Source organism: Delphinus delphis, chromosome 8 (assembly GCF_949987515.2).
Source record: "Delphinus delphis chromosome 8, mDelDel1.2, whole genome shotgun sequence".
Lineage (NCBI taxonomy): Eukaryota > Metazoa > Chordata > Mammalia > Artiodactyla > Delphinidae > Delphinus > Delphinus delphis.
This window is the reverse complement of record NC_082690.1, coordinates 40,563,599-40,707,777: the sequence shown is the minus strand read 5'-3', so window position 1 is coordinate 40,707,777 and position 144,179 is coordinate 40,563,599. Positions and strand designations below refer to the sequence as shown.

The 144,179-nt window shown below is 40.4% G+C and overlaps 3 protein-coding genes across 7 annotated transcripts; 1 reads left to right on the top strand and 2 right to left on the bottom strand.

Moving 5' to 3' along the window:
• Window positions 1-31,800: 31,800 nt before the first annotated feature.
• On the bottom strand, window positions 31,801-45,713 carry GPR83 (G protein-coupled receptor 83). Its single transcript, XM_060017228.1, has 4 exons — window positions 45,348-45,713; window positions 40,576-40,701; window positions 38,106-38,239; window positions 31,801-34,623 (listed from the first exon to the last, which is right to left on the bottom strand). The coding sequence occupies exons 1-4, from the start codon at window positions 45,711-45,713 to the stop codon at window positions 33,999-34,001; spliced, it is 1,251 nt and encodes a 416-aa protein (XP_059873211.1). The 3' UTR covers window positions 31,801-33,998.
• A 12,219-nt stretch (window positions 45,714-57,932) lies between these two features.
• On the bottom strand, window positions 57,933-133,066 carry MRE11 (MRE11 homolog, double strand break repair nuclease). 5 transcript variants are annotated; one of them, XR_009520361.1, is made up of 22 exons: window positions 132,968-133,066; window positions 132,119-132,236; window positions 129,457-129,589; window positions 124,360-124,520; window positions 117,520-117,607; window positions 116,058-116,199; window positions 113,305-113,419; window positions 109,156-109,341; window positions 108,497-108,668; window positions 106,806-106,886; window positions 103,491-103,617; window positions 100,820-100,920; window positions 99,437-99,610; window positions 93,649-93,705; window positions 85,948-86,167; window positions 84,950-85,033; window positions 77,443-77,501; window positions 75,538-75,605; window positions 71,152-71,230; window positions 68,227-69,047; window positions 59,898-60,005; window positions 57,933-58,097 (listed from the first exon to the last, which is right to left on the bottom strand). XR_009520361.1 is itself a non-coding variant. In XM_060018094.1 (20 exons), the coding sequence occupies exons 2-20, from the start codon at window positions 132,136-132,138 to the stop codon at window positions 68,991-68,993; spliced, it is 2,124 nt and encodes a 707-aa protein (XP_059874077.1). In that variant the 5' UTR covers window positions 132,139-132,236; window positions 132,968-133,066; the 3' UTR covers window positions 64,084-68,990. The 5 variants fall into 5 exon arrangements, 1 of the variants encoding a protein (XP_059874077.1); XR_009520360.1 differs by lacking the exon at window positions 57,933-58,097 and adding an exon at window positions 58,553-58,738; XR_009520362.1 differs by lacking the exons at window positions 57,933-58,097; window positions 116,058-116,199; window positions 117,520-117,607 and adding an exon at window positions 58,553-58,738 and having other exon boundaries at window positions 124,364-124,520.
• Window positions 133,067-133,186: 120 nt separating this feature from the next.
• Window positions 133,187-138,964, top strand: ANKRD49 (ankyrin repeat domain 49). Its single transcript, XM_060017226.1, has 3 exons — window positions 133,187-133,251; window positions 135,732-136,086; window positions 137,469-138,964. Exons 2-3 carry the CDS (start codon window positions 135,829-135,831, stop codon window positions 137,928-137,930), a joined length of 720 nt encoding a protein of 239 aa, XP_059873209.1. The 5' UTR covers window positions 133,187-133,251; window positions 135,732-135,828; the 3' UTR covers window positions 137,931-138,964.
• The last annotated feature ends 5,215 nt before the right edge of the window (window positions 138,965-144,179 follow it).

The window sequence follows — 144,179 nt, the reverse complement described above, 5'->3', positions numbered from 1 at the left end:
ATCAATAAACATGAACAAAGGTTTGATTCCATGGGTAATCAAAGAAATGCAAATTAAAACAATGAGAACTTTTTTAACCAATTAGACTGACAATAGTTAAAAAGAATGTGATACTGTATGTTGGTGGGGATGTAAATTGGTTGACACTTTATGGATGGTAAACTGGTAAAAAGCATCAGAATTTAAAATTTTCAAATATTTGAGCCACAATTCTATTTCTATGAAGAGTCCTAAGAGAAGATCACTTCTGCTTCAGACCAAAAATGATAAACACTTAGATCCAAGAAGCTCTGTGAATCCCCAGCACAAGAAACATGAAGACAGCACCAAAACAAATCATAATAAAATTGTTCAAAATCTTAGATAAAGAGAAAATCTTAACAGCCAGAGGAAAAGAGATTCAATATATTCAGAGGAACAAAATTAAGGATGACAGCATATTTCTCATAGGAAACAATGCAAGTGAGGTGATAGTGGAGGAACGTCTTTAAAGCACTGAAAGAAAACTGTCAACCTACAATTCTATACCTAGAAAAAATATCTGTCTTGGGTTGACTTGTGCCCCCTACCCTTACAAATTCATATGTTGAAGTTCTAACCCCTCAGTAGCTCAGAATGTCATTGTATTTAGAGACAGGGCTTTTAAGATGTAATTAAAACAAAATGAGGTCATATGGATGGGCCCTAATCCAATATAACTGATGTCCTTATTAGAAGAAGAGATTAGGACACAGACTCAGTCTGAGGGACAACTAAGTGAGAACACAATGAGAAGGCAGAGAGAGAGAAACCTAGGCCTCAGGAGAAACCTAACACCTTGATCTTGGACCTCTGCCTTCTAGAAATGAGGGAAAATAAATCTCTGTTGTTTAAGACACCAGTCTGGTTATTTTGTTATGACAGCCCTAGAAAACTAATGTAATATCTTTTTTAAAATGAAGACAAAATACAGAGTTTTTAGATATACAAAGTATGAAAGAATTCATCACTAGCAGATGCACACAATACAAAATATTAAACAGGCAGAAGGAAAATAATAAATCGAAATGTAGGTCTATACAAAGGAATGTGGAACAGTGGAAAGATTAACTACATGAGTAGATATACGAGAGCTTTAAAAATTATTTAAATCTCTTTAAAAGAGTCTCAGCTGTTTAAACAAAATAATAAATGTAATTTGGGGTTTGTAATATATGCAAAAGTCAAATGTATGACAATAATATTGGGTTGCCCAAAAAGTTCTGTAAGATGGCTTTTTTTTCCATAAGATGGCTCTAGTAGCACTGAGTTGTCTTTAATGTCCTTCAGAACAATTTTGTTAGATTGTATCATGACAGCTGTCATATAAGCATGCACTAAAAAAAAAAAGCATCAAAATTGGTGAATTTTTGTGTAGCCATTTTAATTTTGAAGATGGAAGAAAAAAAGCAACATTTTCGGCATATTATGCTTTATTATGTCAAGAACAGGTAAAAATGCAACTGAAACGCAAAATAAGATTTGTACAGTGTATGGAGAAGGTGCTGTGACTGACTGAACATTTCAAAAGTGGTTTGCAAAGTTTCATACTGGAGGTTTCTCACTGGACGATGCTCCACGGTTGGGTAGACCAGTTAAAGTTGATAGTGATAAAATCGAGGCATTAATTGAGAACAACCAACGCCATACCATGCGGGAGATAGCCAACATATTCAAAATATCCAAATCAAGCACTGAAAATCATGTGCACCAGCCTGGTTATGTTCATTGCTTTGATGTTTGGGTTCCTCATAAGTTAAGTGAAAAAAACCTTCTTGACTGTATTTCCACAGGAGATTCTCTACTTAAACATAATGAAAACGTTCCATTTTTAAAACAAATTGTGATGGGCGATGACAAGTAGATACTGTACAATAATGTGGAACGGAAGAGATCGTGGGGCAAGTGAAATGAACCACCACCAACCACATCAAAGGCCGGTCTTCATCCAAAGAAGGTGATGTGTGTGTGGTGGGATTGGAAGGGAGTCCTCTATTATGAGCTCCTACTGGAAAACCAAATGATTAATTCCAACAAGTACTGCTCCCAATTAGAACAACTGAAAGTGGCACTCGACAAAAAAAGTCCAGAATTAGCCAACATAAAACACATAATCTTCCATCAGGATAACGCAAGACTGCGTGTTTCTTTGATGACTAGGCAAAAACTGTTACAGCTTGGCTGGGAAGTTCTGATTCATCTGCCGTATTCACCAGACATTGCACCTTCAGATTTCCATTTATTTCAGTCTTTATAAAATTCTCTTAATGGGGGGCTTCCCTGGTGGCGCAGTGGTTAAGAGTCCGCCTGCCGATGCAGGGGACATGGGTTCGTGCCCTGGTCCGGGAAGATCCCACGTGCCGCGGAGTGGCTGGGCCCGTGAGCCATGGCCGCTGAGCCTGCTCGTCTGGAGCCTGTGCTCCGCAACGGAAGAGGCCACAAAAGTGAGAGGCCCGCGTACCGCAAAAAAAAAAAAGGAAGACTGTAAAAGGTAGCTGGAGCAGTTCTTTGCTCAAAAAGATAAAAAGTTTTGGGAAGATGGAATTATGAAGTTGCCTGAAAAATGGCAAAAGGTAGTGGAACAAAACGGTGTATACATTGTTCAATAAAGTTCTTGGTAAAAATGAAAAATGTGTCTTATATTTTTACTGAAAAACCAAAGGAACGTTTTGGCCAACCCAATAGTATAAAGGCTGAAAGGGGAGAAATTGAAGTATATTATTTTAAGGTTCTTATACCATAGTGAAGCAGTATAATATGACCTTACTGGTTCTGGACCTAATTTCAATGTGTGTGTGGAGTTTTTTCCATACTCTACCAAGCAATTCTCCAACACCAGTTGGATGTCCTACAATTCTACTCAATTCTAACACTATCTACCTAGAGAAAGACAAATATTATATCACTTATATGTGGAATCTAAAATATGACACAAATGAACTTATTTACAGAACAGAAACAGACTCACAGACATAGAAAACAAACTTATGGTTACCAAAGGGGAAAGGGCAGGGAGGGATAAATTGGGAATTTGGGGATTAACAGATACAGACTACTATACATAAAATAGAAAAACAGCAAGGATCTAGCATAACACAGGGAAGGATATTGCAAATCTTTTAATAACCCCTAATGCAAAAGAATCTGAAAAAGAATATATATATATATATATATATATATATATATATATATGTATAACTGAATCACTTTGCTGTACATCTGAAACGTTGTAAATCAATTATACTTCAATTTTTTAAAAAAACCAAAACCAAAAAAGAGAAAAAGAGAGAGAGACATTCTAAAAAACTACCTTATTGTCTGGAGCTTCAAAATCTATACAATTTTCTAACTTTTTCTTCTCTTTTCTTCTCATAATCCTCTCTCTTTCACACCTCAAATACCTGCCTGACCCTCCCTTCAGAATAATCAATCCCTAGTACCCTTGTTGGACATTAGAATTCCATAGTTACAGGCATTTGATGACTGTCAGTGGCTTTATCTGGCTTAACAGAACTGTGGGATAAACTCTGGTCTTCTTATCTTCTGGCTCTGCTAGGAAAGAAGGGAGTGGGGCAAGGGAGCTTTGGGGCAGTCAAATGCTGGTAAGATTGAAGAACAGTGGGGGTAGGGTGAGTTTTACACTCTGAGCTGCAGATGTTTTTCCCCCCAAAACTATCTGAAATGAAACGTATTTTACCACCACCCAGAGTCATTTCTTTCTTTAGACTTTTCTATTCCCAGTATGGGAAATTAGAGAAGTTCAAATTTCTTCTTTTGGCTTGTTTCTTAGAAAACAATAACCCAGGCTATGGATAGAGACCATCCCTCCCCATCCTGGTTACAATCCAGAGCTTTCTCTCACTGTCTGGCCATGAGGGCTCCGTAACTTCACTCTGAACCTGTGTTTCTCTTTTGAGCTCTGGAGTGAGGAAGAAAGGGAAGTTTTAATTCATTCTATCAACACCCTCCCCATCTAACCTGGATAAATTGAAGTCTCCAGTCAATAAGCAATTAATCACATTATAACCCATAGTGAATGCTAACATATAGAGTGGAGGAGGAAGAAGATGGTTGGTCATGAGCCAGCTTGGTTACTGCTCCTACAGTAGTCTGCAGGGATGTCTAGAACAGGTGTCCAGCAGGAGGCAGCAGAACACATGTGAGTACAAGAAGAGAGTGCTGTGGATATAAACAAAGACCACCCAAATGAGAGCAAACAGAGCTAGTACTCCAAGCTTGCTATAACAAGGGAGTCAGCCACAATCACTTGCCATTTGCCTTTCAAAGGCAAGCAGGGAGTGTGAAAGCGCTATAATAATTAAAAATAAAAATTGTAGGGATAGCTTCAGGATTGGATGTTTTGACTGGAGTTTGTTGGCATGGGGAAGCAGGAGTCTCAGAAGGGGAACATCTTATGTGATTGACTTGGGGAACATATTTGACTTTTTATGCTTGGTCCTGAGTTGAAGGTAAGAGCAAAAAATAAGAAAGTTGGCCCTCATTGACCAAGTCCTCACCATTCTGGGACAGTTGTGCAGAGGTTGTGATTGAGCTTCCAGGGCTTGTAGCTGCAGAGTTCTGTTGTAAGGTATGGTCTGGCCATTGTCTGTCTGTGTAGTCAGTCTCTCAGCACTTAACCACCATCCTTGGTCTGTCTTCTTGCAGCTACTCAGGGGCCACCCATAGGAGGCTGACATTTTGTCCTCAGATCCTAGACCTCTGTGGTGGGCTCCCATCATCAACTCTGCATTAGTTATCTATTGCTGAGAAACAAATTACTCCCAATATTTAGTGGCTTAATACATTTATTACCACACAGTTTCTGTGGGTCAGGAATCCAAGTGTGGTTTAGCTGGTCCTCTGGTTTAGGGTCACTCACAAGGATGTAATCAGGTGTTGAGAGGAAGAAATTTTCCTCTACTCTTCTAGGTTCTTCTGGCTGGTCTAAGAATTAAGTTGACATGAGACAGATTAACAGGAGAAAATCAAACAAAAGTTTAATAACATGTATATAGAGGAGAGCCCCATGAAAACTGAGTAACTTGCCAAAATGGCTGAAACACTCACCCTTAAATACCATTTTCAGCTAAAGACCAAAGACGATGTTGGGGGTAGTTGTGTGGGACTTCAAAATGGAGGAAGGCAATTCACATGCAGATGAAAAAGCAAATGTTTGATAAACAAATGTTTGCTGGGCCGTACAGAGGCAATGGGACACAGAGTGGACTCTGATCTCTAGCTGCTGCCGAGTTTCTCCCCATCACACCTGACCAATATTCTTTGCAGATATCTCTGGGGATGGCTCTATTCTGGGAAAAGGTCCTCTATCTAAATTCTTTTAGGCAGTTAGGGGGAAGGTCAAAGGTTCTTCCTGAGTCTTTTGGGCCTTGACTCTTCTCAGCTTGAATTAATCTACATGCCAAAGAGACACTTTGGGGTAGCAAATTTTGTTCCCCTACAAAGGTATTGAAACAGGAGGGAATGGGGCAGGGCACAACCTTTAAAAGAATGGTATAGCCATAGGACATGACAAAGACTGGTTAGAACCAACTGGGTCCAAGATGGTGGAAGACTGACTTCCAGTGGCCCTTGAGCCTCATTATATGCTCATTGCAATACCTTAGCATTGAAATGACACACCCACCAGTGCCATGACAGTTCTCAGGCCAACCATAAAAGGTCAAAAAGTGGGCAGGGGCCCAATTCCTGGAAATCTCTGCCCCTTCCCCCAAATAACTGGAATAATCCTCCCACTCATTAGCCTATGAAATTACCCAGCCCATAAAAAATAACCACGCTATATTTCGAGGCTTTCCCACCTTCTGAGATGGCCCACACTCTGTCTGTGGAGCGTGTTTCTCTCTAAATAATTCTCTCTAATAAATAGGCACTTCTTGCCCATCACTTCGCCTCTGAATTCTTTCAAGACGAAGCAAGAACCTTAAATTCACTGGGAACAGTATCACTCACGTCTAGTCCATTTGAGCTGCTATAATAACATACCACAGACTGAGTAGCTTATAAACTACTATAAAAAATTTTTTTCATGGTTCCAGAGGCTGTGACGGAAATCAGCCAGAAAATTTGATTTCAGACAGAAATCAGAGTCTTTTGCAACCTAATCTCAGAAGGGACATCCAATCGCTTTTGCCATGTATTCTTTTCTCCATCTGGAGGGGGTGCACAGTTGGGGGCTGCTGCAGTGGCTGCTGGCTTGATGGCTGCAACATCCTCTGTTTACTAATATGGCAGGTGACATTTTTCATTCACATCTTGGATTTCTTTCGGTTAGTGAAAACAGGTTGTAGTGAAGGAGTGCTTAGTGAATTTGTGAAAAGCAGTGGCTTCCTGTATTTAAAATTCCACCTATTCAACAAAGGAAACAATTTCCTATCAGGAGGGCCATAAAACACTGCAGATTAAGAGGAAATACAGAATGTAACAAAGGAAGGTAACTACATAAACAAAGTAGTTAAGAGCTGTTTGGCCCTGGGGAAAATGTGACTCACCAGATTTGCCAAATCACTCATACAGAACACCAGTGGAGAGTAAGCATATTCTAATGTTTTGTTTCGTTTTGTTTTAGGGCAGTAAAGACCTACTGTGCTGGGAAATAGGCTTCTGTAAAGATAAACTCTCAGCCTCCAGACAGTAGTACACATTAACAAAGGCATTAGCATCCCCATTTTGTGAATGACGTTACAAGCCTGGGAGCTCAGTCAAGGTTGCAGAGCCCAGAAGTGATAAAGCCTGAATTCAAACCAGTCTGACCTCAAAGAGGAGGCAAAGTGCCCATGGAACGCCCCCAGCCCTTCTTCCCCTGAAGCTGCCTTCCTGGAAGGCAGGACTATATGTAATGATTATCTGTGCACTTCACACAGTGCTTTATGCCTTATCAGCCTTCAATAAGTATTTAGAATTCCAGACCTATCGGAACCTGGTATCAGTTAGTAAGGGGTTCAAATGCATAGAACAGAAAATCCAACTAAGCGTGCTCAGATAAATAGGGGTTTATTTTGCTCACATGACAACGTTTTGCCCTCAGGGAAGTAGGTGGCTGACTTAGGTTCAGCGGTTTAGGCCAGCACTTCTGAGATTCTCTTGGTCTTTTCAAAAGGGTGTTGGGTTAGCCTACATGTAGTGTCAGCCACAGGCTTTAAAGGGCATGTGGTCCTAAACCTTCACTTTAGAGATAAGAGAGATTGAAGCCCAGAGAGATTAAGTGACTTGCCCAAGATTTCATGGCTAAGTTACCAGGGCAAGGTTTAAACCCAAACCCCCTAAACTTGATTCTCCTGGGATCTTTCTCTCTACCAGAACTAACCTGATAATTGATTTTGAATTGGTCTTTGATCATTCACCTTCTCTCCAGGTTGACAGACTGAGCTGTCAATGTCTTACTCCCAAGTAGTAGTCATAATTGTAGAAATGACAGTTCCTGCATCATGCGTAGTGAGGAGAGATGGTTTGGAGGCCAGGGTTGGCAGTGTCTCCTCAGTCACATAAAAAATTGGTGACTCACTTGGGATATCCATCTACTGAACTTCTGGTCAACCTTCTAAACCCAACTGTGCTCTGATGAAGAATTTGTCTGTCTTTGTCTAGGAATTCCTGGCACCTAAAGTCCTGGGATTTCCTGAATGATAGGAAAGCCTTTGTTATGCTAATGAGGTGATTCCCCAGTGGACCCCCTAGATAGCTTCAGGATGGATGGGCTGATCACCAGAGAGTCCAGCTACATGATTAGAGGTTTGGAACTTTAGGCCAGACTGACCTCCAGGGATGGGAGGGGGCTGGAGATTGTGTGGCTAATGATGTCATCGATCCTGCCTATATAATGAAATGGAACTTCAATAAAAATTCTGAACACTGAAGCTCAGTGGATCTTCATAATTGGTGAACACATCCATATGCCAGTAGGGTGGACTCCACAGGGAGAGCGCACAGAAGCCCTGCATCCCTCCCATACCTCACTCTATGTGTATCTATAATAATAAAACTGTAATCTTAAGTAGAGTGCCTTCCTAAGTTCTGCGAGTCTTTCTAGTGATTTATCCCACCTGAGGGAGTTATGGGAACCCCTGAATTTGTAGCCAGGCAGTCAGAAGTACAGGTGGCCTGGGGGCCTCTGGAACGTGTGGCTGACCTCTCAAGCGAGAATAGCCTTGTGGAGGAGTTTGCCCTGAACCTGTGTGGTCTGTGCTAACTCTGGGTAGGTAGTGTAGGACCTGAATTGCAGTACACCCAGTGGGTGTTAGGCATGTAGGAGTGGAAATGGAATACCAGCTCAGATTTACCCCTTCTTGGATGCCTTTCCCTCTCTGGAGGGAAATGGAATACCAGCTCAGATTTACCCCTTCTTGGATGCCTTTCCCTCTCTTCTGTGCTATCTCAAAATACACTGTAGAGTGATATATTTATATACTTTAAAATCTCCTCAACTAGAAAGAAAAAGATTCAGCCTTATCAGTTTTACTTGTGTTTCCACAGTGCTTGGCAAATATAGGTGCTCAGTCCGTATTTAATGAGCTCGTGGATAAATAAGTGGGGGTGTGACCCTTCTGTTCCGTGCTCCCATCTCTCTGTCCTTGGTTTCCACCTGATGCCTTTCTTCTGCTTCACTCTTTCTTGCACAGACCAGGGTAATTGCTCCACACAAGCTCCTCTCTACCATAGCAGCTCTTTTTTTTTTTTTTTTTTCTGCTGAAGAACAGAGGCTCCCTGCTACCCAGGAGTTTAATTTGTGTGTGTCTCTCGGCTCTGTATCCTAATAAGAAATGACTGGTGGGACGTGAGAGCTGAATAGCTGATGAGTTCACAGGTTCGAATTATCTCTCAGGCACTGTTCCCTCTTGTTTTTTCCCCCAGAATGGAATGGCACTGTTTACAATGAGATCAGATACCCTAAGGAGTAAGTGCCACCACTGAAATACCTGTGGCATGATAAGAAATAACTAAGTATGTATATCCTATTCACACAGAGCCACCCTCACACCATCCTTGCTGCTCTACTGCTCCCTTGCTGTGTTTGACAAGGCACATGCCTCTCTGTGAAGTGCGAAGTGTCCTCAATCCATGTCTGAGAAGGCAGGGCATCCAAGCCCTGTTCAGATGTTTCTACCTTCAACCCCTCCAAGGTCTGGCGAGAGCAGCATGAGTTGGGAGGACACCTTCCCCTCCTCCTTCTCCTTTTTCACCTTCTTCTCCTTCTCCTTCTTTTTCTCCTTCTCCTTCTTCTTCTTCTCCCTCTTCCTCTTCTTCCTCTTTTCTCACTCTCTCTCCCTTTCATCTTCCCAGCACCCCAGGGGCTTTCTCCTTCCTTTTCCTGTGTGGAAGGAGCTCCCTTTCACATCATATTTTCCTTCTTCCTTGCTTGGTGGTCTTCTTCTGGGTGGTATTTACAACCCTTTTCTCTGAGGCAGTATGTCTCATGGCCTAATTCTGATGTCTTAAGGTTTGTTGGGGGTGGAGAAACACAGCAGTATTTGTAAAATATTACCTGTGCTACATAGACATCTGACCCACATTTATTCCCAATTACCCTGTGCTAGGCACTCGAGAGAAGTCTAACTTCCTTCCATAGGCAGCAACCAAGTTAATGGGAGAGACAAGCACAGAAGCAATTCTGATTTACAAAAAAAGGGCTGGGGCTTCCCTGGTGGTGCAGTGGTTGAGAGTCCACCTGCTGATGCAGGGGACGCGGGTTCGTGCCCCGGTCCGGGAAAATCCCACATGCCACAGAGCGGCTGGGACCGTGAGCCATGGCCGCTAAGCCTGCGCGTCCGGAGCCTGTGCTCCGCAACGGGAGAGGCCACAACAGTGAGAGGCCCGCGTACCACAAAAGAAAAGGGCTGGAGGAAGACCAGGGCTCTGTGCTTTCACAGAAGAGGGACTCTTAACCTAGACTAGGCAGTCAGGATGTGGGGGTGTGGTCCTCAGCTGATACTTGAAAGACAGAGTGGAGTTAAAAAAGAATTTCTTGGTAAATAAAGGGTGGATGGACTCCCAGGCAGGAGGATCTGGCTGTGCAAAGGTCCAGAACACATAGGAACTTCAAGTTAGTAGTTCAGCCCAGCAGGAGTTGAGGCGGAAAGAGAGGAGAGGTGAGGATACATGGGTACATGGGTAGGTAGGCTTTTGCAGGCAATGGGGGTCTTTAAGGAGTTTCAATCTGGAGATGACAGGCTCAGCTGAGTCACCTTAACCCAAGGCATGAAGAATTAATTGAAGGAGACAAGACCAGCACGTGCAGGCCAGTTCAGAGACCACTGGGTTAACCAGGATGAGGCAAACAAGGTGCAAATATTGCAAAACTTAAGAAGGTACTCACTCTCAGGGCTGTGCAAGGGCCTCCTTAAACTTTGTGACCTCAGCACCGCACTTGGCTCAACCTAGTCCAGGCTCTGGTGGCAAATAGGAGCTCATGCATTAATAACTGATCATTTACATGGTCACTGAGACATTTGCTTTTGTAAAAGGAACCCTACAGCTAGAGGAGTATTTACTAAAAATGAAATTCTAATGTGCCCAACTCACGAGAGCACACATAAACACGCCCAGGAGTGTGACAAAAAGAGCTCGTTCTTTCCTCCTGTGGTGCACCAAGTGGGTTTGACTGCTCACGAGGAGGTTCTTGGGAGATGGTCATAACAATGGAGGAGAAAGAGCTGTTCTTTTTTGTAATGTGGAAGCAAGTTCATCAGAAAGGAGATGGTGGCTCCTCAGTGTAGGAGTAGCTTAGATTTAAGAGCCAAAGTCATGCTGAGGAGGGCAGTGTCCATCCATGCCCAAGGCAGGCTCGGAAGAATCTAAGCCCCTTGGTGCCCACAGGGTGCTCCAAGGCAATGGCCTTCAAACTCATTTAGTGTGATGCCCCCTAAATAAACCAATCACAAACCAAAACAAAAGCCTCAAAGATGGGAACACATCGGAATGAAGAATGGAAAGAATAAATACGTGCAATGTAGTTGTAAAATTAAGTGAGCGCGTGAGTGGGAGGTCCTGGTAGCATATGGTACCAGCCACAGTCTTTGCTCCACCACTGTCAATTCATTTCACCCTTCCTTCCTGAGCTCTGTAGGGCACCTTACAGATAATAATGACAGCTGCCATTTATTGAACAACTACAACAGGGCAAGCAGTTTACATGAATTGTTTCATCCTTTCAAGTGGCCCATTTTACAGGTCATACAATTGAGGTTCCGAGAAGTTAATTTAGTTGCCCAAGAGCACACATGGCTGATATGGAGTCAAGCCCTGGTTTGTCAAACCCTAGCAGAGCCACGACATTAACCAGCACACCCTCCTGCCCCTCCTGGCTTCAGAATCACAGGATGAGACAAATACCCAGCAGAGGACTCTTCACTGAGCCCTACTTCCCAGAAAAGTACCCCTGAGGAGAGATATGACTCAGCTTTCTTGAGGAAACAGTTCCATGCCTGAAAGCCTCACCCTGGGACTGCCCCAAGAACTTCTCTCTTCCATCAAGACCTAACTAATTGCTTCTCGCTGTAATTTCAACTCATGGACTCTAGTTTATTCAAAAAGACTTAGAAGAAAGTGACATTACAGTGCTATTTCAAAATACTTATGTCGCCATCAGAAACAGCTTCGCCCTTCCTTGGACTCCTTGGCAGCAATGATTCATTCATTATTTTCAAGATCATGCTCCAGCTCATGAAAATAAAATTGGGGGTGGGGAGCAAAATAAAAAGTATTCATTGCCAAGGGACTGAGGCTCAAAACTATTTTTCCTTGAATAGAATTCGGGGGGTGGGGGGACAAGAAAAAAATCTAGCATGCTCTCCAAGCATTGTTTTCCTCTCTTTGTACTTTCTTTTCTAACTGCTATACTTTTTTTTTTTCCTCAGGCTGAAGTTTGAGGGCAACCTTGCATCTTGCACATCCACAGATATGCCTATTTCTAGCAACCTATGGTTCCAATGACAAATATTCACCAAACAACATATACTGAGCTTTGATTATTTTCCTTCAAAAGAAGAAAACACAAGCTGTTCAGGTCTCACTGACACAAGACAGCAGTCGACAGTTTCAAGGGCTATTCCCGAGACTTTGACAAAACGCTCGGAATGACCTTTGTGAAAATGTTTATACTGGCACCTAACTGCCCTCCAAATTACAGTTTAGTCAAGTCATATGTTTCCTAGATACAACTTCACAATCTAAGTTAATTGAGTTTTCATTTTTCACTGAAGTTTTAACTTCTACTTAACGAATTGGACACTCACTGAAAGTGCCGTAAAATCTCCTTTTATCTTTTTTTTTTTTCTGTATGGATCTGTCCTGTTCACATTAAAGACTTGAGTCCTGGGAATTCCCTGGAGGCTCAGTGGTTAGGACTCCGTGCTTCCACTGCAGGAGGCACGGGTTCAATCCCTGGGTGGGGAACTAACATCCCATAAGCTGCATGGTACAGCCAAAAAAAAGAAAAAAAAAAAGAGTTGAGTCCTAAAGCGGGGAGGGATAAATTGAGAGATTGGGACTGACATATACACACTACTATATATAAAATAAATAACTAATAAGGACCTGTATAGCACAGGGAACTCTACTCAATGCTCTGTAATAACCTATATGGGAAAAGAATCTTAAAAAGAGTGGATATATGTATATATATAACTGATTCACTTTGCTGTACAGCAGAAAGGAACACAACAGTGTAAATCAGCTATACTCCAATAAAAATTTTAAGAAAAAAAGACTTGAGTCCTTCCTAACCTGTCCCTCTTTAAAGTAACCTGAACGTCTAATCTCTGGACCATCACAATTACTTTCTCTTAGATGTAAGTGTAGGAAGCTACTTCAGTCATTTTTCATGGTGAGTCACCAAGATAAATGGTATAAAGGTAATAGAACAAGGAAGGAAAATTTCAGCAAATTACTTATAATGATATTTGTTAGGGACTGAATTGTGTCCTCCTAAATTCATATGTTGAAGCCCTAAGCCCCAGTGTGACTATATTTGGAAACAGGGCATTTAAGGACATAATTAAGGTTAAGTGAGGTCACGAGAGCAGAACCCCAAGGCAATAGGCCTGGTGTCCCTATAAGGAGAGGACAAGATACCAGAGGTCTCTCTGACTCTCCACTCCCCAACCCCACCAAGTCTGTACAGAGGAAGGGCCATGTGAAGACACAGTGGGAAGGTGCCATTTGCAAGTCAGGAAGATGGGCCTCACTAGAAACCAACCCTGATGGCAACTTGACCTTGGACTTGCAGCCTCCACAACTGTCAGAAAGTAAACTTCTAATGTTTAATCCACCCACTCTGTGGTAGTTTATTGGATTTATTTTCTGTGGCAGCCCTAGCAAACTAATATAATACCCCTAGATAGATTTAAAATGATTATTTAACCAACAAAAGTAGGAATCGGTAAGGGTCTGGGACAGAGTCCAAGAGAAGTAAAGAAGTAGTAGATTGCAAGTGAACTAGTTACTCATTTTTTAAAAATATTTCTTTATTTATTTGGCTGTGTCGGGTCTTAGCTGCGGCACACGAGATCTTTGTTGTGGTGCACAGGCTTCTCTCTAGTTGTGGTGTGTGGGCTCAGTAGTTGCAGCACACGGACTCTAGTTGTGGCACGTGGGCTCTAGAGCACGTGGACTTAGTAGCTGTGGTGTGCAGGCTCAGTTGCTCCGTGGCATGTGGGATCTTAGTTCCCCGACCAGGGACCAAGCCCGTGTCCCCTGCATTGGAAGACGGACTCTTAACCACTGGACCACCAAGGAAGTCCCAATTACTCATGCTTTATAGCAGGGAATCAATAGATATTGGAGAGAATTGCTAATTCAAGAAAGGGGAATTTAAAATACATTATTCAAAGTTAAAAAGGTGAACCATTTAAGAATGCTCTAGGCTTCAATTAATAGAAAATCTGACTGCTGTAGTTTGAAGAAATAGAGTTGTTTCTCCCCTCCAGCCCCATCACCCACAACAAGAAGTGCAGGTGTAAACAGCTGCTGGCATTGGCTCAGAAATACCCACTGTCAGGGCCAACATCACTGCAGTTCTCTCAGCCTTTTCTTCATGGTCACAAATTGGATGTTGCAGCTCTGGGCATTAATTCCTCATTCTAGGCAGGAATAAAAAGTAAGGGAGAAGGGATAGCACCAGAAGACTAGCTTATATTTTTGGCCATAACGGTCATAACCTGGTCACTCTTAGCTGCAAGGGATAAGGGGATATGGTATTCTGCTTAACCTTACGTACAGGTCTGTTACTGAGATGGGTAAATGTACCTGCTTCTAAGGTGTGAGACAATGTATAAAGGTAGTTGGTCCAGAGACTTTTGTTCCTATTTTTATATTTTCCATGTCCAATAATTTTTAAAACTGTAAACATAATATTGAAAAACTTTGAAGGATGAAAAAAATTTATACCTCATACTTGTAAGTTACTACACATCATGGACTTCCGGGGTCCTTAGTGAGTTGTGGAAACCACAGCTTTAACTCACTGACTGCCATGAATCTACTTGATGTGGGGCTTCCTCAGGTAGCTCCAAATTCATTTAGTAGCCCTAAGAGTCTCATAGATAGGTATTTAAGGCCCAAGTGAGCTACCTCCTTGGGCTATCTACTCCAGGTCTTCAAGATGCTACTAGGTAATTCTTGGCAAGACCCACAGCTGCACAGAATAGTGATCAAAAGCATGACCACACCAGCTAGAAACACTTGGGTCTAACAGCCAGTAAAAACTTCTTACCAACTGTGTGAACCTGGACAAATCACTTCAGCCTCACCCTTCTGAGTCTCTGTTTCCTCATTTATAAAAGAGGGCTAGTAACACTTCACAGTACAGTGTTTGCAGTGAGAATGCACTACTGTATTTCTAGCACTTAAAGTGCCTGTATCAATAAATACTTGAAGAATTTCTGAATGTTTTCATTTGTCTATAAAATTGCAATTTCCCTCAGAATTCTCATTGGAAACATGCATAGCATTTTCTGTTTCTGGTGACTCAAGTCAGCTTTTAACTTGAAGTTGACTAAATTGCACACTATCCCTCAAGTAGTTAATGCATAAGAGAAGCTGAATTTTTAAAAAATACGTTAAGACATCCTTATGCGAAGTGAATTATTGGGCTTTTGTTGAAAATGTGTGACCGGGCTTATGCAAGATGCTCCATGCCTACTACCAACACATAGGAATGTTGCTTAAAACTGAGAAATGAAAAAAATCTAAATTCCATAAATAAGGGGTAAATCAACAGATAAACTGGTAAGTAGGAGTTGATTTAGAACTGCCCACAGGGACATCAAGATTGAATATACATTTTACAGGGACTTCCTTGGTGGTCCAGTGGTAAAGAATCCGCCTTTCAATGCAGGGGACGCTGGTTCGATCCCTGGTCGGGGAACTAAGATCCCATATGCCCCGGGCAACTAAGCCCGTGTCACAACTAGAGAGAAGCCCGCACACCACAACTACTGAGCCCGTGTGCCTCAGTGAGAGAGCCCACGTGCCCAAACTACAGAGCCCATGCACCCTGGAGCCTGCGCACCACGCTCTGCAACTACAGAGAGAAAACCCACATGCCACAACTAGAGAGAAGTCTGCGCGCCGCAACAAAGAGCCTGTGCGGCATAAGGAAAGATCCCGCATGCCGCGACTAAGACCCGATGCAACCAAAAAATAAATAAAAGTAAAAGAAAAAGATTGAATAGACATTTTAAATGCTGAGGTTGTATTGCCTTTGTGAATATGAAGGCCGCATTCATGGAGCAGGGGAGAGGATGGCTCAGGGCTGGAACTTTCTGCCTAAAGCTGCAAGCCTGTAAGTGGCTGCTATCAGGTTGAATGGTAGAAGTGGAACTAGAATACTGATTGGCCAGGGGCAGTGCTATAGAAGCTTCCCACTTATGGACCATGGGTGGAAAATAGAGTTACAAGAAATTAGAAATCGAACCCAGCTCTATACCTGGATATGGGGCCACATTCATACTGCTCTTGGGGTATGGAAAGCCTAGGCTGAGAAACAACTTAGAGGCTCATTCAGACTGGCTATGGCAGTAGTAGCTTTCTTAGATCAATCTCTCTTAGCAACAACTAAAAATCTGGGAAAATATTTTGAAACATCTATATGAAAGCATTGGAAAGGGACAAAAAGCATGTACAAACTGGACAAGGGTCCACTCTTAAAATACAACAATTACAAATGGTGTGATTTGGAAACTTGAGGCTTTTTGTCTACAGAAATTCCCCAATATGCAGGAAGCTCGGGGTGGCAGAAAGCCAGAGCCTTACTCCTTGAGATAGCACAAGACAAAGCTCAGAGCTTGTGGAGTGCCTGGAAAGCTAGGGGGAGAAACTGTGGAGAAGAAGCTGCAGAAGGCGTGAGCCACAAAATCTTAAAATAAACTGAGCCAAAATTCTTGGCAGACCACTAAACTATACACGTGTTAGGGAGGCCCCAGAGAACTCAGCTGATAAGCAGTGGGTGGGAGTTGGGGGGATTGAGAAAAGATTTCAGCTGCTGCCCACCACAGGGTATATCAAGTTAACTGCCTGCTAGACCAAAATAAGAAAAATAATATCCTTCAGAGAAACATAAAATCAGAGTCTTTTCAACATAGCATCAGGGTATCCAGTGTGCAATCAATCTAAAATCAATAGGAATGCAAAGAAACAGAAAAATATAACCCATATGCTAGAGAAACATCAGGCGATAGAAACCAGTTCTTAGATGACCTAGATGTTCCAATTAGCAGACAAGGAACTTTAAAGCCACCACTATTATAATTACTCAATTATTTTATACGAAAATATACTCAAAATGAATGAACATATTGATAATCTCAGCAAACAAATAGAAATTATAAAAAACAATCAAATAGGAGAAGGATGGGATATCTGTACTGGTGGTATAAAAAGTTCAGACAATTGCTCCTGAAGATAAAAATTATTAAAATGGGACTAAATTATTTAAAACAACTTCTGCTCTGCAAAAGATAATGTCAAGAGAATAAGAAGACAAGCCACAGACTGGGAGAAAATATTTGAAAAGGACATCTGATAAAGGACTGTTAAAACTCTTAAAACTCAACAATAAGAAAACAAACAACCCGATTAAAAACTGGGCCAAAGACCTCAACAGACACCTTACCGAAGAAGATATGCAGATGGAAAATAAGATATGAAAAGGTGCTCCAAATCATTTGTCATCAGGGAAATGCAAATCCAAACAACAATGAGAGTTACCACCACACACCTATTTGGATGGCCAAAATCCAGAAGTGAACATTTTAAAACTGGAAAATACAACCTCTGAAATCCATGCTCACCACTTCTATTCACTATTGTACAGGAAAATCTAGTTAGTACAATAAGACAAGGAAAAAATATAAAAGTTATATAGATTAGAAAGAAGTCAAACTGTCTTTTTTTGCAGGTGACATGATCATGTACATAGACAATTCTAAAGCATCTAATATATATATATATATATATATATTCACATACACACACACACACACACACATATATATAAATACCTACTAGAATGAATTACTGATTTAACATGGTTGCAGGATGAGACTTCAGTTTTAAAAAAATTGTTTTCTATACCTGGATCTGCAAGAAGGAACAAGAAGTTCTAAAGTGATGACCTAACACATACCCTTAGGGCCTGGGAGAGGTAAGGACATTTAATAAAATAAAAATTTAGGTGAGAAAAAGCACATCAGCAAAACTTTGTATAATAAGGGAGTGAAGAGATTTCAGCTCCCCTCAGAAAGAAAACCAAGCCTCTGGCTGATAAAATTACTTTGAGTGTGTAAGATCTAAACACGCATATAGCATTTTTGAGGTTTAGCGCTAGACAGAGCGTTCTTTGAAGCGACTATGTCTGGGTTGAGTACCTGTGCTCTGTCAAGGCCAGAAGCCTCTGATTCCTAGAATCTCTGATTCTTATGTTACATGAGAAGTTGTTAAAGCTGGACTCTTCTGGTTTTAGTTTCACTGAGGAACCAATTCTATGGCTAGCAGATGGATGCCAAAGTGAATGTGAGACAGAGCTCAAACCATACCTTCTCTTCTTGAATCCCTCAGCTAAATCAAGGATATAGAAAGGACTTGGATTTGAAGAGGGGGAGAAATTTATGGAAAAACTTTTTTTTTTTTTTTTTTTTTGCGGTACCTCTCACTGTTGCGGCCTCTCCTGTTGCGCAGCACAGGCTCCGGACGCACAGGCTCAGCGGCTGTGGCTCACAGGCCCAGCCGCTCTGCGGCACGCGGGATCCTCCCGGACCGGGGCACGAACCCGCGCCCCCTGCATTGGCAGGCGGACTCCCAACCACTGCGCCACCAGGGAAGCCCGAAAAACATTATTTGAAGAGAGCTGTTGTCTATTAGTTCCCCTCCACCCCCCCACCCCTGCTTCAGATGGGAAGTGTGAGATTTTACTTTCTTCATCTCAAGCCTAATGAAGGAGCTTCCTTGAGAGCCTGATATGTGTCCCCTGGGGTCTGAGGATACTGTGGACACGTGTCTGACTTGGGTCCAGGCAATCACGGAAAGCAGGATAAGGAATGACTTTACCTCATTGCTTTGGTAGTGTAGCCAACAGAAGGCTGCCATGCTAGCACAGCCTGCATTGCTCTAATGTATAGAAAGAGGATGGTCAAGTGTTTTTCTGTGAACAAACATGAATCACATGGGAGAAAGACAGTGGAGCTGGAGCTATGAGGAAGGGCATGAACTACAGCATGTGAACCAGAGGCTGAGGGCAGAGTGTTCCAGGGAATCAAATGCATCTCCTTTGTTTTGAGGATTGTGGTTGATGGGTAGGGCCCTTGGAAAGTCTCTGCAGAGACCTTGAGAGCACCTACAAGAAAAAGTTGGCTCTAACCATCTGCCCATACCAGAGAGGTTGAAGCCACCTCATCAAGGTAGGACTCTTATCTCTCCTCACTACTATACATGCACACTTTTGCTTACACAGTTAAGTAAAAGGATAGCAGATGGTGGCAGCCAGGTTTCTCACTGTTGGAGTGGGAGTTTACAACGCAAGGGATATACACAAGGAGAGGAGGCTAAAATGATCCATCTGGCAATGGATTAAAGTTGGAGATATCAGTATGAACTCATGTCTACCTTAATACAGGTATAGATAGTTACATATACAAATATTTATAGATATGCGTACATATACAAAGTTAGTATACATGTGTTTATTTCCTCACTCTTCTAACTGAGAGGTCCTGGAAGGTCTAAAGACACTCCAGTAACAATGGGCACCCCTAGCACCCAAAGCTTGGTTTCTAATACCATTCTTCAAAAAAATGAACCAGAATACTTGGAGAATTAGCTGATTCTAAGCCTGGGGCAGGAAATAAACAAGATGATCCTAGCATATCTTATAATAACAGAAAGTAAGAAAGTACTTTTAAAAAGACCCACATTGTAAGGCCAGAAACTATCAAACTCTTAGAGGAAAACATAGGCAGAACACTCTAAGACATAAATCACAGCAAGATCCTTTCTGACCCACCTCCTAGAGTAATGGAAATAAAAACAAAAATAAACAAATGGGACCTAATGAAACTTCAAAGCTTTTGCACAGCAAAGGAAACCATAAACAAGACCAAAAGACAACCCTCAGAATGGGAGAAAATATTTGCAAATGAAGCAACTGACAAAGGATTAATCTCCAAAATTTACAAGCAGCTCATGCAGCTCAATAACAAAAAAGCAAACAACCCAATCCAAAAATGGGCAGAAGACCTAAATAGACATTTCTCCAAAGATATACAGACTGCCAACAAACACATGAAAGAATGCTCAACATCATTAATCATTAGAGAAATGCACATCAAAACTACAATGAGATATCATCTCACACCAGTCAGAATGGCCATCATCAAAAAATCTAGAAACAATAAATGCTGGAGAGGGTGTGGAGAAAAGGGAACACTCTTGCACTGCTGGTGGGAATGTGAATTGGTTCAGCCACTATGGAGAACAGTATGGAGGTTCCTTAAAAACCTAAAAATAGAACTACCATATGACCCAGCAATCCCACTACTGGGCATATACCCTGAGAAAACCAAAATTCAAAAAGAGTCATGTACCAAAATGTTCATTGCAGCTCTATTTACAATAGCCCGGAGATGGAAACAACCTAAGTGCCCATCATTGGATGAATGGATAAAGAAGATGTGGCACATATATACAATGGAATATTACTCAGCCATAAAAAGAAACGAAACTGAGCTATTTGTAATGAGGTGGATAGACCTAGAGTCTGTCATACAGAGTGAAGTAAGTCAGAAAGAAAAAGACAAATACCATATGCTAACACATATATATGGAATTTAAGGGAAAAAAATGTGATGAAGAACCTAGGGGTAAGGCAGGAATAAAGACGCAGACCTACTAGAGAACGGACTTGAGGTTATGGGGAGGGGGAAGGGTGAGCTGTGACAGGGCGAGAGAGAGTCATGGACATATACACACTAACAAACGTAGTAAGGTAGATAGCTAGTGGGAAGCAGCCGCATGGCACAGGGATATTGGCTCAGTGCTTTGTGACAGCCTGGAGGGGTGGGATAGGGAGGGTGGGAGGGAGGGAGACACAAGAGGGAAGACATATGGGAACATATGTATATGTATAACTGATTCACTTTGTTATAAAGCAGAAACTAACACACCATTGTAAAGCAATTATACCCCAATAAAGATATTAAAAAAAAAAAAAAAAGACCCACATTGATGGGGGTATATCAAATGGATACAGGAGTCAACTGAAAGAGTTTCCAATGGCCAAAACTGGAACAATTTGGGAAGCAACATAAATAAGGTAGTAATAGATTGTAACCTGAAGTATACAATAAATATCCATGAGTCCATGATGTTAACAAATGAGTGAATAAATAAATAAATGGGAAAGGAGAGACAGACCTCCTGCAAAGCAGAATTCCAAATAATTTATGCAACTACTTCATCTTCAAGGAGGTAGAGCATAACTCCTCTCCTCAAGTGTGGTCTGTACATGGTGACTTCCTTCCAAAGAGTAAAGTATAAAAAGGGGTGGTGGAGGAGGGGGACATGAGAAACAGTACCTTAGCCTGGTGATCAAGTTTAATGCCAATAGTGATACAATTCATGTTCTTAATATGTACCTCTGATATGATATGTTGAAAATAGCACCTTACCTCCTTCCCCAAACCCCAGTCTAATCATGAGAAAAACATCACACAAATCTCAGTTGAGGGACATTCTTCAAAAGACCTGACCAGTACTCCTCAAAGTCAAAAACAAGGAAATCATCATCAAAAAACAAGGAAAGTCTATGAAACTGTCACAGTCTAGAGGAGACTAAGAAGACATGATGACTATAATGTGCTATCCTGAGCGGGATCCTGCAGCAGACAAGGCACATTAGGTAATAATGTGAATAAAGTATGAACTTTAGTTAATAACAATGTATCAATATGAGTTCATTACTTGTGATACATCTACCATACTAATATAGGATGTTTCTAATAGGGGAAATTAGGTGTGGAGTAGAAGAAGATTCTCTGTATGCTTTTCACCATTTTTCTGTAAATCTATTTTAAAAGATAAAAGTTTATTTTTAAAAGGCATAGAGACTTTCCAAACTTTCATCCAAAGATAGGGGATTATTATATCAATGAATGCATTTTAAAATTATGATGGAGTCAAAAAATGAAGTTTGATTAAACCAAAATGAAACAATTCATCTGAAATTCAGGGGCCCCCAACAGAGGCAAATGCTAGCCCATTCCTCAGGATAATGCATATGCCTGGCGCTTCCACAGCACTTCTCCAGAAAACAACTTCTGCTAAATATGAGTTCCTAGGCAAAAATGACACAACACGTAAGGAAGTCCACCCTCATAAAGTAGAGTTAGCAGGTACAGAAAACAGGAAGATTTGCAGCCAAAGATATTAGCTCAATCTCTGACGGACTTTGCCATAAGAATCACTAACCTGTTCAAAAAGATAAAGGGAAGAATAGTGTCCATAATACTAAGAGAAGACATTAAGAGAAAAGTGCAGATATATCTCAAAAAGGAGTATGTAGTCACACTAGGAATAAGAGTCATTTAAATTTTAAAAAACACAATAAATGCTTGACTAGATTCAGCTAAAGAGAAATGGTGAATTAAAAGATCTCTGGAAAGCATATAGGATGGAAAACAGAGATAAGGAGATGAAAACTATGAAAGGGAAACTAAGACTCAAAGAGGATCTAATAAGAAGTTCTAATGAATGGCAAGCAAGAGTTACACGGTGAGAAAAAGAGAAAATGGGGATAGATAATATTTAATATGATATTGCCAGGTAATTTTTCAGAACTGAAGGAAAGACATAAATCCTTATGTTGAAAGATTAGACTGTTCTAAATAGAATAAATAAAAACAAATATACATCCAGATACTTAGTAGCAAAAGTTCAAAAAACATCAAAGATAAAAATCTTTAAAGCTACCCACAAAGAAAAGACATTCTAACAGAAGACTCCTTATCACTAACAATATATGTCAGAAACAGTAGAATAATGTCCTCAAAGGGTTGAGGGAAAATATGTCAACCTGCTATTCTTTATACAGCTAAACTATCATTTCAGAGTGATAATAATTTTTAGACTTTCAAAGACCAAGAGAGATTACTTCCTATGGATCTTTGCTACATGAACTACATCAGGCTGGTTCATTTTGACATCCATTCCAACTGCTTTCTTATACTACAGAGCCTGGAATGCTTTTTTAAGAATTACATATTCCAAAAGGTTTGCAATTAGCAATCTTCATGTGACCCAGGTTCTGGAAAGCAGATACACAGATACCTGAAAGGCAGAAGTGAACTATGTGAAGGTCAAAGAGCTCTTCCAGTGATTTAAACTAGATAGAGTGGGTTATGTTTTGCACATTGATTAATAAAAAATTTGTAAACAAGGTCCTACTGTATATCACAGGGAACTATATTCAATATCCTGTGATAAACCATAATGGAAAAGAAGAGTCACTTTGCTGTACAGCAGAAATTAACATAACATTTTAAATCAACTATACTTCAATAAATTTTTTTAAATGCTTGAATCAAAAAAAAAAATTTGTTCCAGAAATGGTGGCAGGCTACAGACTTTCAAGGGAATGGGAATCCAGAATTCATTATCTCGTTTCATAGGTTTGAAGGCAATGAGGATTGGTTTAGCATCACAGGAAGAGGCTCAGGTGTTCCAGAGCATGCTTTGGCTGGGCAGTCACTTAAATCAGCAATCCCCAACCTTTTTGGCACCAGGGACCAGTTTCGTGGAAGACAATTTTTCCACGGACCAGGGTGGGTAGGGGCGGGGAGGGATGGTTTCAGGATGATTCAAGGGCATTACCTTTATTGTGCACTTTATTTCTATTATTACATTGTAATATATAATGAAATAATTATACAGCTCACCACAGTGCTGACAGGAGGCAGAATGTGAGCAATGGGGAGCGGCTGTGAATACAGATGAAGCTTCAGTCGCTCGCCTGCCGCTCACCTCCTGCTGTGTGGCCTGGTTCCTAACAGGACACGGACTGGTGGTCCATGGCCCGGGGGTTGGGGACCCCTGACTTAAGTGATCCACCATAGTCACTTGGAATGAATTGCCTATGGAAGGCAAAGCTTTGGTGGCCACGGTGATTGACCATTATAATGGACATAAGAAATAGACAAGTTGTGAGATGGGATGGCTGCTTCTAACTCAGCTATAATAGTTTTAAAAAGAAAATGACAGGATGAAGATTTTACATCAGAGAATGAGGAACAGTCCATGCTTGCCCTAAAAGAATTTCCTATATCTCAAAACTGCAGAGATCGTGTAGCTAATTCAGTGGTTAATCAGACATAGGTCGAATGTAAGTTGAATTCAATATAGATTGAATTCACAGCCTCATTTGTTCTCTAATGTGAAAGTTAAGGCATTTACTGGGGAAAGGCAGCACCTGAAATTGGAATAGGAATGTTTGTGGGGGATTAAGATGACTCCAATAACCCCAAACTTCACTGAGCCTCTCGCGCATGAAGAAGCAGTTCCTCCTCTCCATCTTATGAGGCTGGTCCCCGCTGCTTACAGACCGATACTAACCTCATCAGAGGATTCCTTGAAATGAAATGTCAAGCTTCTTCAAGACCCAGCCCTACTACCTCCCATTTGCCTGTAGATCCCAGGGGGCTATAAGGGGCCACTGACATCATCAAACCCAGAGGAAATATTTCATGCCAAACAAATTGCATGATTTAAATAATTGAAATCCAGAGTGCTAGAAGAGGTAGGGAGGAATAAAAATGTAGATTAGGCTGACTTTATCAACATGGGAACACACACCAGAGATTCTAGAGTCAGTGGATTAAGCTTGGGCTACTGAGAATGGCTTTTTGTTTTTCATGTGCAACTTACATTCTTTTTTTTTTAAATTGTGGTTAAAATACATATAACATAGTATTTACCGCCTTAACTATTTTTAAGTATACAGTTAAGTCGTGTTAAATACATTTATATTGTTGTACAACCAACCTCCAGAACTTTTTTCCATCTTGCAAAACTGAAACTCTGTACCTGTTAAACAACTCCACATTCTCTCCTCTTCCCAGCCTCTGGTTACCTCCTTTGCCCTTTCTGTCTCTATGAATTTGACTACTCTGTATAGCTCATAGAAGTGAAATCATACATGATTTGTCTTTTTGTTACTGACTTATTTCACAGAGCATAATGCCCTCAAGTTTCATCCATGTTGTAGCATGTGACAGAATTTCCTTCCCTTTTTTTTTTTTTTTTTTTTTTTGTGGTATGTGGGCCGCTCACCCCTGTGGCCTCTCCCGCTACGGAGCACAGGCTCCGGACGCGCAGGCTCAGCGGCCACGGCTCACAGGTCCAGCCGCTCCATGGGACGTGGGATCCTCCCGGACCAGGGCACGAACCCACATCCCCTGCATCGGCAGGCGGACTCCCAACCACTGCGCCACCAGGGAAGCCCTTTCCTTCCTTTTTAAGGCTGAATAATATTTCTTTGTGTGTATATACCACATTTTATTTACTAGTCATCAATTGATGGACACTTGGGTTGCTTCTACCTTTTGGCTTTTGTGAAAAATGCTGCTATGAACATGGATGTACAAATATCTCTTTGAAACCCTGCTTTCAATTCTTTTGGGTATATAACGAGAAGTGGAATTGCTGGATCATATGGCATTCTATTTTTAGTTTTTTGAGGAATTGCCATACTGTTTTCCACAACAGCTGTTCCATTTTACATTCCCACCAACCATGTCCAACGGTTACAATATCCCCACATTCTCACCAACACTGTTTTTCGTTTTGTTTTGTTTGATAGTAGCCATCCTAATGGGTGTGCAGTGGTATCTCATTGTGATTTTGATTTGCATTTCCCTCATGATAAATGATGTTGAAAGTCTTTTCATATGCTTTTTGGCCATTTGTACATCTTCTTTGGAGTAATGTCTATTGCCCATTTTTAAATAGGATTTTGTTCTTATTGTTGTGGTTGAGTTGTAGAAGTTCTTTGTATATTCTAGATATTAATGCCTTATCAAATATATGATTTGCAAGTATTTTTCCATTCTAAAGGTTGCCTTTTTACTCTGTTGTTTCCTTTGATACACAGAAATTTTTAATTTTGATATAGTCTAGTTTATCTATTTTAACTTTTTTCATCTGTGCTTTTGGTGCCAAATCCAAGAAATCAATGCCAAATCCAATGCTGTGAAGATTTTTTCCCTATCTTTTCTTCTAAGAGTTTTATAGCTTTAGCTCTTTCGGTAATTGATCCATTTTGCATTGATTTTTGCATATTGTATGAGGAAAGGGTCCAACTTCTTTCTTTTGCATATGGATATCCAGTTTTCTTAACACCATTTGTTGAAAAGACTCCTTTCCTTCTTCGGTCTTGGCACCCTGGTTGAAAATCGCTTGACCATATATGTGAGGGTTTATTCTATTCCACTGATCTATATGACTATCTTTATGCCAGTATCACAGTTTTTTTGATTTCTGTAACTTTATAATAAGTTTTAAAATCAGGAAGTGTGAGAGCTCCAAAACTGTTCTTATTTTTCAAGCTAATTTTAGCTATTTGGAGTCTTGAGAATGGTTTTCATTGTTTGCTAGGTTTCTATTGTCTCTGGGCTCCATCGTGTTCTATGCCAAAAGAATTTGAGATATTATAAAGCATAAGTTAGAAAGGGTAAAGCAAAGACTGTGAGAGATGGTAATATTGAAGTGGATTTGGCAGGTGTGACCCATGCATTCACCCCTAAATATGTCCTCTGAGAGGGCCCAGACCTATCCTTGATATAGAGAAACACAACAGCCAGGGAAATGCAGGCATATGTAAAAGTGCTAGAGTGGATTTCTTCCATGCATCAGAAGTGAATATGAGGATGCTTCCTGATTCCAGTGAGGTTCATGGGATTGGATTCTGGGGTGGCAGAAGCCACGTAGTAGCACTCACTCTTAGTGGCACAGAAAGTATGGTTACTATAACAATCAGCAGGTTCAGCTCATTAATCAATTATCTGGCCCTTCTCCAAAGGGGCTTATGCAATGGCCAATGTACACATTTGGAGATAACTGGACACTGACTTTTTGGTCATATCAATTTTTAGAGATGAAAAAAGACATTGTGGTTCATAGATGAGAGTGGGGACTTGTGGAGGTCAGTGATAAATGGAATTGTGGCTTATGTCCCACTCATACCGGGTCCATGAGTTTATTCTGTGGCTAAATCCTGAGTTCCTGAGAAACAGTCAGAATACTTAGCAACTGGCAGAATCAACACACGAGGACAGTTACAGCGGTGTCAGTGGAAGCACCTGAAGCTCCTCCTCGCAGTGAAAATATCAGCTCAAAGCAATATCACCTCCCTGGGGGAATCACACAGGTTGGTGCCAATATTAAATATTTGACAGATGCAGCAGTAGTGGTTCTTTTGTTTTTTTAAAGAGACTTATTCTTTTTTAAACATTTAAAAAATTTTTGCCTGCTTTGGGTCTTCATTGCTGCACGCGGGCTTTCTCTAGTTGCAGCAAACAGGGGCTACTCTTCATTACAGTGCTCGGGCTTCTCATTGCAGTGGCTTCTCTTGTTGTGGAGCATGGGCTCTAGGTGCGTGGGCTTCAGTAGATGGGACATGTGGGCTCAGTAGTTGTGGCACACGGGCTTAGTGGCTCCGCGGCATGTGGGATCTTCCCGGACCAGGGCTCGAACCCGTGTCCCCTGCACTGGCCGATGGATTCTTAATCAGTGCGCCACCAGGGAAGTCCCAGAAGTAGTGATTCTTATTAGAGTCTTTTGACTCACCTGTTTGGCCTCTACCTAAGGTAGGTAAACTTGGGTTGCATGCATAGAACTGGGAATCAGAAAAGCATCCAATTTCTCAGCAGAAGTGTAAGAAGGTAGGTGAGCAATGCTGGCCGGCAGAATAATGGCCTCCCAAGGATGTCTGTCTCCTAATCCCAGAACCTGTGAACATATTCAGGCAAAGGAGAATGAAGGTTGCAGATGGAATTGGGGCTGCTAATCAGCTGACTTTAAGATGGGACAGTAACCTGTATTACTCAGGTGGACCCAGTGTCATCACAAGGGTCCTGAAAGTGGAGGGGAGGCACAGAAGAGATGGAGAAACGAAGCTAAAGAAGGTCAGAGAGATGCCATGTTGCTGCCTTTGAAGCTGGAGGAAAGGGGCCATGAGCCCAGGAATATGGGTGGCCTCTGGAGGCTGGAAAAGGTAAGGAAACGGATCAGACCCGGAGCCTACAGAAAGGAATGCAGCCATGCTGACGCCTTAATTTCAGCCCCATGAGACCTGTGTCAGACTTCTGACTTACCTACGGAAGTGTAAGATAATACGCTTGTGCTGTTTAACCCCCTAAGGCGGTCATAATTTGTCATGGCAGCAACAGAAAACTAATAAAAATGCCTTCAAAGTTCCGAGAGAAAGTGATTTTCAATCTATTACCCTATATTCAGTCAGATGCAGTTCTAATTACATGTGAATTAAAAACATCTCGGGACGTACAAAGGTCTCAAAAGAAATTTTTCTTTTCTTGGGCAATGGCCGGAAGATGTGCTCTTCCAAAGGATTAAACGAAGAAAGAGGAAGAAATGGATCTAGGAAATTGGAACATCTAACCACTAGGGAGAGGAGAAGAGGAGTCCTGGGAAAGCAGGTCCTCTGCTGCCATAGAGATATGTAAACAGAGATCAGCTAGCCAAGGAGAAGCAGCTCAGATGGCCCAGGAGGCGTGGGAGAGGAGTACTGGCAGACCAGGATGTGTGTGGTCACCTCACAAAGGGGTTTTAACTATTTTGAAAAATTGGGACAGAAGTAGTGATTGTGATATAGAAAATGAAAGCAAAGAAATAGAGGCAAGTTTTAAATCCAAAAAAAAAGATTGTTTTTAAAAAAGAAATATAATTGTCATATCCTACTTGTCTCAGCTGTGAACTCCATTTGCATATTCTAATAATACAAATACAGATGTAACTAGATTGGAAGGATGCAGGGAAGAAAAGTGAAGCCTTGGACCTCTAGGTTCCATTCCTGTTGGCTTACTGCTTGTTTGTGTATAGACTGCAGAGGCACAGGATTGGATGAATTACAATCCTTGGCATGTGGCACACGCTTAATGTTGGTCCATCTGCTTTTAGCTATTTGGTTAGTGATGTGATTCATGATTTTTAATCAGGTAGTAAGAACCCACTGCCCAAAACGAAAGCTAGAACCTTGACAATTATTTACAGCCAAGTGGTTCTGTAACAGGGAAAAGCCACATCGGACTACATGTTGGATCTGTTTCTTTTGCTTTAACCTTTGCTTCCCGTTGCTTTTGTTCACTAAAAGGATACTGTCTGTACATAATGGCCTGCCTCAGGGAACGCTGCCCCTCTGCCTGAAGGTCAAACCAAAGTGCCTTTGTTCAGGAAAACATCCCCACCCTGTTCCACCTGTGGATGGCTGCAAGAAAGAAGAAATTAACACATCCCCTCCCGGAGGCTGGCCATTCCAGGGGATCTTTGCAAAAAGTATGGCCTTTTTACTTTACTTCCTCATCTCCTCCCCCTCTCTGTGCTATAAAAGAAGTTGGCATCCAAATCCCGATAAGATGGTTATTTTGAGACTTTAGTCCCGCCATCTTTCCAAATAAAATCGTATTCCTTGCCTCAGCATCTTGTCTCCCGATTCATTGGTCTGTTGTGCGGCGAGCAGAGAGAGCTTGGACGCGGTAACAGTTCCCATCGCCCTATGTGCCAACCCCTACCCCTTCTCCACATGACGTAATCAACATCCTGAACCCTGTGTTCATGATTCTTTTGCCTTCCTCATATTGACGCTGAGCAACTTAAATTCATGACCAGTCTGAGGACAGGGTCCCTGCTAGGTTAAAAACAGGAGGCCAGGAGGAGCTGTTAACATCAAGCACTTTGTCACCATGAAGCAGCAAATAGCTTTTTCTCAGCAAGAGAGGCTCTAAAACCTGAACCCCAGGGCTTTCTCGCATTAAATATCACTGGTTATTCTTTTCCCCAAATGCCTCCAGCATTGCATGTATTGTATTTGTTCTTTCCCTAACTACGCCTTGAAAGCAGAGAGAATGGCAGGGGCGAGGCACCGGGGTGAGGGTGTGGGGAGTGTACACAGAGATGCCAAAGCAAGATGCTGACGACCTGATCCCACAGCACTGGGAGCATCTTCTACCGTCTTTGGGCAGCACTCTAGGACAAGCATGTTTCCCCAGTGGTTGCTGCAAGACCACCAGTCTTTCCTGGCCCCAGGCACTCTGGCATAGCTTCCCTAGGGCCCTGGAGGCACATCCCAACCAGCTTGGAGCAGAGGGTTTAGCCAAGTTCTGCCTGTGCTGTCTGGGGACCCTGAGGCCCTGGCCAGCTGTGAGACAGCTGTTAACCTTGGCAACCTGACATAGTTGGTCAAGCAGGGCACTGGCCACTCAGGCATCGCTAACAGCTTGTTGGGAAGACGCTTCTAGCCAGAGGTGAGCCCACAAGGCAGCATGAGATTCTACTTGTTCTAGAAGCATGGATTCACTGACCATGGAGCTGCGAGGGGCCCTGGAACCCATGTAGTCAAGCATTTCCCTAAGCATGTAACTCAAGCACTGGTTTGGGGACAGTTAACGGGTTTTACCTCCAAAAGTGCCCCATAATCGAGGAAATTCATAGAACATCAGATTAAAAACAAATTAAGGTTCTTTCCTACAAGGCTTCTCAGAACCTAATCTCAAGATTAGGCTTTGGGATCTTTACCTGAGCCTCAGTTTCCTCATCTGCAGTGTAGAAATAATAACGCTTACCTTGGAGAAATACTGAGGGAGAATGAGCTCACGGACACAGAGACATTTAGCACAGTGTTTCACGTAGGAGATGTCAGCAAATCCTAGTTCCCCTCTTTTCTCCATCTCCTTTCATTTTCTTTCAAATGTTCCCCTAGGCACAGTAAATTCCCTACTGGGTAATTATTTAACATTGATTTTCTGGGCTCTGGAGGGCATCGGGGTAATTATGTATGCAGTGGAGGTGTTACCGAATCAGGTCTGTCTGCTCACCACTCAAAAGTCAATATGAGGGCTTCCCTGGTGGCACAGTGGTTGAGAGTCCGCCTGCCGATGCAGGGGACACGGGTTCGTGCCCCGGTCCGGGAAGATCCCACATGCCGCGGAGCGGCTGGGCCCGTGAGCCATGGCCGCTGAGCCTGCGCGTCCGGAGCCTGTGCTCCGCAACGGAAGAGGCCACAACAGCGAGAGGCCCGCGTACCGCCAAAAAAAAAAAAAAAAAGTCAATATGAGAGAGAGAGAGAGAGGGAGGGAGACAACTGTTGGTAGAAAGGAAAGATGCTTTTAATCAGAATGCCGGCAATCTGGGGAGATGGTACACTCAGTATCCCCAGAAACCACCTCCAAAGACTCTGCTTGGCCATGAAAGATTTAAAGGGAAACAGGGAAGTAACCTCAGTTAATCATTGAGATAGGGGGTCAGAGTCGTGGACATTCCCTGCTGTGTGCGGACTCATCAGCTCCTCCTGACCTTCCTCTAGATGTTATCTTGTTCACGAGATTACTGAAGGGGAAGCTAGGGAAGAGATCTGGTCATCTGTTAAGTACCTGTTCTTCGTTTCTACTTCTTTGATCTACAAAAAGAACCCACACGTTAGGCAAGGTACTGTGTGATCAAAAGATGTGAAAGGTGTGCTTGGGCCAGAGATGAGCAGAGCATGCGGATGCCTGGTCTAAGAGTCAGTTACAAGATAGCTTTGCTAACGTGACAAGAAAAGGGGCTTCCTGTTGAGGGCGGTTTCCTGCAAAGAGCCGCTTATAGAGGCTCCTACCCAGCTTAGCTGGTCGGACAAGGGGAGCCCAGGTCCAGGGGGGCAGAAACCCTGTGAACAGGAACGTGGTACCTACTGCACCCTGTGCGTGGGAGCGGCAGCTTCGCCTCCTCCGGAATCACAAAGGAACAGCTGGAGTCCCGGCTTAAATCACTCAGCACAGATTCATTTCACAGATTTCACAAAAGAGGGGCCTCGGCAGCCAGCTCCGTGGAAGAAGGCACTAACCAGAGGTTTTCAACCCGCTCAGTGTTTGGGCTTTTGCGCAGCTGTGAAATGTAGAGGTGAGGGCCGAGGCTCTCCACGCTCTCTTCATCTAATCCTCGTGGATCCCCATTTGAAAGGTCAGCAGCTGTGGCCTAATCACAAATCCGGGAAGCACAGGCCACACACCCACTATGTATTTTATTGAGACAGGAGCAATTTACAGTCAAGTCCTCATGACAGCACAGTGGAAAGATTCCAGTTTTACACACGTCACATTCACAAACACGAATCACTTCTGCTCTGAGGCACACAGGGAACGTGGGGTGGGGGGAGACAGGGAGCTGACAGGAGACCCAGACTTAATGAGCCATCAGTGGGGAGGGTCTTCCACCAGAGAAGAGCCTTCTCTGGGACTTGGCAGAATTTCTAGATGCCCTCAGAGAGGAAGGAACAAAGTGAAGCCTTCCCCGTGATTTCAGAGCAGGACAAATTTTCTGTAACCCTGTCGCCTGTTCTCTTTCTGGTAAGAATTTCCATGGCAGCATTAAGAGACAATACACACAGGCCTGGGAGCCACTTGGTCTGAAAAAAAATCCACCTGGGAATCCCTATGGGCTTAAAAGGCTCTCTGTGTCCCATGAAAGTCACTTTTCTATCCACTGTTCAGAAGATTATTTTTTAAACTTTACGTCTTGAAAATTTTCAAACATCCTCGTAAACAGAGAGAATAGGACAATGAACCCCCATGGTTCCTTACAGAGAAGCAGATGATATGACCAAGTTCAGGTTCAATTAACAGCCAAGACATCTAAGTGAACCTTAGACAAACCCCTTCTCCCTGAGCCTCAGTTTCCCTCTTAGCTCCATGACCATGCTTTGCTTTCAGGATCTCTCTGGTGCTAGAAAGAAACCTCAAACCAGTGTGAGAGCGGCAGTTGTTTAGGGCTGGTGAAGGAAGCTCTCTCCTGCCTGATGCGTCTCTCTGCTGGATGACACAGTGAGTCACTCAGGGCCAGATGGAAGGTGATGAAAACACTCATTGTCTCTGGAATGAGATTTCTCTGGCAAGTTGAGTCACTAAGGACCATCACGATGCCATAGGGTTTGATAAGTGACACGTGAGAGAGTGATGTTGACAGTGAGTCGTCTTATGAGAACTGGCGTGAAGAAGCCTTATTATTCAGATGACGAGGAGGAGAAATGGCCTGACCAGACAGCTTGGGAGGATGAGATGTCTAAGCATGGGTATTTCCAGCATGTTGGAAAGCCTGCTCCCTCATCTCCTGCAAAAGCAGGGCAGTATTTCACCACCTCTTGTTCTGTGTGCTTGCAGGAGAGGAGGAATTATGCCTCCTGGATGAGTTTTATTCCCGGTTCATCACAATGGCCACCCTCCGAGGAGAGGTCCTTCAGCCGGGCCCTTGCCACCACTGGCTGCGGGACGAAGGCAGTCTGTCCGCTCTGGGACGGTGTTCCCCTTGGGCTCTTCTCACACCTCATCTTCGAAATCTTCTGGTGGACACTATTCCCGGGAGAGGGGTTCAGGAGTTCTCGGCTATGCCCAGTTTCTTGCTTACTTCTAAATGGAGAAGTGTAATTCAGTATGAAATGAAAATCATAGACACACACACACACACACACACACACGAAAAGAAGCTGCAAAGAAAGCCACAGTATTTTGACAGAACTTATCAGAAGTTGGAGGGAGAAGGGGGTGATTTTTATTTTCTTCTTCGTGCTTCTCTGAATGTTCCAAAGTTTCCATAATAGTTTTTCTTTGTTTTAAGGAAACTCAGTAATTCCTCTTTATATTAAGGAACCCAGTCGCGGTCTTTTCTTGTCACGTGTTGGGCCGCCACAGAACCGGGACTCAGCCAGCTCCAGCGACTTCAGAAAGCGAGGCATACACACCTCCACGCCGGCTCTGGTTCACTGACCTTTCGCTGGCCGACGGGCCTCTCTCAAGCACAGCTGTGCATCTGGGTCAGCCACTCTGCACGTCTGACTCCAGGGTCCTTCGTGGGTGCTCAGTGGTGGGAGGGCTGTAAGGCAGCTGCCTGACAGGTGTAGGCAGTTGACCGACTCAGCCCCCATGGGGGCTGAAGCCGTCCTGGGTCCCCTGGCTCAGGGTACCAGCATGTCTCAGACAGGAGTTCACAAACACGTGTCAAGCTGGGTGCTGTCTTTTCGTTTTTCCATCTATCGGGTTGAGGAGCCTGGGCAGCGTTGCCTAGGCACCCAAACGTCCTTGGGCTTCTTCAGGAACTGCTTCCAGCATGTGAAGGGGTGTGAGGACAGGCTGTTTTCCAGGCTTTGTCCTCCCTCAGGCCCTTTCCCAGCCTCATCTGGAGACAGAGCCCTGCCCCCCGCCCCTTCCCGCTCTCCTCCTCTAGGTCACTGCCACGACAGGCTCCACGGACGACAGGTCTGTCTTCCCAGACTGCAGCTGGGAGGACGGCAGGAGGCTGTTGGCTAGTGGAGCGCTGCGGCCGCTGCTTTTCTCTGTCCAGGCCACCCTGAAGGAGGGGACTGGGGAGGGTGGCCGCTCCTCCCGAGGCTTGGGCGACCTCTGGCACACGCGCAGTAATGCCTTCAGCGCGACCCTGAAGTTCTCGTTGAGCCAGCAGTAGATGAAGGGGTTGTAACAGGTGCTGCTCATGGCGATCCAGTGGAAGGCAAAGTAGAGGGCATTACTGGTGTGGATGACCTTGCTGGACAGGAGGAGGACGTAGCAGTTGAGGGGGAACCAGCAGAGGGCAAACAGGACCACCACCAGCATCAGCATCTTGATGGTTTTCTTCTTCTTGCGTCGCAGGGCCAGGTATTGCTCCGTGGTCACATCCCCAATGGTGTTGCACAACCACAGCTTCTTGGCCACACGGGCGTAGGCCACGGAGATGAGGAGGAGGGGGAGAATGTAAAGCAGGATGAACGTGGCCAAGTCCAGGTACTTCCAGAAGAGGTCGGCTGGCTCAGGGAAGTCTGGCAGGCACAGGGAGCGGACAGTGTCCTCACTGGGGGCAGGGGAGAGAGAGACAGAGAGAGAGGGAGAGGGAGAGGGATAGAGAAGGAGGGTGTGAAATCAGCGTGGAAAAGCCCCATCCCAGGAACCACTGGCCTTTCCCTCCACTGGGCTCCTGGTACATCCGTCTGTTACAGCACATGTGATGAGCAGCCTAATTATCTGATTACATTTTCAGCTCTCCCACTAGGCTGGGCGTTCTACGTAGGTAAGAAATACACCTAAATGTCCATCGACAAATGAATGGATAAAGAAGACGTAGTACATATATACAATGGAATATTACTTAGCCATAAAAAATGAAGTAATGGGCTTCCCTGGTGGCGCAGTGGTTGAGAGTCCGCCTGCGGATGCAGGGGACACAGGTTCGTGCCCTGGTACGGGAGGATCCCACATGCCGCGGAGCGGCTGGGCCCGTGAGCCATGGCCGCTGAGCCTGCGCGTCCGGAGCCTGTGCTCCGCAACGGGAGAGGCCACAGCAGTGAGAGGCCCGCGTACCGCAAAAAAAAAAAAAAAAAAAAGAAATAATGCCATTTGCAGCACGGATGGACCTAGAGATGATCATACTAAGTGAAGAAAGCCAGACAGAGAAAGACAAATATCATATGATATTGCTTTACACGTAGAATCTAAAAAAAAAGATACAAACGAACTTATATACAAAATAGAAATAGACCCGCAGACATAGAAAACGAACTTATGGTTACCAAAGGGGAAAGGTTGGGGGGGAGGGATAAACTGGGAGTTTGGGATTAATATATACACACTACAATATATAAAATAGATAATCAACAGGAATCTGAAAAAGAATTTATATATATATATACACACACACACATTCATATATATATATAACTGAATCACTTTGCTGTACACCTGAAACTAACACAACATTGTAAATCAACTGTACTTCAATTTTTAAAAAAGAGAAATACACCTAGATCACTCTGTGTCCTCTTTACTTTGTATTATTCCTAGCCCAGAATTGACACCCAATAAATATTTGTTCAATGAATGAATGCAACACTGGTGTTCCTAGTCTTAGAATTAACTCATCCTGGGAGCATGATGGATTCAGGAAATCTTGGAATTTCCCATTGTACTACCTACTCCCATTCCAGAGGGGATCCAAGGAATGGGGCAAAGAAATGCATCTTGAGAATGTGAGTGGCAATGCCTGAACTCATACACCTTCAGCCACTCAGACAAAAAGTACTTATTTTCTATGGAATGTACCCAGTCCTCTTGAAATTTTTTAGGGACATCTGTGTATGTTGGAAAACCCAGAGCTGGTGGGTTAAGAATATGCAGATTATCATTTGCTGAATGAGGTGGCAGGGAGCTCCCTCAGCAGCTTCCTTCCACTCTGGGGAAGCGAAAACCCAGGGGCTGTTTTGATTGAAGGAGCAGTTTCAATACACTCACACAAAGGAAGTCACAAGACTATTTCTTACATCCCAGCATGGGGGCACTATGAGCCAGGAGAAGGGCAGTCCTCCCTCCCAGGTCACAGGTGAGCAGAAGAGAGAGACCAGGGTGGCAAACACCTGTTACTTATAAGGTGGTTGGGGCAGAGGTCACTAATTTTTCACAAGTGGTCATTTTAAAAGATGCCCCGATGGGCTTCCCTGGTGGCGCAGTGGTTGAGAATCTGCCTGCCAATGCAGGGGACACGGGTTCGAGCCCTGGTCTGGGAAGATCCCACATGCCGCGGAGCAACTAAGCCCGAGCGCCACAACTACTGAGCCTGCGCTCTAGAGTCCGCAAGTCACAACTACTGAGCCCGCGTGCCACAACTACTGAAGCCTGCGTGCCTAGAGCCCGTGCTCCGCAACGAGAGAAGCCACCTCAATGAGAAGCCCGGGCACCACAACGAAGACCCAACGCAGCCAAATAAATAAATAAATAAAAATTAAAAAAAAAAAAGATGCCCCGGGAAAAGCAAGGCGGGAACTTGTGGCAGGAATCCTAAGCTCCGGTCTTTATCTAAATGTCCAGACTCTGGGTGCGAGCAGGGTTTTCGTACTGTAACATCTCTGAGCAGCAACTCAAAATTGCTACTTTTTTCCCATCATACCATGTAGCTTGTTGATGTTGTTATAGGTGCAGCTGGCCATCACTAGTGAAAGAAAGAAAACTCTCTTCGCTTTTGTTAGCAGAAAAAAGAAATAGCCTTCCATATATGAAGGCAGTTGGGGAGTCTGAGTGCTGGGAAGGGGTGGGTATGTGATTCATTCGATAGCCTAGAATTCGGGGACAGAGACTTTATAAATTAGTTGAAATTGGCCTTCAGACCTTGTTCTCTGGATCCCGCTATGTCACAGGAGTGTACGTAAACGTATGTCTCAGGTGAGGCAGCACATGGTAAGACCTGCCGGCAGTGCACCCCCTAGATCCCCTTTACTGGTCTGGAGCACCAGGCCCCCCAGCTCCGGCCCACCCGACAAGACACAGCTGTCAGCCGTGATCTTCTAGGGACCTAGGACTACCCGAAGGCCACTGGAGATACTTTCCACAGATCCATTACGAGCCAGAAGTGGTCACGTATCTCCATTTCCCCCAGGAAGGCCTGGAATACAAAAGCCCAGCCCCCTTGGCTCAAAGCAGGCAAACTCTGTGTTAGCAGTCTGCTCCAGAGCTCCCCCTGCAAACCACACCCTCCCTTGGTCTCTCCCCACTTGCTGTCCAGCTTCTCCACTGCCTTACCCATTACCCCGGGAGCACTTTCTTAAAATTGCCAGGCACATGTACCTTCCTTTATCTCAGGATCTGTTTCTATGGAACTTCAGCTGAAACAACAATGAAGTGATGAAGATCACTCTAAGCTCATTCATTCATTCAGTAACTACGTACAGAGAGCTCGTGATGTGAGACAGTAATATAGACGCTAGGGACACCAAGATGGCAAAATCAGAAATGGCGCCAGCTCCCCCCAACCTCCCAGTCTAACAGGGGAGATCACCTTTAACTGACTGGCAGCACGCACGAGTGTTTAAGTTTCAAGACACTGAGTGCTTTCCATTCTGTGAGAGCACAGGACAAAGCATGTGATAGAAGGGAGGTAGTGGGGAGGGGGGTAGAGCATCCTGCCTGAGACACTTAGAGATATACATGTTTGTAGGTTGTGGGAGAGAATTTAAACCTCACCGTTTTAAACAGGGCCTGGGTGATTCTGAATCTCAGTCTGGGTTAGTACCTGTCCTCAGTGGCAGAAGCTGATTGCTATCGCCTTGACCTTACAGACAAAGGGACAGAGACTAAAGAGGAAGCTAAAAGTGTTGCGAGGAAAAGATGAGAAAAAGCAGAAAAAGTGCAGAGGATACGCATGGGCCTGGAAGCAACAGGATGGGAAGGAGACAGAGAGAACAGCTCAGCGCAGCAGGTACTGGTAACTCTGAGATTCAGAGGGGGCTCAGATTTCCCTCTGTCAAGGTTCTCTGGATCCCCGGGCTGCTCCCCACTAGTTCGTCTCACCTGTACTTGAAGGTAAATAATTTCTGGCAGATAGCGTGTGGAAGTGAAAAGAACGTCGCCATGGTCCAGATGACTGCGATGTAGATGACACCTTTTGTGATTGAGATCCGGGGTTTTAACGGATGCATGATGACCTGGAAGACAAGCAAACTGGGCATCACTGGCTGAAGACAGTTTGAAGCAACTAAGAAATACAGACGATGCAGCTCACTTGTCACAATGAGGCAGGTAGGTCCTACTTAGAGTCAAGCACCCCTTAACTCATTATCGAGCCCCTGAGCTGCACCACCACACCGTCCAGCCCACAGGGGTACAGCGAGTGTGTCATCTGGACTCAGAGACTCCAGGCAGTTCAAATGCCCCTTGCAGGACTTCCCTGGTGGTGCAGTGGTTAAGAATCCACCTGCCAATGCAGGGGATGTGGGTTTGAGCCCTGGTCTGGGAAGATCCCACGTGCCGCGGAGCAACGAAGCCCGTGCGCCACAACTACTGAGCCTGCACTCTAGAGCCTGCGAGCCACAACTACTGAGCCCACGTGCTGCAACTGCTGAAGTCCGCGTAACTAGAGCCCGTGTACCGCAACGAAGAGAAGCCCCCACTCACCGCAACTAGAGAAAGGCCACGCACAGCAAGGAAGACCCAACGCAGCCAAAAATAAATTAATTAATTAATTTTTTAAAAATGCCTCTTGCAGGTCATGCATGGCAGAAGCTGGGTGCAGTGAGAGGATGGGGGAGCGGTGAAGGGGGAGGTCTGTTCCCATGACACCCACAGCGAGGCTGGCACAGGAGCAGCCGTGGCACCTCAGGATCTCATCTCATCTGCCCATGATTCCAGATCCTTTAAGTTACAAAGGGCTCCGAGGGGTCTGAAGGCGACACAGGTCGGGAGGAGACTCTCACCACTTATCATGGGAAGCTGCATTGCCCTTTATTTGGGGGTTCACCACATTGTCTCTGAAAGCCATTTCTAAAATTGCAGTGGGGCAATTTCAGGTTTCCCAAGCCCCAGATTAAACCATTGTTAGAGGCCTTGGGCTGAAAAGCATCTTGGAATTGATTGCTACTGTATGCCGATCAATTCTCCTAAAAGGTTTAAATAAAGACTTGGGAATTTAACAGCATCCTCATTTTAAGATTAGAATCATTATTCCTCTTTTTTTAAATTGAAGTATAGTTGACGTATAATGTATAAATTTCAGGTGTACAATATAGTGATTCACAATTTTAAAGGTTATACTCCATTTATAGTTATAAAATATTGGCTATATTCCCCATGTTGGACAACATATCCTTGTAGCTTATTTTATAATAAGCTATAGTTTGTACCTCCTAATCTCCTACCCCTATATTGCCCCTCCCCCATTCCCTCCCCACTCGTAACCACTGGTTTGTTCCCTGTATCTGTGGGTCTCTTTCTTTTTTGTTATATTCACTAGTTTGTTGTATTTTTTTAGATTCCACATATAAGTGGTAGCACACAGTATTTGTCTTTCTCCGGCTGATTTATTTCACTTAGTATAATGCCTTCCAAATCCATCCATGGCAAAATTTCATTCTTTTTTATGGCTGAGTAGTATTCCATTATACATATATACATCTTCTTTATCTATTCATCTGTTGATGAACACTTTTAGCTTGCAAGATTAGAATCATTATTTCTTGAAAAAGCCATTTGGGGATAGGTGAGTCGGGTCAGAAAGAGAGGTCATAAAGAGCTACCATTGTCTCAGGATGCCATCCCAGGACACACTGGACATTCTGCTGTGTCCTCCCAAAGTCTTCTCCCAATTTTTTAAGGTTTTATGGGAGGAATGGACTAGGCTTTAGAAGCTGCCCAGCACATCTCCATTCTGGACTCTGCCATCCTTGCCCCTCACACGCCATTGTGGTTCACGTTGATAAAGGGAGTAGAAGCCTCAGTCAGAGGCCATGGGCGCCCTCAGGTCCTTTCCAGCTCCCCTCACCATATCGACCCATGTGAATCCGATGGAGCAGGACAGTGAGCTGGGACTCCCTACCCCACACAACACCTGCGCCTGCCACCTGCCCGTCCCCCTCCAGCCTGTTTATCTCTTCAACAACCTGGGTCCAGAAATATCCATCTCATATCCCAGCCAGGAGCCTTGCCTCGGACCTGCATTTGCCACTCTCTTTTCATCTGTGATTTTCCAGATCTGCTTTTCAATCCCCCCAAAACAAACCCGTTCATTTCTGACACACAAAATGCCAGCAGCGAGTCTTCACTGGAGCAACAAACGTGGAATAATGTTTTGCAGCCCGTAGCACAAAGGGAGCTATATGCCTATTTTAGCCCCACTTTAGGGGCTATATGCCTAATTTAATGCTCATAGCGGTCAATAAGAAGACAAATATGCTCACTGAAACATGGGCTAAAACACTGCCTTTAGCCCCCTAGAGAGCAAAGCCGGGGAGGGAAGGACAGGGCATCGGGGGGTGGGTGCCCTCACCTGGTGGCGGTCCACGGCGATGGCTGTCAGCGTCAGGGCTGAGACGTGCAGGGAACAGTACTGGGCGAAGCGGCTGACGTGGCACATGCCTTTCCCGAACACCCACGTGCTGTTCACAAAGCGGACCTGGAGACGAGCCCACAAAAGTCAGGAGACAGACAGGCCTTGCCACTGACCCTCACTCCCTGTGGTCTCTGAGGAGCATCCCACAGGAGCCTTCTCCCCCTCCTCCTTCTTCCTCTGCGCTGCTGGACTGTGGGTCACGCGTGCTTATCTCCAGCATGACTCATTCTCTATCATTCAGTTCAACAAACCCTGACCCTGCTGTTATGGCTGGGCCCTGTTCAGTGCCAGGACAGCGTGGGAAGGACATGGGCTCTGGAGTTATATTTCCCACCTCTAATCTTTTCTGGCTGTGTGACCTTTGGCAAGGTAGGTAACCTCTCTGAACCTCAGTTTACTCATTTACAAAAAAAAAAAAGGCTTAAAAATCTCTACCTTGTATCTTATTGTAGGGATCAACTTAAAAAAAAAATGGCTACAGGGACTTCCCTGGTGGCGCAGTGGTCAAGAATCCGCCTGCCAATGCAGGGGACATGGGTTCGAGCCCTGGTCCCGGAAGATCCCACATGCCGCGGAGCAACTAAGCCTGTGTGCCACAACTACTGAGCCTACACTCTAGAGCCGGTGCTGTGCAACAGAGAAGCCACTGCATTGAGAAGCCTGCGCACAGCAACAAAGAGTAGCCCCCGCTCACCGCCAACTAGAGAAAGCCTGCGCGCAGCAACGAAGACTCAACGCAGCCAAAAGACAACAAAACAAAACAAAACAAAAACTACTTAATAAAAAATAAGTAAATTAAAAATTAAAAAATGAAATAACTTTAAAAAGGCTACAAAGTGTGGAACGCGTCTGGCAGATTGCTAGAAAGATATGATTAGAAATAGCATTTTTATGGTAATAGTAAAATTCATTTTAGGCTCATATGAGTTCAGACTCATGGAGGAGACACATCTGAAGAGTCACAACACAGCACGTGGGCTGTGCTCTGGAACCCTAGCTAAGCAGGCCTGCAACACGTCATCTGGAAAGGAGTCCCAGGTGCCTGCAGAGCTGGGAGCAGGGACCAGGGTCTGGGCAGGGAGAGAAGACAAGCTCCCAGGGCATGTGGGGTCCAGGGAGCAGACTTAGGCCTCGCCCCACATCCTCCATGGCTATTTGCTCACTCACTCAGCTCCTGAGCTCCTGTGAGTAATGCCCCACGCCCAAGAGAGATCAGGCCTTGATTCTGATCAAGAAGCTTCCAATGTGGGCAGAGGAGGACTCGGGTATCTCAGATGCAAGACAGAAAGTAGTCAGTGCCCTACAGAAGGCCCAGACAAAGGGCCACCAGGTGGGGTGGGAGTGCGCTGAGGCAGAGAGAACGAGAGAAGACACCGAAAGAAATAGAGCAGGTCAGCTCGAGAGGAAGACTATTGCGTAACGATTTACAGCAGAGTATTTGCTAGTGATAGCTGCCACCTTGGGCAAGGCACTTAGGCCCAATGAGCCTCATTTTCCTCATCTGTAAAATGGGGCTAACCCTTGTTCACATGATTGTTATGACACTCAAACACATGTAAGGCAGATAACACAGGTAAAGCAGGTACGACAGTGCCTAGTACATAGCAAGTACTTAACATTATTAACTGCATTATTATAACATACTAGACATTTGAGATGAACGTTAAAGAATAGGTAGGATTTGCCCATGGGGAGATAAGAACAAAGGGCTTGGCACTAGGTCAGAAATCCCAGGACCTGTTTGGGGAACAAGGGTTGGGACTGTTTGGCTGGAATGTGTGGATGAGAGTCACGAGGGACAAGTCTGGTCTGATCATGACCCTGGGACAGCAGACCATGGACACTGCTCTCTCTGGAATAGGCAGGGCGGAGCGGCCCAGAAACATGACAGAACAGGAAATCCTTAGCTACTCCTACTTCTCGCCTCCCACAATCAATGAATCACCAAAGCCGACCAGTGCTACCTCGAAGGGTTTCCAAATCCATCCCCTCTCTTCTTCAGTCCCAAGGCCGTGGCCCGAGTGGAATCCCCCATCATCTCTCACCTGGACCATGATAGCCTCCAGACGGCTTTCCTTGTCCTCTAGTCTGTCCCCCTGTAATTCAGCCTTCACGCTGCTGACAGCATTTTCTTAATCAAAAATCAGACGCCTGCTTAGAATCATCATGGCCTTCAAGAGACAGCCAGATGCCTTACGAGCGCCCAGCCCCGCTCGCAGCCCTGCCCCAGCCTTCCCTTCCGGCCACCTCTGCTTCCCCCTGCCCTGCTGCCTCCTCCGCTGGCCTTCTTGCCTCCGCTGCTCCAGCTACAGTGAACCGCTCAGCGTTCCCTCAACACACCGTGAACCTGGACACCCTTGCCTTTGTTTGCCCGGATCCCTCTGTCTGCAATGAACGTTCATCTAGGCCTGGGAAATGCCTACTTATCCTGGCCCCTTCGAAATGCCACGTGCCCTGAAAAGTCTCCTTTGACCCTCTTGTGGGACTCTTGCAGGTCAAAGTAAATGATCACCTTCTCCAGGCTCCACCACATTCTGTGTACGGCTCTGCCGTGGGAGTTGTGAATAACTGTTTGCTTTTCTCTCAATGACCAGACCTGGACTTCATGCCGACGTAGAGTGTAAAGTGGACAGAAAGGGAGACCAGGGAGGAAGGATATCGTCACCAACCAGCCCAAGGGCAGGACATGTTACCCCTTCAAGGAGCCTGGCTGAGGGCTTAGAAGACCCGCCCCTGGTTGCAAGAGCCTTGGAAGCTCTGACAGGAATTTGGATTGGGGTGGTTGCACGGGTCAGGTTGAAGGCCAAGCTGCTTTGGATCAACCAGGAGCGGGGGCTGGGTTCTCAGGACGCTGACATCTCCTCTCTTGCAGGACATCCTCCGGGTAGGGGCTGTCAGCTCTCAGCCGCAGCCTGGCCTCCCTCCCCACCTGCCCTGTGTCTGCCGCAGATCCAGCCATGCATCCTGTTCTGGGCAGCAGCATAGGGCCATGCCCTGGGCCTTCCCAGTTCCCATCCTGGGTGGCCCAGTCCAACCCCAGCACTGCAGATTGTCAAGTCAGAAGCCAAGGGGGATCCAGGAGGAGACAGAGATGCATTGTCCTGTACTTTAAGGCAGCAGGGGGAGAGCGTGTGTGTATGGGGGGGGGCGGGGGGGTATCTGGAAGTCCCTTCGTCCTTGGCTAGTCAGAACATCCTGAGTGACCAGGAATCTGTTAAATGTAGGCAAGAAGGAGAGCAGGAGAAGTCCATGGTTTGGATTAGTGGTCCAAGGGTGCCCTGCCTGCTAGGTCCCAGGTGAGTGGCTTAGTGGACAGACCTCTGGCTGCACTTGAGACAGGGGAAGTAATTCTCATCCTGGTTCTGCCAATTACTAGCCAAATGACCTTGGACAAGGCATTGAACCTCTCTGTGCCCTAGTTTCCTCATCTGCAAAATGTGAGTGAAGTTCTCATAAGTGAGGACGAGAGAAAATGTAGTTTTTAAACATAAGGGTTGGAAGGACATTCATGGGTGGATAGGCTTGTGGGAGTTCACCCTCTTCTTTTTGCTTGTCTGTTATTTCTGGCCAAGTGTGTGGTGTGTGTGTGTAAGAAAGAGAAAGAGAGAGAGAGAAAGAGATATGAACAGATATGGTTTGGTAATAACTCAAGTATCAAAAAGACTATTCCAGAAATTGGAAAAATGTAACTCATTCTGCAGAAATACAAGGTGTAACTGTCACGATGATTACTTGGTCATAGCCCTCCCAGTCTCAAGCATCCATGAGTATCACAGTCCCAAGTCACGGAGGGAGAGAAGTGACACCCCTAAGGCCCAGCAGTCAGGGCTCGGTGGAGGTCATGGGAGCGAGAAGGGGGGCTCACCCACCACCCCTGTGCGAATGCCCCCAGCTCTGGGGCCCAAGCCCACCTAACCCTCATCTCTTCCACAACACAGTCTTCACACACAGACTTTGCCGTCAAACCACAGAAAGCAAATGCAATTTAAATAAGTGGTTTAGGAAAATTCACTCATGGTTCCATTAACAACTAGCAACGGTTTGATATTTCAGCTTGGTGCAAAGCAGCATCCCATGCTGGGGCATTTAATGGGCTGTACTCCGGCTGGGAGGCGGGGTGGCGGGGGGTAATTGACCTAACAATCTATGCTGGAATTTCAAGGGGCTTTGATTTACTGCACCGTCGTCAAGCAGATTCATGCTCAGTGACACTGAACAGGAAACGGTCATTTGTTCACAGCTGGCTGCAGACACTCGATTCATTGACCCCAATGCCATGAGCTGCAGAAGCGCTGGCTTAGAAGATGATGAGAGACAGAGACAGAGAAAGACAGAGTCGCAGAGAGGAAAAAAAAGATGAAGACACCGAGAGAGAGAAGAGAGACAGACCCCCGAGAGACAGACAGGCAGAAAGACAAACAAAGAATGACAGAGACAGACACACTAAGAGACAGACCAACAGAGGAGAGTGTTGAGAGATGAGAAATGAGAGATGAGAGGGCAAGAGAGAGGAGACTAAGAAAGATGAAGACAGGAAGACAGGCAGAAGAGGGGGACCGGCAGGGAAATGAGGAGAGAAATCGGGTGGAGAGAGGGAGAGGGACGCAGAGAGAGACAGAAACGGAAATAAGAGAGACATCGAGACAGCAAGAGAGAGGAGGAGAGAGAGAGGAGAGAGCGGAGCGCCAGCCCAGCCCTCGCGGTCTCACCAAAGTGAAGGGGGTGTTGAGGAGCGTGATCATTATGTCGGCGACGGCCAGGTTGACGATGAAGAGGCTGGTGGCCGAGTGCATCCGCTGGTTCTTGAAGATGACATGACAGACCAGGACGTTGCCAAAGAGAGAGAAGATGATGATGAAGGAGTAAGCCGTGATGAGCAGGGCTTTCACCGTGGGGTTCTGGGACTCGGCTCCGTAGCGCCTCCGGCCCACGAAGTTCTGCCAGTCGGAGAAGGTATAGTTGTTCCAGGAGAAGAAGTGCGAGGCGTTGGGCCCCACCAGGGCCGCCTCCGGGCTCTGCTCGTCCGCGGCTCGCGCCACTGCGAGGAGGAAGAGCAGCACGCACCAAGGGATCATCTTTGCAGAAGCCTCCGCGCCCGGGACGGGACGGGGCGGGCGGGACGTCCCGCCAGGCCGCGCACGTGCGCTCGGGCGCGGGGAGAGGAGCGCGCGGGGCTGTGTGCGCAGGGACTCCCGGCCTCGCAGCGCCCGGCCGGCGCCCACTCCCCGCCGGCCTCTCGCCCGCGATCGGCGCGCTCCGGGCCGCCGGCCGCACTTTTGTGTCTCCGCTGCGCCACCCGGCTGCGGGCGTGCGAGTGCCTCTGCCTATCGGGCGGCGCGGCGTCTCTCCGGGCGACCGTGACGCGCTCCGGCTCGGCGGGCTTCCCCACCCCCGGCCCCAGCCCGCTCTCGCTCTAGAAATAAAACTCCAACCAGGCGTCAAGGCTGTTTCCCTAAAAACACTCATCCGCCTGCTTTCTGCTTAAGCCTCGCCATCGGAAAGGGAGCCGGCGGAAGGCGCCCCGGGGCGGTTGGGGTTTCGGGGGGCGCGCGGCAGGGACTGGGGCCGCCCCGCTCCAGGCAACCCCTTGTTCCGCGCGGGGAGACTCTGGTCCAGTCTGAGCGTCAGGCTTGGCAGGTTTCAGGTTGAGGTGGGTCACTGGGGCCTGGCAGCTCTGGCACAAGGTGAACAAGGCAATCGATGTAGGCTTTCTCCAAGCGCCTTCAGTGATCAGACTTCAGATGTCCTGGGAGGCTGGCCAGGTTTTGTTTCCTTCCCTTCACTAAGACTCAATATGTGTGTGTGTTGCGGCGGGTGGGGTGGGGGCTTAGTGTTTCAAGGAAACACTTCAAAGCAGTTCTCCTGACGTGATCCAGGAATCAAAGGAGATCAGTAGCTCTGTGCCCACTTCCTGGGTACCTGAGTTTTCTGCCCTGGGAGTTTTTCAAGCTGTATCTGTAAGGGATGATACCCATGTTGTTTTCTGTTCCCCACCTGCTCCTCCAGGAAATCTTGATATCTTGCTGACCTGTTCTTTCACTCCCCACTGTGATGTCTCTCCCAGTCACCCCTGGCCTGCCATCCGTCTCACCAGATCCCATGGAATCAGAGTCAAATTCAAGTTTTATCACATCCTCGCTGTGAAATCCTGAGCAAGTTATTTAACTTTTCTGGCCTTGGTGGAAAGTTTTCCTTTTTCCTGTAAGTGAGGTTTTCAGAGACCTGGGTAGGGATCTCCCACCACTTTACTCTCAGGTGCTATATACAGTAACTGGTCGACTGCTTATAACTGCCCCCTCACCCGTCCTATTGGCAAACCCCATGTAGACGCTTTCTTGTCATCACACCCTGCTGAGCAGTGCCCTTAGGCTGGGACTCCATCAAATGACTCAAGCCCAGGTACCTTCTGAGGTACTTGGTTCAGGAGAAATCCTGCACCTTTGTCCCACCTAAACCCTGGAGAACAGACCCCTCCCACCAAAGTCCTCTTTTCTCACTGGGCCTTGAGGGGAAGCCTAGCCACCTTTCACTTTGGAAATTTTCCAGGAAAGTTAGACATCAGCTTCTATACCCCGTTGAGCTCCAGGGACACAGGTCAATAAGCAATTAGAAAATGGTTTGATAAGTGTCACCATACTAAAGTACCAGGTGCACTTATCTAGGTGAGAGGGAATCAGGGAAGTCTTCCCAGAGAAAGTGACACTTCAGCTCAGTCCTAAGGGACCAGCAAGAGATATTAGGTCCCAGAGGAGGAGGCAGAGGGAAGAAGATGGCAAATTCCATAAGGAGGGAATCATGGCACATGCAAAGTTACCGAGATGAATGTGAGTACAGCTCATTCGACAACTACAGGAGTGGAAAGAGCTAGAGCGTGTTACGCAAAGAGCTGTCAACTGAAGAAAAACGTACACCCTAGAAGTTGCCAGTTATGTTTTATTCAGGGACCACACTGAAGATTGTAGCCCAGGAGACAGCCTCTCAGATCGCTCTGAGGAACTGTTCCAGAGAGGTAAGGGAGGATCCACAATATAGAGAAGTTTTTGTTAAAATAAAAACAAACAAACACCAAAAGATGACTGCTAATAAAAAAAACCACACATCTCAAGTTAATGAATTTAGTGTTTTTCTATGTATGGGAAGATGCAAGAGTCTGGGCTCATTGAAATCATTCCTTTGACATACATCTTAACTATCTAGGGCCAGTGTCCTGTTTTTCTCCATCCTGAATTCTCCTCAGGGTGCACTGCAGTGGCAGATGGCTTGATGGCGGGCAACAGTCTTTGTTTGTGGAAATGGCAGGCAACACATGTTTTTTTGTTCAAAGAGTTGAGTGGAGAGAGAGGGCTGGGGAGGTAGACAGGGACCCAAACAAGAAGTGTCTCATCCGTTTTGAAATCCTCATCAAGATTTGAATGATTTCCAGAGAGCAACAGGAATTCACAGAAGGGCTATAAGTAGAGACTGAGAAGATCAGCTCTGCATTTTAGAAAGAACAGTCTAGCAACGGGAGAATAGAGGTGCTGGGGCTTGAGGCAGGAGGTTTGAAGGCTGTTCAAGTGATCCAGGAACAGAGGGGAGACTTGGATCCAGGTGTCGACAATGGGAGGAGCAGGGTGACAGAGATTGGAGGGAGGAAGCAGGGATGATTGCCAAGTTCTCGGTGTGTTCGAAGTCAAACACTAAAAAACACCCAAGATCCTCCTTGGACCTCAGCCCCTCCCAGAGCTTTTAGCCTACCTTTCTGCATTATCAGCAGTTCAAAGACGTCCACTCTTGTCTCCAGTTCATCACCTTACATTCCTTTGTTAAACAGCTGTGTCTGGGAGGAGAAGGTGATGAGCAGATGTCCTTCGATTCTACTGCTGGACCTGGTGGGTCTCACAGAATCATGTGGTTGGAATAGAGGATTGTGTGACTGATCCTAGGAGAGGGGACAAGGGTGCCAGGCGCATGAAATAATAGATATTTAGCTACAGGAAAGAAACCAAGATACTGCCCGTGAACATGTAACTCAAGACATTGGGTGGACAGGATGCTCCATCAGGGTGACTTGGCAGCATCTCAGGGAAGCAAGTCTGGAATGTGATGGTGATTTAGAAAACGGAACCCTTGTTAGTTGAACTAATCCCAGTGTTGAGAAAGAATGTATGGGCAGAAGAGGGCTACTCAGCAACAAGCACAGAGAAAGAAACCCAGGGTAAGCAGTGTCCTTCCAAGCTCTGTCGTCTAAGTACCCTGCTTGGGGCTCTGGACATCACACTAATCCGGAGCACCTCATGCCTTCACGTTGATTTCCTGCTCACCATGCCCACCTTGTAGGTGTGAGGGCATTTGTGCCAGGGGCTTGAAACTTTCTCTCTGAAAGACAAGGTGACATATTTTAGTTCTCACCTTTCCACAGAAGTAAATCCTGAGCCAAAGTTTCCACTGCAAGGGATTATTGGGGAAGTGAAAGCAAACATGAGTGGGGCAAGAGGAAAAGTGAGACAAGGAAGGGAAGGTGGCTGACAAAGAACGTACTGTCAGACCAGCTACCACGGTGGGCCACTGAGCTTAATCCTGCTGGGAAAGCCAGTATAAAGCATACACGTCAGCTGTCCAAGCCAGGTGAGGGAGCTGGGCTATCTACATACCACCTCCTGTCAATCACTGGTTGAACGCTTCTCCCAGGGATGTGGCAATTCTCCTTCACTTCCTGCTTGCCAAGTAGGTAGCTGAAGGGGGCTCCAGAGGCCAGAGAAGGCCCTCAGATTGGAGGTGGAAGTTGGACTGGTATGCCCTGAAGGGGTCAGGGGCACTCACAATATACAAGGGTAGGTATAAATTCTAGAATCTTCTTCTTCTTCTCCAGGCATTTGGCTCTCTGCTCAGCCAGGCCTGGGCCTCCTGAGTTTCCATCCAAGCACCACCATCCGCGACTTACCCTGAACTCCTGGAACAGCCTAGTGCTTCATGAAAGAACATCTCTCACCCCTCACCCCCTCACATTAAGACTAATTTATTAAGAGAAGTCCTCCCTCAGAGGCTTCCTCAGTTCTGTAGCATTACTACTGCAGTAACTAAAGAGATTTGGGAAGACACAGAGCTTCCAGAACGAAGCAGCTCCTTCTTTTGTGCCTTCTGAACAGAACCAAAGACACTGTGTATAGTCAGTATGTGCTGTTGGGGAGAAAAAATTTTCTTCTACCCATTTAGGTTCTTTTGGCTGGCCTAGTAACTAAATTAACAAAAGGCAGATTAACAAAAGAAAAACAAATTTAATTACATACGTATGGGATCCCAACAGACAGTGAGAGGCTCCCTGAAAGTCAGGCAGTTGAGGCTGAGATGCCGTATTCTGAACTAAGAAGAAGGCAGTAGGGGTCTGTGGCTTCAAAGGGAAGGAAGACAATTCACAGGAAAATGGGAAGAGCCAATGTCTGGTAAACAAATGTTTGCCACGCCGTGCAGAGAGAGTGGAACAGAGAGGATTTTGAACAGATAGGTCCTGCTGGATTCCCCCAGGTTTCCACGTGTAGCCCACACTCTCTGTAGTTATCTCTGGTGATAATTCTCTTCCTGGACCAGACCCTCCATCTAAATTCTTTTAGGCAGTTAAGGGGGAGGTAAAACAACAGTAACAGCAACAGCTCTTCCTGAATCTTTGGGGCCTGAATTGACTTCAGCTCAAACTAGTCCATAAGCCAAAGTGGCATATCTCAGGGATGCTCATTCTGAACCCCTTCAGTGCCAAATAGTAATTATATTTCTGTCCCTAATAATAGTCATACATGTTAAAGAAACCAGAGAGCAGAGTTTAGTGTTTAACTCTTTCAAATGGACTTGAAACAAAAAATTAAAAAAGCAGATCATTTCACGAGTATTTTTAATAAAAACTAGACAAAGAATTATAGAATAACAGTATCACACAGAGGTCTTAGAAAGGTGTTTCTGAGAGTCTCACCACACCAAGATTCCTGGCACCACAAGCAATTGCTCACTGAACACCAATATTGTTTCCTGAAAAGCCCTACTTGATTTAAAAAGTCGCCACTCCCACAGTCCTTCTCTGGTGACAATCACAGTGGCAGAGGGAAAGAAAGGGCCCGTAGCACCATTGCCAGTACATGACAGTCACATGGAGTTTGTTTTAATGGCAAAAGTTGGATGTCATCTTTCTTGAGCTACAAATGAACCAAGTAGGGCTAAAATATAAGCTATGGCTGAAGATAGTGTCAAATGGAATACAGACATAAAGCATGTGGGCAGGTCATTAGTTTCCAGGAAATGGTTGGCTGGAATTCCTTTCCAAGTTCCAGGACACTGGAGCCATGGGGTAAAATGGTATATTTAGGATAAGTAAAAGGAAGTACACACAAGCAACTTACAGGTTGTGGTCCAATTTATTTGTAAGTTGCTTGAACTCACTCTGCACTTTTACATAGGAATCTTTATAAATGGTGGCATGGGTATTGGACCAACTCATAACAGCCCATTTAACCCATGATGTAGATAAATAGTAGCATTTGTTGTAACCCCCACAGGACTGCTCGTTAGTGTTGGTGATCTAGGGTGCCATCCTTCACTATCTCCTCCTCTTGAATTAAATGTTCCCCTGGGTGATCTCAGCCGTCTCTACTGGTTGAACCATCATCACTCACCAATCACTCCAAATTGTACCTCTACTTACTACCTCTTTGAACGCTCCAGATCAACGTTATATATTCAACTGTCGGTTGGACATTTCCACCTGGAATACTTAAAATTCAACCAGCTACAAACTAAACTCACCATATCCCACTCTTCCCTCATTTTCTTACATTAGCCCCTTTTCTTGTTCACCAGTTTGCTAGGGTTAGAATCTTGGGGTCTTGTCACAGCCCAGCAATTTTATGGTGCTATCTATTTGAAGATGCTGTTATTTCTCTGTCTAGACTCATCCCCTCTCCCACCCCCAGGCCAGAAAGGCTCCTCTTCCTTCTTCAAGACCCAGCTCAATTGCTGTCTCTCCTGTGAATATTCTCAGACACCCTTGGCAGCCACAATCCCAGAACAAGCAGAGTCAGTGCCCCCAAATCTCTCATTTAAGGGGAGGGGGAAGGGTAAGCTGGGACAAAGTGAGAGAGTGGCATGGACATATATACACTACCAAATGCAAAATAGATGGCTGGTGGGAAGCAGCAGCATAGCACAGGGAGATCAGCTCGGTGCTTTGTGACCACCTAGAGGGGTGGGATAGGGAGGGTGGGAGGGAGACACAAGAGGGAGGAGATAAGGGGATATATGTATGTGTATAGCTGATTCACTTTGTTATAGAGCAGAAACTAACACACCATTGTAAAGCAATTATACTCCAATAAAGATGTTTAAAAAATTGTTTTAATGATTTCAGTGACAAAAAAAAAAAATAAACTAGCAAAAATCTGATTGAAAAAATAAATAAATAAATAAAACTGCTCCCATACCATGTGAGCTGTTCTCTGAGGTTACCTTTCCCTTGTGGTAGTCAGTTTGCAATTTATCTGTCTTTCCAAATAAACTGTCAGCTCTTCCAGGCTAAGATTGATCTTGTTCTTATCTTCTTACCTCCTAGAGCCTAGCCCAGTACCCAGACAGGGGAAATGGCCAGGACTGTGACAGAGGCTTTGAACATGGAATTAGACAACCCAGGATGCAAATCTTAATTTTTCTGAATACTCCTTTTTCTATCTAGTAGGGTCCAGGGACATATCTACATTTTAATCATTTAAAATTATACAAACTGCATCCTCTAAACTCAATGTAAAATCTGCCTTCTGAGAAAATAACTGTATTTTCTGGTTCCATTGCTGGTTAACCACTTAAAATGATTTCTTCAGTCAATCTCTGAGGAGGCAAAGAGAAGAAAATATAGTTCTATGGGTAGAGCCATGGAACTAATGTTACAAGGAGATTTTCTGTAATCCTACGGGTTGAGTCATATTTCTTAGCACCAGCTCTAATTCTATGCTCTTAATTGCTCTTGAGCGATTTTTTCCTCCTTCTCTTTAGTTTCTGCTGTGTGCTTTGTTTCAAATCAGATCCTCAGAAAGTGAAAGAGGATAATTAAGCATGATATTTAAGCCATTTGATTAATATTGCATTTTATAGAGGGAGGAATGATGATTAGTGGGGTTTTTTTTTATAGCAATACCAAATAAAAATTTTGTTAATGCTATTTCTAGAAAGCATCACCAGATCTGCAACTCATTTTCGCAGGATATAAGCAATAGCTTTCGCTGATCTTACACTCTTTTGAAAAATGCTTCCGTAAGAGTTTTTTTTTTTTTTTTTGAATTACAAATTGAAGCCATTGGTTTTGAGTGCCAGAATAAAAAAGGCCACCTTTTCTCATATTAATTTTACCCTGACTTCTATTTTATAAAGTTCATGCTATAATAAAGACAAATTACAGTCAAAAATTCAGTTTGCAGGCAAGGGAACCAAGGAAGGTTGTGCTGTTTGAAATATGATGATCATACTTCTCTGAGGAAAAAAGTACTATTTGCAGTGGAGTAAACATGTAAGATTGGAATGTAAAGGTCAGATCCTGGCCAACCAGTCAGACTATTTAAAAAAGTCACATTAGGAATATCATAAAAGCCTGAAATTAAGGGCAGAGTAATAATATCTAATCTAAACTGTGTGATGAAAAAGACCATACCATTTATACTACACCAAAAGTTTAATTGCTAAGTGAAAGATCTTAGCAGCAAGTGACTTCTGGGTTTGACGGTTCGTCCTGAGCTTACCTCTACCTCAGCCTTTTCTATACGATATAACTGTCTCCACCAGTTTCTCCTATTAGACTGAACTTCCTTCAGTGCGGGCACTCTGCTCTTTTCATATTTTAAACCAAACCTAGCATGGTGCCTGGCACAGAGCAGGCTCTTACTAAATACTTAATGAATGTATATATGAAAACATCAATGGAATGTTTCTAAAGACAAAAAATTCCAAAACACTTATAGAACTAAGCAGAGCTGTTAATTTGAGCGTCACTCCTTGACAATAGAAATATCTCTCATAAACACAACTGGCTGTGTCCTGCAGAAACATAGGGTATAAATGACAAAGCCAGCTGTTTTATTTCCTCTCCAACAAGCTCCTTTACATATAACCAAAAACTACCACCCAGGTCACATGGGCTCAGATGGCTAATCAGACCAGTGACCCATCTCCGACAGTGACAATAGTAAGGGACCTGTTAGAGGTAAAGAATGACTTTTTTCTTCAGTACATTACTTTTTTTTTCTAAGTATAAATGGTATTCATAAAATAATACAAAAGAACATAAATAAGAAAATAAAAATCACCATAATCCTGCTATTAACATTTTGGTGCGTTTCCTTTACATTTTTTACATAGTTGAAATGAAATTTTATCAGTTTTGTGCCCTGATTACATCATTCTGAGAGCATTTTCCATGTTACTAAATTTTTCTCAAGAACATCCCTTTTAACGGCTGTATATTTTGTCTCATGGCATATTTTTCACTGTAATAAATAATGCTTGATGGAATCATCTTTCATTATAAACATCTTAAGCCTTTTTATATAGAAATATGATATAATAAACTTAAATGTATCCATCACCCAGCTTCAATCTATTTCTCCTCCCCTGGTCCAGATTATTTTGGAGCAAATTCCAGACATTATATCATTATGTCATTTAATTTGATACATTAAATAATATATAATTGTATATATATATACTCTCTATATATTTACATATATTATTATAAATTATAATAATATGTATTGTTAGAGTATATTATATATATATACTCATTTTTTATTATCAAATATTCAAGCTGTTATACAAGCATACCTCATTTTATTGCATTTCATTTATTGCACTTTGCAGATACTGTGTTTTTTACAAACTGAAGGTTTGTAGCAATGCTGTGTCAAGCAAGTCTATCGGCGCAGTTTTTCCAATAACATTTGCTCACTTTCTGTCTCTGTGTTACATTTTGGTAACTCTCACAACATTTCAAACTTTTTCATTGTTATTACACTTGTGGTGGTGATCTGTGATCAGTGATCTTTGATGTTACTATTGTCATTGTTTTGGGGTGCTTCAAACCATGCCCACATAAGATGGCAAACTTTATTGATAAATATGCATGTTCTGGGCTTCCCTGGTGGCGCAGTGGTTGAGAGTCTGCCTGCCGATGCAGGGGACACGGGTTCGTGCCCCGGTCCAGGAAGATCCCACATGCCGCGGAGCAGCTAGGCCCGTGAGCCATGGCCGCTGAGCCTGCGCGTCCGGAGCCTGTGCTCCGCAACGGGAGAGGCCACAACAGTGAGAGGCCCACGTACCGCAAAAAAAAAAAAAAAAAAAAAAAAAAAATATGCATGTTCTGACTGCTCCACCAACCAGCCATTCCCCATCTCTCTGCCTCTCCTCAGGCCTCCCTATTCCCTGAGATACAACAATATTGAAATTAGGCCAATTAATAACCCTAAAGTGGCCTCTAAGTGTTCAAGTGCAGGGAAGAGTCACACATCTTTCTTTAAATTAAAAGCTAGAAATAATTAAGCTTAGTGAGGGAGGCATGTTGAAAGCCAAGATAGGCTGAATGCTAGGCCTCCTGAACCAAACTGTTAGCTAGGTGGTGACTGCAAAGGAAAAGTTCTTGAAGGAAATTAAAAATGCTACTCCAGTGAACACACAGATGATAAGAGAAACAGCCTATTGCTGATATGGAGAACGTTTTAGTGGTCTGGATAGAAGATCAGCTCCCACATTCTCTTAAGCCAAAGCCTAATCCAGAGCAAGGCCTAACTCTTTTCCATTCTCTGAAGGCTGAGAGATGCGAGGAAGCTGTAGAAGAAAAGTTTGATAGCAGAGGTTGGTTCATGAGGTTTGAGGAAAGAAGTCATCTCCATAATATAAAAGTGCAAGGTGAAGCAGCAAGTGCTGATGTAGAAGCAGCAGCAAGTTATCCAGAAGATGTAGCTGAGATAATTACTGAAGGCGGCTCCACTAAATAGCAGATTTTCAATGTAGATGAAACAGCCTAATATTGGAAGAAGATGCCATCTAGGGCTTTCATAGCTAGAGAGGAGAAGTCAATGCCTGGCTTTAAAGCTTCAAAGGACAGGCTGACTCTCTGTTAGGCGCTAATGCAGCTGGTGACTTGAAGGCGAAGCCAGTGCTCATCTACCATTCCAAAAATCCTAGAGCCCTTAAGAATTATGCTAAATCTACTCTGCCTGTGCTCTAGAAATGGGAGAACAAGGCCTGGATGACAGCACATTTGTTTACAACATGGTTTACTGAATGTTTTAAGCCTACTGTTGAGACCTACTGCTTAGAAAAAAAGATTACTGCTTATTGACAATGCACACTGGCCACTCAAGAGCTCTGACGAAGATGTACAAAGAGATAAGTGTTGTTTTCATGCTGCTAACACAACATCCGTTCTGCAGCCCATGGATCAAGGAGTAATTTCGACTTTCAAGTCTTATTACTTAAGAAACACATTTTGTAAAACTATAGCTGGCATAGATAGTGATTCCTCTGATGGATCTGGGCAAAGTCAGTTGAAAACCTTCTGGAAAGGATACACCATCCTAGATGCCATTGAGAACATTCATGATGCATGGGAAGAAGCCAAAATATCAACATTAACAGGAGTTTGGAAGAAGTTGTTTCCAACCTTCACGGATGACTTTGAGGGATTCAGGACTTCGGTGGCAGATGTAACCACAGATGTGTTGGAAATAGCAAGACAACTAGAAGTGGAGCCTGAAGATGTGACTGAACTGCTGCAATCTCATGATACAACTTTAACGGATGAGGAGCTGCTTCCTATGGGTGAGCAAAGAAAGTGTTTTGAGATGGAATCTACTTCCGGTGAGGATGCTGGAAAGATTGTTGAAATGACAACAAAGGATTTAGAATATTAAATCAGCTTAACTGATAAAGCAGCATCAGGGTTTGAAAAGGTTGACTCTAATTTTGAAAGAACTTCTATGTGGGCTAAATGCTATCAAACAGTACTGCATGCTAAAAAGAAATTGTTCCTGAAAGGAAGAGTCAATCGATGGGGCAAAATTCATTGTCGTCTTATTTTAAGAAATTACCACAGTCACCCCACCCTTCTGCAACCACCACCTGATCAGTCAGCAGCCTTCAACATCGAGGCAAGACCCTCCACCAGAAAAAAGATTAATGACTTGCTGAAGGTGCCGATGATGGTTAGCATATTTTAACAATAAAGTATTTTAAAATGAAGGAATGTACTCTTTTTTAGACATAATGCTATTGCACACTTAATAGATCACAGTATAGTGTAAACATAACTTTTACGTGCACTGGGAAAACAAAAAAATTCATGTGACTCACTTTATTATATTAGTTTTATTGCAGTGGTCTGGAGCTGAATCTGCAATGTTTCTGAGGTATGTCTGTACATAAATCTTTGATCACATTTCTGATTCTCTCCTTGGGGTAGAATGCAAAAAATGGAATTTCAGGTAAAGATGAAAACTCTTTAAGGCTTATGATAATATTGCCAGATTGCTTTGCAGGAAAGATATATCCATTTATACTCCCACGAGCAACATGAGAACACCACTTCCCTGCACCCTAACCAACACCCAGTCATTGAATTTATTATTTTTTATTTTTTTATTTTTTTGCGGTACACGGGCCTCTCACTGTTGTGGCCTCTCCCGCTGCGGAGCACAGGCTCCGGACGTGCAGGCTCAGCGGCCTTGGCTCATGGGCCCAGCCGCTCCGTGGCATGTGGGATCTTCCCGGACCGGAGCACGAACCCGTGTCCCCTGCATTGGCAGGTGGACTCTCAACCACTGCGCCACCAGGGAAGCCCTGAACTGATATTTTGAAATGCATTCTGAAAGAATCCTCTTCATCCAGAAGCTGATGGTGAGCTCTTTGGAGTCAGTCAAGGTTGAGATTCAATCCTCAGCCTGTGTAGCCATGTGACATGTGAGTCAGTCTCTGAACATCTGTTTCCTCATTCAGTCGGTAACAATAACTACCACAGAGTTTCGTGGTGATCAGATGTAATGTTTATAAAGTGCTTAGCACAGTCCTGGCAAACAGAATTCAATAAATGGTATACGTATTTTAGACTAAATGTCCCATGAGGTCATGTCTATGGTGGGTTGTTTTTATTTGGGGTTTTTTTGCTTTTTGTTTGTTTTTGTTTTTTGCCTTTGCTCAGTGTCCGATGCATCACTGGCACTCAATATCGAATGAATGAGGGCTCCAGAGTAGGAAGGGTGGGGAGTGCAGCCCTGATGGGTCTCTTATCAGGCTCTCTGATGGCAGGAGACAGATGACCTCGATCTTGCGGAGCCGTCATGCTCTCCACCTCACTCTGGCCCCAATCAAGCCTGCAGTTAGTTGTTCACCCACTGATTCTGGAGGCTGTTCATCAGCAGATTCAGAGCAACAAGTTCCTCACTGTACGAATGAGAGAATTTCTGTGGAGAAAGGAAGATTGCCAGAAGTTGTACCAAGAACGTGGAGGGCATTTCTTCTCTCAGCAGCTGGTGGAGTTCATGGCCAGTGGGCCAGTCTGAGCCTAAATTCTCCCACAAGGATGCCATCCAGATCTGGAGGACCCAGAGGGATGGGACCCACCCGAGTGTTTTGAGCATGCCACGTGGCCCCAGATTCAATTCATGGGAGTTTTGGCCTCACCAACACCTGTAACACAACCCATGGCTCAGACCGTGGTTTCAGCCACTAGAGAGATTGCAGCCTTTTCCCTTGATTTCAGTGAACAGTGCTGGTATGAGGAAGAGGAGCCTTAGCTGCGCTACAGTCCAGAGGAGGCCTGTCTGTCTGTGAAGACTGGTGGCATTACCCGGCCTCTTCTCGCAGACCTCTGGTCCAGAGCGTTCTCCTAGGACCAGGGAGGCCTGGGGCTCATTGCACCCTCTCTGCTGGCCACCGCCACCTGCGTAAGGGCCTAGCTCCTTGCTGCCGTCTCTTCTAGAATCTAACTCTCTATCTGCCTCTTCTCTGGAATGTCCATGGGTGGTTCAGAGGAACAATGGCTTCTCTTTTTTCTGAGAACTATTCATCCGTTTTCAAGGAGGAGCTTTCCTAATTGACGTGCCTGAAAAACGCAGTGGCTCTGTATTAGCAATATTTGGTCTATTTTCCTTAATGAAAGTCAGTGTTCTACTGAAACCTCAAGGCTGGGAGCACTACTCTAGGTGCTATCTCTCTATCCTTAACTGGAGTAATTAAACCTGTCCTGAAGTCAAAAAAAAAAAAAAAATCGCATGAATGAAAAGCTTCTATTTCAATAGTTAAAAATGATATGTCCCTTAAGTTAATTTAATTACTAATAAAGTCCTGGGCTTATTAGCTATTTGCATTTCCAGTCTGTCATTTTAAAATTTATGTCCTCTGGCCATTCAACAAGGGAATTTGTAGGTTTTTACCAAGTGTTTAAAATATGACCCACACTTTACGTCCAAAAAGTTCACGTCTAAGAATTTATCTTAAAGAAACAAAGCAGCTATATTCACAAATACATATACATTTACTATATTAATTATATATATATATTTTTTTCATTGTGTTGTTTGGTACTTTTTAGTTTTCCTATAGTTTCTTTTAAATAATCAGAGAAAAAATAATAAATATGATTTGGAGAAAAAAACCCAAAATAGAAAAACTTCCTGTGGGAAATTACTGTTAAACAAGTTTTTAGTTGATGGACACATTAGACCTAACTGAATCAACCCCGAGAATCCCAGTGGTCACCCATTCTCTGTCTATCTGTCTATCATCTATTACAGAGTTTATCTGGACCAACTGGAAACCATTTACTTTTCAATATTCATAAGAACTTGGTCAGTGAGTCACCCATATTTACTGCTCATTGTTTAATATGAATCCCTGTAACCACCTGAAATGTCTCTCTCCAAGGGAAAGCTCTCCTCTGGGTGTTCGCCCCGTCTGGGCCAGCCACCAACTTGAGATCTAGCTCAAATTCTACTTTGGACTTTGCCCTTCTTTTCTGTATAGTCTCTGTTCAAAGATGCATTAGGATTTGAGACTGTTTTAAGCAGCAAGTCAGGACATGCCTCAGTTCATGGGAGGCAGTGTGGTCATGTGGAAAGAACGAGATTTGGATTCAGATAGAATTAGATTTAAATCTCAGCCCTACATTTATTAGCTGTGTGATCTTAAGCTATTTAAAAAAGGGTAATAATGCCTACTATGTAGTGTTATGAGAATTAAATAATGACAATGTGTATATATACCTGGGCCAGGCATGGAAGAGCAACTCAATAAACAGTTCTCTGCCTCATTTTCCTCCTTTCCTCATTCCCTTCGTAGCACCTGCTGCATCTGATGAGGAGAAGGGACCCCTGCAGAATATAAGGAGATGCGTATTAGGAGGTGGAAATGAAGATGGAAGGAAACTAGTGGGCAGAGTGGCAGAGGGGTTTGTGTAGTGAAGATCAGAACTGGAAGAAAGCCCGGATTGACTGTTTTGTAAATGTAGGAAGCGTTTCAGGAGAGGAGGGAAAAACAGCACATGCTTTAAACAAGTGGGAGGAAAAGAAGGTGGGTGAGGTGGGGGCATAAGAAACATTATTACTCTCTCTTGGCTGGGCTATGCCACCAATGGGCAAAGGAACATTAGGCCAGGTAAATGAGGTTGATAACATTTCAGGTAGGAAACAGGAAGATACCAGCAAGAACAGGATATTTTCCTAATCTCAGTCAGCAAACTTTAGCTTTGGCAACCAAAATCGGTTTCTTTGACTATCAAAGGAAATATCTAGTCAAGCCTGGGAATAAGATCAAGGTTTAAATTAAATCAACTGCAATTAACAACAGTTAAGAATTATAACCAACTATATAGCACAGGGAACTATATTCAATATCCTGAGATAAACCATAATGGAAAAAAATATTAAAAAAGAATGTAGAGACTTCCCTGGTGGCACAGTGGTTAAGAATCCGCCTGCCAATGCAGGGGACACAGGTTCGAGCCCTGGTCCAGGAAGATCCCTCATGCCTTGGAGCAACTAAGCCCGTGTGCCACAACTACTGAGCCTGCACTCTAGAGCCCGCGAGCCACAACTACTGAGCCCGCATGCCACAACTACTGAAACCTCCGTGCCTAGAGCCCGTGCTCCGCAACGAGAGAAGCCACCATAATGAGAAGCCCACGCACCGCAATGAAGAGTAGCCCTCACTTGCTCCAACTAGAGAAAGCCCACGCACAGCAACAAAGAGCCAACACAGTCAAAAATAAATAAATTTATATTAAAAAAAGTATATATATATATATACACACACACATACATATACATAGCTGAATCACTTTGCTGTACAGCAGAAATTAACACAACCCTGTAAATCAACTATACTTCAATAAAAAAAATTTTAACCAAACTGAAACCACACAGGTATTTTTGTTAAGACCTTATATTAGCTCACAAGCAGTATATATAATTACAAATTTACTTGAAAATTTTTAGAGCCAAGAATTACCAAGAAAACCTTGGGGAAAAAAAACAAAGATGGAAGACTTGTTCTTATTATAAAACTCATTAAAAAACTATAGCAATTAATTCCAAATAGAGCAATGGAACAGAATAAAGATTTCAGAAATTGATCTGTATATATATGGTCTGTTAATTAATGACTAAGATAGCTCTGCAGAGCAGGGGTAAAGGACTGTCATTTCAACAAATGGTGCTGAGGCCAGTGCATCTCCATGTGGAATAGAATGAAACATGATTCCTATCTCAGACCACACATAAAAATCAACTCCCAGCTGGACTGTAGAGTTAAATGTGAAAGGCAAATCAGATAAGCTTCTGGGACATAACACAGAAGAATCTCTTTATGATCTTAGGATAGAGAATGGTTTTCTCAAACAGGACACAGAAACATTAATCATTGACAAATTGCCCTTTGTTGAAATTAAAAACTTCTGTTCAACAACACATCATTTACAGAACAAAAAGGTAAGCCACTGGAGAAGATTTTGCAATACATATACTCAACAAAGGAATTGGATAAAATATATCTCCCAGAAATCGGTAAGAAAAAGGCAGACAACCCATTCAAAAATGGACAAAATATCTGAATACATATATCCCAAAAGATGACATCAAAATTTGCACAAAAAATACGAAATGTTCCTTAACATCATTAGTCATCAGAGAAATGAAAATAAAACCACAAGAAGATACTATTACATATCCATCAGTATGACTAAAATTAAAAAGGCTGAAAATACCAAATATTTTGCAAGGATATGGACTGGTGAGAGTGGAATCCGCTATAAGCAATGAAAAAGTACAGAGTCATGCTGTAACATGAATGATCTCAGACATCACACTGTGAGAAAGAAGTCATACACAATAAGGTACACATTGTATAATTCCACTTGAATGAAGTTATTATTTGGTAAATTTATAAAATTTGCCTGGAGAAGAATTTTCCGAGCTATTTTAAGTTACAGTTTTTTAACTTTGGTAACATTCCACCAAAGTATATAGAAAAAACTTTACATTCCCTGTCTGCAGTTTGCCAGTTTTTTTGATATATTAACATGGAGGTGGAGGCCAATGCACTTAGATAAGAGAAAAAATTAAAGGCATAAGAATTGAAACAAGAAGCAAAAATATCTTTATTGGTGAGTCACATAAAATTACACCTGGAAAATCCTAGCGCATCAAAGATAAAACAAATTTTAACGATAGAATTCAGCAAGTTAGCAGGATATAAAATTATCATGCAAAAATGAATAGCTTTCATATATAAAAATAACCAGTTATAAGATATAATGGAAGGGCTTCCCTGGTGGCACAGTGGTTAAGAATCCTCCTGCCAATGCAGGGGACACAGTTTCAAGCCCTGTTCGGGGAAGATTCCACATGCTGTGGAGCAACTAAGCCCGTGCACCACAACTACTGAACCCGCATTCTAGAGTCCACAAGCCACAACTACTGAGCCTGCATGCCACAACTACTGAAACGCACGTGCCTAGAACCCATGCTCCGCAACGAGAAGCCACCGCAACAAAGAGTAGCCCCCGCTCACTGCAATTAGAGAAAGCCCACGCACAGCAATGAGGACTCAATGCAGCCAAAAATAAATAAAATAAATAAAATTTAAAAAAAAAAGATATAATGGAAGAGAAGAACTATAATCACAATAGCAGCACAAAAGACAAAATACTTAAGATTAAATTTTAGAAGTGTTCAAAACCTCTATGAAGAACATTTAGAACAGTTCTGAAATATATAAAATAGACTTGACATCCATACAAGATGTCAGTTCTTCCTAATTTATAAACTTAATGCAATTCCTCCAAAAAAGAACCAAAAATTTTTTTTGTTGCTGAAGCTACAAAATTGATACTTAAATTCATTTGGAAAAACAAACATAAAAGAATAGCTAAGAAAACATTGAAAATGAAAAGCTATGAGGGGTGATTAGCCCTATCAGACATTATACCATACTACACAGCCTTCATATTTAAACTTTGTGCTATCAGTGCATGAAGAGACAGACCAATGGAATGGAATAGAAAGTCCAGAAATAGACCACACTACATATGAAAATCTAGCACATTGCTGGGGCAAAGAGGCCGCTTTAATAAATGATGCACAGACAACTGGATAGTCATTTGTAAAAGATAAAATTAAATCCATTTCTCACAACTTTACACAAGAGTAAACTCTAAATGGATCAGAGATGTAAATGTGAAAGAAATGAAACTATAAGAGCACAAAAGGAAAGCAAGAAAACAAATTTTGCAATACATTATAGACAAAGGGCCAATATCCTTAATATAAAAGTTTTTAAAGAATTAATTTGGGGGGAAGGAACTAAAAATCCTAGAAAAATGGACAAAATACACGAACAAGCAATGCACCAAAAATGGCCCTTACATATACATTTACAAGGTCAACTTCATTCATAACAGAAATGAAAACTAAAACTACATGGAGATATAATCATCCACTAGACTGGCAAAAAATCAAAAGCTTGACAATAAATTCTGATGGTGAGGATATGGAGAAATAGGCAGTCTTACACACTGTTGGCAGAAATACAAAACGAGGCAAACTCTCTGGAGGGAATTTGGCAGTATTTAGCAAAACTACATATGCATTCACCCTTTTACCCAGCAATCCCACCTTCTAGGAATTTACTCTGAAGATAAACTTCCAAAAATAGGAAAATACTAATAAGGTTAATATTGCAGCATTATTTATATATTGTAAATATTGGAACTACTTAAATACCCATATGTAGGCGAATGATAGAATAAACCATGGTATTTAAATTCAATGGAGGACTGTGTAGCTATGAAAAACAGAAAAGACCTTTATAAAATTGTAGGGAATAATTTCTAGGATATATTGTTCAGAGTGAGTATATAGCATACAAATTTTTATATAAGAAAAATGGGGAAATTAAAAATACACATATCCACTTTTAGCAAAAAGAAATGCAGAAAGGATAAACAAGAATGAAACTGTTTACCTACAATGGATAGAGCAGAAAGAGGAGAAAGGGATAGGGCAACAGGGAAGGGAGTAAGATTTGAGGACACATGAATATACACTGAAGAAAATAATAAGGGGTAAAGGAGCATTACCCCTTGCAACCTACTCTCAAAAGACTGACAAAAAGTATGTAAGTGTGCATGTTCATGCTTGTATATGAATATATATGTGTGGGACATACACAGAGTGATGAAATGTTAAAAATTGGTGAATCTGCGTAAAAGGTAAAAAGTACTCTATTATTCTTACACATTTTCCATAAATTTGTTATTATTTCAAAATTAAAAGTTTAAAAAACATGACCTGGTTTTAAGGCACTACTAAAAAGCTCGGAAATGAAGACTGGGATGATCAACCACTGGGCATTTTCAGATATGTCTACAATGAATGGATAGATGTCATTTCACAAGTCCTATTTCCGGACTATTAAGACCAATAGACAAAAAAAAAAAACCCACAAAAAACCAACAGATGTGCAATTGCACCTCTTATTCCATTACGCAATGGCTTTGTGCCTCTAGCAGCATTTGCGCAAAGTTCAGATACACCCCGCAATCAGTTCAAATGCAATCATAGGTAGGCTGAAGTTAGTTTTATAAGCTTACAGTGGAGAAAATACTGATTATTAAACAAAATGAACATGAAACTCTTGAAATTAAACAGGCACTGTGATCAAGGGTACTCAAGCACTAGTGTTAAGTAGCTGTACATGAATCATCAGCACTGCCTAGTGGCTCTGACAGGCAGAAGAGTGTGGCCTGGGCCAACCAGCCTAATATCCATTGTGCTTCTTTCATTTAATCAACTATTATGTGCAATCACCAGCCAAGAGCCCTTTGAATCTCACTTTACCACTTACGACATCAAGGCACACAGATTAAATATTCTTTTATTTGACCCTAATTATTATTGAGTGATAACATTTAAATTACACATCAGAAAGCAGTACAATTACCTCTTAAAACAGGCAATGATGGTTTAATTAAGAGTTTGATGAAGAAGATATGGAAAAATCAGGATGTCAAGAAAAGTATTAAGGTGAACATATACCTTGATACAAAGACTAAAATATTTGACTATACAATTTGGGGTTCTAATTCAACAATTTTTGTTAGTAGTCATGCCGAAAGTAACTGGAGAAATATATACATCATTGTTGAGAGGTTGTGTCTGGGGAGAGGATTATAGGGAAATACACACGTTTTGATAAAATTTCAATGTGTGAATTTTGAAGAATAAATATGCATTTCCTTTACGATTTAAACAGCTAAAATCAGATCTAGTTGTCAGGCATGGCAATAGCAAGCTACGTGAACTGACTTCTTAAGAGGCTAAGCTAAATCACTAGTATTTTCAGACCTAGCTATTAAACATTAAGTTCAGACTATTAAAAGAAAATGAGATAAGCAAATGATGAAATGTGGACATTTTTCATTCAAAATATGGAAGCTCTTTGGACTCAAAAAACCAACTCTTCATTCTATAAAATCTTTTATAATAACCTTAATGGTAGTTAGCTTTAAAAAGCCACAAAATACTGTGAATTAAATGTATGAGATACAAAAGAGGACATCAGATTACATTGGGGGATGGTTATTTTTATTAAATTTAATTAATTAATTAATTTTTGGCCATGTTGGGTCTTCGTTGCTGTGCGTGGGCTTTCTCTAGTTGTGTGGAGCGGGGGCTACTCTTTGCTGTGGTGCGAGGGCTTCTCACTGCGGTGGCTTCTCTTGTTGCGGAGCACAGGCTCTAGGCACTGTGGGCTTCAGGGCACATGGGCACATGGGCTCAGTAGTTGTGGCACACGGGCTTAGTTGCTCCGCAGTATGTGGGATCTTCGCAGACCAGGGATCGAACCCATGTCCCCTTCATGGGCAGGTGTATTCTTAACCATTGTGCCACCAGGGAAGTCCCGTTATTTTTAAATATAGTACATTTCAACAGAAAACTTTTACAATGGGAGACTTTATTCCATTTTTCTAATAAAGAGTTTTTCCTCTTTGTTTATTAAAACATAAAACGTTTTCTTCTTGACCCTTTACATATAAAATTTATCAATTTTACGGGCAATTTCCTGGCAATTTCACCAGGCTGAGCCAGGTGAAATATGTCAAGCAATTTACACATAAAATTAGAAAGCTAACTTCGGTTTTACTGCATAGTTTAGTATGCACAGGTTCCAAACTTACTGCAAAACTACACTGACTTAAGTTTAGATTTGGAAGCACCACCTTGTGGCAAAAGTAAGAACTTCTGAATTGCAGGAGTCAAGACGCGTTTCCAGGAGAGAACACTGGTGGGCTTCTGAGGCATTGGTCAAGTTCTATTTCCTGACCTGTATAGAGAATGCCAATAGGCTCACTTTATCATTATTTGTTAAAGCACATGACTTTTCTGTTATTGCAGGTCATAATTTTAAAAGTTGAGGGAAAAAATGTCCAATTTGTACCCAAATTGAAAGTCGTATGCCTAAATGCTTGAATTTTCTAAGTACCAGTTTTATTTCCTAGAATTGTAAATGCACTATTGTATTTTTAATACACAACAAAATGTCAGAAAGAGGGATATTCTTTGGTAAACGATGGAAGGATTTTTTCCCTCAGAATGTTTTCACTGAGGCCCTGTCTCAGCCTCGAGGAACTGTAGGGGCTCTGCAGTCATCTGGAAATCACCGCTACACACCTATCCCAACATGTCTGAGAACTGTCCAAAAAACTCTAGACTTCACTGCATCAATACAGAATATCAAGGATATGTGGCATATTTAACTATGCAGCAATATTCATCAAAAAGGTTTTTCTTTCCTATTTACTGTATTTCCAGGAGGTGACACACGCTATTCACAAAATGACCTGAATTGGCTGAGAGTTTCACCCTCTCTCACTGCCATGGAATCACTTCTCCTAGGAGCTAACAGAATCACATTTAGTACCTCTTTCATACCGTAGAGCAGTTTGTAGGAAGGGAGAAAGCCTTACTCTTTTTTTCTCAGGAACCTGTCAGGACGCATTAGTGACCATCTCCCTCACTATGACCCTCACCCCAGCAGGTGACATCTCACTGGCAGGTGAGAAGAGCCATTGGCTGAGTCTTCCCAGACAGCCACCCAAACCAGCTTCCATCCCACCATGGAGAGCAACTCTTACTCATGATTTCATCTTTGCTTCATTCAAATACTGGGAATATTAAAGACGGGAGCAGATGTGTCTGAGAATCTTTCACAGGACAAGGCCTTCTGCTGAGTTAATGCAACCGCTAAAATAATCCTTATGCTCAAGTGAGGCACAGAAAACATTTTTAAAGAAACTAAGGCTACATCGCAATTCTTGACTTAGACCCATTAAAAGGGCTATGATATAGAGGCAGTCACTAAGCAAATGCTGTCTTTCATAGTTTGACACATTCTAGGTATGAATATGCCAATAATCAGGAATATCACTCAGTCTAGCATTTGTTTCTACATATAAAGAAATGTCAGGCTGTTGTACCACCAAGATCTATAACTTCCTTAAGGAGTCTTGAATATATAGCTGCACTGTTAGATGAAAAGAAGGAATACTCTCAGGGAGTCTTTAAACAGAGACTTAGAAAGGAGAATGGGATTATTGAACTTAAATCTGAAGAGGTCAAATTCTTAGGTCCCCCGAATACACGTAAGAAAATGTAACAGGAGCTGCTTCTCTAAGATTTTGGAATTGCCCATGCTCAATGTTAAGATAAAATATTAATGAGAAAAAAATTATATATATTAATGAGAAACCTTGGCATCGATATTCCACAGAAGTTATATTTCAATATGTTTATCTAATATAACCGTAAGGTTCAAGTGACCACTCTATCTAAAAAAAAAAACAAAACAAAACTCTTCAGTAGCTTCTAAGAAGATATGGTTAAATTATTTTAACCCTTTCCTCCTAGAAACAGGTGAGAGAGAGAGAGAGAGAGAGAGTGCGAGTGAGAGAGAGAGAGAGCGAGAGAGAGAGAGAGAGAGAGAGAGAGAGAGAGAGAAAGGGAACCATTAATAATAGAAAATAATGGAGAAAATTACCACCATTCAATGGGAACATAATCCTCTGGAATCTTTGCTACAACTGGAACAAAAAACAATAATTCTGACAGACTTTATTTTTTGATACAAACTTATATCTAATTATTCAAAGTATAGGGTATATGTAATCATTCAAAGTTTCTGGCTGATACTATCACAAGCATTAGAAAAAGAACATATACTGAGTAACAGACAGTGAGCTTAGGCACCGTTTCATATAAATTGTTTTACCTGCAGGAAGTCCAGGATGTCTAGAAATTACGAAAATTATAAAAAGGACTAGATTCTATAAGCTCTTTTCCTCAACTTTGGCTAAATATAATAACCTTAAAATACTGACACAGTCTTTGATTATAAAGCAGAAACATACAATGGTAGATTTATTTTAGTCCTTACTCAAGACTGTATTTAAGCAAAGCTCTCACTCGGTAAGACATATACTGATGTATGTCAGAAAAACAACATTCTAAGTTTTATGGAGCATTTATAGAACAGGTAATGTTAACAACCAGATTAAAAAATAAGCAAAACCAATGCTATTCTATATGCCCTTGAGCTGGGAAGTTTCTCAAATAATGAAGTCATGTTCAGGAAATGATATTCAAAAACATAAATTTTTATACATTAGTTTCTCTGTTAAGTAAGAATCATTCAAATTCTTCAGTTAACAGCAATACTCAAAAAATCTTCAACTGGTAAACTCGTAGTTTGCAACGTTTCGATTTTTCCTGAATCTTGAAAACTTCAAACTGCCATTAAATATATTATCTTCTGTTTCTTCTTACAGAACTAAGGTTCATAAAAGGATCATCATCGTCATCCTGGAATGACATCCAAATGTACAATTAGTGACTGTTCCACGCTTCACTGAAACAAGACAGAGCTCTTATGGGCAAAACAATACCAGTAAGAGCCATTTTCTCCTTTCACATGGGGTAGACTTTCATTTTTCTATTTCCTTTATAAATATGAATAGTTTGTCAATTTTTTTCTCGTCCTCCCTTCCTTAGTAGCTATTTCATTGTTAAAACAATGAAAACAACTAAATTCTTAGCAAGCATTAAAAATAAAAATTTATCCTGCTCTATATGTGTGTATATATATAAGCCCACAATATATATCATATATATTTCTCTCAATTATTCACCTTAATAAAAGCAAATAAGGCATGGGCAAGACAAAAAAAAAAAAAAACTCTTCAAGTCATTTCTATTAGGTTTTTAAATAGGTTTTTTTTTTTTCACTTACATTTTATAACTGGTATATCTGATGCTCTGGAAATTCAGAGCCAAAAAAATAATGAAGCCACATGACCTAATTCAGAAATAGCTGTAATTTTTATTTCCATTATCCATTTAATGCTAGAAAATGACAGCTACTCTCAGACTGGTACAAGAAACAACCTAGGAAAGCAATCTTGCAAATACTTTTTTTGGAAAAATAAATAGAGGAACTATTTAGTTTCAAAGACTTCCCATGCTGCTGGGACGTAGATTATATGCATAGTAAGAACAGGCAGGAATATCAGATGTTAACTAAGAATTTAATTAGAGAGAATGAAAACTAAACCTTCGATAAGCCCCAAATACATAATTTGATGAGGTTAACATAAAATCAATGATATACATTCTATAACTATTCAAAAGAGAAAGCAAATTTGTAAAGTTTTGGTTTATGTTTCCTTCAAGACATTAATAAAAAGGGATAATTATTTGGTGTTAGGCTCTGCTGGTGATATTAACATGTTCCAGTGTTCGCTAAATTAGCTATCTCTAGTGAGATATGGATGCCTTGAGAAACACAAATTCGCTCTCACTTATTGATTCATTTTCTGCTACCATAAAAGGCAGAACTCATTAATAAACCAGAGATAAATCCAAACTATAGTAGAGAATTTTCTAATAGTTCTCCTTTGTAGCTAACATGAACTATATGAATTTCTGTAAGTAACATATAACCACATGTGTATCTAGATGCTTTGGAATTAACAAACGGGTCAACAACTGCCCACTTCTCTCCTGGAGGCAACATGCTAGTATTTAATAGGCAGACTGAGCTCATGGTGCCATTTTTCTTTGCAGCCTGAGTTCTGGGGCGTCTTCTCTTCAAGCTGTTTCAAAACCACAGCTGGGACACAGAGAACATGACGGCAGCAGGTGAAGCTCAAAACCAAAGGTGTGAGTCATGTGGTACGACAGGGATGAACCTGGAGGACACTATGCTCAGTGAAATAAGCCAGGCACAGAAAGACAAATGCTGTATAATTCCACTTATATGAAGTATCAGAGTAGTCAAAATCATAAGGCACAAAGTAGAAGAGCCCCTTGCCAGGGGCTGAGGAGAGGGGAAAATGAGGAGATGTGGTTCAATGGGTATAGATTTTTGGTTTGGGAACATGTAAAGGTTCTGGAGACTGTTGCACAACAGTGTGAATATACTTAATATTAGTGAACTAACTGTACACTTAAAACTGGTTAAGATGGTAAGTTTTATGTTATGTGTTTCTACCACAACTGAAAAACACCACCATGTACCACCTTAAATATACAGGAAATGTGTAGAGCATACAGTGAACAGTTAATAAACATTCTGTTGTAGAGTAACATTAAAGGCTTTCACGATATCATCACCATTTCTCCAAACATAAACAACAGAAGCTGAAAAAACTATTCTGATCCTACTGTTAACTGGGCAAGTTAAAGAAGAGCTGAGTGATATTATATGTTAAGGATCTGCAGGCCTTTCACATCTGAGGTATTGCCATCGATGAGCACTCAACAGAGACCACTCATTGACTCAATATTAACTATGGTTCAAAGGAAGGTGATCAATGAAACTATTTTTAGAAATAATTTTCGGCAACTAGCTTAGCAGTCCCTATTCAGATTTTATAAACATTTAAGACTTAACGTATTACGTTATTACCTCATCTGATTCAAAATCAACCCCTTTAGTGATTTTGCTCCGGGACGTGTGTTTGCTCGATGATGAAGTGCTCAACCACCTGAGGCAAAATGTGAGAAAAACAAAGAAAATGAACCAAAGAAGGCTCATCACAGAAGGCTTTCGAGCTAAGTTTTTCATTTTAGTAGCAGCCATGAATAAAAATAACTAACACATTCCCTTCGAGCTACATTAGAGGCAGTAGAAGCTTAGTGGCAATGAAAAGGACTCTGATGTCAGGGTCCGAATTCCAGTTCTGCCATTTAGGAGCTACATGGCTTCAAGCAGCTTAGCCTCCCTGTGCCGCAATTTCCTCACCTGTAAAACGAGGATGATAAGAATTTTTTTTTAAATCTTTTTTTTAGATGTTGGGGGTAGGAGTTTATTAATTAATTTATTTTTATTTTTGCTGTGTTGGGTCTTCGTTTCCGTGCGAGGGCTTTCTCCAGTTGTGGCAAGCGGGGGCCACTCTTCATCGCGGTGCGCAGGCCTCTCACTATCGCGGCCTCTCTTGTTGCGGAGCACAAGCTCCAGACGTGCAGGCTCAGTAGTTGTGGCTCACGGGCCTAGTTGCTCCACGGCATGTGGGATCCCCCCAGACCAGGGCTCAAACCCGTGTCCCCTGCGTTAGCAGGCAGATTCTCAACCACTGCGCCACCAGGGAAGCCTGATAAGAATTTTTTAAAGATTAAATGTATTTATATACTTAAACACTTTGCTCAGTGCCTGACACACGTGAAGCACGCCACAGATGTTTGCTGACATCATAGTTCTTAGCATATATTAACATGTACCTACTACCACCCTCTACTCCTGAAAACTACGGCAATACTGAAATATTTTAAATCAAATCTCAGTTACGTTTCTATAACGGGATAAAAGGATCTTAGGAAAGGCTCACCGCTTTCTAGGGTTGCCTCACTGTTAATATTATTTGTGTCCAGTCCGAATAACAAATATTTACTTAGTGCTTGACCCCAGGTACTATGATAGGCCCTGGGAAACATCAGTAAGCAAGATAATCAGGAATCTACTTTTATGAAGCTTAACGTGTAGTGATGGAACTCATATTCCTATGTATTTTTACTAACAAAAATTTTAAGTCATCTTAGGACAGGGGCCAGCAAACTTGGCTAGCACACCAAATCCAGCCTACCTGTTCCTTACAGCCTGTGAGCTAAGAATGGTCTTCACATTTTGAAATGGGTATATTTAAATGGTTATATAAGCACCTACATAATACCCCCAGTTTTGCCTCTTGGCCCGCAAAGCCTAAAATATTCACTCCCTGGCCCTTTAAGAAAAAAGTCTGCCGGCTCCTGTCTTAAATAAAAGCAGTGTCTGTGAACTCTTAGCCAACAATTTATTACCATGCTTTGGGATGTTACTATAGCAAACAAAATATATCTAAAGGGCTTGTCTGGACAAATTGTTGAGAGTCAAGAGGTCTATGCATCAGAAGGAAACAGAAAAATCCACAGGCTCTTAGGCACAAAAGTAAAGGACAGGAGGATTTGCCGAGCAAACTTGAAGAGCAACATAGCTTTGGAGGTAGAGGATCAAGGAATTTATCAACCAATCTACCTGGGAAGTCCCCAACTCTCTGTACTTGACCTAAGCAGGAACTGATCATTGTTGACTTGTTTCCATCATCTGTGACAGGAAGAAGCAGATCAAAAGCATGAAGCCACAGTGCCAAGGCTAGCCACAGCAGGTGAGGCATTGTTGCTGTGAGAGCTGGGGAAAGAGGGGGGTTATGGGAAGAAGCAGCCACTGAGGCCTGACTCTGCTTGCTGATGTCTCCCCAGACAAATAACCAGTGGTGTCCAGAAACAAGCCAGGCATTCTACACCAGATGCTGGCTCATTTGATCATAGCAGGAGCCCCCAATTCTGCACCAGAGGACCTCACACACCTACAGATCCAGTCTATGAGAGGTCCCCTATCCTCAGAGAGCAGTGGCAGGAAGGGAAGAATAGTTATACAGTTTTGACTACTGGGTCAAATAAATGGACTCTTGTCCTGGATGTCAAAAAATGTTTAATTGGATTAGTTTCCTGTGGATTGCTCAAAAATAAGGCAGACAGGGGGTATTACATTGAGTGCCAGGAGCTGTAAGTCTTCTCCATTTTTGTACAGATATAATTTGGAGGCACAAGTCAGAATTCCTACCTAGAGATGTTCAGCCAATTATGTCAGTTGTAGCAGCATCACAAGCATAAGAGAACATGTTAAACTGGCCTACATAAAAGGTGCCCCCAAAATGTTGGCTCCCCCCGCTGCAAGGTTTAATAGAATCCCCTCCATCTCTCCTCCTCTACCTGGCCTGATGGGGCCAGGTCTTCTCTTGCTCACTGCTTTAAGGTCGGCGGAGAGGGGAAGGTTGCCACCAGCTCTATCAAATCTGGAAGGGTCCTTTTGTCCCCAGTACAACCATGTAGAGTTTGGTGCAGTTTTTCCAGGGGAAAGTGGGTGGATTTCCACTGCCCATCCAGCAGAAAGGAGTTTTACAGCTGGAAGTTCTTTCCTTTTTAAAGTCAACTACCAGAATATTAGTGCTTTTACTGCTTACCATTCTTTCCATTATTCTTGTTCTATTTCCCTAGCCTGTTATTTCTTCAATAAGCCCTTCTAGAGGTGTTACTATGTGTTAAGTGCTGTACTTAGCACTTCACAAATATTAACTCACTTTAAAGCCTCATAACAACACTTTGAGGTAAATATTATTATCTTCATCTTACAAATGAGGACACTGAGGCACAGAAGTCAAAAGAACTTGCACAAGGTCCACACTCAGTAAGTGGTAGAGCTTAAATACTTTAAATCATGAGTGAAATACCTATACACACCATGCCATTACTAAACAATTCTTCAAAGACAGCATAAATTGCGTCACCCAGTTGCTGTCATCAGGAACACAAACCTGCCAAGGCTGATTTCAGATTTCTCGCCAAAATGTTCGTTTCTAAATCTCCTCTCGTCAATTAAATGATTCTTATTACGTGCACAGAGGTCTGAGAGCTTAATCTATTATGTGAAGAAGCAACAGCAGAGGATGGGCCTAGACATGATCATACTAAGCGAAGTAAGTCAGAAAGAGAAAGACAAATATCACATGATATCACTTACATGTGGAATCTAAAATACGACACAAATGAACTTATCTACAAAACAGAAACAGACTCACAGACATAGAGGACAGATTTGTAGCTGCCAAGGGGGAGGCAGGAGGGGGAGGGATGGAGTGGGAGTTTGGGGTTAGCAGATGCAAATTATTATATTGATACACAGGATGGATCAACAACAAGGTCCTACTTCATAGCATAGGGAACCATATTCAGTATCCTGTGACAAACCATAATGGAAAAGAATATGAAAAAGAATATGTATATGTACAACTGATTCACTTTGCTGTACAGCAGAGATTAACACAACATTGTAAATCAACTATACTTCAATAAAAGTTAAAAAAAAAAGAAAAGAAGAAGCAGCAGCAACAGCAGAGATGAGTCCTGGAGCAGAATGCTTGGCTCCGTGACTGGCTGTGTGCCCTTAGGTAAGTTACGTAGACTACCACGCCTCACTTTCTTCAAAGGTAAAAGGGGGAAAATAGAGTTATAAGTACATTTACCTCCTGGAGTGACTGTGACCAGCAAATAAGCTAATTCATAGGCAAAGGCTCAGAATGGTACCTGACACACAGGAAGTGCTGAAAGCCGAAACAGAATATTAACAAAATACAAAGCTATTTTCTGTTAATTGGAGAGGACATAGCACTCCAGCAAGAAAATCACTGGGTAATAAAGGCAAAAGGAAATGAATGACAAGTTATTCAAATTTTCAGTGAAAATACTTGTAATAATGCTGCACTGACTCCACGACTACCCCTTGGTCTATTTTTCACTTTTGTACATACGTGACTAGCTGAAAATAAATCTGTTAGACTTCCAGGGCTTCCCTGGTGGCGCAATGGTTAAGATCTGCCTGCCTATGCAGGGGACATGGGTTTGAACCCTGGTCTGGGAAGATCCCACATGCCACAGAGCAACTAAGCCCGTGTGCCGCAACTACTGAGCTTGCGAGCCACAACTACAGAAGCCTGCACGCCTAGAGCCCGTGCTCCGTAATAAGAAAAGCCACTGCAATGAGAAGCCCGCACACAGCAATGAAGAGTAGCCCCCGTTCGCAGCAACTAGACAAAGCCTGTGTGCAGGAATGAAGACCCGACACAGCCATACATACATACATACATACATAAAATTTTTTTAAAAATCAGACTTCCGTAGCATAGAGAAATGTATATGTTGAATTCTGGATAATTTTTAATTTTTTCAGATGTTCCTTTTTGCAGGAATTCACTGCACCAACCTTTGATCAGCTTTGGAAGTCGTAGGAAAAATGTCTTCTTCCGTATCTGACTCACCTACCACAATCACCTAAGAGGGAGAAACAAAACAGCAAACAGTCTTTGTGGGAATGGAAAATCTGAATAAAAATGCATTAACTAATGTCAAAAAAGATATATTTTTACAAAAAAGGAGGCAGATACCATGTAAGCAATAACCATGAAAACTAAAGCTCTGCCTAACCTCCCCACTAATGTCACTCTTCATTTACAAATGGTTTTTTTAATACAGCATGTGTGAGCTCACTTCTCTCCTGCTACCACGGCAGCCTGGGCACCTAAAGGAACATGCACTCAGATTGGTGAATGACTCACACTGGGTCATGTGCGGACAGTGCCCTGTGATTTTCTTGGGTTCTAGGCCATTGGTGCTTCATCTCCAATTTTAAATGAGGTATAAGACTGTGTGGGAAGTACCGGACCTGTTTTTCTGTTACATTTATCCCTGTTAAATACCACTTGCTGCTTTTAAGCCCCATGAAAGATATTTGTCATTCTTGATACTATCATCCAAATTACTACCTACTCCTCTACATTTTGTGTTATCTTGACACTTAATACACACATTTGCCATGTCTTCATCCAACTGATAAAGCCAAAGACAAAATAGTGAAAAAAGCAGCACTTGAGACCCACCCCTACCCAAGGCAGACATTGAACTGTTAATCAAAGACCATTAAATGAAGTTGTCTAAATGGCTATGAATCCAGCCAATATCTCTGCATTTTGTCCATGAAACTATCAGGAGATTGTCTTAAGTGCCTTGAAGGGATCAAATGCCTTCAGCATTCCCCTGATCTACCACTATGTCACCTCAATCAAAAACATGAAAGAAAAAGTTACCATGACTTGCTCTTTCTGAACTCATGTTCTTGCATTATAAAAGAAAAATCTAGAAGGGAAGCTACCTTGTGGACATGATGATAATTTTGTTTTCAGACATGATCCTGAAGCGATAACAGGCAATAGTTGAATAGGAATAATGAAATGGAACTCAGGATAAAAGTTAGCACCAGTATACCCATATATAATTGTATAATAATGAGAGGAAAAAACAAAAAAACAGAGAAGAAGTTTTCTGGAAGAGGAGGTGGTCAATTGTGTCACATACTCAAGAGATCAAGAAGGAGTGAAATTTAAGAAAATGCTCTGGGGCAGTATGATATAGAGCAACGATTCTCATCTAGGTGTGATTCTTAACTCCCCTTCCCATCCCAGAAACATCTGGACATGTCAGGAGACATTTTGATTATCATAACTAGGGGGGACACCCCAGGCATCTAGTAGGTAGAGGCCAGGGAGGGTGCCTGGGAAGTAAGACACATGTGTTTTGAAAGAGAGGTAACAGGAGAATCAAGCCCATTCTGGACTCTTCTTGGAATCCAAAGGAAGAGCAGAAGTTTCATGTTAAATCTAGAGCTGAACACAGAGGTCCGTAGACTCAGACCTTGTAGCTTGTCTTGAGTCTGGCTTCAGCCATTAAGACACAAGCCAGAGTATTATGAGTATAAGTAACAAAAGGAAGCCAGCAATAAATAAGACCTCTCTACGCACTGAACGCCCATCTTCAATCATAGTTTTTCCGTGCATGGACTCTTTTGGTTCAACGTTATTATCCTTAAAAATATTACTGGGTACATACATTTATGGGTGTCCAGTCATGCGATGCATTATTAAAGAAAGAAAAAGAGAAACCCTCCTCCCTCGCAGAAACCCTAGAAGCCCTCAGTCTAGATAATCAGTAAAGTTCTCTGCAGTTTTAATGTTCCACATTTTTTCTTCTTTTATTTACTTTGCAGACCAAAGAACTGACAATCATAATGTAGGAAACATCAATTGGTACACAATTAGAAAACTTTTTTTCTTACCTCTGAATAATTCTTAGTAGCAACATTTTGGGAGGGCTGCTGTCTTGCAGCTTTAAAGGCTATAATGAAAAAGATGAAACATCCATTATGTTATTCTTAAAAAAGCTTAGAAAAATTTGCACACTTCTTTAGCTGAAGGTTTCCTAAGTCCTACCTGCAAAAAATCCATGATGACTGATTATAAAACCACTTAATATGCTTTAAAATCGGGAGATGGAATTATATGTCTAACTACCAGTCTCATATGATTTCCCGGTTTACTCAAAGTAGTAAGCAGTGTTCATAAATACACCTACACTAAAAATATTTTATAGAAAAATACCTGAAGGATAAAATCTGATCACCTAATGGACTGAACTCCAAATACAGTGAAAGTAACCCTCCTCAGGTCTGCCTTCTCTTATAGTTGGCAATCTCTTTCCCTGTGGGAGCCACATGGTTCCAGTAAGTGCTTCCTTATTCTCCTCTACTTTGTTAGAAATATTCAGTACCTAAGAAATAGTCCAGAGGGAATGCTAGAAAACAGCCTATCTTTCATTCCATGATAACCTTCCTATGAATCCTTACATTTTCAGCTGTGTAAACTTGGTTAGAAACATGAAATTTAGTTCATTTTTTTCCTGAGACCAAAACTATAATATTTTGATTTCACAGTAAGAAATATACATTTGGTCTTCATCCACATTTCTGGCACAGAGCCCCTAAAACCCTAATTTCCTAAAGCAATGAGAGCCATCAAGGTTCTTTTTGTTATGTTAATGAGGTAACTTTGGGACCACAACTGAGGAGGGAGGCTGGTTACCAGGGGAACCAACCAGGAATAGAGGGTTCGAACTTTCAGTCCCATCCCCGATTTCTGGGGAGGGAAGAGGAGCTAGAGGTTGAATCAATCACCAACAGCCAATGATTTAATCAATCATTCCTACGTAGCGGGGCCTCCATAGAAACCCAAAAGGAAGGGGGTTCAGAGAGCTTCCAGGTGGTGAATCAAGATGCTTCCACGTGCCACCATGCTTGGACCCCAAACTCGATGAGGACAGAAGCTCCTCTGTTCTGGGCTTCGCCCTATACAACTCTTCATCTGGCTATTGATTCATATCCTTTCACATCTTTTGTAATAAACCAGTAATCTAGTGAGTAAACTAGTTTCCTGAGTTCTGTGAGCCACTCTAGAAAGTTAACTGAATCCAAGGAGGGAGTCATGGGGACCTCTGATTGATAGCCTATTAAGTCAGAAGTACAGATAACAACCTGGACTTGTGACTGGCATCTGAAGTAGAGGGGGGCAGTCTTCTGGAACTGAGTCCTTCCCCTGTGGGATCTGATGCTGTCTCTAGGCAGGTAGTGTCAGAATTGAGTTGACTTGCAGGACACCCAGCAGGTATCTGAGGACTGCTTGGTGGTGTGGGTAACCACCCCCCCTCACACACACACACCCCCACTGGAATTAAGTGCAGATTATTAAAAACCTAGAATAAAATTTAAAGAGCCAATTAGAGGTTTAATTTTCTCCTACGCCTTACCAGTTTCCTAATACAAAAATGGTTTCCCCCAAGATAACCCCCAAACTAAACAACAGAGCAAGAGGAGATAAAAAGACAGAGGACTTGAAGAAGTCAAATGCTCAAAGAACCCTACAAAGTCCAAAATTCTCCTAGTCAGAAAACTCAGGAATCTTTCCACCTAGCCCAAATTTATGATTTACTCATTTTTCCTATTCCAGGTTCTATCCCCAATCTTAGGATGGCTACCTGAGAGAAAGGAAAGGCAGAAGCAGAGTTCTTACCCACCCTGCTCAATCACTAGCCTCACATCCTACTCTACTCAAAAGGCTGGAGAGGGCATCTGAATGCAAAGGCCAACAATCGTGACTCTTTCAAAAACTATTTCTGCTCAATCGTTATTCACTAATTGACCCCTCAAACTCTCGGCTCCTGGAAGAAACAAGAGCCTTCCTTTCTTTTTATCCCCAATAAATATTTGTGTGATAAATTAACATTATCAGAAAATTAAGCACTCGGTTCTGTTAGGAAGGCAATACATACTGTATTGGGGGTTAAAAGCTCTGGTTTAGAGTTAGAGCCATGTGGACTCACTAGCTGGGTGACTGGCCAAGTTCCTTGGCTTCTTCAAGTCTCGGTTTCCCCACCTATAAAACAGTGTTAATAATACTTCATGCTGAAAATTGTTGACAGGATAAAAAGAGGTGGTTAATGTAATTTGTTTTGGCAAGCGCCTAGATATAGTAGGTCTTCAAATGATTTCGCTAGTAATAGTGGATGGAGTAGCAGCAGTGGTAACCATGGTATAAATTAAATGCAAAGACAGAGGCTTCTTTTATTAACTTAGTCACTATCCTCTGCAGACAAACTTCAGTGGAAAAGTCTGGGCTGATAACTCTCATTCACAACCGCTGCTGGCTGTAAGTGTAATTTCTACCTTTCCCTGTAAAACTCCAGTACTATTGTACAAATCTTTACACTCCATGGAGCTTGTTATAATAGGATTGAACATTTATTTATCTCTTCATTCCTCCACTTATAATATGAACGTAGAAGCTATAGTTTAAAGTTGCTTTTTTTTTTGTAACCAAGCTTCATTTTTTAAAAAAAATTTTTCATTGCTTTTATTTATTTATTTACATCTTTATTGGAGTATAATTGCTTTACAATGGTGTGTTAGTTTCTGCTTTATAACAAAGTGAATCAGTTATACATATACATATGTTCCCATATCTCTTCCCTCTTGCGTCTCCCTCCCTCCCACCCTCCCTATCCCACCCCTCCAGGCAGTCACAAAGCTGATCTCCCTGTGCTATGCGGCTGCTTCCCACTAGCTATCTACCTTACGTTTGGTAGTGTATATATGTCCATGCCTCTCTCTCGCTTTGTCACAGATTACCCTTCCCCCTCCCCATATCCTCAAGTCCGTTCTCCAGTAGGTCTGTGTCTTTATTCCTGTCTTACCCCTAGGTTCTTCATGACATTTCTTTTTTCTTAAATTCCATATATATGTGTTAGCATATGGTATTTGTCTTTCTCTTTCTGACTTACTTCACTCTGTAGGACAGACTCTAGGTCTATCCACCTCATTACAAATAGCTCAATTTCGTTTCTTTTTATGGCTGAGTAATATTCCATTGTATATATGTGCCACATCTTCTTTATCCATTCATCCGATGATGGACACTTGGGTTGTTTCCATCTCCGGGCTATTGTAAATAGAGCTGCAATGAACATTTTGGTACATGACTCTTTTTGAATTATAGTTTTCTCAGGGTATATGCCCAGTAGTGGGATTGCTGGGTCATATGGTAGTTCTTTTTGTAGTTTTTTAAGGAACCTCCATACTGTTCTCCACAGTGGCTGTATCAATTTACATTCCCACCAGCAGTGCACCCTCTCCACACCCTCGCCAGCATTTATTGTCTCTAGATTTTGTGATGATGGCCATTCTGACCGGTGTGAGATGATATCTCATTGTAGTTTTGATTTGCTTTTCTCTAATGATTAATGATGTTTAGCATTCTTTCATGTGTTTGTTGGCAATCTGTATATCATCTTTGGAGAAATGTCTATTTAGGTCTTCTGCCCATTTTTGGATTGGGTTGCTTGTTGTTTTGATATTGAGCTGCATGAGCTCCTTGTAAAATTTGGAGATTAATCCTTTGTCAGTTGCTTCATTTGCAAATATTTTCTCTCATTCTGAGGGTTGTCTTTTCGTCTTCTTTATGGTTTCCTTTGCTGTGCAAAAGCTTTTAAGTTTCATTAGGTCCCATTTGTTTATTTTTGTTTTTATTTCCATTTCTCTAGGAGGTGGGTCAAAAAGGATCTTGTGATTTATGTCATAGAGTGTTCTGCTTGTGTTCTCCTCTAAGAGTTTGATAGTTTCTGGCCTTACATTTAGGTCTTTATTCCATTTTGAGCTTATTTTTGTGTATGGTGTTAGGGAAAGTTGCTTTCACCCCAAACTTATAGTAACTATAGTTAGTACTCCATGGTTATTTTGTCAGAGACCATATTAAAAAGTCAGTTCCGTTTTTCAAAAAAAGGCCAATGTTGGAGTTAAACTGCAAAACCATTGGACCAAATCAACTGCATAAAAGACAAATTTAGACTGATTTATAGAAACATCCATTATCATGAGTTAACTGTAAACACTGTCACTAATACTAACAGCAGCAGTCATTTATTGGATTCTTTCTAAGTGCTGTGCTCAGTAATGGTTATGCATAGCTCATTTAACACTTATAACTACTCTGGGAAGTTAGTACTCCTCCTCCAGTGGGAGGACACAGTGAATAGGTCATATATTTATTTAATTGAAGTCTTAGAAGGAAAGAAAAAGAATAGCACAGAGGTAATAACTGAAGAGATAAGAGCAAAGGATTTCTAGAAATGATAAAAGGCACCAATTCACAGTTTCATGAAACCCCATAAATCCTAAGCAGGATAAAAAGAATCCCATATCTAGATTCATCATAGTGAAAGTACAGAACACCAGAGATGGCCAGCCGGAGGAGAAACAGACTACTTCAAATAAAGCAACAAGCTAAACTAAGAGCTGATTGCTACTTTTTTTTTTTTTGCGGTACGCGGGCCTCTCACTGTTGTGGCCTCTCCCGTTGCGGAGCACAGGCTCCGGACGCGCAGGCTCAGTGGCCATGGCTCACGGGCCCAGCTGCTCCGCGGCATGTGGGATCTTCCCAGATCGGGGCATGAACCCGTGTCCCCTGCATCGGCAGGCGGACTCTCAACCACTGCGCCACCAGGCAAGCCCAATAGCTGATTTCTTAATGACAACAATGGAAACCTGAAGACTCAATCTGAGTGATTAATTCTGCCCACTGGTGTCAAGGAAAGTTTCACATAAAACAACAAAGCCATGATGAGAAAAGGCAGTTTGGGCTAAGGTAAAGGCAGGTAATTTACAAAGTCTATACCTCTGTGTTGCACTCTGACCAACTTTTGGTAGTTTAACATGGAAGTGTTCATATTTTACTCATGATCCTTTTCTAACGCCCTCTGTTTTCTCTTTTTTTATAATAGCTCATATATATATATATATATATATATATATATATATATATATATATATATATATAAACATTTCACAAAAGCCTACTATGTGCCAGGCTTTTGGCTTTCCTTTTTTTTTGGCTGTACTGCGTGGCCTGCAGGATCTTAGTTCCCCAACCAGGGATTGAACCCAGGCCCTTGGTGGAGTCCTAACCACTGGACCACCAGGGAATTCCAAGGCTTTTTGCTTTTAATCCCCAGAGTAATCCAGTATGGCAAGATTATTCCCAATGCACACGTAAGCAAACTAGGAGAGTGAGTGACTTGTCCAAAGTCACAAAGCTTTTTACACGTTAAACTCATCCCAGATCGTTTACCGTGCTGCCTTTTTTCGCTTCCTTTTCCCTTCTCTGCTTTTATCTTACACCTTCCAAGAATGTCACAGCATCTTTCTAAATGCCATTTTCTAAAGGCAACAGAGACAATATACTTCTAAAGTCAAAAGATAAGGATCTCAGCTGGCCCTACTCAAGTACTGAATAATCCTTGAATAAAAACATAGCAGCAGAACTTTTGATAAGAAGGTTCTTTAAGAATCATTTAATAGAGCTGATGTTTTTATCCATTCTCCAATGTCATCTGTCATCCAGAAAATATTGAAAACTTCCTCTGATGGAGTCACAACTCACTTCCTTCTGAGGCAGCTTACACCATCTTTATGTTGGTTGATAGATTATTCCGTATAATGCAAAGACTTCTCTACTGAGAGCCAGTAGCTCAACCTCTAATCTTCTCTTGCTCTGGAAACTAACAGTAGAGTGGTTACCTACTCACTCTGAAGGCCAGAGAATGTGGGATCAATTCAAGCTCTAGAATTTACTAGTTGTGAGACCTTGGGTAAGTTGCCTATCTTTTCAAAGCCTCAGTTCCCTTTTCTGTAAAACAGAGAAATAGTAAGTGCCTATCCCACTGAGCTGTTGAGAGGCCTGCAGTAATCGTCACATAAGTATTAGCTATTATTAGTACTATTAGTGGTTTTATCAACCTAGGGCAAATTACTTAGCTCAATTCCCTCGTCTATAAGAGAGGGAGTAGGTGAAATTGTTCTTAAGCCTCCCAGGTCCACTTTATCACATAATAAACTTAAATCTGTGTGTGATTAGCTTTTCCATCTATCCTCATTAGGTTGGTAGTTCTTAACCTGGAGCCCATAGATAGGCTTCATGGGGGTCCCTGAGCCCTTTGAAATGGAGTACAATTGCATATGACTACTTATTTAAAGATAGGAGACATAGCTTTCAGAATCCATAACTTAAAATAGATTTAAAACCACTGTCTTTAGAACTATACAAATCAAATCTATTCGATCTTTGATATAACAGAACTTAATTTCTGTAAAGACTTGAATTTTTCCCAGGTTAGATATCCTAAGTTCCTTCTATCAAATTTTTTATATTATATGGTTTCTCTTCTGAATGATCATATAAAGTTGACATCTTTCTTGAAATACGGTTTCAAAAGATGAGCACAGTATTCTTGGCATGATACATCCAATTAGTACGAGGGAGAACTTCCTTGCTGTAAAGAAGCATTACTTCTATTAATAATGCTTAAGGCACCATTAGATTTGGACAGTTAGATCAACCTGCACAACCTTAGTGATCTAAGTCTTTCTTACTTGGTTCCCGACTAATATCATATACTTCTCTGAGCAGCTGTCCTTTTGGACATAAATACAGTTTATATTTACCCTTGATAAATTTCATCTTGTGAGATTTAGTCCAACTCTCCAATCTGTCAAAAATTAATCTCAAATAATAAGATAATATAAATAAAATACATCTGGATATACTCTGAATGGTAGGGAGAAAAATATATCACCACCTATTTTAACATATATTTTAAATCTGACTTACAACTTACAACACAGATCTGACTTACAACTTCCTCTGATCTCATAAACTGTAATATTAAAAATAGTTTATAAATTTCTATATTAAATTATTACTAAAATAGTTTATAAAAATAGCTTCCCTTAGTTTGAGGCTAATTTTTAGACCACAGCAACATACACAAAATCAATTCAAAGAATCCTAACTATAACTTCCCTTAAATGCAGCTCACATGACTCTATACTAACAGTAGAGATGGACAAAAGCAGCATGAGGAAAGAAAGTTTACAGTACATTAAGGAGCAGTTCCTTCTCTCTTAATCATTGTTGATACACTGACCAACTGCCTTTTCCATGTCTTAGTGATCCCTCTATAAAAGGGAAATAACCAAATTTGTCTAAAGTGGGATATAAAAATTAATTTTTAGAGCCCACCCTCTTCAGTAGCCTCCATGAATGGCAAAGGTCTTTTAAATCAGCATAATTTATCCTGTGATTCAACACAAACCGGTAAGGTTTACTCATGGGCTTTCCTGAGTCTTCCTGTGTTGGAATTTATAAGTACCTGCTAGGTGATCTTTTGCAGTCTATACTCACCATCTATAATAGACATATTTCTAGATGTTGACATAGTGGCCTTTGAACTTCTGCCTCGAGTAGAAGTCTCCAGAGCAGCGCCTGCTGTTAGAATAATGAGCGGTCAGTATACCAGTCCATCAGTGGCTAAGGATTTTTTTGTTTTTTTTTAAAAAACACCACTAAATAAAGTTATGTCAAAACATAGTTTATGTGTAAAATGTCAAACATATATATAAGAAGAAACATCTAGAGTCTGATCAATCAATTTTCAGAGACTATTCTTAGGCCGCACTTGGTTCATATTGTTCCAATTACAATGTAAGGAAAAAATTTATAAATGTAAGGATAATGAAAACAATTATCACTAGAAGATGGGGATTTCTCTCCTGGGAGATTTTTAACTAAAGTACTACCCACTTTAACAGCTTAAAATTCCGACAGATAAATATTTAATAGAAAAATAATTTAAAACTATTCCTAGGGATGGATTTCTATAATGCATCAGGAAGTCACTGGATGACTATCTCCTATTATTTGGCCTATTCAATGACAACAGTATCACATTAGACACAATGATGGCAATTAATTTAATGACTGCTTTAAAAAATCAAATTGTGTAGGGGCAGTTTTCAAAAATAATAATTTTTATAATCCGGAGTTTTCTTCCTGCTGTTAGTGGGCATTAGCTAGACATTTTCCTTAAGTGTTTGCCTCACTATTACTTTGTACATGTGAGAGTAAACATGTCTATTAAATGTTCCCAATGTGTGAGAAGCACTATGAAATTCTTTAAAAAAAGAACGTGTTAAGAACTATTCAAACTATATGTGCATGTGGCCATTCAGAATTTATATACGTGAAATGTACATGTTGGAACTACATTAAAGACCATTTTTATGCATTGTAAAAATAAATTTTTAAAGGACCGTGTAACTCAATTCTGCCAATATGAACGCAATTCTGAATTTCCCACACAACTGCCAAGTGTGAATGTGTAAGAAAGACTCAGTGCTAACCTCTTCCTCTCTGAGATCCTCCTCTTGACACTGGATTCTGCCCTCTTCCTCCTCTCTGGCCTCTTCCTCGGCCTCTTCCTTTGTTGGCTGCTGCTGTGATGCTGTCATCAGAGTCATCAGCCATCTGTTCTGCCAAATCTATACTCATAAGGTCATCAGCACTAAAGGCGGAAGCAGCTTCCTCTGACTGAGATCTGAGGGCTCTGGCCCTACTCATGGCCTAAGAGGGATGACAAGAGGAAAATACACATCAGTAGACAATGCAGCAGCCTAAAAGTCATTAATCCAGCCACTCAGATGGACATTTCATATTGCCAAACTGTCTAAACTATTATTTTTCACTAATCATGCTAAAACATGTAAAACAGGAGAAGCTCCCTCCCCCATCAATCAAATTCAGTGCCTACGATTTGTTAGATCAATTTACAATACTACTGATACCTGTAAAATGAGACCTTTTGAAAATGTGTATCAGGAACCATAAAATTTCACAGAATCAAAAGTTTCAGAACTGGGAGGAATGTTGGCAATCGCCCCTAACGCAACACCGCCATTTGTAAGAGACTGTCATCATTTGAGCTACTTTGTACAATGGGCTCTTGATAAATAACAAGAAAAAAAACTGGAGGTCGGTGGGGAGCTGGAGGCTGCCGTGGGCAGCCGGGACACCTGGCTTGGCCGTAACCCCGTCCGGGGCCTGGTGGGACTGCAAGGGCCCATGGCCGAGCCAGCTCCGTTACCTCTGACTTACAAGGATGTGGCCGCTTATTTCTCCGAGGAAGAATGGCGGAATCTAGAGGCACGGCAGAAGGAGCTTTACAAGCAAGTAATGAGAACCAATTATGAGATTCTTGTTTCTCTAGTGAAGAACCAATTAAAGTAACGGAATCTATAGAGAAAGAAAAATAATCTTGTGTCATGAACCCCGTGCCACCCCAAAAGAATGTTCCAAGCATCAAGATCACATGGATGTGGACTTCCCTGGTGGCGCAGTGGTTAAGATTCTGCCTGCCAATGCAGGGGACACGGGTTCAAGCCCTGGAAGATCCCACATGCTGTGGAGCAACTAAGCCCACTCACCACAACTACTGAAGCCCACTCACCACAACTATTGAAGCCCAGGCACCTAGAGCCTGTTCTCCATAACAAGAGAAGCCACCACAATGAGAAGCCTGCGCACAACAGTGAAGAGTAGTCCCTGCTTGATGCAACTAGAGAAAATCCACATGCGGCAATGAAGACCCAACAAAAGATCAAATGGATACGAAGTGGTGTATTAGTGTGGGTTTGGTTTGCATTTCCTTCGTGGCTAATCATGTTAAGCATCTTCTCATTTGTGTATCTTTTAGGAGAAATGTCTATTCAAATAGTTTGCCCATTTTTGAAGTGGGCTATTTGTCTTTTTATTGTTGGGTTATAAGTGTTCCCTATTTGTTCTGAATATCGAACTCTTATCAGATATATGATTTGCAGATATTTTCTCCGTTTCCTGGGTTGTCTGTTCCCTTTTTGATGGTGTCCTTTGATGCACAAAAGTTTTTAAGTTTTGATGAATCAAGTTTATTTTTTCTTTTGTTGCTTGAGCTTTTGGTGTCATATCTAAGAAGTCATTGCCTAATCCAGAGTCACAAAGATCCACTCCTATATTTTCTTCTAAGAGTTTTATGGTTTTAATGCATATATTTAGGTCTTTGATCCTTTTTTTTCCCTTCTTTGATCCATTTTGAGCTAATTTTTTTATACTGTGTGATACAGGGATCCAGCCTCTTTTGCATATGGATATCCAGTTGTCCCTACACCATTTGTTGAAAAGACTGTTCTTTCCCTCATTGAATTATCTTGGCACCCTTCTGGAAAACCAATTAACCATAAATGTCAGAGTTTATTTCTGGATTCTTGATTCTGTTTCATGGATCTACTTGTCTAGCCTTATCCCAGTACCACACTGTTTTAATTACCATTGCTTTAGCATCAGTTTGTCAATTTCTGCCAAAAAAAAAAAAAGGCAGATGGGGTTTGGGGATTACTGTCATCTAAACAGTACTAAGTCTTCCAATTCATGAACATGGGATATCATTTCATTTATTTAGTACTTTTTTTTAGGACTTTAAAAATTACTTTCAGCAGCATTTTATGATTTTTATTGTGCAAGTCTTATGTTTCTTTTATTGGGTTTATTCCTAAGTATTTTACTCTTTTTGATGTTCTTGTAAATGGACTTGTTTTCTTAAATTTTTTTTGAAAAATAGTTTTATTTTAAAAGATGCTGAGAGTTTAACCCAGATGAAGACTGAGAATAGGTGTATGGATTTATATTTTTTAATTAATTTTTGTTGGAGTATAGTTGCTTTACAATGTTGTGTTAGTTTCTGCTGTACAGCAAAGTGAATCAGTTATACATATATGTATATCCCCTCTGTTTTAGATTTCCTTCCCATTTAGGTCACCAAAGAGCATTGAGTAGAGCTCCCTGTGTTATACAGTAGGTTTTCATTCGTTATCTATTTTATATATAGTAGTGTATATATGTCAATCCTAGTCTCCCAATTCATCTCACCCTCCCTTCCCCCCTTGGTGTCCATATGTTTGTTCTCTACATCTATGTCTCTATTTCTGCTTTGCAAATAAGTTCACCTGTACCATTTTTCTAGATTCCACATATAAGCGATATTATATGATATTTGTTTTAGGTGTATGGATTTAAATAAAAGATAGTGATTCCTTTTTTCATGAAACTAAAAAAAAAGAAAAGAAAAAAACCCACCAAAAATAGCTGCTATCTCTGGGTGATGAAATTTTAGGGTGCTTTTTGTTTTCTTCACTATTATTGAATATTTCAAATTTGCTACAATGTACGTTTTCTAAAATATTACTTTTGTAATCAGAAAAATATAAGCAATAATCTCTTACAAATATATAGTAAAAAGAATTAGGTAGAACAAAACAGTTGAACGCCTGGAAAATAATAAAAACGTGAGGGCCAAGATTTTAACTTAATAAATTTTAATTTGATAAGAAACTGTCTAGAAAAGACAAGTTTGAGACTTAATGAAATACCCTAACTCTGAAATGAATATAGATTTTCTGATTAAAAACAGAATAAGAGCAATGCTGCCCTGATCTCTTCCTTTAAACCTATCAAAATGTAACAAGGAGAACAAAAATTTTAAAAATATCTTTTTGAATAAAATTAGAAAATTGCTCCACCCACAAAACACAAAACCTAGGAGAAAGAGCTAATGGGTATAGTGAATATTTGGCCTAGCTAAGGGAGAAAGTTGAGAAGAGTTTCAGACAGTGTAGAGAGCTCCAAAATTGATCTACCCGTGCCAAGAGGCCATGACAACAGTCTCTCTTGCTTGGAATGACTAGTTCTGGGTCTAAGAACAGGCATCTAGAGCTTTTCTAAGCTCTGTGTGGTGCCATGAAATATGGAGAGACAGGGCTAGATGAGGAGATAAGCACAGAGCAGGCAGGGCAGAAGCAGGAGTGCAGCGGGTGGGGAGAGGTGGAGGTAACCCAGCTTCACGCTGATGAACTTGCTGAAGTGAAACAACAGCTAAGTCACTACGGGAACGGCTCAACATGGCATTACAACTCCAAAAGAACAAAACTTTAGGGAATACAACCAAAAAGATACAAAGAAAAAATAGTTGAAAAAGATTTCAATTCATCTTTCTTGTCCCAGATGAATTACAGTCAGTCATAATTTTCAGACTCCGTATACGCAAATTCACCTACTTGCCAAAATTTATTTCTAACTCCTGATGCATTTGTGGTCATTCATGGACACGTGCAGAGAGGTGCAAATTCTGAATCGCCTGACACACACCTTCCCAGATGAGGTCGAACGAGGCGACACTCAGCCTTCTTTAAACGAGTATCCTTTTCACAGTACGTTTAGTGCCGTGTTCACAATTTTGTGCTTTCAGCTGGGGATTTTACTTTTAAAACGGCCCCCAGTGTAGTGCTGAAGCGCTGTCTAGGGTTCTTAAGTGCAAGAAGCTGTGATGTGCCTTATGGAGGAAACACATGTGTGATATATGCTTCATTAAGGCATGCACTGAATGGGCCACAAGTTCAATGCTAATGAATCAATGATATATATTGAGTAAGGTCTTAAAACAGAAACACACATGGAAAGGGTTATGTATTAATCAGTTAACAAAAATGTTGTAACCAGTGGCTGGCAGGAACCTATTCCTATATTTCCCCTAGGAGCAACAGTTCAGTGTTCACTCAGTGTTTACAGTGACTTTATAGAACACAACTACCATGAATAACAAGAACTAGCTCTACATTAAAAAATACATATACAGGGACTTCCCTGGTGGCACAGCGGTTAAGAATCTGCCTGCCAATGCAGGGGACAAGGGTTCGAGCCCTGGTCTGGGAAGATCCCACATGCCTCAGAGCAACTAAGCTCGTGCACCACAACTACTGAGCCTGCACTCTAGAGCCCATGAGCCACAACTACTGAGCCCACGTGCCACAACCACTGAAGCCCATGCTCCTAGAGCCTGTGCTCCGCAACAAGAGAAGCCACCACGATGAGAAGCCTGTGCATCACAAGGAAGAGTAGCCCCCGCTCGCTGCAACTAGAGAAAGCCCGCGCACAGCAACGAAGACCCAATGCAGCCAAAAATAAATAAATAAATTTATAAAATAAAATAAAAAATATATATATTTAAAAGAAAAAAGGAGACCTAAATTAGATAATAAGGTAGATCTAGCTGATACATGTTGAACTCTGTACTCTGAAAATAAACAATATACTTCTTTTCAAGACCCCATGAAATGTTTTAACCAATATATAATGGGATGCTAAGAAAAACATCAATCCTAAATAGTAAAAAGAATATTATCATACTTTCTAATCACAATGCAATAAAATTAGAAATTAATAAGACAAAAGCCTGGACTCCAAACTGCAAAACAAAACAAAAATTGTAGAATACCTAGAAAATGATAATAAAAATACTGCATACCAGAACACATGAAACAATTTTAAAATGAATTGTTAAATTAAAGCAAAGAAAGGAGAATGGAGGGGAAAAAAGATGTAAGGAAAATTAAAAGAATTGTGATAAAACACTTTGCTCAATTCTAAGTAATTTGGAAAATAAATGACCTAAACTGAATCAAAAAAAGATAGACAGTCTCAACAGACTAATTAACAACATTTTGAGAAAATTCTTAAAAGAACTACACTCCCGAAAAGGATCACAACCAGAATGTTTCACAGGTAAATTCTACCAAATCTTCAAAGAACAGATGATTCCATGGCTATTTCAATAGGAACAGAGCATAAAGAAAGAAAGCTTTCAGCTGGTTTTTATAAAGCCAGCATAACATGGTACTGAAAACTGACAAAGGACTGCATGTACAAAAGGAAAATTACAGTATCCTACTCATGAATATCAAAGCAAACAAAAGGAATCCCGGGGCGCATGGAAAGACCAGTACACCTATTATCAGGGGCTTCACAAAGTGATACTAAGGTTGGGTCAATAATAGGATAGAAAATAATATAATTCACCATATTAACAGAACACAGGAGGAAGAACCCTGCATGCTTATCTTCACAGATGCCAACAAGCTCTTAATTCATTACCCATTCTGGATTTAAACAAACAAACAAAAAACTCTCAGGAACAAGTGGATACTTCTTTTATATAACGAAACGAGTGCTCTTATAAACCAATTAGAAAAAGACCAATGCCCTAGACAAAAGAAAAAAATATTCTATGCAAAGAACATGATCAGGTGTTTCATATAAATATAACTTATTAAACATAAAAATTGCTCAGACTCACTAGTAATACAAGTAGTATGAGTTAAAAGCAACAGTAAGAAATAATTTCTCACCACTTAGATTTGTAAAGATCAAAAGATGTAGTAATATGTCATGGCCGGAAGGATGCAGGGAAATAAGCACTCCCTAATACTATTGGTCGGGAGAGGAACTGGTGTAACATATTTGGAGTGACTTGGCAGAATCTAACAAAATTTAAAACACACATGCCTTTTTATGATTATTACTTCTTTGAATGAATTATCATCATTGCCAAATTTCATACTTTGTCTTTGTCTAAATACTACATCTTCATTTTAGCATCTCAAACATTATACTCAGATAATACTTCATCTTTCTGTACAACAGACTGTGGACTTTACTGGTATCTTTGAACTACATTACTTCTATGAATTTACCTCATGAGTGGAGGCATAGGGCCAATGGCAAGACAATGTTTCCATATACTTTTTGCGAGATTTAAAAATATACTACCCTAGTATTATTGTACTTTTTTGTAGTAATATATACGTAACATAAAAATTAACCATTTTAACCATTTTTTTAACATCTTTATTGGTGTATAATTGCTTTACAATGGTGTGTTAGTTTCTGCCCCATAACAAAGTGAATCAGTTATACATATACATATGTTCCCATATCTCTTCCCTCTTGCATCTCCCTCCCTCCCACCCTCCCTATCCCACCCCTCCAGGCGGTCACAAAGCACCGAGCCGATATCCCTGTGCCATGCGGCTGCTTCCCACTAGCTATCTACCTTACGTTTGGTAGTGTGTATATGTCCATGACTCTCTCTCGCCCTGTCACAGCTCACCCTTCCCCCTCCCCATATCCTCAAGTCCGTTCTCCAGTAGGTCTATGTCTTTATTCCTGTCTTACTCCTAGGTTGTCATACAGAGTGAAGTAAGTCAGAAAGAAAAAGACAAATACCGTATGCTAACACATATATATGGAATTTAAGGGAAAAAAAATGCCATGAAGAACCTAGGGGTGAGACATTTTAACCATTTTTAAGTGTGTATTTCAGTGGCATTAAGTACATTCACATTGTTGTACAACCACTGCCATCATCCATCACAACTTTTTCATAATCCCAAACTGAAACTCCATACCCATTAAATAACCCTTCATTCCCTAACCACCTCCCCCAAACCCCGATAATCACTCTTCCACTTTCTGCCTGTATGAATTTGACTACTCTAGGTATCTCATGTAAGTGGAATCACACAGTATTTGTTCTTTTATGTCTGACTTACTTCACTTAGTATAATGTTTTGAAGGTTTATCCATGATATAGTATGTTCCATTCTATACTTCAATTTCATTCCTTTTAAGGCTAAAGAATATTCCAATGGATGTATGTATCACATCTGGTTTACCCATTCATCTTTTGATAGACTTTGGATCGTTACTACCTGTGGGCTATTGTAAATAATGTTATGAACACTGGTGTACAAATACATGTTCGAGTCCCTGCTTTCAATTTTTTTTGGTAAATACTCAGAAGTGGAATCACTACATCATGTGGCAATTCTATGTTTAAATTTTATATTATTTTATAATAGCAGTTGGGAATTATTTTCATTAAAAAGAGCTCTTCGGGCTACTATTCCTGCGCCTCCCCTCCATGCCTGCACCCACCACATACACACATGCGCAATTAAGTAGGTTTTCGACAAGAGCAAAAGGGAAAAAAAAGAGAATATCAGCAAGCCGAATACTCGTAGGCCGATTTGGAATAAGTCAAAGGCAGCGGTCCTCAGCCAACGCCTGCTCAGTCCTACCCACCCAAAAGAGATCCTGTGGACTGACTGCTCTAAATAAACCTACTAGTTATTCTGATTTAACAAGCTGACATATAATAAAGGAATTTTCAGAAAAATTACCTCTCGGACTTCATCGTCTTCTTCGTTCTTCTGTCTGCTTTCTCTGAAACGACGTACCTGGATTATAACAGAATAAATCACAAAATGTTACAAACATGTCTGTTATGTAAATATAAAACTGATTAACTGATGTTTTCCATTACAACGTAAAATTCGGAAATTCAAGTATAGTTTTGTTTCACAAAAGATTAAAGAAGTCATATTCCCCCAGTGACTTACATTAAAAATTCAGAAATGTACTCTAAGGAAAACTGGCCCTAAGCAAAATGATATTACCTGCTGACCAAATGCTCCAAGTCATTGAAAAACAGCCTGTCGGACTGCAAAGGAGAAAATTCTAATGTCCTATGGGTGTTATAGTTCAGTAAAAGAGCTAAAAACAAAAACCTCTCTTTTAATAGGCTTGAATTATTACACTGCTCAAATCATTCTTGGGCACCTGGCTGCAAGTCATCCAGGAGGCTCTCTGAAATGGTATCTGAAGTGGGTGGGCCCCTGGAGATCCATTTTGCTAACAGCCAACCACCAAATGTTTGCTGTCTGCCAACCCTGGTCCCGGTGCCATGAAGGATACAAAGCTTCCTTTTTTACTGGTTCCTGCTCACAAAGCTCTTATAATATAGTTATATAGCTAGAAATAAACTCCATTTATTTAATAATTTACTCGGCCCATATTTCCTGAGCCAAGCTATGTGCCAGGTGCTATTGCAGGAACTGAGAATACAATAATGAACAAAATGGTCAAGAACTCTGCCCTCCATGGAGCTTACAATCAGTGTGTGCATGCGTGTGTGTGTGTGTGTTACAAAATAAGAAACAAAATAAAAAGTTATGTTGTATTTTAGAAAGTGTATAGGATCAAGTTAATTTACAGCTAGACTGAGAAAGCTCCACCCTTACCTCTGAGGAGCCTCTGGCATTCCCAGGGCCAAATTATTTACTGATGGATTTCAACCTGCATGAGCAGTTAGACGGCGTGGTTTGATTATGCGACCAGAGAGGCGTAAAAGACTCCCTGGAAACTTCTGCACAAATCTTGGTGTTCTGTCCCGGGTTTGCTGTGTGCATATAAGGACATGAGAAACAGACGCCTGGTATCTCTCAGATCCCTAATGCCTGCCTATACTCCTTCTCTTGCTGTACCGTTATCAGTTGCCTTTAAATAAAAACTTTAAGTGAGTATGTTCAGTGGAGTCTTATGAGTCCTTTCAAATATGTGAACCTGTGAAATCTTTGCAAAAGGTGTTAAGTGCTCAGAGAAAAGTAATGCAGGAAGAGGGACAGAGAGTGCGGACAGAGGCTACAGGATGATCATCAAAGGCCTCACGGAGAAAGTAGCAAAGCAAGAAGGTAGCAAAGATTTTAAAAGGTAGGGAATGAACCTTGAAAATAACGGGGGAAAATCATTCCAGTCAAAGGAAAGAATATATGCAAAGGCACCGGGGCAGAAGCATGGTATGTTTAAGAAACAGCAAGGAGGTCGCTGGGCTGGAGCAGACATGAGGATGAAGAAGTAACAGAAACCACATTGAGTAAGGCCTTGGGAGCAACTGTAAGGACTTTTGTTTTTAGGCAGGAGTGACTTCATCTAAACTATGTTAGGATCACCAACAGCTCAGCTGAGCTGAGGACAGAACAGAGTGTGGAGGAAAAGCACAGGCAGAAACAAGGAGACCAGTTTGGAGGCAACAGGAGTAATCTAGGTGAGAAATGGCCAGGCCTTGGACCACTGATAGAGATGAAGGTGGTGAGAAATAGTCACATTCTGTATATATTCTGAAGGTAGAGTTAAAGGATTTCCAGACAGGATATAGGTGACAGAAAAAGAGGAGTCAAGGATAACTTCAAGGTTTACCGCTTGAGCAAATGAAAGAATAGCGCTTCCACTAGAACCCTACAGGTAGAGCAGGGGCTAAGGTTCAGCAATTCAGACTGGGAATGTTGGAAGTTGGAGAGGTCTATTAAACATCCGAGTGGAAGGTCTAGCAGGTTGTTGGCTATATAAGTCTTGAGTTGAGAGGAGAGGTTTGGGCTAGACTTTTGAAAAGTCATCACCAGATGACAGTATTTAAAGCCAGGAAGCTGGGTGAGAATACAAAAGGAATATGTAGACGAAGAAGGGGTCCAAGGACTGAGATATGGAGACTCCAACTTAAGAGGCTGGAGAGGTGAGAGGAATCAACAGAGACTGAGAATACACAGACAATGAGCTGGGAAGAAAACCAGAAGAGTGTGGAGCCCTAAAAGCCAATGGAAAAAAGGTTTTAAGAAGAGGTCAAGTGAGATTTAAGATGGAGAATGGACAATGGATTTAGCACTGGAGGTCACTGGTGCTTTGACAAGAGTAAATTCACTGGAAAGAGGGAGTCGAAACCCCTGAATAGATGGATTTAAGAGAAAAATGAAGGCGAAGAATCTGGGCAGCAAATACAGAAAACTCTGTGAAGCAATTCTGCTATAAAAGAGGAAAAAAGAAATAGAATAACAGCGAAAGGGAAATAGGATCTAGGCTCCAGAGTTTCGTTGAAAGAAACAGCAGCATGTTTGTTAAGATTCAGTAGAAGGGGAAGAATACAGGAATAATATTTTTTTAAAAGACGGCACAGCATGTAACAGTGCTTGAGGTAGCATGTGATATATCAAAAGCACTGAGTCATTCACAGAAGAGAAATGAGCATCAGAGTAAAAATACCGAGCAGGCATTATGTGTCAGTGTACTGAGGGCTTACATGTATTCTTTTAATCCTCACAACAACCTTGAATGAGGTTCTATTATCCCCATTTCATAGATGAGGAAACTGAGGCACAGAGAGGTTAAATACTTCACTGACAGTTCCATAGCGAGTAAGGTCATCTGGTCTATAGTCCATACTCTTAGCCACCATGCTACACACACACAACCCCCACACCCCCACACACACTCTCTCTCTCTCAAAAGTCATGATGTCACTCCAGGTGTGGATGATCATTTTGGGGAGTGGAGGGTGGGAAGGAGGGTTTGTTTGTTTTATTTATTTACTTTTTTAGAGCAGCTTGGGTTCACAGCAGAATTAAAAGGAAGGCACAGAGATTTCCCACATAGCCCCGTCCCATACATGCACAGCCTCCCCTATTAATATCAACATCCCCCACCAGAACTGTACAGTTGTTATAACCGATGAACCGATACTGACACTCCATACTCCATATCACCTAAACTCCTTAAGGTTCACTCTTGGTGGTGTACATTCTATGAGTTTGGACAAATGTATAATGACATGTATACATGTATAACCCACCATTACAGTTTGATACAGAGTAGTTTTACTGTTCTAAAAATCCTCTGTGAATCCACCTTTTCATCCCCTTATCCCATCCCTGCCCAACCACTGACAACCAGTGATTTTTGTACTATGTCCATAGTTTTACTTTTTCTAGAATGTTACATAGCAGGAATCATACATTAAGTTACTTTTTCAGATTGGCTTCTTTCAGTTGGTAATAGTCACTTAAGGTTCCTCCATGTCTTTTAATGGCTTGATAGGTCATTTCTTTTTAGCACAGAATAATATTCCCTTGTCTAGATGTTTCACAGTTTATTCACTTACCTACTGAAGTACATCTTTGTTGCTTCCAAGTTTTGGCAATTATGAATAAAGCTGCTATAAATATCATGTGCAGGTTTTTGTTTAGACATAAGTTTTCAACTCCTTCGGGTAGATACCTAGGAGCACGACTGCTGGAGAGTATGGGAAGAGTATGTTTACTTTTATAAGAAACTGACAAACTGCCTTTCAAAGTGACTGCACCGTTTTGCATTCCCACTCGCAATCTAAGAGTTCCTGCCGCAGCACATCCTCACCAGCATGTGGTGTTGTCGGTGTTCTGGAATTTGGCCGTTCTGACAGGTGTGTAGTGGCATATCTCCTTGCTTTAATTTGCATTTCCCTAATGACATAAGATGTCGAACATCTTTTCATATGCTTAGTTGCCAACTGACTACCTTCCTTGGTCTGGTGAGGTCTTTTGCCCATTTTTTAATTGGATTATTAAATTTTCTTATTGTTGAATTTTAAGAGTTTTTGTATATTTCAGATAATAATCCCTCATCAAATTTGTCTTTTGCAACTATCTTCTCCCAGTCTGTGGCGTGTCTTCTCATTCTCTTCACGTTATTTTTTGCAGAGCAAACGTTTTTAATTTCAATGTAGTCTAGTTTATCAATTACTTGTTTCATGAATCGTGCTTTTGATGTTGAATCTAAAAAGTCATCACCATATACAAGGTCATCTAGGTTTTCTCCTATGTTATCTCCCAGGAGTTTTGCAGTTTTGCATTTTACATTTAGGGGGTATGGTCATGTTATATTTACGGCACTTGACTGACAAATCCACCCATGCTAAGAATTTATGAACCTAACACATCCAGAGCCACAGAGTAAGGAGTTTTAGAGTGTGGATTATCTGCCTTCCCTGTCAAAGTACCTGGCATTTAATATTACTGGTTGTACATTAGTTGACACCATAAGGCTTTAAAAGAATCATGTTAAATGACTAAAAGCACAAAAGTAAAAGGGAATGAGTTTTAAACACAACATTGTGTTCTTCTGCTCAGAGGGAATTTGGAAAATACTGGAAATGATCCCCTATAATCCCACTACCTGAACATAACCACTGATAATGTTTGGAATATCTTCTTCCATTCTTTGCATACACGCACCCACTCACATATAAAATAAAAATAACTGGGATCACATTGTGTATAGTTTTACCACTTTGGAATTCTTTTCCCACTTAACACTGAAAATACTTTTGCATGTTCTTCAAAAGTGTAATTTTTAATAGCTGCATAGTATTCCATACTGTGTATGTGCCAACATTTATTTTACCAAAACATCTCCAACTTTTCCCCACTGCAGATAACACTGACATAAATTACTCCCCATTCTAAATCTCTCTCTCATTATTGTCTTAGGAAAATCTCCCAGGGCTGAGTTAAAGGACAAATCTTAAGCTTCTTGACATGCTTAAGAAGGCAAAAATGCTTTTCACTGCAGCTGTTCAAACTCTGATACTCCTACCAGCAGAGTACTAAGTATCTTTCTCAAATTGTTGCCACTTTGATAGATAAAAAATACATTTAATTTGAGTTTCTTTGATTATCCTAGGTTAAATACCAGTTTCATATGCCTATTAGCCATTTATATTTCTTTTGTGAACCACCTATTCAGGTCCTCTGTTCATTATTCTATTGAAATGTTTAATATTCTTCTTAAGATTCATAAGAGCCCTTTAATGTAGTAAGAATATTAACCTTTTGTTCTGCCCACATACAAATATTTTCTCCATGTCGATACCTTCTCATTTTGTTTTTTGACAATTTGACATGCAAACATTTAAAAATTTTATGTAGTCAAATCTAAAGAGCTTTTCCTCTGCTTTTATGCTCAGAGGGACTGCATTTCCTAGATGAAATTCAAAATCTCAATCAAAACTTAATAAAAAATTGAGATAAGCAGACATTTTCACCCTATGGGGTTCATTTTAAAGCACTTTCATGATCTTCAAGAGAAGATACTAGCTATGGGCAACAAAACTAACATTCACTGGGTATCAATCATATTTGAGACTGTGTTCTACACACTTATTAGACATTTTCTAATTTAATCCTCACTTTATGATCTCAATTTTATAGATGAGGAAACTAAACAAATCAGTGAAGTTAGTGATTTACCAGAAAGAAACTTAGAGCTACTCTTAAGGAGAGACTATCTAAATAATAGATTTTCCACCCCAAATTAGTTACTCACCTCTTCATCGATTTTATCTTCTAGGGCATCAGTATGACGTTCTTTAAGAAACCGCTGTGTTTTTTCCAACTGATATTTCACTAATTCCTCTATGGCATCTTTTTCTTCCTTGTCCACAAATTCTTGTACTGCTTCACCCATTCCCCTTTCTGTTAGAAGTGAGAGCTGCACGTTCTGTAAGAGACATATAAATCACTGGATGCAGCATCTTCCTTACAAAACAATTCTGTATAAGAAAGGAAAATTACAGAATAATTTTACCAGAGAAAAAGACAAAAAAGTCATCTAGTTATTGGAGGGAAAACACAGCAAAGCAAAATAAATCAATGGACGGTAATTAAGCCTACTGATAAATATTAAGGGCCAGAAAAAGCAAAGTAAAAACAAGAAACAGGGGTAGAGTACAGGACTTGTGAAAATGCAGAGGCCTGAGAGGCTGGGACACAGAGTCCAGAAATAGCAGCTGATGACTAAGAGAGCAGGTTAACCAGTGTGGTAGGCAGAAAAATGGCCCCTAAAGGTGTCCACATCCTAATCTCTGGGACCTGTGAATATGGTACATGGCAAAGGAGAATTAAGGTTACAGATGGAATTAAGGTTGCTAACCAGCTGCTACAAAACTGGGAGATTATCAGGGACTATCCAGGTGGGCCCAGTGCAATCACAAGCATCCTTGAAAACAGAAGAGGGAGGCCGAAGAAGGGAGTCACAGAGAAGTATCCGGGGAAATGACGGCCAGACAGATCCAGCGTTGCTTGCTTTGAAGATGGAAGAAGGGGGCCCGGAGCTAAGAAACACGGGTACCTCCAGAAGCTGGAGGAGATGAGGAAATGGAATCTTCCCTACAGCCTCCAGAAAGGAACACAGCCTTGACAACACCTCAGTTTTTGTCCAGTGAGACCAGTGTCTGGTTTCTGACCTACAAAACTGTAAGGTAATAAACCTGTGTTGTTTTAAACCACTAAGTGTGTGGACATTTATTCCAGTAGCTGTAGGAAGCTAATACAACCAGAGGATCTCAAAGTGGCATATACCCACAAAAATAAGAATAGCTTCACCATCCAGTAACTCTGAAATTACATCCAGATGCAAGAAAATTAAATCCTGGATTCAGACTTAGGTAGTAGCGATAAAAAGAAAGAGGATAACAACACTGACAATAATAGACACAATAATAACAATATTAATGACTGACATTAATTAAGCACTTATTTTTCTTGATACGTAATAACTATAAATGAATGTAACTGTCACCTTGCTTACTTCATGGAGACATTCTGAGGATTCGTTTTGTTTAAACTATCAATTACACATATCTTAAATTAAAATCTGTTATTATAAGATAGCCATTATCTAAACTGAGAACTGTAACTAAGAAATTACCTTCTCTGCGGTTTGAAAATACTGTTTCACAAGATCTTCTACCCTTAGAGTTGTTACTTCTGAAGGTTTTGTGATGAACTTCCCAAAGTTGATCTCCTCTCCTAGAAAAAAGAAGTCCATGGAAAAAAAAAAAAGTAGCAGTTTCTTTTTTAATGTTAAAGTGCCCAAACTCACTGAAGGTTGCTGTCAGTGAAGGAGGTATGGCCAAACTTTATCAACTGTCAGTTTGCTCAACCCAGTAAATTTTGAGGCAAAAACATGTCATTTTTGCTAATATCTAGAGTCATTTCCCCAAAGTCTGTATTTCTTTTCCAAATCTCCAAGTAGTATGTCTCTTGGAGCTATTCTCACAGAGTGGTCCACAGATCTCTGGGAGTCCCCCATACTGGTTCAGGGGGCTTAAGGTCAAACGTACTTTCATAATAATACTAAGACGTTATTTATCTCTTCCACCATATTGACATTTGCACCGATGATACAAAAGCAGTCATGGGTAAAACTGCCGGTTCCTTGGGATGAGTCAAGGCAGTGTCTCTGAGTTCTACTGAGAGTCATCACTTTGTACTCACAGTTCAAAACAAGACAAAACAAAAAGCCAGTTTCACATAAGAATGTCCTTGATGAAACAGCAAAAATTATTAATTTAATTAAATCTTGGCCATTAAACACAAACCTTTTTAATATTCTGTGAGACAAATGGGAAGTAGGTTTAAAGCACATTTGCTTCATTCCTAGGCAGGGTGGTTGTCTCAAAAAACAGCAGGTACGGAATAAAAAGAATACTGGGCAAGAAGTCAAAAAGCATTAGGGTCCAGTAGGTGCTCTGCTCATAACCTTTGTCAGGGAAACGAATATTAACTGTCTAGCACGTGTGTGACCTGGTGTGGAAAACACAATGATAAAATGACAGGATGCCGCCCATAATAGCAAATGATTACAATACAAGATGGTAAGTGCTACAACAGAGGTAAGAACAGAAAATATGACACACAGAGAAGAAATAAATTAATTCTTCTCAAAGAAGGCTGAAAATAACATGCAGATAGCAAACGCAGTTATCATTTGACTCCAGACTTGCACTGCAACTAAGAAGTCCGCATGCTGCAACTGAAGATCCTGCATGCTGCAACAAAGACCCCACGTGCCATGACTAAGACCTGGCACAGCCAAAAATAAAAACAAATAAAGTAAAAAAAAAAAGACTTGCAGAATGAATAAGACTTACTAAGCAAAAAAGGAAAAAGAAAAAGTATTTTAGGCAGAGGGAAAAGTTTATGCAATGGCTTAGGGGGTAAAGAGGCACAAAGTTCAGTGTGCCTCTTACAAAGTGGTGAGGACAAGTGAATAGAAATCTTTTTTGAATTTCAAGACAGGAGAATTAATATTGCTTCATAAATATGATTACTATATTTTACTACGCCAGACACAATGTTAAGACCATTTACACACAGTATATCATCTAATCCTCACAACAATCCTGTGAGGCAGGCACCGTTATTATCCTGATTTTGTAGACAAGAAAACAAAACACCAGAGATTAAGTAATTTGCATGATGTCACACATGTAGTTAAAGTAGCAGAGCTGGCCAAAACAACAAACAATTTCATGCTTTCGATAAGATATACAAAAGGATCACTGTTTCCATTCAGCAATTAATGTTTAAACAAAAAAGGGATCATGAGAACAAAACTGACAATGGATGAAACTTAAGTAACATAAAGTACTAGGTTCTATACTCCACATTCTCACAAATGCTACACCCCAAAAATTCAAGGAATTGATAAGGATGGACAATTAAAGTAAATCACCATCAGTAAGTAACTAGCTAAAATTCATAGCATAAAAATACCATTCTCTGATATGGATTTTCCCCCCCTAAAACAGTATTCTATGAGCTCCATTTAAATAGCCAGATGACTGTTTCAGGCTGAATTAACAGCATACACCATTGTGATCACAATTTCACTATGAAAAACAGAAGCTCATTAAATCGGGGTTAATAAAAATCAAGGTAGCGTACATGTAAACAAGGGCCATATTTTTCTATGAAAATTCTGACTCGATAGCTCTAAGGAGATGAGCCTCTGTATTTAAAAGGACCAATACTTCTTAAGAAGAAGCACTGTTTCAGTCAGATGACCTGTTTTTGATAAATGCTAAAATAAGGGCAATTCGTTTTTATGAACTTTAATTGGAAATTAATTATCTGATCAATAGAAACATCAAACTTAAGCCCTTAAGTACATATCTTTTTAACATTCTGGGACACCTCTTATTTCAAAAGACTAGAGTCTTCTTAAATCACTGTACACTGTAAAGCTGAAATATTTAGCCCTGCAAAATTTGAGAGTATGTTCTCTGAACATTAATAATGTATAGTAAATAGTAGATATTTAAACACTTTATCTCTAAAGTATGTTGTTAATCAGCAGCACGTTTTAAAAAAACTACGAAAGGCTTCATTTCTTTATTGATATCCACAAGTTTACAAATGATTTCTATCTAATTTTTAGAAGAGATTTAATTATTCCAATTATCAGTTTATTTGTCTGAGATATTAGAAAGAATCATAATAAAACATGTTCCATTATTGTTTTATACTTTTACTAGAGATTGATTTATGTGAAGCCTATAAGAGCATTTTTTAATTTGTAAAGATAACTAGCTTACCCGTGTCTTCCTTTTGTTCTCTACGCCTGAAAAAATGGATAACATCTTTTGGATTAGCTACCCGGTCCACAAATTTCTGGCTAAAGCGAAGAACACTGAATGGTTCAAAGCCTCCACTATAGTCCACCTGGAAATACAGAATAAGCTATGAAGGCTAGGAAAAAACAGATCACCAATTTCAGTATTCATGTTTATGTGTAATACTTTTAAGTTAATATGTTAATGTTCCACAATTCATTTTAAAGATCATGATGATGTTATACCATTTATTCTACTGAGAAAATAAAACTTCAAAGGTTTACACTTAGGCAGAACATTGTTTGATGGAATCAAGATACAGTAAGAATTCCACAATGTCAGAAAATTACATCTCCCCATGATAAAATCATCTGAATATCATCTGAAAAGGATGTGAAATTTCTAAACAATTTTTTTTAAACTTTTAAAACAGAAGGAGATTCTCTACCAAAACAAAATGCTGGCCCTAGATGCATTTGTTAATTGGTCTATCATGTAGGGATAAGCTTTTACACTAGACAAAAATAAATGCTGGGAAAATCCATGGAAGAAAAGAAGCTAGTCTGTGAGCTTTGAGAAATGATCACCTTCCTTCAAAACACAGTACAGTCATCCCTCGGTATTCACGGGGGATTGGTTCCAGGATCCCTAAGAACACCAAAATCTGTGGATGCTCAAGTCCCTTATGTAAAATGGCGGAGTTCAACCAGCCCTCCATATCCGTGGATGCAGAAGTGCAGGTACAGAGGGCCGACTGTTTCTATTTATAAAAGAACTAATAATTGCTCTCAAGGCAGGCTCTTTCTAAAGAAGTCTATGGTGGTACCAAGCTCTTTACAAAGAAAAATACTACCTCTCTTTCTAAGAGATATAATTGTTCTCCTAAACTAGCTGTTCTCAAAGTATGCTCTGGGAATCAGCATTGTACCACGTCACCAGCCTTTCCAGATTACTCTTAACCTCCACCCCACTTACCCTCTTCATCATACTTAGCACTAGCTAAGAGTTTGTTCATGTATTCACTATTTGTTTATTGTCTCTCCTCACACCTCCACCTCCTGTAACCCTCGTCTACTTTACCATCACTGTGGCCCTCCTCCCCGCCCACCAGCATGCAGAAAGAAGGTACTCAACATACATTTGTTCACTGCATTAGTGAATCAGTAAGCGTCCTCTAGCCAACACAATGTACTTCTGGAATACTACTTACGTGAAAATATTTGTTCTTTTGTTTCCTTAATGAATTAATAATTTAGTGTGTTTAGAAAAAGGAATGCCAATTTTCAATTCAAGTCTGGTTGGTTCTAATGGTATCAGGCAGACACAGATGAGGAACATGGGACCTTCTGCCCTGATAAAGAGAACTATGTGGTTCCCCCGAAGCAACTATGTTTCTGTTACCCAGACCATCTCTACAGCTGCTGCCATGTTCTAAAACAGAAAATGCCAAATGCTCAAGCTATTGGGCCTCCCCAAAACTCTTCAGACATTTTTAACAACTGTACTCCAGCCTAGTTTTATTTGTAATTTTCTGCTCCTAAAAGTCGCAAAGCTCGTTCACTAAGCAAACTTTACTGAGTGTCCACAATGTATAGGCACTCTTTTAAGGGCCAGGGGTAAGGGCCAGGGGTAAGGGCCAGGGGTAAGGGCCAGAGGTAAGGGCCAGGGGTACCACCATAAGTAAAACAGCAGCTTGGCTGTGAAGAAATTCACAAGCTGACTGGGAAGATAAACTATGTAAAGAAGTAATTGCAAGCAGAATGTGATGGTGCTGTAAGAGTATGTACACCGTGCAGTGCAGCCAAAAAAAAAAACTTTAAAAAAAAATGTAATAAAACATTATTACATATATATGTATATGTAACATTTTATTACATCTTCTGACAGGGAGATGTAATAAAGCCATTCTCTTTCTTGGCAAACTCAAAAAAAAAAAAAGAAGTATGTACAAAGTAGACTGAGGACACAAAGGAAGAAGCAACGACTCTGAAGGGAAGTCAAGAAAGGCTTCTTTTGGGGGCTTCCCTGGTGGTGCAATGGTTGAGAGTCCGCCTGTCGATGCAGGGGACACGGGTTCGTGCCCCGGTCCGGGAAGATCCCACATGCCACGGAGCAGCTAGGCCCGTGAGCCATGGCCGCTGAGCCTGCGCGTCCAGAGCCTGTGCTCCGCAACGGGAGAGGCCACAACAGTGAGAGGCCCGCGTACCGCAAAAAAAAAAAAAAATTTGGGAGTTGTCATTCTATAGGTGACCATATGCCTAGACTGAACAGAGGGCTAACTGAAAGATAGGAAGGGACAAACATCATTCGTAGTAGAGAATGCCGAAGAGTGATTCAGTAAGACGACAAAAATCTACTGGATTTGACAATTGAAGGTCATCTTTTCCACCTTAGATGGTGGGGTCAGAGCCTTGATTATAGTGGATTGAGGAAGAGAGTATTACATGAGCAATATAGACAATGTATTTTTTTGAAAGAAAATCAGAAAGGGCAGGAGCTAGGAGAAGGGAAAGGCAGAGGGGCAAAAAAAAAAGTCTGTTGTTATTTGTTTGTATGTATCATGATAGAAAAGATAAGCAGGCTTATAGGCACAGGAAACACTTCAATTTCTTAAGACTTTTCTAATACTGTCAAATACTTATCAATTCTTTCCACATATTTATCAAGCACGTGTTATGTGTCAGGAACTGTTCTGGGATCTTTGGATATATTAGTTAAGAAGATTCACAAAGTTCCATGCTTCTACAGAGCGGATAGTTTTGTAACGAAGGACAAACAATAACCAAAATAAATAAATTGGGTGTAGTAGGTTAGGAGGATGTGCTGTGGGAAGAAAAGAAAAGAAAAAGTAGAGAAGGGAAGTGAAATCAGGAGTGTTGGAGAGAGGGTATGGGGGTTGCAATCTTAATTAGGCTGGGGCCCACTGAGGTGACATCTGAGCAGATCTGGAGGAGGTGAGAGCATGTCTGATGCATCTGAGGAATTACAAGAAGGCCAAGGGTCTGGAAGGGAGGGAGAGAAGGGAACAGTAAACGAAGTCAGAGAGCACAGCCAACATATCAAATACAATAGACTACTTAGAAAAAGAGAAAAATAAAGAGAAAAAAAAACCAAACCTATCAAAACGAAACTATGATTAAATCAAATCCTGGCTGCTTTATTATTTTTTCCACCAACGATGACTGCTCTTTTTAGTATACGTACTCTCTTTGGTACTTTTCCCAAAATATCCATGTAAACTGTACAACACTCTCCTCTGAAAATCAATAAAGTTGAATTTATCTAAAGAGGACTTACTCGCAGTCGTATAAGAGGCTTCTCTGGCTGTCGAGAATTTCCCAGACGTTCCCGTTCTGCATTTTCAAGCATTTCTTCAATCTCAAAATAAAGATATTGTCATGTCTAGGGGGAAGAGGTACTACCGGCTGGCATCTAGTGGTTGAGGTCAGAGAGGACTTGTAAAAATCCTACCATGCACAGAACAAGCTCCCACAACAAAGTGTTACCCAGTAAAATGTCAATTGTGCCAAGACTGAGAGACCCCGGGCTCCCTGACTAGGCCAAGACAAATCCATTCATTTTCCTTCTCCCTGGCCTCAGAGATTGGGTTCAGGGACAAGTACATGACCTCAGTCCAGAGAAACTCAATGCTAGGGGTTTATTTGGAACTACTGGGAAAAAAGGATTCTTTCAGCTGTAAGGACAATGTAAGTCTGTGGGCCACCACGTGAAAATGCCTTCCTTAGAGCGAAGCTTAAGACAGAAACCATCAGACTAGGTGGCACAGAACTAGACACAGAAACAGAGAAAACTACAGTCTTAATTTGAGTTTCTGGATCTAGTCATTCTGAAACCAGCAAACTCTTAAACTTTCCAGTTATATGAGTTACATGTTGCTAGTAAGCTGTGACACTGGGTGAGTTATTTTATCTAAGGTTCAACTCTTCTTTCTATAAAATGTGTATGGTAGACTCTACCTACCTATAGCATCATTCAGTGGATTAAATGCAAAATGTTGTCAACAGTGTTCAGAATATATACGCCGCCAATGAATATCAGTGATAATTATCATTATCATGATTTTTATAAGAATGAAACGCATAGCAGAAGAGCCTACACAGCGTAAGAACTGAATAAGTGTCAGTAATTAATGTTATTAAGCTGTCAAGTTCCATATTATTAAATGCATTTACCCAACTTCATAGTGGCTCTAGAATTTCTGCAGTGGTTCAGGGATGGCAATCTGCATGGTGGGAAGTATGGGACTTACACTGAAGTGACAAGGTGCATAGCGCACATTTTGATTTTATGTGGAGGGAGATTTCAGGGTGAAAGGGATGTGTGATAGAGATTATTAGCGTAATGGAGATTATTAGAGAGGCTAAGGCTCTCCTCATCTACCATAACATGCTGCCATTCTCCAATCAAAGCCACTGCCTGCTTTCATTAATAAAATGAACAAATTATCAAATTAGGATAAAAAGAGAGAAAAGATTACGTATATGTTTTTGAGAAGGAGGAAAGGATCTGGGAGAGGAGCTTCATTAAACAAAGTTTCTTCTATTTATAACATTCCTCCCTCTGGAAGATGTTAGTTTTTTTTTTTTTGTTTTTGTTTTTTGATGTGGACCATCCTTAAAGTCTTTATTGAATTTGCTACAATATCGCTTCTGTTCTATGTTTTTGGTTTTTTGGCCACCAGGTATGTGGGATCTCAGCTCCCTGACCAGGGATCGAACCCACTCCCCCTGTCCTGGAAGGCAAAGTCTTAACCACTGGACTGCCAGGGAAGTCCCTATTAAAAAAAAAAAGAAAAGAAAAAAATTTGATACAACTGAACTCATTTATAAAACAACAGTGGTTCCTGACAGGCTTCACGAGAACGTAACAATATAATGACTTCCCTCTACTCTACTGAAGTATTTAATTCAAGGTAAATAACCTCTCAACTAAAGCAGATCTCACTGACCTTTATCTACAAGAATTACCTTCTCCAAGCAGAAGCTTTGTATGGCTTGGGTTACTTTAGGATTATCGGGGTTAAAAATGTCTGGATGCTTAGCCAGAACGACATCCTCCATGAAAAACTGCCGCACTGTGCGGAGAGGAATTTTCTGCATGTTCATCTTCCTTCCTTTAATACGCAGCAAACCAACGTGTCTGAAATGAGGAGAGGAATGAAAGCATAGTCACATTGCAAACTTCCTCAGGAAAATATGCACATCAAAACTATCATATTTCTAAATTTCTACAAATTATTTATAAAATCACACCCTTCAAAAGTATTTTTAGTAATTTAATCTTAAAGTTGTATCACAGGAAAAAACTTAAACATTCTTCTTCCCCAAAATAAAATCCATTCATACATCATTTTTCCTACAGCACTCTAACTTAAAATTTAATTAATAAAAACATTAGCCTTGAATTGGCCTAATGAGCAGCAAAATCATTAATACCATTGGGATCTTCTCCTGTTGAAAACAGCTTAAAATCTGGGCAAACAGTAAGACTGTATTGAATGATCAATCTTTATGAATAAATCTATCATATAAATAACAGCATCATCAGTACCTTGAGCCTATGAGATGGTTAGACTATCATAGCAAATTTTTCTTAAATTGATTTAAAAACTATAATAATTACTCACTTCTTTACAGCTTCTCCTGGGGAAAGAGAAGTGACCACTGAGCTTCCAGGTTGTGATACGTAAAAGAGCTGTTGTTCATTTTTGGTTGGAGCTATTTTACACTCATGTTCATGGCCCCAGATAACAAGATCAATGAAGTCATCCAAAAACTGTTCTGGAATGAAGTTAGTACTTCCGTGTTTACTCCTATGCCAAGATTTTTAAAAATAAATATTATAAATGTCCAGAGATACAGAAAAACTTCATAATAAGTCTGTATAGATCTTTCTTTCTCCATTAACTAAAGATTTATTACATCCCTTCTATATGCCAGAAACTTTCAAGGGATTGGGGATGCAAAGAAAGTATCTAATTCCTGCCCTCAAAGGGTTTACAAACTTGCAGGACACAGACAAGTAGAAGCCTCAAAGGAGAAAGCAGTCGATTCTACATACAGAGGCAGATCACGAAAGGCTTTAGAGAGGAATAATTCCCCCTATGGGAAAGTCAGAAAAGTGTGAGCTCTAAAAATGGTAAAAACCTATAAATTGGTCTGAGTGTATACCAGAGTACAGAAAATGGGAAGTGAGTTTAGTCTAAGCTTTGTAAAATAAAGTCAAAACTCTAAATATGTTCCATCCTTTTTTTAATAATATGTTTCTTTTACTGACTATAAAAATAATGAGAATGTCAGTCTTACACAGAGATAAGAGTTTTCAATATTAAATAAAATATTGTATGAATATGTGATTTTCAAACTCTCATTTTATACCTAGATTAGCTGCTATTATTAAAAGATATGTGAAAACCCAAAGAGAGGAAGACAAAAAAAAAAAGATTTCCCTAATACTGATTTATATCACTGAGAATTTAAGTAAAAGTGTTCAAATACTTCAACCAGCATTCACTTAAGGCAAACTGACATTCATTCATTGAACAAATATTTACTGTGTGTCTACTATGTGTCAGGTTTCCCAGGTCTCTTCTAGATACTGAAGACATAGCAATGAACAAAGTCCTTGCTCATTGTGGGGGAAATTAGCAATAATACAATATGTTTATGCATACACACACACACACGCGCGCACACACACACACACACACATATATAATTTGTCAGGTAGTGACAGGTGCTATAAAGAAAAATAAAGGGAAAAATTACATGGAAAAGGGAGGCTACTATACAAAGGGTGGTCAGGGAAGGCATCTCTGACAGGAGACAAATGAGCAGAGAACTTAGAAAAGGGATCAGGTGTGCATGGGAAGAAAGTCCTAGGCAGAGGGATGAGCTGATGGCAGAGGCGCTGACGTGGGAATGTATTCAGTGAGTTCAAGAACAGCAAGGAGACCAGCGTGGCTAAGCAGAATGAATGCAAGGAAGTGAAATCAGAGAAGCTCATGTATCTAGGAATATTTATGTAAAAAACATTTTTTATGTAAAAAACGTTATGATCCTATCACAATTACTGAAGAAATGCAGAATAACTCAAATACGACATGATGTAACTATGCTTTAATGGAGCACTGGTAAAGGGAAGATTATGCTGGTGGGCTGACTCTGATTTGTGACCTAGAAGCTGATCAAAACATCTTTGTGGAAATATTTTGCATGACAAAATTGCTCAGGGTTTACCTTCTTTTGCTGCAAGAGAATGGTCCACATATAGAAACAAATGGAAAATAAAGTAAAATGTAAAAGGCTCAAGAATTCTCACTTAATATGAGAAAACCTGTTTTTTATAATACCCTGAAAACAGTAACAAAAGAAGTACCTAAGAATGCAGAGGATGACAAATGAACCTAACAGAATTACAAAAAAACTATTATAACCACAATGAAAGGGTAAGGGAAAAGGAACCGACCAAAGTAACTTTAGAAAGTGGTGTTTTTGACTAGATATAGTAAGGCTAAGGACTAAAATAACATACAAACACTGTAGCCTAGCTGGCAAATTTGTTTCTCACAGAGCTATGGGTCAGCAATTTTGAAATTACTTTGTTATGTCAACCAGTACTGAAAAAAATAAGTAAACATACCATAGGTAATACAATCAAGGTTTCTAACTGTTAGAGAAAGAAGTCACAAATATGAAAAGACAAAAATGAATCCTGTAGGGCTGGATTCGAATCAGTATGAACTCGTGCTTGTTTGTGTTTTTTTAACACATGTATACATACAGACATGTATGCATGGATTAGTGAATATACATATATTTCTTTAACTCTAGTCATGAGGGCTAAGAGACCCACAGTAGCAATAAGCACATTTAGTGGCCATATCTGGGTTTCAAAATACCACTCTCCAATAAAAGCAATTAGGACTCCTTGGAGAAGTGGTTGATTCCAGGGCTTGAGGAGAAAAATACAAGATGAGCCAGGAGCATCTTGTGGTACTAGGTTAAGGACATGCTCAAAAAACAAAAAGGAAGAGGGCATGTTGAAAGGACATAGAAGCCAATGTAAAAAAGCTCCCAATGGTCAGAGTTGAAACAACCTGAGCAACAAAAACAACATCAAAAAATTAAAGGATTGGATTATAACTCAAAGAATTAAATAAACATCCCTGAGTCCACAGTAACATAAATAAATGAATGAATGAATAAGTACATAAATGAGAAGGGACAAATTTTCCTAACAGAAGAATTTCAATTAATAATTATAAAAAGAATGAGGGAAAAAAAAAAATCAGAAACACCACCACAGTATTAATTGCTGGAAACAAGATCCACCAATGGATGCTAAAATTTGTGGGCAAAAGTTTACGTTGAAACAGGATGTTCACATAGTCTCAATGTATTTTTCCCCAAATATTTATTAATTACAAAGTAGAAAATGGGACCTCTACAGCAGAGAAACCTGGTCTACACCACCTTAATTGAATGATCAAGATTATTAACATCACCAGTAACCAGCCATACCAACATTATACTACCCATTCCCCTTACCAATGCTGCCATTCCAAACTTTCATTCTGGCTTGGAATCGCTGATAATTGTTCCTTCTGACTTATCCCTACCTTGGGAAAGTACAAAGTGTAGCAGAACTGGAAAGCCCTCAGCAAGAGAAGGAACAAACTCCCAGTTTGTTATATGGAGACCACACATATCAAAACTCTGGACTGCTCCTCCTTTAACTACACTGTTTATTCAAGAATATACATAAGGCAACATAAGACTGCCCCCTAAAGCCTTTCTTTCACCGAGTACCAGTGATGGGTAAGTACCACAGTATTCTGCTGTCCATAAATATCTGTTCAATAAATAATAAATTATATAATCAGGCCCCAAATCCCTTTAGATTCTTCCTTAATTAACTTCTCAGCTTTGTCCCTTACATATCATTCTCACTACCATCACTGTTACCATCTCACACTATTTTTTACTATAATGATCACATAATAAATCTTGCTTCTTCAAATCTCTATTCCTTTCAATCAAACCTACACCCTGCCAACAGATTAAATTTCTTAAAACTACTAACAAAAGAAAGTTGATCTAGCTATATTTAATATTCTGGAAAAACACTTGTATATATGTACCAGGAAAAATCTCTAAGAATGTTCCTAACAAAAAGGTTTAAAAAAGCAAAAATCTGGAAATAACACAAAACACTCACTAAGAGGAGAGAAAGCTGAACTGTATACATCAGTGAAAATGAATTACCCTTTTAAGCATCAAAATGGATGAATCTTAGTAACATAATGTTGAAGAAAATAAGCCAACTGCAAAATATAAAGTATGGTGTTCCAGTTATACCAAAACTAAATAAAAAATACTCATAATGAATGTGTATGTGATTAAACAATAAAGAAAAGCTATGGACAGATGAAATAAAAATTGAAGATAGTGCTTCCTCTGGAGTTTGAGGAAAAACGTGTGATCAGGGAAGGGCATGGGGTAGGGTACTGGTAATGTTCCACTTCTTTCTGAATTTAGGATTATTCATTTTATGGTTCTTCTTATCCATATGCTAGAAATATTCTTTGTAAGTATGAATATATACTGAAAACAATTTCAAGATGCAGTCACACAGTGCATATCGAAGTCTTGCCTGATCCTGCACTGACAACTTTCAAAGCATCAGGAGCATTTTACTGAAATAGGTAAGCTTGGAAACAGAGATTTGGGGAACCTCAATACTTGACTCAAAAATTTTCAGAGACTACTTTTACCTGTTCTGATGAATCACAAATAAGTTAAACCAAGAGTTCCCATCTTCTTTTGGTCTCAACATTGTCACTTTTTTGTTGACGAACATTCGATAGAGCCTTTCATCTGGAATGGATCCTGAAATGGATATTACATTATTTTAAAAGTGGTTTCTTACTCGGTTTTAAAAAACGAATATGTTTTGCTTCTAAATTATGTGCTTCTCTGAGTATTTCACTTTCTTATTAGAGAGATATTCGAAATGTGATGTCATTAGTTACGAATAAACATGTTCCAGGTTCATGCCTGACAGCTGCTAAGCAGTTAGTTGCATTTGAAGAATGTTTTCCAGGTCAAGCATATATACTTTCAAGATCTGGAAAATGTGGAATAAAAATTTGAGTTTTCTATGCTCAAATTCTTATTAAAATTTTTAATAATATTGTTTTCCACTCTCCCTTTATTTATTCTAAGTATATATGTACTTTTGATTTAACATATACGTTGTAAAATACACAGGAAGAGATATTACAGGGGATGAGATTAAAAATGTATTTAAAAATAATCGTCTTATGTATATTATGCTTTTAAATAAAAATACTGTGCTTTTTAATAATTTAATGACTTTTAAATAACTCTTCCTATTCCCTAAAGGATCACCTTAGTCTAGTGAAGGAGACCAACAAAAACAATTAAACATGAAAATTGCAATTTTAAATATTATAAAAGGGAAAAAAGTCAGGATGCTAAGATGGGGATTATCACTGGGAGGACAAGGTTGCTACTTTATGGAGTGATTAGGGAAGGGCTGGGAAGAAAGGTCAACACCACGTAAGTATAAGAGCTAGAAGAGGTCTAGCTTCTAAAAAGAATTCCTAGTGTGGCCAATGAAATAGATGGTGGCATGCAGAACATATAACTGGAACAAAAAAGTCAAGACATAAAAAAATCCAGGGCATTAGAAGGTTGATCTACTTGGGTGTCGAAGCACTGAGAACAGACAAAATTGGAAGGTAGGCAAGTAAGAAAATTGAGGGAATGGAGAAGCCAGTTTAGCCAGTTGGCAATTAGCTTCAAGGGTGTTTGCAGGCAGGAAAGGAGGTGTCAGTAGGAAGCAAGGAGAACAGTGACTTGCCCTCCACCCCTTCTGCCCTAAAGCCCATAAGAGGCTACGAGAGAACTACGTGGGACACAGTAACCTCAGGGGCCACTCAGTTTCACTGAGGGTTAGAGAGTACAGGCAGCATTCAGAGACTGATGAAATGAGGGAATTTGCTAACTAAAAAGAGCTCTAGAGTATACAGAGCTGGGGTGAGAGGAGTGGGTGGAGCGTAGAGACAGAGTCCAGTTAAGGAAAACAGAACAGGATGAGATGAGAGTTTGGGAGAAAATGGATGACTGAAGCAGTTTGCTTCTGGCAGTGACTGAGGCATAATGGGATCTGTCCTTAGTCTGAAAGTAGGAGGATCAACCATTTTCTGCAGATATGATCCCTAACGTTACAGTGATTAAAATATCTGTTAGTAGTTTTTAAAAAAAGCATATTCCACTTCCTGCTCTATCACTTGCAAAATCAGACATAATTCCTTGATCGCATTTTCCATATCTCTAAAATATAGATAACCACGATGCTTTTCTACTTGTTGGCGAAATCATGAAAATTGGGCAAAGACTATAAGCTTCCTAGAGAAGCTTCCTAGAGAAAGTATTTAAATAAACCATCCATCATAATTATTCTTTAAAAAACATACACAAAGAGAAAAGAAGTAAATAAGATTTTTCTAAGGCTTCTATTATACTAGTCACTCAAAAAATAATAAAAACTATGTAGAAGCTGCAGTGTGAATTTTTTTCTCAATTTCTCTTGCGGTACTTTAAGGTTGGTTTAACATGAAGTATAATTTTTATAATACTCTATACACTACAAAATCAATAAAACTATTGCATCCATAAAACAAATCAAACTGAACTTAATCCAAGGAAAACACAAAAAATAGCCTTTGAATGCACTCTAAAAATAGTTTTCCATTCATATGGAATAAAGCCTAGCAAAAACAAGCTTTTACCTACTGGACACTAAATAAGTTGAAGATAGTGAAGCTGGTAAAGGAAATTTTCTGAGCATTGTAAATGATAGCTCTAGATTAGCACTGTCTAATAAAAATATCATGTGAGCTACTAAAACAGGCTAAATATGTAATTTTAAATTTTTTAGTAGCCATATTAAAACAAGTAAAAGAAACAGGTGAAATTAATTTTAAGATATTTTATTTAACCCAAAATACCAAAGGTATTTTACATTTTTTCCTAAGTCTTTGAACTCTGATGTGTATTTTATACTTATAGCATATCTCAATTCAGACTAGCCACATTTCAAGTGCCCAGTATCTACATGATTACTGTATTGGGCAGTGAAACTTTAGAACTTTCAAAGACTTCCAAGATATCAAAATGCAGTTTTTCTAATTACTCGATAAATGCTAATGTTCAGGATTTTTATCGGAGTCTAAAGGAAAGAAAAAATAAACAATAGATACTAAAGGAAAAATATTTTTTCACCAAAACTGCTATTAAAAATAAGTATCAAGGACTATTGGTGCTTATAAAATACTAAAAAATTTCTACCAAAACCTTCTATCATTTTTTTAAGTCACCCATAAGGAATAATTAGATTTGCCTCACTTTTCCCCAAACAGCAGCAAAGTTAACTCCAGAATTTGGTTTCCTAGCTGCTTAAACATTTATTGACATAAATAGTAAAATAAAACCATCTTACCTAAGCCATATAGAGCAATTTTTGTGCTTCCTTTTTGAAGCAAAACCGGACTAATGTCTATCTTCTCCACAGACATTGAACGTCCAAAGTGATTTACAAATCCAGCACAACTTAAAATATCCAGGGCGCAGAGTAAGTCCGCCTATGGACAGTATTTTCAAATAATATAAATGTATATCTAAAAATAAGTAATCTGCATATCATATTATTACTTATTAAAAGTATATTTTATATAGTAGTTACAAAAACCTAGATTAGGATAATGTCTTCTCAAAACAAAATTACAATAGTAAAAGTATTCGCTATCGTTTTTCTATTACAAGTGACCCACTGCGACTGGAATCACATGCTAAATGCAAAGTTAACATTTCATCAAAACTTATGATGTCTTGTCCACTAAAAAATAACAAACAGCCATGAAATCAGTGCCTTGTCATATTAAGCAGACCTCTTAAGAGGTGAGAAAAAAAAGACTAGCTAAGTAGTGATTTATAATACATTAATGACCAGATAAAACAAAAAGGTATTTTGAGATTATTTTAGGAGCCCTATTATTAAAGATCTTCCTCGACTTACAATGGGTTTAGGTCCCAATAAATCCATCGTGAACTGAAAATACCGTTAAGTCAAAAATGCAGTTAAAGCACCTAACCTACCGAAAATGATAGCTTAGCCTAGCTTACTTTAAACATGCGCAGAACACGTACATTAGCCTACAGTTGGGCAAAGGTATAAATACCTTCACAATAAAGTATGGAGTATCTTGTGTAATATACTGAATAATGTACTGTAAGTGAAAAACAGAATGGCTGTATGAGTACAGAATGGCTGTAAGTGTAGCAGCTGTTTACCCTCGTGACCTTGTGGCTGATCGGGAGCTGTGCCTCGCTGCCTTTGCCCAGCATCACAGGAAAGTATCTTCCCACGTATCGTTAGCGCAAAAAAGATATTCAAAATTCAAACTTCAAAGTGCAGCTTCTACTGAATGTATATCCATTTCGCACCACTGTAGAGTTGAAAAATCTAAGGTCGAACCCTCATAAACTAGGGACAGTCTGTACTTTCATATCAAACAGAAAATAAGATGTTCTAATTTAGATTTAAAACTGTTCATGAAACCCTCATTTCCTACAGGTGAGATTTATGTGATAAGAGATACAAAAGCCCTTGGTAAACTGTAAAGCATTATACAAATGTTAGGTGTTTATTCCTCCTCCTGGTTCTTATTGTTAACCTTGGCACTTATGAAATAAATGTGTATGCCACATGCCATTTATTATTCCAGATTTTTAAAAATTATCAAAAAAGCAGTATAAAAGCTTCTATGAATGATAAAAAGTCAATTTGAACTTCTGACTCAATTTGACTACAAATTGCTGGGAAGAAGTGAAAGAATGCTTTCCAAAGACAAACTAAACTGATCGTTCCTAAAATTTCAACAAACTAAGAACCCAATAATTACCCCCGAAGGATCATCATGATTGCCATGAATACTAAATACAGGCATTGAAATGTTGAGATTGCTATCTTCGTAGTTCACCCATGGAAACCTTAAAAGAAAAGAAAGAAAAGTTTCTGTAAGAGACAAAAGCTGTTTCCCCGTTATCCTCCTCCAAAAAATTAATACAGTTATAGGTAAACTGGATGATCTAAGCTGGCAAATGACCACTAGTTTGGAGATTTAAAGAGATAAAATCCTAGGCAGCAGTTCATTTCAATTCAAGTTTCAAAAGTTCTCAAAGTACTACACTTTAAAAGAAAACCATACAAATATATGATGCTTATGAATTGTATGAGATTTGAATATCTGATTAATAGGAAATAGGCTTTCAAAATTTTGAGAGCCTTTATAAAAGGTTTTTATTTGTAGAAGCGAGAGGGGAAATACACCTACTCTGGAATCCAAAAGACCTAGATTGAAAACTCCAGCTCTATCACTTACTGCTTGGATGACTTAAAGTTTCCCACCCACTGTTGCCCCTAGTCACCAAGGTTCTCTTCTCAGAGGCAAATAACATTAGGAATTTCTAGTGTATCTGTGCAAAAATATCTTATACCTCTAAAGCAAATAAATACATCTTCCTTCTTAAACAAATGGTAGCACAATACAGATTTCTGCCCCCTGCCTTTATCACTTTACATACTTTATAAATCATTCCATATCAGTACATAAAGAGCTTCCTTGTGATTTTTTTAGCTGGACACTGCATGGATTATTATAATGTGTTTAAGTAGTTACCTATCAATGGACATTTAGACTATTTCCAGCCTTTTGTTTTACAAATATTTTTACAGTGAGTAGTCTTGTACAAAGTTGCCCTTGCGAGAGTATAGGAAAATATCTAGAAGGAAACTGTCAGGTCAAAAGGAACGCGTGCATCTGTAAATTTGATAACTACTGCCAATTTCCCTCCACAGAGGTTGTATGATTTACTCATAGTACAATGGCAATCCATGAGACTAATTCCCCCTACTCCACCAAGATACTGGGTGGGCCAAAAGGTTCATTCAGTTTTTTCCTTAAGATGGCTCTAGTAGTGCATAGTTGTCTTTAATTCCATTTGAAACAATTTTGTTAGATTGTATGTGACAGCTGTCATATCAGCGGGCATTTAAAAAAAAAGACTTATGAAAATTGATGAAGGTTTGTGTAGTCATTTTAATACTGAAGATGGAAGGAAAAAAGCAACATTTTTGGCATGTTATGCTTTATTATTTCAAGAAAGGTAAAAACGCAACCGAAATGCAAAAAAAAGATTTGTGCAGTGTGTGGAGAAGGTGCTGTGACTGATCGAACATGTCAAAAGTGGTTTGAGATGTTTCATGCTGGAGATTTCTCACTGGACGATGCTCCCTGGTCAGGCAGACCAGTTGAAGTTGAGAGCGATTAAATAGAGACATTAACTGGGAACAATCAACGTTATACCACGTGGGAGATAGCCGACATACTCAAAATATCCAAAACAAGCATTGAAAATCATTTGCACCAGCTTGGTTATGTTCATCGCTTTGATGTTTGGGTTCCACGTAAGTTAAGCGAAAAAAACCTTCTTGACTGTATTTCCGCATGTGATTCTCTACTTAAATGTAATGAAAAGTTCCATTTTTAAAACAAATTGTGACGGGCAATGACAAGTGGATATGTACAATAATGTGGTAGGGAAGAAATTGTGCGGCAAGCGAAATGAACCACCACCAACCAAACCAAAGGCCGGTCTTCATCCAAAGGTGATGTTGTGTGTATGGTGGGATTGGAAGGGAGTCCTCTATTATGAGCTCCTTCTGGAAAACCAAACGATTAATTCCAACAAGTACTACTCCCAACTGGACCAACTGAAAGCAGCACTGGACGAAAAGCATCCAGAATTAGTCAAGAGAAAACGCATACTCTTCCATCAGGATAACACAAGATTGCATGTTGCTTTGATGACCAGGCAAAAACTGTTACAGCTTGGCTGGAAGTTCTGATTCATCTGCCATATTCACCAGACATTGCACATTTGGATTTCTATTTACTTAGATCTTTACAAAATTCTCTTAATGGAAAAAATTTCAATTCCCTGGAGACTGCAAAAGGCACCTGGAACAGTTCTTTGCTCAAAAAGATAAAGTTTTGGGAAGATGGAATTATGAAGTTGCCTGAAAAATGGCAGAAGGTAGTGGAACAAAAGGGTGAACACATTGTTCAATAAAGTTCTTGGTGAAAATGAAAAATGTGTCTTTTATTTTTACTTAAAAACCGAAGGCACTTTTTGGCCAACCCAATACATTATCAAGCTTTTTCAATCTATGCCAGTGGTTCTAAACCCTAGCTGCATGTTAGAATTTTCTAGGAATCTTTGAAGATCCACCAATGTCCAAGACACTCTCAGAGAGATTAAATGACCTGGAGACTGGGCATCAGTATTTTTTAAGATTCTTAGGTAATGATAATGTGCACCCAGGACTAAGAATTACTGATCTATATCAATCTTATAGGAGAAAAATATATCAGTATACTTCATTTTGCATCTTTCATATTCTTTTAATATGTTAAAATGCTACTTTATTTCCTTTTCTATGAACTATGTCCATATTCTTTACCTATTTTTTATTAAGTCATGGATTTTTTTTTTAATTGACTTGAAAGAACTACTTAACTATTAACTATTGGGAAAATTAGACCGTAATTTGCCATGAGTTGCAAATATTCTTCCTGGGGTTGAACCCAGACTTTTGACTTCGCTTTGGGAGGCTCTTGCCATGCAGAAATTTACTTTTACAAGGACAAACATATCCATCTTTTTTTTTATGGATTCTGGGTTTGTGTTAACACTTAGAAAAGTCTTTTTCACATCCAGTTCTTTTTTTAAAATGTCTAACAGTTTCTTCTAGTTCTTTTATTGAATAAGCTATATTTTTTGTGGAGATATGTGATACCACCTTTATCAAATACTAAATTCCCACATGTATTGTGGCTATTTCTGGAATTTCTATACTCTTCCACTTATCTGCCTATCAATTCATGAGTCACACCACTTTTTAAATTATTGTAGCATTATAATATACTTTCTTTTTTCCAGCTTTATTGTGATATAATTGACATGTAACATTGTATAACTTTAAGGTATACAATGTGTTGATTTGATACACTCATATTTTGCAAAATGATAACCACTATAGCTTACTCACCACTTTAAGCTTCACACACACCTAGCTTAACAGCTGCATCATGTCACGTAACTGCCATTTCTTTTTCGTAATGAGAATATTTAAGGTCTACTCTCTTAGAAACTTTCAAGTATAAAATACAATATTACTAACTATAACCACTATGCTGTACATTAGATCCTGAGAACTTATTCATTTTTAAACTGAAAATTATATATTTTTTTGATCAACATCTCCCCTTTCCCCCAACTCCCTGCTCCTGGTAACCACCATTCTAGTCTCCATTTATATGAGTTCAGCTTTTTCAGATTCCATATACTGTATAAGTGATATCACACAGTATTTGTCTCTTTGTCTGACTTATTTTACTTAGCATAAAGCCCTCAAGGTCCATCCATGTTGTCTCAAATGAAAGGATGTCCTTTCTCATGGCTGAATATATATATATATACACGGCTGTGTGTGTGTGCAGATATCTGCACACACACACACACACACACACACACACACATATATCACAACTTTATCCCTTCTTCCACTGATGGACACTTCTGTTGTTGCCATATCTTGGCCACTGTGAATAATGCTGCAATGAATGTGGGCGTGCAGATTATCTCTTTGAGATTCCACTTTCACTTCCTTTGGATATACACCCAGAGGTAGGATTGCTGGATCACGTAATAATTCTATCTTTAATTTGGGGGGGAACCTCCACAGTGTTCTCCATAGTGGCTGCACAAATTTACATTCCCGCCAACAGTGCACAAGGGTTCCCTTTTCTCCACACCCTCTCCAACACTTGTTCTCTCTTATCTTTTTGATGACAGACATCCTAACAGGTGTGAGTTGATATCTCATTGTGGTTTTGATATGCATTTCCCTGATGATTAGTGATGTTGAGCACCTTTTCATGTACCTGTTGGTTGTTCTATTTTTGTGAAAAATGCCATTGGAATTTTGATAGGGATTGAATTGAGCTAGTCACTACTTAGTAGTCTTCTTTTCTCAGAGTTTCCCTATCTTTTTTTTTTTTTTGGTCTATTTTTTACATGAACTAGTAAACCAGAGGGAAAATTATCCAAAATATAGTACAAAGAGATAAAGTTATAGGGAATATTAAAAAGTGGGTAAAATATAAATAATTTTCAGGAAGAAAAAGAATAGGAAACAGAAAACATACTGGATAAGAATTTTCCAAAATTGCTGCAAAAAAAATTCTTAGTTTGAAACGCATGTAGCCCAAACAGTATAAATAGAACTAAATCCACAACTAAATATGTCACAGTAAGACTGCAAAATGCTAAGGGCAATGAGAAAAACTTAATTGTTACCTGAGTGTTTTCTTTATGCCAGCTACTATTCTAAGCAATTTTCTTATTAACTCAACTATTCCTAACAACATTTCTGTAAGATTAGCACTATTCTTTTCCCATCTTATAATAATGAAACTAAGGTAGGGCAGATCCAGGATTTGACCTCAGACAGTCTTATATCAGAATCCATGCTTTTAAGCACTATGTTATACTGCTTTTCCAGCAACTAAAATGATAGCAAGACTCCTCAAAAGCACCAAAAAATAAAAGTTTACTGACAGGCAGTGAAAAACTACTAAAAACTGTACTTCGGAAAGGAAACTGAATCTAGACAAAAGGAATGAAACATAAGAAACAGCAATAGTAAGTAAAGAAATAGGTAAACACATCTATGGGGTGGGTGAAGCAGTTTAAAAATAATAAAGTTTTAGATTTGAATAGAAGACGGGTAAAGACTGATCAGAATTCTTAAAAACAAGGATATATGTTAAAAATTACAAGAATCTTTTAAAATCCAATTCTATACTCAGCCAAATTATCAATCCGAAGTTAAAAATAGCCATTTTCTTACATAAAAAAATCCCCAAAAATTTACCTCCCAATATAAACTCATTTTTAAAATATATATATACAAATAGGTAAGAAATAAATATAGCTATGTCTGTTTTCAGGGGTTACTTTATATATATATTTTTTTTTTCCATATTTCCATGTATACGTGTGTGTGTGTGTGTGTGTGTGTGTGTGTGTGTGTGTGTATTTAAGCTCTGTGCACTGAGAGAGCCTAGAAGCAGTGACAAGACAATAGCCATGTGCATGCCTAGCATCCAGATTCTAGCTTCCAAAAGGAACCAAGACTCCTTGAAGAAATGGATGAGTCTAAAAAGCTAGGGAAAAGAAAATACAAAATTAGCCTGGAGCATCTTACAGAGCCAAAAAGGGGGGAGAAAAGATGACGCCATGTTGAAAGGACCCAAGAGGTGGTCTGAAAGAGTGCCCGAAGGCTAAAGCTGGAACAATTTATTTGAGCAACAAAATAGATTATAATAGTATTAAATTACAATCCAAAGGAAAAAAAATGAGTTCATACTTATATAAACAATTGAATAAATTCCTGTTGATGTAGACGACTGAATAAACAAACAAATGGGGGACAAGGGACAAATCTTTACAGAACTATTCCAATTAATAAATGCGGAAAGTATGTGGGAAATGTTTAGAAAATCACCATTAGGACACCACAGTTAAAACTGCTGTAGGCAAGAGCCACTGACGAATGCTAAAATGATTGGACAAACTTTAAAGAGAAACAGAATAGTTGCATAGCCTCCCCTAAAATATTTACTAATTACTGTAGTGGTTTTAACATGCCCATAAATTCTTTGATACTCTTTGCTCTCTCCAGGAAGTGAAACGTAACACCCTCTCTTCAGTGTGGGCTGGACTTAGCTACTCTCTTCTAACAAACAGTATATGGAAAGGGAAAAATAGTAACTTGACAGTGGAGAAACCTGTAAGACACCATCTTAACCAAGTGACCAAGGTTAACCTCACCAGTGCAGGCCATGTTGATAGCATGTACTCCTTACATACTGAGAAGGGCACTTCACCTATAAAGAGTATTCTTTCCCCCAAACCAATAACCCTAGTCTAATCATGAGAAGAACCCAAGTTGAGAGACATTCTACAAAATATCTGACCAGTACACTTCAAAAGTGTCAGTGTCTGCCTGGAAAAGTCTGGCATAGGCGAAAGGAGATTTTGAGACCATTTCAACTAAATGCAATGTGGTATCCTGTACAATGTTTAAGAAAAAACAGAGTACCTTTATGACATGGGGTTCTAGGTGGATATTGTAAATAAGTCCCCAAAGCACAAATATTAAAGAAAAAAAATAACGTGTTTGACTATGAACATCAAAATTAAATATTTCTGTCATCAAAAGGCCCTGTAAACAAAGTCTCAATCCACTGACTGAGAAAAAATACATGCCTAGCAAAGGCTTAATATCTAGAAATAACTCCTGCAAATTCAACAGGAAAAGACAAAAATATCCCAATTTTTAAAATGGACAAAGGATATGAACAGAAGAGATACCAAATGTACAAAAAAAATTTGGAAGTTACTCATCTCACTATTAATTAGGGAAATAGAATTTAATACAACAATGTACAGAAAATTCAAAGAACTACATTTACCAAGGAAATAGCTTATAGTGAAGGTAAAATGGCCAATTATTACCATGTTCATGTGTCTTATACAGAAAATATTATATTATACATACATGTAATATTAAATATCATAAGGAAACATTCATTTAAGCATTTAAATATACTTACTTACTAAAACCGAAGTTGACTGACTGATCGCTGATAATTTCAAACTGTACAGGACGATCCCCCATGCAATATTTTCTTAATAACTCGAGGCAGTTATGTATTGTTTTTCTTGAGGGTTTATTTTCATGAAAAAGATCACCCCCTAACAAAATGAAATCCACCTAATCAACAGAAAATAGTATGAAAATTAGTATGCTTTATAGATAAAATTTTTAAAACTATAGCGCAAAGAGATAGAAAAAAAATCTTGTAAAAGATACAATTATGTGTGGAGATTTAAAGCTTCATATTTTGTTTAGTTAAAGGGCCTTTCAATCTGGTTATTAATATGACTTCAGCTTAGGTTCCTAGACCACCTTCAAAAAGGCCATCTTCAGATTACTACACCAAGTTTCTAATTCACACTACCCAAAGTGATCATACTTCTTTTTTTAAAGTTATCCAAATCAAACATAAACTTAGCACTTTAATAAAACCTATGGAAGGGATAGCAGATTCAATCCAAATTATTCACTTGATTCATTCAACAATTATTTAGAGTCCCTACAGGCACTGGCAGCTAAGGAAATAGCAATCTACAAAATATATCATGTCCTTGCCCTCATTAAATACAGACAGCGTGCCATACCCTATACTGAGTGTGATAAATAAAATACGATCCCTATCCTAAGTATGTTCAAAATCTAACGGGAGAGACAAACTGCTAAGCATCTAAACGTAAGTCAGACTCTGACACGCACTAGAACAGATATATAAACAAACCAGGAGTAGAGATGACATTACAATTCATTCCAACTGAGAGGAGGAAATTCACCTGAGGACAACGTCTGGGAAGAATGGGCTAACATGGTGGCATCTGAGTTGCACCATGAAGGATAAATGAGATTTCGAGGAAGAACATTCAGGAACAACCAGAGAGAAGGGAAATCACACAGAAAGAAAGTCCAACACACTTTCAAAAGTGTACAATCTACTTAAAGAAAGTTGATTAAGTTCTTAATTATACAAAAGAACCCAGCAATACAGATCGCCATGGGCTACAGTAGTGAGGGCAGCAGGATATGTCACCACAAAATGGACCCACTGTGGCAATGTGGACTGTTTTGAGCTGAAGGCAATTAAGACCCAGCAGAGTCAGGAAAAGCTTTTTTACCTCTCTCTAAACTGCCTAAAAGAATCTGGATGGGGGCATGTACCAGGAAGAGAGCTATTACCAGAGACAATTTCTGATATCAGAAAGACATCGCATGGCATGGCAAACACCTTTTTACCAAACATGTGCTCGTCTCATCTTCCTGTGCATTGCCTTCCTCCCCTTTAAAGCCCCAGACTCCTTTCCCCTTCTCCTTAGCTCAGGATAGCAGATAAGCCTCAATTACTTCACTGCTGAGGAGTCTCATACTTTTGTGGGGCTCCCATACATATGAAATTTATTTTTACCCTGTTAATCTGTCTTACGTCAACTTAATTATCAGACCAGCCAGGGAACTTAGAAGGAAATAAGGAAAAGATTTCTGCCCTGACAACAGTCAGAGAGACTTCAATAAAAATGTGGGATTTAAGCCAGGTCTTCAAAACTAAACATGATTTGAGTAAAGGGAGAAAATGATCATAATCCAAGGCATAGAAAAAACAACAAAGCAAACAAACATTTTTACAGGGGAGGGGAAAGAGAAATAGTTGTTTCAATGATATAGTTTCACTTTTACCAGACGAGAAGAGTTCTGGAGGTTGGTCACTCAACCATGCAAATGTGCTTAACACTACTCAACTGTACCCTTAAAAATGGTTAGGATGGTAAGTTTTATGGTATGTGTATTTTACCACAAACAACAAAAAAATTTTTTTAATATTTTTAAAAACTGGTTTGTGACTCCAGGGATCACTGAGAACACAACTTGCTTCTCTGGTATTTCTGCCCAAAGTGAATCTACTCATGAGGAAACGTCAGACATCTCCAACTGAGGAATATTCTGCAAAAGTAACTACCCTGGACTCTTCAAAAATGTCAGGTTCATGAAAGACAAGGCAGACAGAGGAAACATCCCAGATTACAAGAGACTAAAGAGACGTGACAACTAAATGCAAAATGTAATCCTGGATTGGCAACTGGACACCACCGACCTGCCCCCAAACTGCTATGACAGACTTTGTCGAGACAACTGGCATCTTAGAATTACATGATCGTACTGAATCAACATAACTCCCTGGTTTTGATAAGTGCACTGTGGTTACATATGTAATTTACTCTCAAATGGTTCAGAAAAAGTGTGTGTGTGTGTTTATGAAGAGACAGGATAAATCAAATGTAGTAAAGTGTAGGAAAATCTCGGTGAAGGGTAAGGAATTATTTGTACTATTCTTGTAATGTTTATGTAAGATTGATATTGTTTCAACATAAAAGTTAAAAAAAAAAAAAAGATTCCAAAGAACTAGAGAGTAGAAATAAGGCTGGTTAGATGGCACAGACCCACAAAATAGAGGACTTAAAAATCGGGAAGAACTTAGATTTCAATAAGAAGAAATAATAAACACAAATGATGGGGGGAAGTAAACATGCATTTGGAAGTACCAGTATGGGGCTGTAGGTGGGAGGGGGCAGTTAAGATTAAAGGATGCAGGGAGGGGAAACAGGAGGAAATGCAAGGGAAGGAAAGGACAAGGTAAAGAAGAAAAAAAAAAAGCTCGTGCTCAGGGAAAGAAATACTTCAGCACCTAAGAGTTGGAAAAGAAAGGACAGAGGATTCTCTGGCAGGAAACAGACATTCTTTGACTCCAAATTTCTCTGCCCTCAGGGTAAAAGGAGACACATTTATAAGAGTGCTTACTGGGCTGCCCTGGTGGCTCAGTGGTGGAGAGTCCGCCTGCCAATGCAGGGGACGCGGGTTCGTGCCCCGGTCCGTGATGATCCCACATGCCGCGGAGCAGCTGGGCCCGTGAACCATGGCCGCTGAGCCTGCGCGTCCGGAGCCTGTGCTCCGCAACGGGAGAGGCCGCAACAGTGAGAGGCCGGCGTACCGCAAAAAAAAAAAAAAAAAGAGTACCTACTGCTTGCCAGATCCTTTCTAGGTACTAGGATACACATGTGCAAACAAAAAAGATTTTTCATTCTCATGGAGTTCACCTTCTAGTGGAGAAGATAATACATACGTAAATAATTCAATAAATTATTTCAGATGGTGCTATAAAAAAAAATAAATGAGTAATGTGATAAGAGTGTTGAGACATCAGGTAAGACCTCCCCAAAAAAGGTAAAACTTGAATTGAGAACTGAGAAGTCAACCCTGGCAAGATCAAGGTGCTCTGAGCAGGAAGAGAACCACACATGCAGAGGTACCAGAGTAGAACAAACATCTCTGTATGGATGAAGCACAAACCAACCAGGCAGAGTGGAAGGAGATGAAGTCTCCTGGCAGGGGCCAGATCACACTGAACCTTGTAGTTTAATTTTTATTCTAGATTCAGTGGAAGGCCACTTAGATTATAAGCAGCAGAGTGACATGATCTGACATGGTTTTTGGAAGTTCACTTTGGCTGCTATGCTGAATACTGTAGGAGGAAAGAATGGAAGTAAAAAAACCTAAGGGGAGCTACTGCAGTCCAGCAAAATATGACAAGTTTTGGACTAAGTTTACAGACATGAAGGTAGAAAATAGTAGAGAGGTTCCACTTGTATCCATTTGGGAATAAGAACCAAAGGACTTGCAGAAAAACTGAAGAGAACTCTGAGGAAAATCAAGGTTGAAGTTTGCAAGTCCCCAGAATTTATGTTTATTCCCCAGCTGTCTTTTGGGCTCGAGATGGACATTTCAACTGTCTGCTGGAATGTTTCCTTGAATGTCCTATTGGAATCTCCAACTCAAATGGTCTCAATCAGAATTCATCACCTTCCCACATTAGGAAGGATGTTATAAGGAAGTATGAAAATAAGGAAGAAATCTTCCTTATTTAAAGCCTACTTCTATTATTGGTACCACCATCCACCCAAACATAATACACTCCAGAGTCACCGTCATCCCCTTCTCCCTCATCCCCACCCCCTACGACTGACTAACCAATCAAAGTATCCAAATCCTCTCTTTATCTCCTGCATTCATTTCCTCTTTTCCATCCCATGGCACCACTTTTAAAAAGCCTCCAACTTATCTTGCCTTCATGCTGTACTCTGTTGGCAGAAGACTTTCTGTTAAACGGGGTACAAACTCCTCAATCTGGTATTTGAAGCTCTTGATGCAGCTCAAACCACATTTCTAGTCTTTCAGCGCGCTTTCTAACTCGCGACCTACCAGTGAGCCAAACAGCTGCTGTACCCCTAATGGACCAATCATCTCGCCTCTGTGCCCTTCCTACTGCTTCACGGGAGGTGTACACTCTCTTTGCTCTTCACTCATTAAAAGCCTACCATCCTTCTAAGCCCAAGTTAAATGCCACTTCATTCACCTCATCTTGCTATCCTCATCTAAATGTGATCTCTTCTACCTCCAAACTCCCAGGAAATGCTGTTTATACTCTTACGGCTCTTGCATCTGAGCATCTTTGACATTTATCGTATCTCACATACTGACTTGCTTGCTGCATGTTCTTTGAAAGCAGAAACTATGACAGTCATCTTTACATTTCAAATAGAAACTGCCACAGGATACTGCACTCAGTAAACACGGTAAATATTTGTAAATTTTTACAGACTATTTACAAAAGTAGCTCCTACTTGAATTCAGGGAATAAAGCACACAAATTCTGCTTTGGGCTTTCAGTATACAGATATTTAAGCAGACAGTGTGAGGACATGGGCCTATAAAACAAACCTCTATCTTTAAAAGGAAAAAGAGCAAGTTGAGTGGGGCTTCCCTGGTGGCACAGTGGTTGAGAGTCTGCCTGCCGATGCAGGGCACACGCGTTCGTGCCCCGGTACGGGAGGATCCCACATGCCGCGGAGCGGCTGGGCCCGTGAGCCATGGCCGCTGAGCCTGTGCTCCGCAACGGGAGAGGCCACAGCAGTGAGAGGCCCGCGTACCGCAAGAAAAAAAAAAAAAAAAAAAAAGAGCAAGTTAAGTAAGGGAACTTGGTAGAAATCGCAAAAATGCAAACTAAACTCACATCATTTTCCTGGGCAAGTCTTAAAATTTCATCAAGTGTTACAAACGTATCATTTCCTCTGACGGCATCTTTTTCCATAAATCCCAGATGAATATCTGTTGCAACTAAGATTTTAAATGTATTTTCATCATCGCTGTATTTAAAAAGAAGAAACATGTCAATATAATTCATTAAAAGGATGTTCAAGCAAACTGAAACCTAAATCTATAAAATAATAGCAGTTATGACGTAAAATCATTTTTCTAGCCCTAAACGAGGTCCAAAAATTTGAAGCATTCAACAGACCATTAATGTCACAGTTTTCTTACCACTAATACAAAGCAGAACAAATGTACACACATTTTTAAAAGGTTCTGTAACTGCTTCAGAAATGTATAACCTCATTACAACCAGTTTCATAAACTGATATGTAACCTGAATTTGAAAGCTTGGTTGTTTTCCTGCTCTGTTCTACAGCAAAAATCCAAGAGGATTTGATCTCAGTATCTAAACTTGCTATTTATCTACTTTGCATTTTCCCAGGAAAATTAGAATTAACTGGTTAATTTTAAAAGCCCTTCTCCTTACTTTATAAGTAGATTTTTATCCTAATAAACTAGTAACTTACATCCAGGCCCCTGAAGAGGTTTGCTCTCCATACAAAGTTAGTTTTTCACTAATGACTTTAGCCAAGTAACAAAACTAATTTACAATGCCATTTAAATTTGGTAGTATTCAAAAGTACTTTCATGTGAAGCAGTAATATGATAGTTATTAATTCTCTCTTAAACTTAATATAACTTTTAATTGTCTTTAAAATATTTTGGTATCCCTGATCTCATCTCAACTCCCACACGTAAACAGGTTAAGTATTGTTATCTCTGAAAAACTAGAAAGCTATATACAGAGAAATTAACTGATTTATCATGAAACAAAATGGTAGAAATGGAACTAAAACCCGTTATTAACACTCAGGCTGTTTTCACTAAACCATATGAACTTCAAAAAAATTTATATATATATCTCCAAAATTCAAATCTTTATACATAAGAGAATTTTCCAGAAAAGATTTCTCTTCATAAACTTCAAAATGATATGAACAGTTCTGATTGCTATATACATACAGGTAAGTCAGAATACTTTCGGATCACATTACTATCCAGACTTCCATAGCAATTTGTAAGGTATTTTCCCTTGAGGTCTCTCACTTAAATATGAGAATTAATCTGAGAGTCTTTTTTTTTTTTTTTTTTGGCTACGTTGGGTCTTCGTTGCTGTGCGCCAGCTTTCTCTAGTTGCGGAGAGCAGGGACTACTCTTTGTTGCGGTGCACGGGCTTCTCATTGCGTTGGCTTCTCTTGTTGCGGAGCACGGGGTGTAGGCGCGTGGGCTTCAGTAGTTGTGGCACGTGCACTCAGGAGTTGTGGCTCACGGGCTCTAGAGCACAGGCTCAGTAGTTGTGGCGCACGGGCTTAGTTGCTCGGTGGCATGTGGGATCTTCCCCAACCAGGGCTCGAACCCGTGTCCCTTGCATTGGCAGGCGGATTCCTAACCACTGCGCCACCACCAGGGAAGCCCTGAGAGTCATTTGTAATCCAATTATACAAATGAAGAAATGGAGACAAAGTTTAGAGGCTTGCTAACTTGTCCAAGGTTACACAATGCTAATTAAGAAATTAAGGGGACTTCTCTGGTAGTCCAGTCGTTAAGACTCTACGCTTCCAATGCAGGGGGCCCGGCTTCAATCCCTGGTTGGGGAACTAAGACCTCACATGCCGCAACTAAGCCCGCATACCGGAACTACTAAACCCACGCGCTCTAGAGCCCGCAACTAGAGAAGCCCGTGCACTGCAAGGAAGACCCGGCGCGCTGCCACGAAGACCCAGTGCAGCCTAGATAGATTAGATAGATAGATAGACAGATAGACAGACAGATAGATAAAAAGAAATTAAAACAAGGGTGAAATATTCCAAGTTTGAAGCTTTTTCCACATAACTTTTTCTAGTCCTTTTATTTATTTTCATTTTAGTCAGATTCATTTGCAATTTATTCAGTACTAAAGCAATTTACTTCTTTAAAAATCTGCTTTAAAAGACTTGCAGTAGGACCTCCCTGGTGGCTCAGTGATTAAGAATCCCCCTGCCAATGCAGGGGACACGGGTTTGATCCCTGGTCCGGGAAGGTCCCACATGCTGCGGAGCAACTAAGCCCGTGCGCCTAGAGCCCCGAGCTCTGCAACAAGAGAAGCCACCGCAATGAGAAGCCTGCACACCGCAACCCCGCTCGCCGCAGGTAGAGAAAGCCCACCGCAACAATGAAGACCCAACGCAGCCAAAACTAAATTAAGAAAAAAAAAAGACTTGCATTAGCTAGTAAGACTTAGTTCAAGCATATTTATAGCTTCAATAGTTTAAGACAAAACATAAGAACATAAACTTATATAGCAATATGCCAACCTACTGCAAAACCCCAATCTATAGCTGCATATTATCTTTAGTTAATAAACATATAGCATGAAATGTTAACCATTCCAAATATTCATTTTGATGACTAACACTTGTATTCAGAGGCAAGGTCTTTATTTACTCATAATTTATTAAATAAGTTTTCTTTTATGGTGATCATAGTTGATAGACTGTAGAAACCCAAAGCAACAAAGACGACTTCGGAAGACAGGTGCTTACAGAGCATCTGCAGGACTCATTTCTATGATCAGTCCAGCTCCTCCAGGACCACTTCTCTCTCGAAGTACCCCTGGGTCCTGTGCTCAAACACGTCAGAAAACTCACTCGATTCCAAATTCTAAAACAAAATTATATTATTTAAAACACATTTTTAAAAAGCAGACTGGCAATTTTGGAAGTGTCTCATTTTCAATTAAGCACCTACTATACTTTTATTTTCAGAGCTTACAAAACAAAACAGAAAAACATATCTCCAGTGACACTCTACTTACACCATTATGATTACGCTCCTCTCCTGTTTCCCTTTCTATGCCCCATGGGAAGCTAATGCTTGTTAAATGAATGGGCAAAAAGGGTCACACCCAATAGTTCTGGTTTAGCACACGAACTCTGGATGTGCAGAAATGTTTAAGTTGCATGCATGGGCTACTCTGGAGCATGAGGCGACCCCGTATTTCCTGCTTAAACACAAATTTTTTTTTTAAGGAATGGGCTTGTTTTGAAAAGATAGGGGGTCCACGTTTAAAGCTAGTGTAAATAAGCAGAAACACGTGGTTTAAGGAAAATGGCCAGGATCTTTTGGGAGGAGCGGCTGCCACCGCGGAACGACCCCTCCCACGTCCGGATTCCTGGTTCGGTGGGGATTCTAAGCCTCAGCAGCCCCGCACCACCGAACCCTCAGAAACCAGAACGCGGAAACCTCCCAGGCTCCTCCCGAGCCTACCCGGCCCAGAGTCAATCCTCTCTGGGCTTCCGCTCGCGATCCTGCAGATACAGAAAGCGACTCCTAAACTACCCCACATCTGGACTCTCCAAAGCCCCACCCTGGAACCCGAGGCTGTCTTTTACCCGGTAAGAAGGAGGGAGATTCTTGAGAAGAAAAGCAACAGCACCGCCTGAGGAGCAGCTTGGCCATAAACCTGAATTAAGCGGGAGAGAAAAAGCACCTCCTTCTCTCGCGATACCTCATAAATGACGTAGGCGCTTCAACTCCTCTCATTGGCTGCCGACTGCCGTAAGGTAGCAGGAAAAGTTGCAGCGAGGACCCGCCCTCATACAGGAGCCAATCCTGAGTAGCCCGGGGGACGAACCCCGGAAGCGAGCTTTCCGGCGGCGATTTTCCCCTCTCTAAGGTGGGTAGGTCTTTCTCGTCCGGGGCCACGCTTCCTGGTCGCCTGGCGCCACCTAAGAACTCCTGGGCCCAAAGGGGCGGGTCCCCTGTCGACCCCTGACGAGCCCTGCAAATCGGGCCGTGTCGTGGGTCCTAAGTAGGGCTGGAGCGGCTTCTTCGCTCGTAGAAGTTCGGAAGGCCGCAGACGCGACTCCTGGGCCTGTGAAGTGACCAGCCTGTGCTGGAGGGCCGGGACTGGTGGTCTTCTCCCTCACCTCCACTCCCCAGAGATTGAGCATTCGGACTCCAGTTTACAAGACTTTCCCTGCGTCCCCTTATTGTCTGCCTGGATCTCGGGTTCAGCACATCTGCATTGCTTTGTGCTGACAGCAGTAAAATAGAGTACATTAAAAAACAATGTGAAACTTTTGAATTAGAAAATTTGGGCTTTTAGTTCTATTGAAAGTTGTATTAATCGATCAGAACCTCAGCGCCTTCACTTGTAAAATGGGGTTTACGGCCCCACCTGTCACTGAATTGTTAAGAGTTAACATAGTTTAGATCTCTTATGGAATGTGATCTTTAAAAAACATACCCTAGTTCTTCTTGGTGGAGTATCATCAAGTAGGTATCTTGATCGGCTTTTTAAGCCCTGAATCAGGGAGATGCACCTGGGGTTGACTTTTTAAATTAAATCCATTAAGAAATTTTTATATGTAATTTATTGTACCTGGAACAGTAAATTTAAATTATAAAAAGTTTTTATGAAAAGGAAAGGGGGGTATAAGATCTGTGCTATAATGTTACTGTGGTTGATACAAATGACAAGTGAACTATACAGTAAGGTATTTAATAAAGTGTTTAATGAGTAGATTTGTGATCACTTTTGTATTGCAAGGTTCAGAGAATAGTTTGAGGAAAGTGAAAATATTAGAACATACAGCCTTTCTGATAGGGTCTCTCGATTGACTCTGTAAAGTTGGACAGTCTTTGGAAATCCTTTAGTACAGTCCTTTCATTGTGCAACAAAGTAACAGGTCCAGAGAAGGTACTGGTCATGCGTGATAAATTTAAACTTGACTTTAATGCACTTGGCAGTAGTAATAAAATCTACTGATGCATTAGGATTGTATCAATTAAAGCTCGTGAAAATTAGGTAGAAAGAAATCAGTATCTTAGGGGTACACGACTAACTCTCAAATTTCTCGGAATCCATTCCAAGCAAAATCAAGTGATAGGGCTTTAATTCTGTTTAATTCTACAAATATTTCTTAATGTTTGCTTTATATAAGTGGGACATAAATGTAAGTTAAATATAGTCCCTATCCTTAAGCTTACAGTCTTTTAAGAGACTAAAACAAGAACAAAATTAGTGGTGAAATAAAACAGTATGTAGCACAAAAAAAAAAGTAGAAACTAGAGAGAGATGTAATTTGGAGGCTCAAGAAAGACTTAATGAAGGAGGCAACATCTGAGAAGAGTCATGAAAGACTGATAAGATTTCGACAAATATAGTTGGGAAGCTGAGAAATATTTTTTAAATATCTATTATTTTCATTTTGTTTAATTGGTTAAAGTTTAATCTGCTGCATAACTCTTTAAGCTGATATTGGTTTATAAATTGTTATGGCAGCCTAGCAGAATAAATATCATTTCCTTCAGGAAGCCTTCTCTACTCCCTGAGGACTGGGTTAATTATGACCTTCCTGTATATTCATCATATCTAGATATGGTCTTATTATAGCACTTAAACACTGTCTTTGCCAATCTCCCTGACGAGACAGGAAGCTTCTTGAGGTTAAGACGTGGATCTTGTTCATTATTGAATCCCAGTACCCAGAGACTGGCACATACCAGGCATTCTATTCATCTTTGTTGAATGAAGGAGTAAATGACAGCCAAAGTTCGGTTTCAAAACAAGAACCCAACTAAGAACTATAGTTATCTGTCAATGAATAGGACTACTTTTTAAAGCAGTGAATTTTCCTAAGCCTGAAATTATTAAAGTAGAAGTAGGTTGATTATTACAGATGTCATGATAAAGATATCTGCATTGATGAGAGATTGGGACACATGTCCTTTGGGGGCTATTCCATCTCTAAGAATCTCTGATTCTTGGAAGTAGATTTTTTAGGAACTAAAAATTTTTGCTCCTGCTTTATAACTTCTGTGTGTCTAGTCTATAAAAATCGTGAATGTGGTTATCTTTATTAGTTATAATTTAAAAGCTTCAAGCATTAATCACTGTTAGCATAATACAATGTAGTATGTGAACCAATAGATTCAAAATAGTGTTATAACCACTGACTTAGTAGAAAAACAATATTAAAAATAAAGATAACTGAAATCTATCAGTTCCAATATTTAATGAATGTGAAGGGTATTAATAAACACCAAAAAAGTTTAGACAGGGTTTATTTGTGTATATTTGCAAGACTTATCTATGCTATTGATAAAGCCTCAATAACCATTTTGCTCCTAATTTTTGTGTTTGTGTTTCAGATCTTGATGAATAAAATAAAGCAGACATAATTCATCTCTGGAAAGATTATTTATACTCTGGCATTTGAAATGCTTTGTATTTAGAATAGTAGTAAAAATGGAAAAAGAGAAAGTAAATGATGATGGAAAACCAGACCCAGAGAACTCCTTGGACTTTTCTGAACACTTTAACCAACTTGAATTATTAGAAACACACGGACACCTTATTCCCACTGGCACCCAAAGTCTCTGGGTAGGGAATTCTGATGAAGATGAAGAGCAAGATGAAAAAACTGAAGAGTGGTATCAATTGCAAGAAAAAAAAATGGAAAAAGATCCAAGCAAATTGCTTCTTTGGGCTGCTGAAAAAAATCGGGTAAAAATAAAAAGAACAGTTAAAGAGGAAACCTTAATTTAGTAGGAAACGTATTAGATTGGAAGCCAGAAGACCTGTACTGAATCTTGCTTTAGTCTGTAACTTTGGGCAAAGCCTACTGTTTCTGAACCTCTATTTTCTTATCTGTAAAAATGGCCACCATAATACCTGCCTCTTTCATACGGGGTTTTATACAGAGGCAATGTATGTGAAAACACATAGTAAGCTACAAAGTGTCACATGGGTATTTTGGGGAGCTTTAAGAATAATTATAAAGAGAGCAAGCAATCATCTGTATCTTTAAATCATTTATATTAAGTCATTAGGGTCATCCTAAAGACAAGTATTTAGTAAAGAGAGGATGGGAATTAACATTTATTAAATACCAACTATACCATGTGCCTTACTACGTTATTGATTTAATCCTCATATATCCCTATAAGATACGTCATATTCTTCCCTTTTACAGATTAAGAAGTTGAGATTCAGGAACATTAATTTGCCCAGAATCGTCCAAGTAGGATGACCCTGCTTAACAGCCAAAGTCTGTTCTTCCCACTTAGCCGTTTGTATCTTGTTTTACTAAGTTCCCCCATGTCTGTGTTAATAAACTAATAAATGGTCTTATATTTTTGGATAACTTTTTAAGCCAAGAGCAGACTGCATCCCACCAGAGGTCCTCAGACCAAACTGAAAATCACTTCCTGAAAACATGTATCTGAGGTTGTTTTAGTTAGAAGGAATTGCGCTCCTTAATCTCGACTTCCTTGTTACCATTGTATTCTATTGTTAAAAGAAGTTTTTTTTTTAATTGGAGTGTAGTTGATTTACAACGTTGTGTTGGTTTCAGATGTACAGCAGAGTGATTCAGTTACACATATATTCTTTTTTAGATTCTTTTCTCATTTAGGTTATCACAGAATATTGAGTAGAGTTCCCTGTGCTATACAGTAGGTATTTTTTAAAGTTTTATACAGTATGTATATTGGTGTGGTAATCCTACTACAGAAAGATCAGTCTGTTCCATTACTATGTTTTCTTCGCAGATGAAATATAAAATAATAATACAATTCTAGCCTGTATTATTCATCTAGGACTATAGCTTTTATACAATAAGCCTTCATTGGACCAGGAATAAATGTATGGTTTGGTATTCAGAGAATCATGCTCTTAGAATCAACAGTTTATAGTTAACACTGACTTGTTCATTGTTAAATCAGTTCCCCACCCCCCCAAAAAAAATCGTATTTTTTATTTTACAGTCATCTGCTAACAAAGAAGTTTTTATTTAACTTAATTAAATCGAACACTAGATGGTTTAATTTTCTTTGCTTATTGTTTCATTTCGAGTTGGGATTGTAAAAGATCTATTTTCTTCTCAGCTGACCACAGTGCGAAGACTGCTTTCAGAAAAGGCCACCCACGTGAACACTCAAGATGAAGATGGGTACACCCCGCTCCATCGAGCAGCCTACAGCGGACACTTAGACGTGGTCCGGGAGTTGATTGCACACAGGGCAGATGTTCACGCGGTGACTGTGGATGGCTGGACACCCCTGCACAGTGCCTGTAAGTGGAATAACACCAGAGTGGCTTCTTTCTTACTGCAGCATGATGCAGATATCAACGCCCAGACAAAAGGCCTCTTGACCCCCTTACATCTAGCTGCTGGGAACAGAGACAGCAAAGATACCCTTGAACTCCTCCTGATGAACCGCTACATCAAAGCAGGTCTGAAGAACAACCTGGAGGAAACTGCATTTGACATCGCCAGGAGGACAAGCATGTATCACTACCTCTTTGAAATTGTGGAAGGCTGCACAAATTCTTCACCTCAGTCTTAATGGTTCTAATAATTTTCTTAAGTTTCTAAGTCCCAGTGCCTCCTTTGTGTGAGATGTGAAATGTCCCCATCATACAAAGTTGACATCAAAAGTCTTAGGACAGTAATTCAGTGGTAATATCACGATAATATCCTTCCAAGTGAATTGCCTGACCTTGATGTCAAAATGTATTTGGAAGTTGATTGGATATATCTTTAATGATTTCCGTGGTGTTTGTGATTTTTATCAAATCATTTTAACTTACCTATACTGAAAAACTTGTCACAAGCTGTACAGAAAACTAATGATATTTTTGGTGCTGATCCAAGAGAAATGTATTTTTAAATATTCCCCCATCCTAGATCTTTGTGCAGTATTTAGTATATTAATGTGTATTTTTATAAGGTCAGGTAACTCAGAATTTCATTTAAAACTCTTAATATACTGGTGCAGTTCAGCTGTCTTCTCTGCATCACCATAGCCATTTGCTTTCATTGTAAACCGTAAGAATGAACATATTAGTGTCTTGAATCTCCGTAAATTAAAAAAAAATCAAGACACCTAGATCTTTGTTTTCTAGAACCTAGGCCATTTTCAGGAAGTAGCTAGGTGTTTAATCCACGAATTTTATATACTGCCCCCTCCCACAATCCACACAATCCTGTGGACCATCCTACCTCACCCTGGTCAACCTGCATATTCCTTATGCTGCTGGTGAGTCAGCACGACCCTTCAGACATGCGCACAACTATACCTTGGTTCAAATCATAACGTATCTATCTGCTCTCCAGCTAGTTTTACCTCCCTGGTCCTACTGAGCTGGGCACTGCTCATCTAGACTCTCAAGTTCACAGGAGGTGTTCTTTTCCAGGGTCCTCATTTTATACAAGCCACACAAAGACAAAGTGACAGGGAAAAGGAATTCTAAGAATGAGGGGATGATGATTATATTGGGGTGAGAACCGCAAAGTGGCTCAGGCCTTTTTTAAAAGCCACATTGTGGATAGTGACAAAAGCATAAATATAAATATTCCAAAAAAAAATAAAAGTTTTGAACAACCAAAAAAAAAGCATGAATTCTTTTTTTACCTGTGTATCTTCCTTGGATCCATAACATGTTTATTCATTCCAGCTAAGAGATGGAAGCAACCCAAAAGCCCACTGACAGATGAATGAATAGAGAAAATGTAGTATATACAGAAAATTGAATATTATTAAGCCTTAAAAAAGAAGGAAATCCTACCACATGCTACAACAGGAATTAACCTTGAGAACATTATGCTAAATAAAATAAGCCAATCACAAAAAGACAAATTATGTATGAGTCCACTCATATGAGACATCTAAAATATTTAAATTTATAGGGACTTCCCTGGTGGTGCAGTGGTTTAAGAATCCGCCTGCCAATGCAGGGGACACGGGTTCAAGCCCTGGTCCGGGGAAGATCCCACATACCACGGAGCAACTAAGCCCGTGCACCACAACTACTGAGCCTGCACTCTAGAGCCTGTGAGCCACAACTACTGAGCCCATGTGCCACAACTACTGAAGCCCACGCGCCTAGAGCCCATGCTCCACAACAAGAGAAGCCACTGCAACGGGAAGCCCGTGCACTGCAACGAAGAGTAGCCCCCGCTCGCCACAACTACAGAAAGCTCGTGTGCAGCAGTGAAGACCCAACACAGCCAAAAATAAATAAATTTATTAAAAAATAATAATAAAAATAAATAAATATTCAAATTCATAGAAACAGAAAGTAGAATGGTTGTTGCCAGGGTCTGGGGGAAGGGAGAAATAGGGAGCTGGTGTTCCATGGGTATAGAGTTTCTGTTTTGCAAGATGAAAAGTTCTAGAGATCCATTACACAGCAATGTAAATATACTCAACACTTTAAAATGGTTAAGATGGTTTAAAAAAACTATTAGTCATATAGAAAAGATAATTGCAAATGTTTGTGATTGTCAAAGTACGTTAAATGGTCTCATTAATTTTACAAGTAAATATTATGATACAGATTTGGAAAATTATCTTTAAAAGATAATTGACTGTTTAAAGAAAAATATTAACAATTTTTACAGAGTTTATAACATATCTAAAAGTAAAATATATGTCAACAGTTATATAATGGCTGGAAGGAGAGAAATGGAATTTCTTTTTTTGGCTGCATTGAGTCTTTGTTGCTGCGTGAGGGCTTTCTCTAGTTGCGGTGAGTGGGGACTGCTCTTCATTGCAGTGCATAGGCTTCTCACTGCAGTGGCTTCTCTTGTTGCGGAGCACGGGCTCTAGGCATGCAGGCTTCAGTAGTTGTGGTGTGCAGGCTCAGTAGTTGTGGCACATGGGCTTAGTTGCTCCACGGCACATGGGATCTTCTGGGACCAGGGATCGTACCCGTGTCCCCTGCATTGGCAGGCAGATTCTTAACCACTGTGCCACCAGGGAAGTCCTTGGAATGCTCTTAAAATATGCCTAAAGCGGTATAATATCTCTTGAAGGTAGCCCATGAAAAGTTAAAGTTGTATACCATAAACACTAATGCAACCACTAAAATAACAAAGCAAAGAGTTACAGCTAAACTTCATGATAAAAACTCTCAACAGACTAGGAATAGAAAGGAAGTTCCTCAGCCTGATAAAGGACATCTAAAAAAACCCCAAAACTTAACATCATACTTAGTGGTGAAAGACTGAGTGCTTTCACTCTAAGGTTAAGAATAAGACAAGGATCCATCAACAGAGGAATGGATAAAGGAGCTGTGGTACATATATACAAAGGGATATTACTCAGCCATGAAAAGGAATGAAATTGGGTCATTTGTAGAGAGGTGGATGGACCTAGAGAGTGTCATACAGAGTGAAGTAAGTCAGAAAGAGAAAAGCAAATATTGTATAATAACACATATACGTGGAATCTAGAAAAATGGTGTAGATGATCTTATTTGCGAAGCAGAAATAGAAATACAGACATAGAGGACAAATGTATGGATACCAAGGGGGAAAGCGGTGGAGTGGGAGGAATTGGGAGACTGGGATTGACACATATACTGTGTATTGATACTATGTACAAAATAGACAACTGATGGGAACGTACTGTATAGCACAGGGGACTCTACCTAATTCTCTGTGGTAACCTAAATGGGAGGGAAGTCCAAAAGGGAGGGGATATCTCTATGTGTATGGCTGATTTATTTTGTTGTGCAGTGGAGGCTAACACAACATTGTAAAGCAACAATACTCCAATAAAAATTAATTTTAAAAAAATGGATGTTCTCTTTCAAAGTTTCAAATGCTCCCCTAGTAAATAAAACAGGTCACATTTTCAAAAAAAAATAATAAGAAGACAAGGATGTCTGCTCTCACCACTTCTATTAAACATTTTACTGCAGATTCTAGTCAGGGCAATTAGGCAAGAAAAGAAAAGAAAAGACATCCAGATTGGAAAAGAACTAAAAGTATCTCTATATGCAGGTGATATGATCTTGTATATGAGAAATCATAAGGAATCCACTGGGAAAAAACTATAAGAACTAATAAATGAGTTCAGCAATGCTCCAGGATACCAGATCAATATACAAAAATCAACTTTAGTTTTATATAGTATCAATGAGCAAACTGAAAATTAAATTAAGAAAACAATTTCATTTATAATAGCATTGACAAGAAAAAACGTACTTTGGAATAAACTTAACAAAAGAAGTACAAAACTTTTGCTCTGCGAACTATAAAAGATTGTTGAAAGAAACTAAAGAAGCACAAAATAAACAGAATGACATCCCATTTTCATGGATCAAAACACTTATTATTGTTAAGATGGCACTACCCCCCACATTGATCTATAGATTCAATGCAATTCTATCAAAATTCCAGCTAGCTGCTTCACAAAAATTGACAAGCTGATCCTAAAATTCATATGGAAATGCAAAGAAGCCAGAAGCGCCAAACAATCTCGAAAAAAAAAAAAAACAAAGTTGGAGAACTCACACTTTTTTATTTCAAAACTTACTAGAAAGCTTGTGGTACTGGCATAAGGATAAACATATATATCAATGGAACAGAATTTTGAATCCAGAAATAAACCCTCACATTTATGGAGCACTGAATACTTTTGACAATAGTGTCAAGAAAATTCAATGGAGGAAAAAATAGCCTTTTTCAATAAATGGTTCTGGGAAAACTGGGTATCCACGTGCAAAAGAATGAAGTTGGACTCCTACATCACACTATAATGTTAATACAAAAATTAAAATGATCAAATACTTAAATGTAAGAGTTAAAACTATAAAACTTTTAGAAGAAAACAAATGGAAAAAATCTTCATGATATTAGATTTGGCAATGATTTCTTGGATATGTCACAAAAAACACCTCATTAAAGGAAAAATATAGATAAATGGGACTACATCAAAATTAAAACTTTTTTAAAATCAAAGGACACTATCAACAAAGTGAAAAGGCAACTCATTAAATGGGAGCAAATATTTATAAATCATATATCTGATAAGGGATTAATATCCAGAATATACAAAGAACTCTTAAAACTCAACAAAAAACCCAATTCAAAAATGGATAAAATACTTGAATAAACATTTCTCCAAAGAAGATATACAAACAACCCGTAAACACATGAAAAGATACTCAAATCACTAGTCAGTAGGAAAATGCAAAGCAAAATCACGAAGAGATACCACTTCACATTCATTAGGATAGCTAGCTGTTATATTTTTAAAAAGGAAAGTAACAAGTGTTGACAAGGATATAGAGAAATTGGAACCTTTGTGCATTGCTGGTGGGAATGTAAAGTGGTGCAGCCACTTGAAAAAGTTTAATGGTTCCCCACAAAATTAAACACAGAACTACCATATGATCCAGTAATTCCATTTCTAGGTATATACTCAAAAGAACTGAAAGCAGGAACTCAAAACTGATACTTGTACACCAGTGTTCATTGCAGCATTACTTGCAACTGCCTAAAGGTGGAAACAACCCAAACGTCCATCAACAGATGAACAGATATACACAATGCTGTATGTACATACAATGGAATATTATTCAATCTTAAAAAAGGAATGCAATTCTGATTCATGCTACAACATGGATGAACTTTAAAAACATTATGCTAAATGAAATAACCCAGACACAAAAGGAAAAGATTGTATGATTCCACTTATATTAAGTACTAAAGTAGTCAAATTCACAGAGACAGAAGATAGAACAGAGGTTACCAGAGGGCAGAGAGAGGGGGAAATTGAGAATTATTGTTTAATGGGTACAATTTCTGTTTGGAATAATGAAAAAATTCTGGAAATGGATAGTGGTGATGGCTGTACAACACTATGAATGTACTTAATGTCACTGAATTGTATACTTAAAAATGGTTAAAAGAGTAAATTTTATGTACATTTTATCACAATAAAAATAAAGCAGTTATACCTCCAGATCCCCCATTCTTAGCAGCTAGATGGATGACCCCCCCCCTCCACTCCAGCAGAAGATTGGAGGTAATTCACTGAAGGAAGTCAAACAGGCTCTCTGGATGGAAGGTACAAAGCACAGTTGAAGGCAGAACCACGATACTGAAACAGGAATTTCATGAATACTTACATTCTACATATTAAGCCTTCAGTTCTCCTCTCCCCCTCACTTCCCAGGGTGCTGGTACCAGACTGATTCCCTCCAGCAGGGAGACCGGAGGAGTCACTCCATGGAGAATCAGAGCAGTTCACGAGATAAGACCTTAAAATACCAACATGAGGGCTTCCCCAACTGAACAGCCGAGACAGATCACCCATCAGTGAAACCCCCAGTTGATAAGCCCACCTGTGTGCACAGAGTCATATGTCCACTACGAGATAGGGCAAAACAGTCAAAGATCACCTGAAGGTAGAGGAAAGCTACTAAGAGAACAAAACAAACCAGAACTGGTAACTTGGGGGAAGCAACAATTATACAAGAAGAAAGTAACATTGGAAATGAAGTGTATCATTAATATCCTTAGACAGATAAGATATTGCATCCATGGTATAAGGCCAAAGTGTTATACAAAAAAAGAGACTGCAAAAACAAAACAAAAGCAACCTCTTGCTCCAAATAAAGCCCTAGATTTTCCCATTTGCTATTCAAATTAAACTTTTCTGAGTTTGATTTTCTCATGTGTAAAATTAGTTTTTATATGGATTCAAATAGATTGTGAATACAAAAGTGCTTAGACACTACAGGAGTTGTTTATTAATAATAACAACAGCAACAACTTACAATCCAAAAGTTGGGAATCCTCA

Coding starts and splice junctions, on each gene's coding strand:
- GPR83 (XM_060017228.1), bottom strand. CDS start 45,713: ATGATCCCTTGGTGCGTGCTGCTCTTCCTCCTCGCAGTGGCGCGAGCC. Junction 40,702..45,347: donor TCAACACCCCCTTCACTTTG/GTGAGACCGCGA, acceptor GCTCGTCTCCAG/GTCCGCTTTGTGAACAGCAC. Junction 34,624..38,105: donor TTATTTACCTTCAAGTACAG/GTGAGACGAACT, acceptor CCCTGCCCCCAG/TGAGGACACTGTCCGCTCCC.
- MRE11 (XM_060018094.1), bottom strand. CDS start 132,138: ATGAGTCCTGCAGATGCTCT. Junction 124,521..129,456: donor GACTTGCCCAGGAAAATGAT/GTGAGTTTAGTT, acceptor TCTGTTGATTAG/GTGGATTTCATTTTGTTAGG. Junction 75,606..77,442: donor CTACTAAGAATTATTCAGAG/GTAAGAAAAAAA, acceptor TCTCCCTCTTAG/GTGATTGTGGTAGGTGAGTC.
- ANKRD49 (XM_060017226.1), top strand. CDS start 135,829: ATGGAAAAAGAGAAAGTAAATGATGATGGAAAACCAGACCCAGAGAAC. Junction 136,087..137,468: donor GGGCTGCTGAAAAAAATCGG/GTAAAAATAAAA, acceptor TTTTCTTCTCAG/CTGACCACAGTGCGAAGACT.